Source organism: Astatotilapia calliptera, chromosome 3 (genome assembly GCF_900246225.1).
Source record: "Astatotilapia calliptera chromosome 3, fAstCal1.2, whole genome shotgun sequence".
In the NCBI taxonomy this organism is placed as follows: Eukaryota; Metazoa; Chordata; class Actinopteri; order Cichliformes; family Cichlidae; genus Astatotilapia; species Astatotilapia calliptera.
In genome coordinates, this window is record NC_039304.1 from 21,963,173 (window position 1) to 22,064,476 (window position 101,304).

Sequence of the window (101,304 nt, forward strand, 5' to 3'; positions counted from 1 at the left end):
CTTGGCCAGGTCTCCCTTGAAAAAGAGGTTTTTAACCTCAATGGGATCTTCCTGGTTAAATAAAGGTTAATAAAAAAAATAATAATAAAATAAATAACATCTAGTCCTTTTACAGAATGACTCAGTTGCAACATAAACTCGAGTTATCACTTTCACACGTTGTTCTGATTGTATTCTGTGACCATGCTGGGTGAATAACTTGATCTATCCAATCGTTCTCTTCCAATCATCCTCATCAGGGTTGTCTAACATACATGCTGCTTCTGTTCTAGGACAAAAAAAAATACACACCCCTAAGAGAGAAATAAAATGAACAGACCAAAATATGAAATAAGAAATCTTGGTACAACAGGGAGCGATTTGAAAAATATGTGATGTTCTTGTCTAATCCGAAAGTCAGCGTACTGAGATAAAGCAGTGCTAGAAGACTGTTAACAGCACGACCATTAGGCAGGGAGGGAGAAAAACACAGTCACACAGGCAGCGGCACAGAGCTGCGTGCCGTGATCCAGGAGGAAGTGTCAAAGTATGTGGATGGAGCTGTCGGCCCTCCAGCTTAGCCTCTGCTTTCAGGAACATAGAAGTAACACAGAGAACGTCTTTGTTGTGTTAGAAACAATGACAGCTCTCAGCTAGGAGTCCATTCTCTGTGCTTGTCTCTTAGGTGTTTTCTTTCATGTTTTTTCCTGTTTGTGGTGAACTCTACTGTGGTTCCCTTTACTATTCTACTCTATTCTACATACTTATTGAGATTGGGTTATGCGCAGACGTTGCTTTGGAGAACTGGACGCAAATCGAAAATCTTTTACAGTGCGTGGCTAAAAACCTGCAGAAACAGATAAAGAACCATTAATTCCACCTCGAAATGACATAGTAGAAACTGCCGTAGTAGGTTTTCATTGTTACTCGGAAAGACTAGCTCTTTGGCGTCTGCGAGGAACCGCGAACAGATTGCGTTCCTGCTTGGAATGGTAATTGCTAAAAAGTTAATCCTACAGCAGTGGAAATAAAAAGGCTCAGCACCAACATTTGAGCTTTGGATGGGAGAAATGATGAATACATCGCATTTGGAGAGTCTGAGACTTCTGAGCGATAACAGACTCAATAAATCTGAGACATCCTGGAATCCTGTACGAGCATTTTTGAAAACAAAACAGGCCGTGCTGTTCCAAACAAGCTTTAATGCTGCATCAAGGATCACTGTTGTTAGAGGTGCTGTTTCTCTCTTCTCTTAAAAAAACCCAATACAATCATTGGGTATAAAATTGTCATCGTACTTATAGCAGATCTTTTATTTATTTATTTTTTAATGGTGTCGCGTGTGAGTCTTGCAGTGCTAATTGGCTCCAGAGTCCCGTTAATCGTCTCTTTCCTGGTTGGCCCTGGAGGTTTACAACACCCTCACAATCTGACCCACGTCGATTTTTATCGCCCTGCCTCTCTCTCCCCTGCCATTTGAAGTCAACTTTTAAACGCTCTTTACTAAGAAACATAGATCCTCTTTTCTCACGCTCATTACCGTCTCCTTAAACTGGCTCTTTATGAGTTATTATTCTCGTTTGTATTTATTTTGCCTGTACTGTGTATTGCAACTTATTTCCACTCCCTTCTTTTGTAGTCACGTTTGTTTTTTTTATCTCCGTTACTCAAAAACACGTCTCAGACTTAGTAGTCGTCATATTTTCCATCCTGTTCTTACAGTGTTCCTGTGCACTAATGAGTCACCTGTAGTGTATTTAAAGGACAGTTGGGCTCTTTCTGGCTTTTACCTCCTAATAAATCCCACCGCTCTTTGGTTTTATTAGTATTACGTTCCTATTTTTTGGGGCGAGGTTAAGGATGCTTCCTGAATCCTGACGGACAGACTGAGTAACGATCTGGACTCGGGTGTGTAATAAATTAATGAGTTATTGTGTTTGCAGCGTATTCCCTCCTCCATACGGGTTATTATTCTTGTGAGGAACAGTGCAGACTTTGATTAGGGAACGCTGTCGCTTCTTCCTATTGATCCTGTTTGTGATGAGCTGCAGAGATTGGCCGAAGCTTGTTAAACACCCCGCTGGCATTATAAATTCATTGTTTTTAGCTTGTTTGTGGACCGGCAGTAATGCATGACACCGCTGTGCTGAATGGATATTGTTTAATGGGCTGCTTTCTGATTGATTGGACGCTTTCTTGTGGTTCCTCTGCAGCTTTTTATGGTTTGTGCTTGATGTGATTTCAGAAGCAGGGACAGATGTTTCTAAAACTTTACAGACTTTTTCTTCTTTGATACAACTGGTTGTTTTTGAGCATTAAAAATATTAAAGACTTGCAATGGTTAAATGACTTTTTACATTCAAAAGGCTTCAAAAGAGGCTTCTTAAGAATGAGATACCAGCAAAGTATTATTCAACATTTTATCTGTTCGTATAATTACTTTTATTGATTTGTGTAGACAAGAATCAGGTCAGCCTGGACTGACAAAACTTAAAAAAAAACCTGACTTTATCAATATTTAGTACTTCAGAACCAAAGCAAATGTCCATCGTGTTCCACACCATGAATGGCACAAAAGATTGAAAAGAACTGAGGCAGGACAGAGTCATGCACCATGTACTTTATTTTTAAATTATTTACAATCTCTGCCCGCTTGCAGAGATCCCCGGACACGCCTCACTTCATCTTCCATTCGAGCTGTCAGGGTGCAATCAGCAGACATGGAGGGCGCTCTGGATGGTGCGTGACGTTACTTTGACCTGTTCAGGGTCCCTCACGCTACTAACAAGACCCACCACGCTCCTGCTGTCGGGCTAAATAAGTCAAGGTTGTGATGTTGTGGACAATGTTGCTGGTATATAATATGTGTTTGTGGTGTGCTTACCAGCCATGATTTCAGCTTTTTGACAGGTTACAGCAATAAACGATTTGGTTAGATTCAGAAGAATAAAAACTACACTGCAAAAACTCAAAATCTTACCAAGTGTATTTGTCTAATTTCAAGTCAAAATATTAAGTGAAAAAAATCTGCGAATGAAATAAGTGAAAATTATCTAGTTTGTCTGTAGTTTCAAGATTCACTGTCTTGAAATGTTGCTTTGTAGCTGCTTTTGTCTTATTTTAAGTGTAATGAGATGTTTTGACTAGAAATAAGACAAATATACTTGGTAAAGAGTTTGAGTTTTTGCAGTGTACACCTACAGCGGTTCAACACAAGTCTTGAGATGATTGCTCTGAAGCAGCTGACATAAAACTATATGGGTGTTGGTTAGCACTCAAAACAGATATCACCTGGTAAACAACACTAAGTGAAAATGAAACAGCGATGAGTATGTAATTTCCAGTCCACCTGAACTGGAAATGTGAGATCTGTTGTTATTACTACACTGATTACATTGACCAGTATGCAAATACAACCCCTATTCCATAAGAACTCTTTGACTCTTGTAAAAACATAAAGCAGTCAGTGAGGCTGCTATATGTTCCAGTAACATGTTTTATATGTCTGTGACCTTCATGCCCATAGAACACACTATATTAAAAGCAGGCGTGATTCTTTCATGCAAATCACTGCATGGCCTCACAGACACTTCTGGAAATCTGTGTCTGTGAACCCAGCTCTCTGTGCCATTAAAGATATGTCATGCACACAGGAAGCCAGGGTTGACAAATTAAATGTAAACATTTGCAAATAACATGAAACATGCACACTGAAGCATGTCGGGCAGTATCCTAACATCGTTTTCAACACGGTAATGAATCCTATTTATTTGACTGCAATAAAGGAGGCCTGGACCTCTCACTGGCTTTCCTCTTGCAGCTTGTTGCTGGCTGTAACGGCTTTCTTTCCCTTGGCAGAAGCTGCTGTTTTCCGCAAAACCTCTAAAATCTCACTGTACACCAATAAGGATGTTTAAAAAAGAACTTTTTTAAAGGAGTCCCAGTGGGTCGAGGCTGTTCGACTGTGCAATATGATGAATGGATTCTGTTGGTGGCCTTCAAGTGTTTCTGCGGCATCTGTATATATTAAGTTTACTTGTGTCTGCAGCCACAGGAGGGTCAGAAAGCTCAGCTGCTGGCAGAAGATTAGAAAGCACCTTATCTCTGGAAGAATAAACTGAATATTTAAAGTACTGTGCAAAAGTATCAAGCCCTCATTTCTTTATATTTCACCAAGAAATTCGTGAAGTGGTTTATTAAAGCAAAACATGAGCAAACATACAGGAAATATGTAGGTGAAAACAGAGAATGTACAACTCTGGTGAGCTTAAAAGTCAATATTTGGAACGCAAACCTTTATTCTTTAATGCAGTGTGAACTCTTTTTCTCTAAGTGCTCTTCAGGAATAGTTCTCCAGACTATTGACATTGATTTTCAATCCAGTTCTTGTGTAATTTGGCACACCTCAGCCTGTTCTCGCTGTTTCCCTTCCTTAAGAACGCCTTCTTGACAGCCACCCTTCCACTGAGACCATGTCTGATGAGGCTTCAGTGAACAGTCGATGGATTGGCTGGACTATTTTTTTTTCTCCTCCTATTTCTTAAGGATGTAACTTTCACATACTGTTCACCTGCTGTACACAGTCTAAACTAAACCTGCAAAGACATGTAGCCCGTGGTTCTTATTTGTATTAAGATAATAAACAATTCTATTATATCTGAGTTTCCTGGAGGATTCTTTCTGCACTGAGGAGACATGTTCTTGTCAAAATGTTATGCAGTGTAGATTTTCTTTGGTGGTTTCAAAAGATAAAAATAAGATAGTGATAACGCCTCTTATCTGCCATTTGTTCACATGCACTGGGTCTGCATACAAAGCAAATCTGATGCGCAGAGCTTAGAGTCAAAGCCAAATAAATTTATATTTATATACAAATACAAACCAAAGTGCACAGTGAGGTAAAGTAAGGGGACACAATTTCAAGTAATTTCAATTATGAAACATTAATTCCCATACTGCACTTAAAGGACAAGTATGAAAAGATATGCATTGCACTCCTGGATGAAGTAGATTTTGTCTGTATTTTAGGGGTTTTTTCACCAACAGTCTGACTTTTGTTGGAAAGAAGCTCTTGTGGAAGCGTGTCGTATGCGTTGCCAGTTCTTCTCACCCCGTGGTGAACTGGCAACCTGTCCAGGGTATGTGTTGTCACTCTGTGACAGCTGGACCCCGCCGCCCTGGTGGCAATGAACTAAAGTCTGTCCAACCAGCAAAACTGATGGTGAAGCCTCTTAGTGTCTCGTGCACACTTTTAGAATTGGATGCACGTTCACGCTCGTGTGTCTCCTCCTGGGAAAAGTCGAGGCAGGGATTTTTGCTTGTGTGGGGTAACCCACCACACTGTGGAGCAACTATGCTATGGGCTTTAACCAGCTGAGAGTTACATGAGAATGTCCAGTTCCAGCAGATAGCTGCACCTCCCTGCTTCTGCTCCCGCTGGAGGTTTCAGGAGTTGTTCCTACCTCCCTACTGGATAACAATTAACCAGAGTATTGGAACTAGCTCTTTAATAAAGTGGGTTCTTTGTCGGTAAATTACTTTGCAATGACGCTTGTTCTCAATTAGTTATATATAAACTATAATAAACCAAACTGAATTCGTTACACATTAATTTTATTTGTGTACTTAAAAAAACATAATAACGACATCCTTGTGAGTGCCTTAATACGCCCTATTATGACGAATGGTGTGAGCTGTAAAAACTGTACCGCTCGCCACGGAGGCCGAAGCATTTCTTTTCTCCCCAGCCTTTGATTACCTCTGTCTTTGTACTCATTGTTAGATTTAAACGCATGAGTTGGTTGCTGTGTGCGAGTCCTCTCTACCTCTCCGTTTCTCCCTGGCTCTAAAAATAAAGATTTGCTTGCTTTGCGGTAATCAATGAAACGGGAGCTGCTTCACCCACTTGAAATATTTAATAAGAAAGTACAACAGACTCCAGGTCAGTTTTTAATAGGCCCGTGTAGGATGGGATATAGGGCCTCATTTATTAGCACAGATAAAACCTCTACTGTTCCAAACGGGCCTGTCAACACATCCTGTCAGCACTGCTTCGCACTGCCGTCCAAACACACTCACACACACATTCCCACACTCCTCTTTGTCATCTTTCTTATTTTTCCCACTGCTGCCTTCTCACATTTGCTTTGCCTTCTCTCCTCTCTCTTCTTTTTCTCATTTGCTCCTTCCAGCAGACACATTTTTTTCCTCCAACTAATTTCACCATCTCCTGTCCTCTTACCTCGCTCCTTTGTTCTCTCTCGCTAAATCTGCTCTGGACGATGTTCGAGTAGTTATTAGGTTTCCTGCCGCTTCCTCGCTGTCTTGTGCCTGTTTCTGTATGTGTGTGTTAATGAAATCCCCACCACCACCACCACCACCACCCACTCCCCTGGGCTCAGGTGGCACTCCTTTGACCGGCGAGCTCAGTGCTGCGGCTCAACATGAGGGCAAAGGTTGTAACCAGTTTCCCATTTACTGAATAAATTAGCTGTGTGGGCAGTGTGTGTGTGTGAGAAAAAAGGCTGCTCGGCACACACATAAATGGCTGCGGTTGTGTTTTCTGCCTGGCGCACACTGGCTCGGCCCTCTTAAAGGATATGGTCATATTACTCGGCACGGGGTCAAAGGTCAAAGCCAGCGAGGCACCCGATACAGAAGACGCTGTGTTCTCGCTGAGCTGCCGCTCGGCTTTCTTCTGTGTAAGACATCGGCCTCTCTGTGTTGTTTTGACACAATGATCGTCCTGTTTTGGGATCGACACACCGCGCGCACGAGCCTACGTCCGCAGTGGCGAATGTGTGTCACTCTCTATACTTACACGCCCAAATTTAGTTGGAGAAGGTTTCATTTTCATAGCTTTTATTTTAGACTTGTGACCCAGATTTTCTGACATCATCCCATGTCCCCATGGCTCGCCTATGCTATCAAAAGTATTACAGAGAGCCATGCACTATATTGCCAAAAGTATTCACTCGTCTGCATTCGCACATATATCAATTAAAGTGACCTGTCATTCTTAATCCGTAGGGTTTAATATAATGTCAGCCCACTGTTTGCAGGTATAACAGCTTCAGCTCTTCTGGGAAGTCTTTCTACAAGGTTTAGGGGTGTTTATGGGGACTTTTGACCAGTTTTGATCAACCCTGCAAGACGATTACCCGTTCACCAAACATTACACTTGGCACAATGCAGTCAGACAAGGACTGTTCCCCCGGCAACTGTCAGACTCGTCAATCACATCACCAGATGTAGAAACGTGATTGGTCGTCTCCGCTGCTCTACACCAGTTTCACTTTGTTATATACCACAAAACAGCTGACTGTGGAATATTTAGTAGTAAGGAAATTTCACGGAGTACACTGAGCTCCTGAGCGTGCCGTTCTTTCTCTAATGTCTGTAGAAGCAGTCTGCATGCCTCGGTGTTTGGTTTTATACACCTGTGACCACTGAAGTGGTTGAAACAGCAGAAACACCAGCAGGCGATGGCCTCCTCATGAACCTCCAAAAATCTGGGAACAGGGCATCTAGTTTCGAGGTGATCTCTCCTGTGCCGTATGTAGAGCTTTAATGCATAGTGTATCATATTTGACAGTTTCTGTGAGTTTTTGAGAACACATCATCCGTGTGGGTTTTATTTCCCCACTAAAAACCGAAAAAAATTGCACATTACATTTTTAAACAATAAATTTCACAAAAAGGAGCAAATATGATACAAAGAATATAGATTTTCGTTGTCAGAAGGTTAAATAAACACTCAATTATTTAATGGTTTGGGCTTTAAAGGGTTAATCCGCAATAATCGATAGAGCCTGTAAAACTGAACTGGAGGACCAGTAAGCAGAGGGTAACTCTAATCGTATATCTTCTGCTGCCAGCTGTTCCTGTCCTTCCACAGTCTGAATATCTTCATGATGTTCCTTGACTGTTTCAGTGTGCTCTCCTCTCATTACCACATTAATACATTGTCTGATAATTCAGACTCACTGTGGCTATAGGATTTTTTTTATTAGTTCAGTAAGGAATGAAAATCAGCTTAAATGAATTTGATGGATGTAATGGTTTTAATGTGACAAATCCCACAGGAGAAGCCATCCTTTAAAAATCGTTTTGCCAGATCAATCCAGAGAGCTGGCAGTTTAAGCCAGTATTGAATTTTTGCATAAACACCACAGGATATCTTGACTTTGTTAATCCTGTGTAGTTATTTAAACTGTAATTGTAGCTCAAATCAATTTCAAGCATTCAACATTTTTATGTCACCATTCTGTCTATTGATATTAACAATTAGTAAACATTTCAGTGTAACACACTATAAACAGGGGTGCACAGTACAGCATTTGCATACAGTACTGTTCGCCCACCATTTCCTTATGTTTTAATAGGGAAATTGGCCATAGGTCCATTGATTGACAGTTTATTTACCAAGCTTCTAACAACCTTGAAAGTCCACATGTATTTTCCAACTCAGTCTGAACTCTCTTAGGCAGCTTTGTAGTCATTTCTGTAAGTAGCCTTTGGGAATAGTTCTCCAGGCTTCTTGAAGGACATTCAAAGCTCTTCTTCATATGCTTCCGCCTTTTGTTCTGGAGGCCTGAACATGGTGTTCGTTTGTCTGCAAATGCACACTGACCGGCAACGTAGCGCGAGAACACTGGTGGAGAAACCCCCGGCTGTCGTGCACCGTCAGTCTCTGTGGCGCAATCGGTTAGCGCGTTCGGCTGTTAACCGAAAGGTTGGTGGTTCGAGCCCACCCAGGGACGACCGCTTTTTGTACTTTTGAGCATAAAGCACAGAACACACGCCTAATGTCAATTTTGCTTTATACTCAGCGGTAACCTTGACATCATTGCTTACTTAAAAGTAAAAACAAGCTTCTTTTTTTTTGCTAGACTTAGCGATATCGTTTCATTAAATATATAAATTTAAAAATACATTTATAAATGTATCAATATAAATGTATTTAGCCAAAAACGCCAGAATCCCAGGTTACAGCTCACAAAACTATTTCAGCAACCATCCAGCAGCTGATAAGCGACGATACCCAGCCCTACACACCAGTGACATAATCGAAACCATGAGAAGACAAGAAATGTGGTTTCCCCCGTCTTTTGGGCTGCAACAGTCTCTGTGGCGCAATCGGTTAGCGCGTTCGGCTGTTAACCGAAAGGTTGGTGGTTCGAGCCCACCCAGGGACGAGCAATTTTTGTGTTTAGGAGCAAATAATAAGTTTTGTGAAAAACACAGTGTCTAAAGCTAAAATAGAATATAAAGATATATATTTTTGCTAAGTTGTGTATTACGTGCAGTCACATCATTGCTTCATCTCTTATAAAATCTAAATAAATCGGTTTTGATAACCGACATTTCCTGTATATAATCTTTTAAGAAGTTTCAGATTCCGATGCTGGTTTTATTATTACACTATTATACCAATTAACTGGTGTAAAGTAAGTGGTTATATAATGATATAATTACAAGTACAGTTTTTAAATAGTTTCAGATAATTAATTGATAATAATTGGATTATGTGCATGTGATCAGTGTACATAGATTTGATTAGATTGATTATGTGCTCTACATTAATATACTACAACATTAAAATATGTCTATGTATATAATTTGGGTAAGACTCTGAAAAGTAGCTTTTACTGTTTATATTTAAGCAGCGTACTTTAACTAGATTTGAGTAAAACATTTTTTGTTACGCTAAATATTTATTTTATTTTCCGAGGATTTAATTAAAGAATAACATCACTTAGCGCTCTCTTAGTAAAGCCAAACACTTCTCCTCTGAAGTGTTCTTCGTATAAAACAGGAGGCTGCAGTACCAGCTCGTGGACACTTGACGGCGGCAACGGGCGGAACGTCACTCTGACCTCACAAACATGGCGGCGCCCATTAGCAAACATTGTATTTCCGTTTCTCGAAAAGTGGGAAGTTTTCTGTTTAATTCAGCGTTTATTGCCCAGGCGGCGCACTGCTCTAACAACATGGACTGTCAGAGGCCCACAAAGGTTTGTCAGCACATTTTACCCTCTGTAAACACGTTTTTTTTGTTGTGTGGTGACGTTATTTTACGTTTTTGCGTTAAACATGAGTTTGCGAGCTGAAGCCGCTTTACCGCGGCGTCGCCGTCCTACGCAGTTTGCTGTGCACTTGTCAGGTGGCTCCAGCTGTTTTAATGTCCGCTCTGTCCTATACAGCTGGAGTTTGCGGTGCAGATGACGTGTGAAAGCTGCGGGGAGAAAGTCAGAGCAGCTCTGGAGGGCAAACCAGGTGAGCAAGCACATGTAGAAAGAGCTGCTGACCCCCGCTGCATTGTTTACTTTCCTACAAACAGGGACTGCTGAAGTTTTCTGCATCCTACGCACTTAAAAGTGCAGTACAGACGCTGGTTAGCATGATTTTGCATTTCAATATTAAAGTAAACTCATTACACTAAGCAACAAGTGATGTTTCCAGAAAGATCCTGCATTTTTCTGCAGCGCCCACTGAACTCTAAGGGAGCATATAGTAGAGACGGTGTCATTTCAGCTGCTTCATCTTAACTGAATGCTTAGGCACTTCCATCAGTGCAGGCAAGTGTATAATGCAACACATATGAAGCATCCTGTTTCCTGTTAAGTGAGTCAAACCATATTGAGCACCTGGCAATCCACAACCTTATAAGAAAAAGTTATTTCATTTGTGATTTGGAGATGATGGTATTTCATACTGAGTGACCAGAATGGACAGAATTAGTAATGAGTCCATCAGAGGGAAAGCTGAAGGTTTGGCAGTTTGGTGACAAAGGCTGGAAGACGAGGCTGAGATGGTTTGGACATGTGCAGATAGGGCTGTGCGATATGACCAAACTCTCATATCCCGATATAAGAATTCTATCGGCCGATAACGATATAAATCACAAAAATGTAACATTTTCTGTAAATTCTGTGAATCTGGGCAGCTCGACTTGCGGGAAGTGTTTCCAGCTGCGCGTCACGTAGCTGGAGTCGAGTGTTCTAACCGATGCATGAAACTCTACATTTTTAGACATAAGTTGTAAATGCCGCAGTTTTCTTTGTGAGCATTCATTACTCAGCGTGCTGCGGGGGAAAGCCTGTTCTAATGTTTGAGTCTAAGGTTTATTTTTTTAGCACCTGGCGGCTCTTTTTTTACTTCTCATCCGTAAATAATCTGCTCTTTCATGTGATTCAGTTTATTCTGAAAAGTCTCAACAGGGTCTTGAGCTTTATTGTGAAAGGTTTATGTGGAACATAAACAAGCGGACACGCGATGGTGTTACCTTGTTTTTCCTAAACACAATGCATAAAACCAGGTGCTTGTCCGTCTGTAGTGTGGTTATATTAAATATAAGAGAAAGAGGGAACTTTAAGAAATTAATATAGCCACTACAGTGTCCATCAAAACAATGAAAAAATATTGTTGTAAACAGTTTATTTTGCGACACCACGAAACAAACGATAGCGTAAAATGAAACATAGACGTTTTATATCATCATCCGATATATATCGTTATATCGAACAGCCCTATGTGCAGAGGAGGGATAGTGGATATAATGGACAAAGGATGTTAAAGGAAAAGAGGAAGATCACAGAGGTGATCATGGATGCAGTGAAGATACACGCAGGTGTTGGTGTGATAGAGGTGGATGTTAATGCTGGGTGCGATGGAAGCAGATGGTCTGCTGTGGCGACTCCTTAAGGGAGCCGCTGAAACAACAACATAACTTTGAAGAGAGAAAAACAACAGCCACTAATCTCACCACAACTAATAAAACTCTTATCAGGAAATAACATTCATGGTTCTGTCTCCAGCAAGTGTTGGATGTTATTAGAAAACAAAGCTTTAACATTTTCACAATAACAAACCAGCTATAGACTACATATTATACAGATATAAACAAGAAAATGTAGACACAACCCAATAAAAAAATAAAACCTTGCTAGTACCAGGTTGGACCAATTTATTTCCAGAACTGCTTTAATTCTTTGTGACACAACAAGGTACTAGAAACATTCCTCAGAGATTTTGCTCCACATGACAGCATCACACATCCACGATTTGAATCTCCTCCTCCACCACATCACAAAGGTGCTCGATTAGACAGAGAGCAGGTGACTGTGGAGGTCGTTGAATAAGTGTACCTAATGAGGGTAGATTTTCATTGATATAGATCAGTGTAAAGCAGTAAATCTAAGAAAATGAAAATCAGATAAATCCTAGGCAAACTGTTTCTGTTTTTAGATTATTCGCATCGCTGAACGTTCTCCTCAGCTGTCTGCATTCGTGTTATTCTCCGTCTGTCTGTCTGATGATGGTTTTGGTATGTTTGCAGGCGTGAACTCGGTCAGTATTGATGTCGGTCAGGAGCAGGTGCTGGTGGAATCTGCTCTGACCAGTGCAGAAGTGCAGGCCCTGATAGAGAGCACCGGACGGAGGGCCGTGCTGAAGGGCATCGGCGGATCAGAGAAAGGTGAGGAGGAACGGCAGCAGGAGCTGCACGTGCCTGCGCTGGAGGTATCAGAAGCTTTCCAGTACCACAGCTGAGTCGGATTTATAGTCCTGTTTAATCTTGGGAAGAGTGCAAGAGTCCATGTACCAAACTGTAGACCGTGCAGGCAAAATACAGCTGATTAAATGTAATATTTGAAAATTGTAGTTCCCACTTATTTTGATGAATTAAAAACCGAGTGAATGCAGATAATATTTAGCCAGGTATTTGGGCCATTCCTTGCAGATATTCAGCGCGGTACAGTGTGGTAACTTTGAGTTGATTTATCGGACTTCCTGCTAAACAAAGATGCCTCATAAAACAGCCAAAATGGAGTTTCATTAGTTGAACCTCTGTTTGTGGTAGCAAGTCTCAGTCAGATACAGTCTGCTGATCCAATCACAGGTCAGTAACCGTGTGATTGCATGCACTGAGGGCAGTTTATGATTTAAACATGGACTAAATATCAGCTGATCTGCTTTAAAGTGTGAACACAAAGATCATCCTGACTACACCGGAGACCTCCGAGCCTTGTCTTCCATCCTTACTTAATCTGTGAAGCACAGCACTATAAGATAGGCACTCAGCCCCACAGCCTACCACAGTCTGCCTCTCCCTGTAGCTTTAAACTGGTTCATTTTATGTTGAGCTCACAGCTCCCTACAGATGAAATCTAATGTGAAGCAGTCTGATCACAGCCCTACCCCAACACAAGTAAGTGCTTCACCCTCTCTGTTTTTCCGTGGCAGATCTGGGTGCAGCGGTGGCCATGTTAGCCGGTGCCGGATCGATTCAGGGGGTGGTGCGTTTCCTGCAGCTGTCCGAGGAACGCTGCCTGATTGACGGGACCATTGACGGGTTGGAGCCCGGACCCCACGGTCTCCACGTTCACACGCTGGGGGACCTCACACTGGACTGCCTCAGGTTAGACCAGTGTTTCATACCAGTTTTATCAGCTCATCAGCATCGTGTAGAGTGTGAAGGAGATGGGGAGTCATTGGTGATTTACACTTTTCCTAAGCTCAAACCTGGAAAGAGTCATGGTTATGAGTCTCAGGCCTTTTCACACCCATAGTTCGTTTACTCTGGTCCGAATCGGTTGACGAGTTTGTAAACTTTTAGCTTTTCTCTGCGGTTTGGTTTCTTTTCCCGCAAAGAAAAATCTGTGTGGTCTGACCTGTGATGTGAAAGAACAAAAAACGGGGTTTGTGGTACCGAGGCAAGCGATGACCTTCAAAACTCCCACGCATACGTACGGGCTTATGTTACAGCTGTCAGTTTTAATTATCTCATCTGTGTCTCTGAGAGACATTGTATACTGTTGTACCCATGAGCCTCAGCTCTTATTGCCTCGGAGAAGACGGCAGCGAGAGATGAAATTATTGTGTAATGTAATTATGGTTTTAATTAAAAACAGGGCTTTAGCGGAGTTCATCTGAAATCCCGCTGATTTAGCGTGTTAATGGGACAGTGTGTCATTTTAAGCTTCCACTTGTCAGTTTAGGCTCAGTAATTCAATTAACCGAGCGCATATTGACGGGCGGCGTTAACTGTTGCTCACAGGCGTGTAGCTTTAGCATTTTTATTCTTTGTTGACGCCGTCCTGCAGAGATGTAAAACGTATCGGACATCAGGGGGAGTAAAATACGCTCGTGTGAAGTCTTTGTCGTCAAACTCACAAATGAGAAAACTGAGGGATCCATCCATCATCAAGTCCCTCACACCTCTACCTGTTTTCATTACTTTCTGCCTTATACACTCACCAGACATTTCATTAGGTACACCTAGACTCCCTTTTTCCTTCAGAGCCGATCAGACCAGGCGACGTTCTTCTGATCTTCTCTCGTCCAGTTATAGTGACTCAGGCCTGATTTAGGCTTCTGTAGAGGATCTTTATGGAGCCCACGATGTAACCTGCGTTACAAGTGGCGGACATGCTGGCATTTATGCTTGTGCTGGTGTGTTACATGTTAATTGCCATGTGTTCGTGTAATGTAAAGCTAACCGATGGAAACAAATAAAATGTTGCCATTGTTTTCCTCCTCGGTCCCCGTTCTTTGTTACTTTTACTATTTTAGTAACTGTTGCCGTCTTATCAACTTGAACCAGTCTGACCTCTGAAATCAACAGTAAGGTGTTTTCTCCCACCGCTCACCAGATGCTACAGTATATTAAACATGGCCAAAGTTTAAGTAGGAAACACCCCGGACAGTCTATACCAACTCCAACAATAACATTATGGAAGGTGGAGATGATGATCATGGATCCCTTTTATAGAGAGATGCTCAAACTAATTTATGTTCCATATATTTGATTCCCATCATGCTCTCCTTTCTCTGCAGTTGTGGAGAGCACTATAACCCCTTTGGGAGACAACACGGCGGTCCAGAGGACTCCGACAGGGTACGATAAATTACTTCTTTAGCTCGCTCTAAAATAACCTCTCCATAAAGTCATTCATTTTCATAAGTAGAGCGATCAGCAGTGCTAGGATCCTTGTGTCATAAATTCAGACTGTACCTCCTTCTGGCTTGTATTAAAATGTCAGCGGAGGCCAAATGCGAGATGCGATAACCCGCTCAGATTGCCAAACACGTCCCAGAGGAGCCGTTTTGGGCTCTTCTGCTCCAGGTGCTAAATTTTAAATGAAGTGTGTGAAAGAGTTGTAACTCTGCCTTGCTGTTAACTCCTTATTTTTTAATAGTTTTATACTTCACTGAACCACTTGACGTACAGTTAAGTTTTCACAGGTACTGTTTTGTACACAGCATGTCGGCGATCTGGGAAATGTCATCGCTGGACCAGACGGGAGAGCCTCATTTAGACTGGAGGACGGTCAGCTTAAGGTAACACAGAGTTATATTTGGCACTCGTACTTAGCCACAGGAGCTGAACAGCGTGCCTTGGTCTGTTTGCCTCCAGGTGTGGGATGTGATTGGTCGATCACTGGTTGTGGACGCAGGTGAGGACGACCTGGGTCGAGGAGGTCACCCTCTCTCCAAACAGACTGGGAACTCTGGAGAAAGGTGGGTGTGAAGGTGGTTTGTGTTAAACATGCGTAGCTTCAGGCTGGTTTCCAGTTCATTCATGGATTCACTTTGCTTTACATCACAAAACAGCAGTTATCGGCCGTTTTCATCACCCACCATTGAAGCCAATTGTCTTCGACAACAAGTAAATTATTTACTTTGTAAAATGTGAAGAAAATAAATATTTCGTGCTCACTATACTGTTGGAACATCAGCAATACATTAGCATTATTGCTGAAAAACAAAGTAACCAGTTAGCATTAAAAAGATTTGTGCTAACTTTGCTCACATTTTACGACAGTTTGAGCAAAAAATCTCCAGAATCATCCATCCAACCTGTTTCCACCACCTATGTGTTCTGGTCACGGGGAAACTATCTAAGCAGAGATGGCTCCGAGACCTCCATCTCCCCAGCAACTCCCTCCAGCTCTACTAGGAGGACCCTGAGGCATCGCCAAGCCAAATGAGAGATATAATCTCTCAGTTTGATCTGGGCTTTCTCCCACATTGCCTAAAACTCCTCACCTAGGAAGCATCCAGGAGGCATCCTAGTCAAACCAAACCACCTCAGCTGTCTCCTTTCAATGTGGGCTCGCAGCCTCTCTACCCGTCTCTAAAGGAGATCCTTGACATCCTTTGGAAGAATCTCATATCCGTTGATTAATCACAACTCATAGCCTCAGGTGAGGGTAGGAATGTAGATCCGGCGATAAGTAAATAAAGTAGCTTCGCTTTCACGCTTGGCTCCCTCTTCCTCACAGCAGACCAGTAGAGCATCCATGTTCCTACAGATGTGACTTGGAACTTCTCCACTGCTGACAGTAACTCATCCCAACTCTGAGCGGGCCCTCCTAACTCCACTGGCTGAGAACCACAGCCTCAGACTGGGAGCTGCGCGTTTTCATCCCAGCATCTTCACATAGTTTTCCATCCTCTGCCTGCCAGAGCTGAAACACAAATTAGTGAATGAAGTCATGATACAAATCTTTTTTTTTTTTAGCAAATATTCGTTCTAACAAAAACAGATTTTTGACAAGCTCTGGATCAAAGCTAAGCTAATGAGGAAGTGTTGGTTCAAAGCAGGAGTACGTTGGTAGTCCGTGGAGAGCTCCAGGCTATCCGTCTACCTCCAGAGAGCATCTGTTGTCAGATGGGTGCAGTATCAAAAATATGTGGTGCAGCCAGTCTGTTGCTGTTTCATCTGAACAATGAAAAGCGTTCACTACAGCCACTCCCTGTGCTGCTCAAGCTGTACTTTTGTATCTTTGATGGGTTTTTCCACACTTGTCCCACTCCTGGTGAGCTCCACTGTCACCTCATTCCCTGTTCAGGCCCACTTGTCAACAAATCAACATTCAGACTCCACCCACCCCCACAAACCACTCCTCTATGACTGCAACACCTCTCTACATACCTGTGAGAGAGAGAGAGAGAAACCCCACAAAGCAGCTGGACTACACCACCTGTCTCCATCCACGCCGAAGCACCACATCCTCCTGTCTCCAGAGTCACCTTCAGCACCTCAGTGGAGACGCGTCATGAGCCAGCCTGCTTCAAAGCCCCGACCATTACTGCTGTGCTGAGTCCATCCTCACCTCCATGATTACCATCTGGTGCTCAAGGACAGAGTCTGACGGCAGCGTGGCATCTGTTCCACCAAGAGGGCGATTCGCTGCAAACAGCCTTCTCTGCAAGACCCTGCATGCCTCCAGGACCCGAGGCAGGCAACAAACATGGTTCCTGTCCCTCCTGCATTGGTCATAGAGTTTTTGAGTCGTACAATGTGCCTAAAATAATATTTGCATATCCAAATGACGTGTGTATATAAGAGCTGTTATTTCTGTTATTAGTAACGAGAGGAGGAGAAACAGATTTGTCAGACTGCTGTAAATTTCCTGGCCACCTGTAGACTATCTGCTAGTTTTATTAAAGCCCTCTAATGTTAAACGCTCTACTCTGCTGCAGCACTCGAAGCTTTATACAACGTGCCCCCATCGCTCATTCACACCCATACAAGCACTTTTTTTCGCCTGAGTGCTTTCTATCTAACATTCACACTTCAGTGAATGCATCGGAGAGCAACTTAGGGGGTCAGTATCTTCAGTATTTTGCCCAAGGATACTTTGGCATGTAAAGAGGAGCAGCCTGGGCTCAAATCACCTGCCTTCTAATTAGTCGATGGCTGCTGTAGCTTCTGAACTACTCTTAATAGCTGGGTAACTCCTCTGTAACTCCTGTAGACTGCCAGTGTTACAGAGGTCATCTGCACCTTTGTTCAAGACCAGGAAATGTTTGTTTTCACTGACTGACTAGTGTTTGATTGCTGGCATCGCCCAGTTCTGTGCCAGTAATCCTTTCACCTGGATATCAGTCATGACCACAGCACTCAGTGTTTTTGTGATTAATTAACTAAAATCTCAAAACTTAAGTAATGAAAAATGCAATGTGACGTAACGCTGGTATCAAAATTATTATTTCAGGCACTTTAAATTGGTCAAGTGTAGGTATTTTAGGTATTTTAAATTTCTTTGTTCTTTTTTGTTTTGTTGTTTTTTTCCCCTGTGCAGGCTGGCCTGTGGGATCATCGCCCGATCGGCGGGACTTTTCCAAAATCCCAAACAGATTTGTGCCTGCGACGGCGTCACGCTGTGGGAGGAGAGGGACCGGCCAATAGCTGGGAAAGGTCGGAGCAAGAACAACCTGGAGACACCGGCGGCACACCTGTGAACCTCTCAAACCTCTGGACACTGATGAGAGTTTGAACAAGGGGGACAAAAAGCGTCTCGAAGAGAAAGGCAGATTGTGTTTCTCGGCGGAGCGCGAGTGCTGACGCGAGGAAGACAGAGTCCTGAAGATTACTGCACTGATGACCAAACAGCAATGAATGGACTTAATTTCGTGAAAATGCTCTTTGTGATCAAATCAAACGCTCTCTGCAGTTGCTGTTTAATGTTTTTCTGAGCATTTTAAACATGTCAACTCATCAGCAGGATGTCTGTAAATGTTTTCTCAGCTACAGATTTAATTTCTCTGTGTTGCCGTCCACTTGCAGGAACATGTGAGTAATTATATAAGCCTCTCTAAAAAACTTGTCATCTCCACATATTTGAGTTTTATTAAGTAGAAAAATTAAAGAGGATGTGATGCGGACGATTATTATGATTGCTCATAGGTGGGTCACGAGTAATGATATTTGTTTTAAGTAGAATATACAAAAAGTTGTTGGAAAACCAAATCAAATCCTGAAATTCCAGGATCGCTGAGATGTGTGTGTTTGATTTTAAAAATATTTAGAAAAAATCTGTGATGAAGGGGGAGACCGTCCCTCTCTCTGTGATCAACTCTGCAGGAGAGTTTAAAACGAGCCCAGGAGGGAGAGTGAAATTCCTTCCAGAGTGAAAGGGGGCGAGGGGGGGGGGTTAAAAAGTGACAGAGGGAGTCCTTGAAGGATTGTGTGCTCAGCTGTTTTTCTTTCCAACATGGAGAGTGAGGTTAGTGTTCCTTTATCACTGCTGCAGAGGGCGTTTGAGCCACACAGAGAGGGCAGCTGACAATCTCAGACACCCCCTCTCTGTTATCTTTTAGGAAAGTCGGACGGGTGAATCATGAAGTTGTCCAAACTGCTGCCCCTGCATATACCTCAGCCACATGTTGGTGCGCTGTCTGTGTCTGTGGCACATTTTGGATTGATTTTTTTTCCTCCAAATCGAGCATCTGTCTTGTTCTGCTGATGCTCGAATAAGTTTATCGAATTTCCCAGTAAATGTTCTGTCATTGTCCCTTTCTGTTTGAAGTGGCTGGGCTTTGAATGAAGACTCATTGTTATAGCTGGACACCCAAAAACAGCTGTATTTTTTTAATCTAATATCAAAGCAGGAAGCACAAATCCAAATGTTTGATTTACAGCTAAATAAATCAGCACAACTACGGATCAGTTAATAAGTGTGTCTTTTTAATTGGGACCACTAGTGCTGTGTGATACTGTAAATACAGGGCCAGGATTACTGATACCGATACTTTTAACCTATAAAGGCAGCTTATGTATTAGAGAGCAGTGTGTCATGCTTTATGAGATGAATCATCATCAGTCTGCAAAATCTGCACACGTCAGTGACCTAAAAACATAGATTTTCACAATACACAATAGTCTATTACCACACGCTTCGAATGTGGGTTTTGGCGACCTGAAACATAGATGTTTCTGAAGCAACTTGTCTTGTTTAAATTTGCTATGGGCTATAAATAAAATAATAAAATAGGGTTTTGGACACTTTCCTCTAACACACACCACCACCTATCTAATAATAAATAAATAAATACATAACACAATTCTGTGGGCTACATACTCAACAAATAATACGTAAAAATATCGATCTCATCATGCCAATATCGATCCATTACCAATACCGGCGTTGATATCGATACTATCGATATTAGGATCGCACATAAACAATAATCCTGCACTTGGATGTAAACGTGCCATCATTAATTGAGCCCCCCTCGCTTGTTGTTTGGGGGCTTTGTTCATCTGTAAAACACAAAGGCTCATGCGAGTCTCTGTGTGTGCTTGAGTCATTTTGGTGGCTCTTCTTTTGTGAGGATTCAGCATCCTCCCGGTGCAGCAGCAGCAGCAGCAGCCCTCCCCCTCTGCAGCCTCTCCAGCAGTATGCCCGACGTTCAAACGGAAGCAGGCGCTACCATTTTGAAACACAGCACCGCTTAGGTAAGATGGTAGATCCTTTTATTTAATCGCCTTTTCTGCACCCTTATTCTCATGTGGGAGCTCGTTAAAGCCCGCCGTCTAAAAGCTGTGAGGGGGCTGCTGGTTTCGGCGCTGTTGTAGGGACGGAGAGCTTTAGATCGCCTCGCCGTTTCACTGTGTTCATTCCTGTGCGGGAGGAAGAAGGGGAGGGAGAAAAAATGTGTTGTTACATTGTATAGATCTGCCACCGAGAGTCATACCGTTGTATCAGGTATTAGTATTGATCATCGACGCCTCGCAATAGGAAGTGAAAGTAAGTGTGTTTAATGCGTGTCCGTGGCTGTTTGGCTGTCGGGACTTTGTTTGGCTTTGCTTTGAATCGCCGAGCGGAACCAAACAAGCATCTCGCTCTCTCTCCCTCTCTCTCTCGTGTCTCCATTCACAAAAACACTGACAGCCTGTCCGACCAACTCGTCTCGTGTCTTTTGGGTATTTGTGAGCTGGTAAATAAAGCGAGCTGTGGGAAATATGTCGACTCAGCGCCGTGCTGCGTCATCACAAAGCAGCTTTCCCCCACCACCACCTCTGGTTTATGCTTCACTTGAACCCAGTGTTAGTGCAGCAGCCATACTGTATGTGAGCGGGGTTCACCCAGTATGGAGAGCGGGTATCTGTGGTGGTGCTGGTGGTGGTGCTGATGGTGTATTCGGTAAACTCAAACCAAAAAAACTAGAAACCCAGTTGTGTGGTGTTGGGGTGGGGAGGTGGGTTGTCCTGTAAAACATGTACAGGCTGAAGTGAAGGAGATCCCTACTATGCTCACTTCTTGCTCCATATTTTTATTCTTGGGCCCTGTTCACGTTATTTACAACTGAAGAAATTCCTGGTGCAGCCAAACTGTCTTCTGATTGGCTGCCCCTCGCAAACAGAAGCTTCCTGTTAAATGCAGAAACAATTCAAAATCCTGCTCCTCACATACAAGGTCTTGGATATTCAGTCCCCATCTTATCTTAATAACCTTGTAGTACCATATAACCTTATTAGGGCAATTCGCTCTCGCTCTGCAGGCCTACTTGTTGTTCCTAGAGTATTTAAAAGTAGAATGGGAGGCAGAGCCTTCAGTTTTCAGGCCCCTCTTCTGTGGAACCAGCTTCCAGTTTGGATTCAGGAGACAGACACTATCTCTACTTTTAAGATTAGGCTTAAAACTTTCCTTTTTGATAAAGCATATAGTTAGGGCTGGACCAGGTGACCCTGACACCTCCCTTATTTATGCTGCAATAGGTGTAGGCTGTTGGGGGACTCCCATGATGCACTGAGTTGTTCTTCTTCAGTCACCTTTTTGAATCACTGTGTGTTTATACACCTCACTGGAACGATGTCAAGCTCTCTTCCACAGCATGTCTTTGTCACAGATGGCTGCCCCTCCCCGAGCCTGGTTCTGCTGGAGGTTTCTTCCTGTTAAAAGGGAGTTTTTCCTTCCCACTGTTGCCAAGTGCTTGCTCAAAATGATTGTTAAGCTTTTCTCTGGATAGTTATGGGGTCTTAAAATTACAATACAAAGCACCTTGAGGCGGCTGCTGCAGTGATTTGTCGCTATATAAACAAAACTAAATTTAAACCAAAGATGAGCGGAGCTTCTGTGCTCATATACAGAGGTGTGTCATCTTCGGGTCGGATTTAGTAATGTGTTACAGCACAAAGTGGTTTCTGGCATAGAAGGAAGTACTGTGTGTATTTAGAAAAGAGCCCAGTGACAAGATTGTGTGTAAGTGGACATGGAGGACGAGGTGGAGGAACTCTGAGACTTCTCAGACTGACCATGTTGGATATGTATGCTCGGAGTTCCTTTCTGAAGGTGCAAAATATAGGGAGGAAAATATATAAATCAAGTGTGCAAACTGGTTTACTGTTTGTGACACACAGTTTACTGCTAATTTAAGATTTAACGGAGGACAAAGCTTGCCCTATTTTTTGTGTTTAACATTGAAATGAACTGATTGCGCTTGTGCTTGGAAAACGGAACAGCTTTTGTAAACCACACGCAAAACTTACCACACTTACAAGTACTATTTGGGGATTGCGCTAACATGCTTTTTCCACCCCGTTCAGTAATTGTGTCTTTAAACTGACTCTGAAACTGTGGACACAATCTCGCTGTCTGATGTCTAATGATTGAGAAGTCATTATCCAAAGAGCGTACGCGGGGTAATCCTCCTTTCTGACTCTCAGAATCACCAAATTTTACATTACTGTTTGCTAAAGATCTGTTTTTCACTGTGTCAGTCTCATTTTTCTTTAACATAATTTTGTATTATTTTATCATATTCCATATAAAACTTTGTAAATATTCAATATGAGCCCCTGTCCTGTTTATTGTAGATTATACTACTTTTATTATTATTCTTAATGCTGCCGAAAACACGAAGCATTAATATGGGTAAAATACATCTTAAATGTAGCCAAAATCAAAGGTTTATTTACTCAGATAATTAATCATTAAGTAAAATATCCATCTATCTAGTCATCTTACAAAATTCACTTATTTTCTTTGCAGCATGACCTAAAACAAGAGACGCTGGGTCCACTGGAAGCGATTTGTTCCTCTCGTGTCACTTACAAACTGACGGCTCATCACTTGCAAACGTTCCAGGATCCGGTTGCCTAGGTAACCCACTAATATGCATACTGACAGGTCATATGGTAATCAACACTATCCTGTGCTCACACTGACAGTCGCCTGGAAGTTGAGAAAAGATGCTGAAGTCACCAGCTGTCCTCTTTCACTTTATGTGCTCCATGATCACCACATTGCTTCTGGTGTGGATGCATCTTAGGGCCGGGATTATGCTTTCCCCGTCAGTCCGCTAGGGTCCATTCAGGTCCGCTCCACATAAACGTCATCATCAAATGGTGAGCGAGTCCACAGTGGAGTATAGTCGAGGTCTTAGTCATCAGCAGGGTGTTTACCGAGGTCACAAAGCGAGGAAGCAGAAGACCATTTTCCAATAGAGGCCTACGCAACCAGAAACCACAGACATCGCCCCCTGCTGGCTATTAATATGAATGCATGTTTGAGGCACTTTGACTTAGCTACTTATCAGAAAGTTGAACGCTACATCCATATTTGTGCCTGAGATGACCATATTAGGCATATTTCCTCTAGTGAGATCACACAGAACCAGGAATCGACAACACTGTATCAAACTGAGCTTTTAAGCCTGATTTATCTCACAGGGATTATTTCTACATATGTGGACCTCATTACAAGAAACTTTCACCACAATTAATATGAACATTCGGTGTTATAACGGTGTATGTGTGACAGAAAAATGAGGAAAACTGTGATAGGTTCTCTTTAAAGCACCCGGATTCATGAAAGTCACTATCGTGAGTTTAGGAGCAGCACTGCTCCTTGAAGTTGTTGGTGCAAAATGCTCCTTTCGCCTGTGTCTCCTCTGTATGAGGGTGACTCATAGCTGCATGGGTAGTCACAGCCTGCTTCTCGCGAGTGAGAGCGACGTCTCCTTAAGCGAACTCTGTGATCTCTGTGGCATTTATTGTAAATGTTTAGCGGTTATTCGCTAGCACGATCTCCACTGCTCTGTTTTTACATAATATGACTTTATCTGACCTCAGCGGGCAACTCTGAGGCAAATCTGTGGTCAGTGTGGTATTCAATTTGAGGAATTTGAATGTTAATCTGCCTCCTCATTCATGCATAAAGGTTCTTTATCAAGAGTGTGTGTATATATGGGTGCGTTTAACGTTTTCTCCAAATAGCAAGTTTCTGGGTTTTTCTCTTTTACTCTTTAAGCTAAAAATTGATCGCTTCTTTCATCTGTGATTTTTTTTTTTAGTCGTCTAAAAATAAATAAAAGCTTTAGGCTTGAGATAATGACATTTCCAAGCTTTTGATGCTCATACACTGTGTCTGCTTTTCACCCCTGTAGTCTTCTCCTTGTCAGACTAACGCTGAGCCAAAGGTGTGTCTTCATGCTCACTCAGTAACTGTCACGTCTGGGGCAGCTGATAGTCATACCGTGTTGCTAATCCTTTCACTTATCTCTAAACAAACAGTCAAAGCGATGCTCCCTCTGTTTCTCCACAGCGCCATGGACAAGAGCCACACAGTGAAGCTCTTCGTGGGTAACCTGGCATTGGACACCACGCAGGAAGAGCTGTCGGCCATCTTCGAACCCTACGGTCAGGTGGTCAGCTGCAGCGTGCTGCGGCAGTTCGCCTTTGTGCATCTGCAGGGGGAGGGTGCTGCGGAGCGGGCCATCCGGGAGCTCAATGGACGGGAGTTTCGTGGTCGGAATTTGGTGGTGGAGGAATCGAGGGGGAGGCCGCTGCACTCCACCAAGGTGTTTGTGGGTAATCTGAGCGGCATGTGCACCACAGAAGACCTCCAGCAGCTGTTCCAGACGTTCGGGAAAGTCCTCGAATGTGACAAAGTCAAAGGTAAGCCAGGTCTCTACTCACAGTTGAAGTGAAGTTAAAGTTTAGATTCTGTTTTATGGTTTAATTACAGCTGCTGAATTGCTGGGAGCGCCTGAAAAAGACTGCAGAGTGCAAAGTTCAAAGTTAAAGCTAATGCCCCGATTGTAAAGTTGTGCACTTTCCTTTGGCACAGTTCATTTTCCTAGTAAGCAAATGTGATCCTTATTATTATCAGTGCACTGAATCACATCCAGCCATTGCTTTTCCACAGGCTATGCTTTTGTTCACATGGAAAACAAGGAAGATGCGCTACAGGCCATCGAAGCCCTGCACGGCACCTCCTTCAAGGGCCGGCCCCTGTCCGTAGAGCTCTCCAAGGTCCAGCCCAGCAAGCAGGCGCCGACGGGGAAGATCCCGTGTGTGAACTGTGGGAAGCAGGGCCACTATGCTGGAGAATGCCCTGTGGGGAAACCTTCTCTGGAGCAGTACCAGAGTCAGGCAGCAGTCTTGGCTGCTGCCGCCGCTGCGGCCGCCGGCCTACCGCTGCAGGTCCAGCAAAGCGTGCACAATTCAGTCTACAACACCTCCACCTTTGATCCCACTTATGCTGCTCTCACAGGGATTACCACCGGGACACGCACAGATGGGAACCCGGTAAATCCAGCTGTTTATGGTGCCCTTGCCAGCCAGGTGTACGGTGCCAACGTTGCCAATCAGCTTTACGGAACGGTGGCCAATCAGGCCGCTCTCACGTCAGGGGCCACGCAGGTATACAGCTCCATGACACCTAATATTTACGGTCAGGTGGCTGCGTCCCCAGCAGCCGCCGCTGCTGCTGCCGCCGCTGCCGCTGCCTACACAACTCCGGTTTACACCCCGACAATGGCCAACCACCCCGTCTATCTGGCCGCGGCTCCTGGGATAGAAATGCCAACAGCGGCAGCCGCCATTAATCCTGCCTACTCTGTAGCGCCTGCGATTTACAGCGCCGCCGCACCAGCCTACGCTCAGTTAAGCGCCATGGGAGCAGCGGACCCGACTACGGCTATCTTTGAGGCTGCCAGGCAGGCGCATTACTTCGCCCAGGGCCAGCAGGTTGTGGCTGAGCAGCAGACGGCAGCTGCCGCCACAGCAGCAGCTGTGGCAAAGTCCGGAGAGAGGGATCGCAGTCCACTGCGAAGGTCGGCACCTCTGCTTCCGGACCCTGTGATGAAGCCATTTATGTACCAGAGGGCCAAGCCACGCCGACCCCTGCTCCCCACGCCAGCTGGTCGAGCAGCTGAAGAGGCAGTGGAAGCCGCAGAAGACCCCATGGCCAGGTAGGATATAATCTTTGATTCTGTTTCCTGCTAAGCAGCAGATGTGAAATAATGACAGAGATCGTTAACTTTCATGTTTTCTAAAAAATCAAGGTGCCCCCTCACCTTTACAAATCTGATGTTGTTCTTGTGGTTTTAGCTCGTGGTTCACTGTTCACTGCAAACTATTTTCTCTTCAACTAAATTTGTCCTTAACCTAACCATCTCTGTCCTCCCCCGTCTTAGGTACTACGCGGAGTACTACCAGCAGCTCCAGCAGTACCCACAGTTCCAGTATGCCTACGCATCACCGAGCGCAGTGACCGCCATCCCTGGCATGGCGGGAATGCAGGCCATGCAAGCGGTCCAAGCAGTTCAGGCTGTCCCCGCGATGCAAGCCCAGCCCGTCACCACGCTGGACGCACTCAGGCCAGTGGTCCCCGCCGCTGCGGCAGTGGCAGCCGCCATGGCTGCGCCCAGGGTGTATGAGCCGCCGTTGCCGCCGCCCACGCGCAAGGAGGCCATCCTCCGCCGCCCCGAACTCTCCCTTCACACGCCTGAGCCCCCCTTCCGATAGTCGCACACAACTCTCTGCCCGCCCCTCCCTCTTTGCCCTGAACCCCTCCCACCCTTCACCCTCCCTCACCCGCCCCAATCTCCTCTTCCAACCCCAAACTTGACCACCTTACAGCAGCTGTATGTACGTGTGTGTGTGTGTGTGGGTGTGTGTGTGTCTGGGGGCTCTAAGTGTGTGGTATTAAACTGGGGACTCCTTGGTTTATTAACCTGCTTTAGGAGAAACTTGATACGCCAGCCTTGGTTCAGTTTGCACGCACACACAGTGCAGCCACCGAAAGGGAGGCTTTCATCTGTCGCGCGGGCATTCTTTGTGCTTCTCAGTTTTACTTTTTTATCGTGCCAGTCTCACACGTGTGCCAGTATTAGGCCGACCCGCTCGGCCGTTTCATATATGCCTTTATTTCCGCAAACCCAGTTATGATTTTCTAAGGCCGAGACCTTCGATTGACGACATCAGCCATCCTCCTTAGGCCTAGATGATCAGTTAGGGCAGCTAATTTGAAACCTTTTTTGCCTTATGTTGAAGAGTTTCAATTTGCAACGTAACCAGATGGAAAGTCAGGGCGACGCTCTCGCGCGTGACGGCTGCGCTGCGCTGCGCCGCGTCCGGCCGAACCAAGGTTGAGTCTTCTTTGTTTTTTGGTTTGTTTGGGGTTTTTTTTCGAGGGACGTTTTGTCTTGAATGTGACGTGGGCTGTGACGCGTGTGAGCGAGTGAGAGGTGAGGGCTTGCTGACCTTGCAGCGCACAAACGCAGCAGCAAAAAAAGAAAATAAAACTTTGCCGAAAAGGAAAGGAGAGAAAAAAAAGAGTAAAGCACACATAAACGTACTGTAATGTATGTTTGGATCTCCCCTTTGACTCCCTTTTTTTTTTCTGAACCCCCCCTCCTCCCCTCCCGCTCCACCCTTACTCTAACTGCAGCAATGAAAGACACTGCTTCACCTCTCCCTCTCTCGCTCTTTGTAATTACAGCTGCCTACCTCTTACAGCAAATTTCAATGTCTATTCTTTTCTGTTGTGTTCTCTTATATTGTCGGCAGTTCCCGCTCCTTGTAAAGGGACAGGGTCAGCAGTTTAGAGGGGGAGGAGCCAGATATTACCGACAGTGACTTTTTTTTGTAGATGTTCCGTATGGAGTCCATCATTTTCAGAGGCCTTTTTTAAAAATAGTGTAAATGTGTTTTTTGTTGTTTACCTGTGACGTAAGTCAGCCTGGGATGTGATGAACTGTAAACGGTGGTGAAAGGAGGGAGAAAAAAATCAATGTGTTACTACTGAGGGAGCAGTTTACAAAAGGATCTTTTAATCGCATCCTGTTGGAAACCACGATGGTATGTGACAAGCTCAATCATGTGCCTATAAAGCCTCGAGTGAAGTGCATTAAGTGGAGGGACCTCCCATTTTTAAGTGCTTTTGACATTATTTTTTAATCATTTCAAGGAGGGCGGGGGGAGCCCGACCTCCAGAGCTTTAGTATCCAGAAGGCTTGGAGAGCGAGCGAAGCTTTCTCTGGGATTTGTTTCACAGCTCTTAAAAGAAAAAGCCACAAACCGAGCCTTCACGGGTTCGTTACTTTACTAACTGCTGGTTAAAGCAGAAACGACAGTGATAGCACCAATGAAGTGAGAGGTGGGGCAGCGTCGTCCACGTGCTTCTTTGACCCTCCGAATACCAGACCAGCTTTAGATTGCGATTGCAAAAAAGGGAAAAGAGCGAAAGTGTCTGTTTTAATATATCTGTTAGAGCTTGTAGAACTGGACTTTGACGAGTGGCAAATCCCACCCGCGTAGCTCTGCGTTTCATTAAAACAGCCACTTTCAAAGTATTTTGCAACTGCTATGTGACGGCGGTCTGCTGCACACGCCCCTTTACTGCCCTCCCGTTCCCCCCTCCTCCTCCCCTCCTCTCTCTCCCCCTGTGTTTTTTTTTCTTTCTTTCTTTCTTTTTGTTTTTTAGCGGTTGAGCGACTTCTTTGCATCTCACGGTGTAATCTCTCTCTGTGTCGTATATACAGAACACATACCAGTTGCATCCTTTGTAGAACTATGTGGTTTGCGAAATGTCTTGTTTGCCATGTTTGAGATCGTATTTTTTAGAGAAGTATTTTCATTTTTTTTTTTTGCCTTCTTTTTAAGAAAAATATAAAAAGTCAAAAGTTAAAAAAAAAAATCATTCAAAAAAAAAATCAGCATGCTTTTTATTGAGAATATGTATTACTATAAACCTTATTATAATAAAGAATGTTTTGGCTGACACTAATGTGGTAAAAGAAAGCAAAGGGTTTGGACATTTCCCCTTCTTCTTCTTCTTCTTGTTTATGTTGTTCTTCTCCCACTATCTGTTTCTCTTGTGTAAAATGACCACCAGACCCATTTGACTGGGGACCCAAGGGGGAGACAGGTGTAGATGCTGGCCCAGCTTTGCTCTCTTTGGTCGGGGTAAGTGCAGGTTGGTGCTCCTTTCCTCTCTCCAGCCTCTCAAACTCAGTGCAAACCAACTCAACCAAAGGGTTTTGGGGTTCATTTGCATTTGAGAACATGCATTTCAGCGATTCGTTCTGGCTCTGTAACATTAAAAGTTAAAAAAAGGATTTTTCTTGTAGAAATGATGTTTTGGCACAGTGAGAGCTGGGGAGAGGCACACAGATAGAATGGCCTGGGTGCATTTTGATCTGTGGAGCAGTCCTGTTTCCTTGGGCGGGGGGGTTTGATGGGTGTGTGTCTGGTCTGGTCTGGTATCTCCCCTGCTGTACCAAATTCTCCCTCTCCGTGTGTCTCTGTGTCCTCTCTGCTCTCAGACCTGCATGTGTGATAATCTGTAACTCTGCCGCACAAACAAACAAACAAACAAGCCCCACGTCAGTCCAGCTCTTGACTAACTATCTCAACTGAAATAGGTCACCGTGCCGCCTGGAACGGCCGGGGTGCAGCCGTGCGTGAGCGTGGCGGCGTGAGCCATGGGGACGACTTTTAGCGCGACGCCAACGCAGCGGGAACTCGTTCTCTCTCTCTCTTCACCACCAAGGTAAATAAAAAAAGTTTACAAAAAAACAAAACGCAACAACAGCAGGAAAGAAATCCTAAAGAGCACTGACTTCCCCTCTCCCAACCTGCCGCCCCCTCCTTTGACTGTGCCTTGAACAAACACTCCTTCCCCACCTCCCTCCTCTCCACACTGCCATCGCCACCTTCCTCCCCCACCTCCCCCAGTCCGTAACTCCTCCTCTGCTGCAGTGGCGGTGCCGCGGCTACAGCCTTGGGCTTCTCCTCTGTGGGTTTGGTGGGCAGGGTTTGGGTGGGGTTAGGACCCCTGCACAGGTCTCAGTCAAGTCTTGCAATCAGCTTTAGGAGGCGACTGGCGCGCCCTCTCTGTCCTGCTGGTGTGTGTCTGTGTGTGTGTCTGTTAAAGAGAAAACAGCTTCTTTTTTTGTTTGTCTATTTTTCTGTGGGCGGTATTTCATTGATTGGTGAGGCTTGACACCCCCACCCCACACACCCTCCCCCCTGCCCTCGCCACCGCCGTATTCGCCGCCCTTGCCCCTTCCCTGCCCGCCCCGGTTCCCTCCTTCTTCCCCCTTCCCTCTCTCATACCTCCTCCTCCTTAACCCCGCCCTCCTGTGCGCCTCTCCTTTCCGCCGTTCACACACAAATACACAGCGCTTTTTTTTTTTTCTTCCCCCCCTACTCCCGCCGCCACCGCCGTCGCCACCACCACCACCTTGGATCTGGGTTTGTGGCTCTGGCTCGGACTCAGACTTCCCAGAACCACCCACCTAAACCCAAACTACCCACCCACCCTCCTTTTGTTACCGTAGTGGCCTGGGCGTGCCAACGGACAGTGTATGTGTGGTGGCCCGCCGCCGGACTCAGTAACACGACACAGAGAGACTTCAGTGTTGGACGAGCCGCTTTGCTGAAACTGTTGAATGATGGGTTTGCGCCACACAGCTGTGGAAGGAATCGTAACTCCCATAAGACCTTAGCACCATGACAAAACGAGATAAACCAACAGGGGGTTTGCCTTGGGTCCCTCACAGCCTGTGTGCCAATCAGAAACGTCCTATAAGATCGGCTAATGAGGCCAGTCTGACCTGTAGATTCTCACCAATCTCGGGACTCCTGTAGGACTTTTCTGGTACGGCAGCTCTGTTTCTCTAATCCTAGTGTCAGCTGGACCGGCTGGATATGTGCTATGAGTGACTTGTATGAGGTGTGGCTATTAAATAATGAGACGTCACACCGGTTTGACTCACAGAAGCTCTGTTTTGTTGTTTAACAGCCACGCCTCGTCTACATTCTTACCTGTTAAGACTATTGATGCACACACACAGTCCCGCACACACTCGCTGTATGTCAGATGAGTTTGTCTCACATTTGCTCCGACCGCTGCGAGACGGAGTCGAGACAAGCGTGGCGCTGCCTTTCTGTCCGCCTAACAAACTAAAAGGAGGTGGGGAGGATTGAGTAGATGACTTACTGATAAGGTGAGTTGGTAGTGGAAGGATCCTTTGGCCCAATGCTACTTTCTAACCTCACCTTTCTGATCTTGGAGCATCCCATAATAGAGTCACTGGCCAGAACCTTATCAAAAGAGAACGTTGTCGCACACAGTGTCTGTGCTAATAATAACGAGCCCTAGAATCTGATGTCTCTGTTGCTTGGATACAAAGTGCAAAAAAACCAGATTTTTTTTTTTGCATTCACAGACACATTAAGTTTTTTTAAAAAACACAAATGATGAGTTCATCATGTGTGGATGCATTTAGAGGCACATAGAGGCCAGTTTTATTTCTCTCCAAAGGACCGCTGTGTAGGACTTAGTGGCGTTCGAGGACTGGACGTGTAGTGCAGGATCCATAGTCCTACATTAGTGCACATTTGCCTAGAAGGAAGGATTGTGGGTATTTGACAGATGCAGAGGCCATGTGTAGATGTGGTGAAAGACCAAAAAGCACATATCCTGATATCCTGAATGCTGATTGGCCGAAAAGCTGGCTCGAACAGGAAAGGGAGCAATAGTGCAGTTCACCACAAAGAGGAACAACTGTGTCCATTTTCATTGCTTTCAGTCACTCGGTTTCACTTTACTACAAAGGACCAACGAAAGCACAAAAACGAGGGTAGCCTGTGTCACTAAATGCTGCACACATTTACAACCAGGCTGCCATGGCAACAGCACGCAACCACAGCGTGAAGTTGTGAGTCTGCAGACCTCAGCGTAGCACAGATTAGAGAAAACGTGAAGGGCTCTTTACACTAGTGAAAACAAACACAACTATGAGTACTGCATGTAATACTGTATGTAATATAGTCACAGGCGATTGCCCCCTCCCTGAGCATGGTCCGTCTGGAGGTTTCTTCCTGTTAAAAGGGAGTTTTTCCTTCCCACTGTCGCCAAAGTGCTTGCTCAAAGAGGGTCGTCTGATCGTTGGGGTCCTCTCTGTTAATGTAGGGTGTTACCTTCCAATCTAAAGCACCTTGAGGCGACTGCTGTTGTGATTTGGCGCTATATCGATAAAATTGAACTGAGTACTGTATTCTGTTTCCACGAGTAAATCCTACACACTGGTCCTTTAAGCAGTGCAGCTGATGAAACCCCTCCTCAGCCTCCATGATCAGGGCACACCGTGCTCCAGTTTTTTTTCCCCCTCCAGCCACCTCACCCCTCCCCTCCAACTCTGCCGGCTCCTCACTAAAAAGGCTTCTTCTGGTGCTTGTGAGTCTAGGCTTCCCGTGCTTGGGTGAATGCAGCCACGCATCTCTTAAACACCCCGACCCCCCCGCGCACCCTCTTGCTCTGAATTCACAGACAGAGCTGCAGCCTCCTCTCTACTTCCACTTCCTCACCCAAACTCCCCCTGCCTTCTGTGGTTTGGACAGCTGAAGAACTGAGATACTCTGCACACACACACACACACACACACACATTTATATAGATATATATTTGTGTATTGTGTTGTTTTTTTGATGGGATCCCACAGGGTACAGCAGACACCGGCAGAGATGTACATCGGGAACAGAACCCACTCCGGCTTAGGTTTGAGCCCAGCCGTCACACTGTAGACCGTGATGCCTTTTTTAGTTGAAGCAGGTTTCATTAACGAGACTTTTCTAGGTCATCTAGCACAGATGTGAATCACAGAATCACACTTCTAATGATGCTTATCCTCTCTTCAGATAAAAGCGTCAGGAGTGTCTTATCTCACACGTTACCTCGTATAGAGGGGGGCAGACAGCATGTGAATGCCAGCAGGATGCAGTGCAGCTCAATACAAAAATCACTGCATTTATTGATCATTTATAAGGTTTTTTTCCCCTCATAACTGCAGTAATAGTGTGTTGGCTGGCATTAGAGTGAAAGGCGTTCATGTTATTTTGTCCACCCTTCTGCCCTTATATGATTACAGGCCACCTGAGGCCAAGCCCATCTTTTTTTTTCTCCCTCTCCACGGACCATTTCATTGTCAGCAGTCCCACGGTGGCATTATGTTTAGCCATTTCAGTTCCCTCGTCTCAGCGGCTGCTCAGTCACAAACCTAATTGTAACCACAAATAGTCGCGCAGTAGCTAAGCTTCTTCAAGTAGGTTAATGGACCAAGCTTAGTGTAGTTAAACGAAACGCCTCAGTTAATTACAATATTAATCGTTCTAGTTTCCAAAGACGTCAGGGGTGACAGAATAGTGTGTCATCTCAAGAGGAGAGCAATCGGGATCTGCTCCTCTTTCAAAGAAATCGAATCCAGCACAACGCTGAACGATGAGGGGATTTTCACACCGTGAATGTCGGATCAAACATTTGCGTCAACATGTTTACTGTGAATGACAAATCCTGATATGAAGACAATTATACTGTATGGTTGTGTGTGCATATATTTATGCCTTTTGGTCTGTATTTCTTAAGATGTTGAGGTATTTTTTTTCAGTCTGCATGAACAAAAATCATGAATAAATCTTTTTGTTTCTCATATAATTTGCCTGAGTTTGTTGTTATTTGGTGCTTGATCCTTTGCTGTGTAGTTTAGGACAGCAGGAACTATGCATTTTACCTGCAGCCTAATTTTAGAGTGAGGAATAAGATGGCGTGAGCTGCTGCCAGTGAGAGCAGTGCAGGGAGGAGCTGCTTTGCCTGGGGTTAGATTGAGCTGGAGCCAGAGGGGAGAAGTTGTCAAAATCTCAGAAATGGGTGTCTTAATTTTATTGACTCATGTGGGGTTTGTTTTTTGTTTTTTAAAGAATACATGACTCAGTTGTTTGAATTTGTAGGTAGGCTGAAAGCACAGAGGCCTGGCTTTGCCATTGAGGATCATTAACAGCAACAGGTGCATTGCACAGGCCATAAAAACCTCTCTGCTGAAAGGAGGCGTTATTGACATACTTCCACACCACTCACGAGCCCCCTCATCCCTACCCGCGGGAGACCACCCCGCCTTTCACACCTTTTTAGGCCCAGAACCTGATACCCACGCTGTCGGTTCCCATACTTATTGGGGTGCGGTCACGTGTGCCACTTTTGACCAGGAAAGGAGCACCGGCCAGCAGGGTCTTCTGGTAGTGGGAGCACCACCTCCGCACAGGCACCTCGCACCAGTGGAGTCTGGTCTCTGCAGCCCCTAACTCTCTCTCTCCCCCCGCGAAAGCGAGACCTCTAAGTCTCAAGGAGGTTGTTTGGCCTCACGGCGTCATCTTCGTCGTTTCTATTGCTGATTTTTTTTTTTTATTACCAATAAGCTGAGGGGGACGCGTAAAGTCCTGACTGAGGCGGAACCATGACAGCTGTCGAAACCCAAATAACATACACCAACTCCTACACGATCCAACATGAAGACGCGTACATGACCCAGGAGGAGGACTGGGACAGGGATCTGCTGCTGGACCCCGCCTGGGAGAAGCAGCAGCGGAAGGTAGGTTTGGATAAAGCGGTTTCGAGTAGCGCTTGTACCGACGTGCGTAATTACGCACAGATCGAACCTCTTCGCTCGCATTCAAGTCAGTGAGCGGCGCTTTTTTAAAAAAAATGCTTTTAACACGTTAACAAGGCAGACTGAATTTAATTTGGGAGTCAGTGGTGTTGGTCTAATTGTGTGAAGTCTAATATGAAACTGCGCCTTCGCTGGCCTCACACCTGGCACTTCAGTCCTGCTTGAAGCTGTGTGGGCAGATATTTTAGGCTGTGGAACTTTCTCAGTGTTGTCTTTCAGTTACCCCTGATTGCCTTGCAGACTGTCTAAATATATTACCACCTCCCGGAGGTTTTTGTTTTCTTACTTTGCCTGCGTTTTTTACTTAACTTTTAAAGTACATGCGAGTTTATAGGGATATAAGGACATTAAGCCAACCTGGAGATAAGGATGCAAAGGATGGCGTAAAAGCAGAGGGGAAATACTCACAATAATTATACCATTTGTTAAGTTACATTAGACCAATATAAGTATGCCTTTTTTAATTATCTATACCACAACTTCCTGTTAAAACAGCCTGTTATGTTACTGAGGAATATTACATTTTATGACTTAAAAAGTAAAGCAACAACTCTTAAAGTATGTCTTTAATCTTATTTTGAAACCCATACTGAACGAGAGTTGGGGCGGGGTGGGGTTAGGCCAACCTTTAAGGTCGCATGGAGAAAGAGCATGACAGGTGTGTTTAATGAGCTGCTGGAGCAAAAGTCAAGTGACACAGGTGATGTCTGGCACGGCACACTGGGACAAAAACAACACTGGCAAAGGTTAATGAGCTACACTTTTGTCTTTGAGGTGTTCACCTTGCACACAAATGACCCACTGCGATGTTTCAGTTCAGTGAACAGACTGAACTGATTTTCATGTTTGGTATTTTTGATCCTAAGGGTTTGTAATTGGTCGCCATGTTGGATGACCACAGCCTTCACCTACCAGGAAGCCCGGGCTGGAAATAGCCATCAGGAAGATTTCTGTTTCATATAATGAAAGAGAGCTACTAAAACATATTCAAATTAAACAGGAAGTTTCAGCTGTTTGCCGCACCTGACTCAAAGTCATTAGCCTTCTCTTCCTAGCTGGCATGTCAGAAATGCAAAGGGAGCAAGGATACATTCAGTTAAGATGTTAATCCTGTAAAACCAGAAATAATTACCAGCAAATTTTAAGCTCGATTTTTTTTTTATTGAATCTGGAAAAAAGAGAGTAAAAATAAATGTGCATATATGAGAGTTAAGTTGTATCATTTTTAGCTACATTTGGCTTTTTTGTATAATTTATTGCTCACAGCCTGTTAAACAAAGACATGTTTTAATATAGTCAAAAGAAACTCATAAAATGTGATACAGTTAATGTTATAAGGTTTCACTTTTTTTTTTAAAGGTTTTCTTGTGTTGCTGTACAGTTTGGCTCAAGAAAAGTAAAAGCTGAGACTTTGGCTTCAGCTAATGCAGAGACGGCACATGACTTTACTCTAAAGATGACACATTTGGACAAATGAGGTTTAAATCAGCAATAGAACCTTCAAAAAGTTCAACATAACTTCCAGCTGCTGTTTGTGTTCAGCTGAGCTGAAGAGAGCAAAAAGAAAAATCACCTTTGTGAAATATGTCTAATATTCTTTTTGAGTATTTCAGGAATCGCATGCTTCTATTCCCATCTCTGACAGTTATTGAAGTGTAGGGACCGTGCTTGCTTCCATATCCTGCTGTACTCAAAGACATAACCTAATCTAACCTGTAACCAGCACCTAATCTGGGTATAGATCAGTGAAACGGGCACATTTTACGGCATCAGCTGCAGTGAATCTGCAGAATTCTTCCGTCAATGAAAAATGTCTCCCAGAGCTGAAGCGCAGTGACAGGCTGAGAGACCTCAACAGATGGTAGCAGAGAGGAGAGAGAGAGATGGATGGCAAGGCTGTTAAGTATACACCCCGGGTTGGTTTCACAGACCCACAAATAAACGTCTTCCTAAAAATACTTCTTAACTTGCTTGGCTCCAACTTGCCCCCCTCCCCCGCTTACTTTCTCTTTATCGCTGTGTCTTTTCTTTGAAAACTTCCTTCGCCACCATTTTTGGAATATTTGCACATCTCTTGTGATTGTGCCTTTTTTAAACTGATTAAAAATGTTGCCTTTCTTACTTTGTCTCATGCGGACCACCAGCCTTTTACGCTCGGGGTCATAAAACAGGCCTTGAATAAACCTCTACAGCCCAGCGAGTCTTTAGTCTTCACCCCTCATCCTCCCCGGGGAGCCGGTCATGGTACTCCACTGCCCTCCTTGGCATGTAAAATCTAGCTTAAGGAGCTGATATCAGCCCATAAATATAGCCGGCGCTTCATTCTGCAGTGCCGAGAATATGAAAGGGAAGCCTCGAAGCACCTGTTGTCTCCTCTGTCCCTGAAATTTCAGTGGAAAAAGCCGCTCACCACTTGCTGCAGTAGTAAAATGTTTGTCAACACACAGTGATGCCGAATCTGATACCACACATTAGAAATGGTGTGTGTCTGAATTGTACATGCTGACACTGGTTTATATTTATCATAGAGCATGGCTCCTTCTTTGCTAACTAAGTGATTCATGACTTGATTTGGACGAGGCATTTGATTTAAGAGGAGCTGGCAAAAATTGTGTTAGATATTGCATCTAGGGGAAAGCTGTCGGAAGGAAATATGAGATATGAAAGGCCGGAGTGATGAGATCTGGCTGCATCTTATCTTGGCGAGCTTCTCTCCTCAAAGCAACTATAATCCTGGAAATAAGGAGGGCTGATCCAAGTGGATGGAGGAAACCGGTCCGGTTAGAGCCAGAAGTTCTTTTCGTGGGCTTTCGGAGCTTTATTGATGTCTGCCTCAAACAGATGACAGGCTGACAGGTCCAGCTCCACCGCATCTGCAAAAAGAAGTGATTGCTGTAGGCGCAATCAATATCTGTTTAAAGATTTACTCTCACTGCAGAGGGCTGCAGAAGACTGCGCTCACAAGAACACATGGAATGGCTTTTTATTTGAAAAGGCGATGCTTTCGTCCTCCTGTGCAGTAGATCCCTCTGTTGGCACGCAGCACTGAGCTAACTAGAAAGTAGAAACTATCATTATGCTAAAAAATAAATAAATGAATAAAGATTCAGTGCTATGACTTAAGTCATCTTCTGTTTCACATTGTTAAAGAGTTCAGCTGCTAATTCACTAAGTAAAGCTGCCTGGTGACGCTCATGTTGGCAGTAATCTAAAAATATCCATTACATGAGGTTATCAGCAGCCGTGTGCCTAGCTGACCTGTTAGCAATAAAAGCTCAGTATACGTACACACAGAAGAAATTAGACTGGGCAAGTTGAAAAGTATTTAAAAAGAATAATAATCATTTATTTTTCCCCGCACTGACACACTGTTGGTAATATAGGAGAGGTGGCTTAAACTGATACCTAGTTTTAGCCTAGCTTCCATGTGCCCACACAGAACTGTCTGTGCAGCCGTACTAAAGACGGATCGATATCTTAGGCGACTATAACATTCAGTATTAACCAATCACAGATAAGAGTGGTGCCAAGTCGAGCTGTGTCTTCTAGTTAAGTTGCTATTTTTTTACGATCAGTAGCTGGTAAGACTCCGTGATTTTTTTTTTTTCTCCCCTTTTCAGTATTTTCCCTCAACCCCTAACCAGTCTCAGCAGATGGCCCCGCCCCTCCCTGAGCCTGGCTCTGCTGGAGGTTTCTTCCTGTTAAAAGGGAGTTTTTCCTTCCCACTGTTGCCAAAGTGTTCACTCATCTTCTGATTGTTGGGTTTTCTCTATTATTGTAGAGTCTTTACCTTAGAGTATCAAGCCCCTTGAGGGAACTGCTGTGATCAAGTGCTACAGTAATACAATTGAATTGAATTACACTAACACACTATTTTAATCGAGATCTAATGAATGGGTGTTCGACGAAGTATCGGGGGAGGACAAGTTCTGCGTGATGAGGCCCAATCAGGAGTAAAATGCAGGTATCTGTGTCATCTCCACTCCAACACAACACATCATGTTCTTGTTCTGCAAACAGAAGCATAATTAGAAAAGGGGAAACAATCATATAGAAAAACCTTTTTCACAAATCCTGTTGGAAAACACACTAAATCTCTCAACATGTTAGAAAAAGAGAAATCTGCAAAAAATTTGGGCTAAATTTAATCAGTTCCCCCGTGCACATCGAGGCCTTTGTAAAAACGCAACAACAGCCTCTAGACATGTTTTAAAGTAGAATTCTATTATTAAGTGGAAGCCTCTCATAGTCTATCATATCATAGTGTTTGTTTATTTTCATTTTCTACAGCAGCACTGAGTTTGTCCAGTCATCTCACATTAAGTGATCTTCAACCTAATTCTAAGATCAGATCTTTATTTAACATCTTTGTTGTCATTGTTGCAGAATCAATGAGAAATTGTTTAGCAGCACAGATCTAAACTATATATTAATAACAATATAAAAATATACACTCTCACACAGACTTACAATATGGTGCAACATCATAATTATGAACTCTGCTTCTAAGATTTGCAGTGAAACATTTGTTTTCTCTCTGCTTTCCTGTTGCGTTACATTTTCTTTCACACGGTGCAAAATGAAGTGGTCCAAACAGCGTCCACCATCAGAGCCAACTGTTATGACGTTAGATTGAGTAATGTGATATTTACCCACTCAGCCTAATGTAAAGTCCTTCTGTGTGGGCCAGGAGAGATCTTAACAGGCTGAATAATCCAGTCTATTCTTGTCTAATCTCATTTTATTACATTTCAACGAGGGATCACCAGCGTGGCAGGCAGACCGGGTCGTTGATATCTCATACTTGATGCTCGGAGACGGCGCTAAAGCAGTGGACCTCCTCAGAGACGACGATTTGAAAAAGCATCATGCGGACATTTATGTTAAAAAATGAATCTCCAAAGATTAGCGACATTAATTATGCCTTAAATGTCAGCAATGCTGCAGCACGGCTCCACATAAAAGCTACTTATCAACTTTTCAATGCTTCAGCAGCCTGGCTGCTGTCTGCTACCTCGATGCTCATCGTTAAACTCAACAATCACAGCATCATCGAAGCATTTGCATCATATATCATCAAGTGAGTTGATGAAAAAAGGTAACAGAATGGAGCAGAGAGTCTTTCTAGAGACTTCATCTGCTCCACTTTATAATAATTTGCATCTTTATTGCAGATCTGATTTGTAATTTGGCTCATCAGGCCCCCTTTACTCATCCCTGCTCACCGCCTGTGCTTCTCTACCTAATCCCAAGATGCATCTGAGAGAAGAGGCATCTTACGTTCCCCTCCCATAATTCACTCAGTCATGTGACATGTGAAGGAACAGTAACACCGCTAATGTGATCGCAGTGTGTTTTAATTTCCCAGACCTGTGGAGCTTGCACTTATTTAGGAGCTCAGAGGAGACGTTTTGGTGCTCGCAGCCAAAGAAAAATTGACAGGGATGCCATCTGAAACATAGCTGCTGCTTCTACAACACTTTATCACAATAAAGCCCTTTGTCGTATCTGTATTGATCACTAAATAAGACATTTCTTAAAACAAGAGAATTGCCCTGCAAACTTTGCAGAACTTTTTCAGTTTTACTCTTAAATTGTGTCCATGTATACCGTATCTGTTTTTGTGCACCTGTATGAGAGCTCAACGTAAGCGGAGAGGTGAGAGAGCCCGCAGTCAGATCAAATAGCAGTTGCTATTCCAGAAGTTGTGTCCATGTAAGGAGGCTTCTATAAACTGCTTTAGTGCAGGCGCAGGAGCCCGAGGAGGCAGTGGGAATGGCTGAGGACTGTATCTCTTATGTGTGTGTGTGCGTGTGTGTGTGGAGGGCTACTTCTTCATGGTGTTACACTGTATGCACTGCATGATTTGTGAGTTCTTGTAAGGAATGAAACAGTCTGACGGCAGAAAGTTGTTGCAGAGTCTTGTAACGGTAAAAGCAGATACATGATACGAGCATGGTGCAGCGTCGGAGTCAAAAGAAGAAACGGTGATTGATGAGCTGTGAGAGCCGCCATCTTGATCTAATCACAGCCTGTATGGAATAAAAGGGTTTAAAGTGGTAGATGAAAACTGCCGGAGTGACCACGGCGGTGCTGCCTTGCAGTTCTGTGCATCAAACTGAGCTAAAGCAGCACGCAGGTATGTTTGAGTTTCACACCTCCCAGTTTCAGCTGTTCGTACTCCTCAGGCTCATTTCTGGTGTTGAAAACGGAGAAAATGCTGCATGAGAGAAGACAACAGAAGCCCGCCAAGCGCCGTGCCCCTCGGTAACTAAACACACCTAGAGGACAGATGGCCAAACACCTGCAAAATGTCACCTCAGGTCCAGGCAGTGTGTATGCTATTGAGTTTTCATGTAGTAATGAGACGAATGAGACACCTGAACCTGTCTTTATAAAAAGTGAGCTAAGCTCATAATGTTAGGGCTGAGTGCTTGCTGCATGCACTGGATATTTATAGGCCGCAGAGGATGAGATGGTGAGTCTGTGCCTCATGATAGGACTGAGGTCACAGGGATATCATTATGTGCTTTATAATGGCTTTAAAAGCTGTATGCTATTCTGTGGAGGCAGCTCCAGTTTCAAATACCAAAAACCAAAGCAAAATAACAGAGTTATTTACTTAACTGACAGTCAGCTGTAAATGTATATATTTTACTTTATTAAAGGTTTTAAGACGAGCCTATGGGTCGAGTGTTGCACAGCAGCAGCCTCCAGGTTCAATATTCTTGCAAAATGACTTACAGATGTTCCTATTAAAACGGCGTCTTTATTCATGTCTGTGAAGGTTCTCAGTCATCCAGGTCATCGTAGTCAAAGGAGCTTGCAAAGAAAAGCGTCTGGACTTCTTTAAGTTGCTTGAAGACGTTTCACCTCTCATCCGAGAAGCTTCTTCAGTTCTAAGGTCAAATGGTGGAGAGTCCCAGATATAAACCTAGTGGGAGTTTCCCCCCACAGAGGGACAAAAGGACCCCCTGATGATCCTCTAATCACCTGAGACAAGGTGAGAAACTGGGCGTCCCAATCAGCCAGAGTTTCGGGTGTGTTCATTGTGAAACCTGGCCCCACCTTATCATGCGAATTCCTGAGGTCAGATGGCCCAGGATGTGAGTGGGCGTTAAGGCGTCTGGGAAGGGATCTCAAAACGGACTCTCCACCATTTGACCTTAGAACTGAAGAAGCTTCTCGGATGAGAGGTGAAACGTCTTCAAGCAACTTAAAGAAGTCCAGGCGCTTTTCTTTGCAAGCTCCTTTGTCTTTATTAATGGTTAATGTCGAGAAGAGTTCTAGCAGGTCATATTTAAAAGAAATACCGAAAAGAAAATTAAATGGCAAGAAAATGTAATTTTTATTTGACTAATTTTACCCTCGTGTGTCCTTCCGAAACAGATGTGGGCTTTTTATCATCGGCCTGCTCCAATGATTGCTTATGTCTGAGCTCACCACATGGATGCAAACTGAGGAATGACGAAGCAGCCGTCATGTGTGCTCATTCTGGCTTTAGCTTCACAACCCGCAAATAACAAAATGAAACCAGAGTTGTGGGATCGCCTGACCCGAGGATTCAATAGCCTTTTTGTGGTTCTCTAATGGAGGCCGAAGTCAAAATCACAAGGTCATCTGTGACTTGCTCTTTTGGCTAAATGAATGCTGAGAATTGTAGCTGGGGCGCATCTACTAGAGGCAGCCTCGGATCAGTTTCACACACCGTTTTTTTTTTTTCACGGTCGAGGTTTCTGTCGAGATGGAATTAGCTGACCCCAGATCTGCCTGGAGAGTTTTGCCTCTTATTACAGAGAAAGAACTTGCCTACTGAAATTAGAAACAACCCCCCGCCACCACCACCACCACCACCACCCCCCCCCCCCCATCCTCAGTCGCAGGCGCACTGTCATAAATCCTCCGCAACCACTTACACCAATTTATCTCCCCCACCGTCAGTCTTCAAGTCCAGAGCTCATTAAACGACAAAAGAGTCGACATGCAGCCACCGTGAACCTGTACACTCACCTTTATTCTCCACCATCAATCACACAGTCAATTCACCTGCTCACTCATGTAACAAGAAAGAGGCTGAAAGCTGTAATAGAGTGAACAATGCAAGATAAGGATGGCGTGTGTGTGTGTGTGTGTGTGTGTGTGTGTGTGTGTGTGTGTGTGTGTGTGTGTGTGTGTGTGTGTGTGTGTGTGTGTGTGTGTGTGTGTGTGTGCTGCAGTGCCAGCAGAAAATAAGGGTTATTATATACACCCCAGCTGACAATTTAAAGTAACAGCACTGTGAAAAATAACTTTTCACTTTGATTGGTAGTTTTTCAAGTAATTAAAGTAGTACATCAGACATTGCTTCCACATAGCTGGCAATATAAAGAGAGCTTTACAAGACTGCTGGCTGGCTTTTGTGTTATCTGGCATGAAAGTTCACACTGAAATTCATATCAGCCACAGGATTAATCAAGTCCTTTTGTTTGCACTGTGAGTTTGTAGTTTTGGGTGAAATTACTCAACAAATATTGGATGGTTGTCATTTAATTGCTTTTTGTAATCTCTGACTCCTGCCACAGTCAGTTTAGAGCCAAATACCACAGACTGTATGTAGAAGATGGATGTAGCCACTAGGGATGTCACCAGAGCCAATACTTATACTTTTTGATGCCAAAATCCTGAAAACACGGTGGTACTGTGGAGACAACACGCCACTACAAGTATTCTTGTGCGTCCTTACATGATGAAGGGCACCCACAAGCACAAGGAAAAACTACATGTGGAAGACGGCGACTAGCAAAGCCGCTGAGATAGCTTTGCCCCAAATTATCGATAGCTGGATATGGAAGTACGTTGTGTTATGCTGAAACACACGTTACTTTTTTGTTTGAGAGAACTTTGCCGTTTAGAAATCAACCAGCGCGCCACATGCTGAACCGTTTGTAGTGGCTAATGTTGTGTTGGGGATGTAATGAATCCCAAAGATTTAGTATTTGGTGCTAATATGAGTAGAGTTAGCTTGTTCCTAATTCAAGATGAAATTAAAGAAAGATGAAACAAAATGTGTATTTAGACAAAAAATATTCCTTATCAACATTATATTTTATTGACAATAAACAATAAAACGTTAGAATCTTTGCCGAGTAGCCTGCTAATGTTAGCATTAGCTTTTATTGTAAACATTTTACAATATGGATCAAAGCTGACTTCACATCAGTAATGCAGCTGTCTCAAACTAAACATTATAGTGTATTTCAGGATAAAATGAGAAGGATGACACTTTGTACCTTTCTAAATATGAAGTTAAACTTACTATTATTTAAACAGATCTGAATGTTGGCCTTTTAGCTGCTTTGCTAAATTGGAAGGATTTCCTTCCTTGGTCTGAAAAACCAAAAAGTTTGCATATTGCAATTTGGAAATCAGTTATTATCCGATGATGTGGGAGTCCGTTCAGCATGTAAGGGTAGACTAGGACACATGTAGCTTTATACTGCCCCCTTCAGGTCTGGAAGACCACTTCGGTACATACCCTGCCAACGGCTACGTTACCAAAGAAAAACAAGTACCGTAAGTATCGGTTCTGGTGACATTCCTACTTTGTATATATTTTATATATCTTGCTAATTAGCAACCATTTTGTGAGAAACATGGCATTTGGCACTGACTGCTAAATGTCTCTTATCGTGAAATCCCAACTAGCCACTATAAATCATGTTAGAGGTCACATGACTCACATTCTGAGGTCTATAAATTTTACTTAATTAATTAATTTGATGTGTAAATGTAATTTTCTCATAGATTTACATTTACAACCAGACAACCTGCCACCTGCTGGCGTTTAGGTGGGTTTTGAAGATACTTTAAATTTTCATATTTCAGACCAGAAGTTCTCCATCCATCTTTCATGCATCTGTCTCTAATGATTATGTTCCCACAACACTGCAAGACAATCATATGATGTACAATATACGTGATATCTCTGTCACTGAGGAGAAAATGTCCCTTAAAAGTCCCAAAGAGGCAATTATGGATTCTATATGTTTACTTACTGTAGTTCCATCTGTGTGGGCAGCATTATTGTCTGCTGATTTTATTACCTCTGATTGGATTTCCCCTGCTCTCTGCAAGTTTCTTCTTCTGCACTGCAAATTGGTTAACTTTACCCTGGATCATTTGATTTGGTTATTCGACCTCTCAGGACAAACTGTTGATAATGATGATAGCTGACATCGGCCTGTTGATAACTGTATTGCATTGTTGTGGCTGAGTTACTTCGTGGCAGACAGAGAAGCTTATATAAAAGCATGAATCACAAAAAGCTACCAGACAACTTTAAATCATTTGTCCCCGAAGACGCTGCAAAGTGAACTGAGATGACGTGCAACTGAGGGAAATGCCAAGAATCTATCCTCTAAATAATTGCGTTCACTTTTCTGTCCTTTCTCTTCTTTTGTCTTTTTTACATAAAACCAACATTTTGAAAAACGTGCATCTGTGCTGCTGCCAGCATTTCCAGTTCACATCGTACACTCGTGCATAGATTGCGCTTGTAAGGGTATGCTGTTAAATTCTGGCTGGCATTTGTGGCTCGCATCATCATTCTGGTAGTGCAGCAACCTGGAGCCACGCAGCAGTGGAACACAATGTGAGGCAGCATAATGGAGCCGGGTGGGACACGATGTTTCCCCTCCTCCTCACGGAGTCGAAGCAATTAATATGACAACTCAGACAGATGGTTGTGTCAGAGCGAGTGATTGACTAAACCAGGTTAGCCATCCTGTCCCTTGGGTGGTGTTCAGACATGGACACACAATAAATGGAATACCTGATCTGGAAGCGACTGCCAATCTCTAAGGTGGCAAACTTGAGTGCTCTGAATCCGATCAAAATGCAGCACATGATGCCGCTTATCCAATATGTCCATACAAAACTCATCCTTAAATCTTTAAACGTTACCATAATGGGTGGAGTGCTGTTGTCTTTCCCCACCTGTTCACTCACCTGTTAAAGTCCCACGTGCACCCAGCATATCTCACTGGCATCTGGCACCTTGCACACACTGTCACACACACTGACTGGACGAGGTGTCCTAGTCCCTTTTATCCTCTAAACGCAGGCATAAATCCACAGGTTGGGACGCACCGGTGTTGCATTGGCGGCCAGCGCTGGCCTTGTTGTCAGCAGGATCTTTGGGTATAAGGCTGTTAATCCTTCACAGAGAAGCAGCAGAAAGGAAGGCTGATAAATTCATGCCGGGTACAGGTTCAGACCGAAAATGCAACTTAGAACTGCTCGTGCAGTACTTTTACCTGACACTGGCTGATATCCATCCATCCAGTAACTGCTTAACCAGTTCAAGCTGGAAAAATGTGAATCTTCATTTGCTTTTTCCCCAAATATGAGTCACTGTTGGCTGAGTCTGTTGCTTTATGCAGTTCTTTCTTTCAAATTCAGCTGGTGCCAGTTAACCGTTTCATCCAGCTTTGTTCGTCCACTGATTATTTACTTTGATTAGCTCGTTATTTTCCTTTTTCTTAACAGATATGAATTGAATTTTGTGTGGTTTGGTTTTATTTGAAATCCAATCTAAGCATGTGTCACAGCAGTGGTCAGCTGGCCTGTTAGAGGTGTGTTTAGGATACATTACGTCATTTTCCCAAATCATCCCCGTGGCATCGAAGTTCAGGGCTCCGGATCTCTTTTTGAGGGGTGGGGTGTATTTAAAGACTATAAGGGGAGCGGGTGGGGTGAAGTGCTGGTGGTTCCTAAATATTGGTGACACCTGTTGTGTGTTGTAACCGTTAGCCTCCTCCACTTCAGTCCTGTCACTTTATCAACTCTTAAAACCTCGGTGGAGGAACTTGGTGCAGTTGTTGTTTACTAGAGAGCTCTGATGTGAGGAAAGTGATGTCAGACACACATAGCTGAAAATATAGTTCCTCATTGTAAAGCTCTAGTTTTGCCATTAAGAGGCTGAAAGGAAAAGATGATGTTTCTAATTCTCTCCATTAGGTGTAGCTGACAGCTACAGGGATAGCTCAGTAGGTAGAGTGGTTGCCCCATGATCGGAAGGTCGGGGGTTCGATTCCCCTTAACAGCTACCCTGAGGTACCCCTGAGCAAGGTACCGTCCCTACACACTGCTCCCCGGGCGCCCAATGGCTGCCCACTGCTTCACTGAGTGAATGGGTTAAATGCAGAGAGCAATTTCCCCACGGGGCTCAATAAAGTACAATAATGTACACACCTTCTTCTTCTTCTTTATTAGTGTGGATTTGAGTTTGCCTCTCTCACACACACACCAACAGTCGTAGTTTCAGAAGTGCTGTGATTTTCTTCTTTACTGACACTTGTTTGAGATGACGAGCCTTGATGGGAGTGTTGTTTGTCCACTCAGAGCTCATATGGCTCAACCGCGGCTGTTCCAGTCTGTCAGAAGTGTCGTGATTGAGGACTTACATAAGCGCCGTCAGTGTTTTCATGTGCAAATCCTGGAAATGTCATCATGTCAGCAGCTCTCCAAAGTATTTTACAAATGTGAACAGCGGCGTCGATGCAAGAGGCTTATTTATTTGGGTTTTAAATTTTTTGGTTTTTGAGTGTGATCAAGAGGAGAGCTCGGCAGTGCTCACAGAGAGCAGGCTGTGCACTTTGGCCATACAGTGACACAGAAACACAACCTGTGACATTTCCTGCTCTCTCTGTCAGTGTAGTTAAATCACAGCAGCTTGTGTGGTGCAAGCAAACCTCACAGAATATTTTACTGAGTTATTTATGCATTATATGTAAATTAAACCAAAAACTGATGACGAGACGGATTATTGTAGCTTAAAAACGCAGCGAATGAAATGAGCAGGAGCAGTTCAGGGGTTGTGTCTGTGTGTGTTTTTAATAAGTACTGACCTGTGGTCTGTTGACTCTGGAAGCTGCAGCTTTTGATTGCAGAGGGGGAAAGGGTGCATCTGCTGCTCTCTGTGCAAACAGTCATTGCTGCCCGACAGGTGGACTGACGTGCTCGCGGTTCAAAATCGACACGGCTATAAATAGATTTATGGCTTTTGGTAGTTTTCAGAGCAATAATTGCATCTTCAGTGCTCACAGCAACATTATTTTTATTGTCTTCCTCTGAATTTAATCTTCCTCTGGATTTAATCTTAGCCCTGAATCACAAGCATAAATACCTCGTAAATAAAAGAGCGCAGTGTTTTCATGCATGTGAGTGAGCTGTCACCGGTTTGTACATGGGTGCTGAGCAGTGTGACCAAAGGTAGCTGTAGTGGACAGGTGTGAATGGGGTCCCAAATGTCAGCCCTGCAGGCAGGCTATTTTTAAAGTGGCACAGACATAAATACCTGGGCTAAATTAAGGCTGGGCACATGCAGGTGTACTGTGGGAAGACTGGCTCTTTCCTTTCAAACCACACGAACAGATTTTTATATAAAACATACTGACACAACATCATGTGAACACTTTCCTCATATGTTTGACTCATTTTGGATGATTTAATAAAGTCTGATTTGTAAACGCTGGTCAAACTATCATCAAAATGAATGATTAGCTGCAGTATGAAACTGCACTCTCATTGGATAATAAACAACCACAAGTATTAGCCAATAAGCATGGGGTTTCACAGTCATACCTGCCCCTTGTCGTCACATTGGGGTGGGGGGTGCAAGCAGAAATGCTCAGAAACTATGAGTGATGCCACAGGAGCTACGCTGGGCTAGGCCCATCTAAAGAAGGCAGCCACTCAGTCTCTTTACGTCCCATGACTTTTCTCATGTTTTACTCTGGACTATTCACCTGATCTGGTTGGGAAAGACCTGTGATTGGCTCCACTCATAAGCTCAAATCCTAAACATCCAGCGCAGAGACTCCACTTCAGTCACAACATGCTGACAGGTTATAGATTTTCAACAAACCCTTTGCTTTCTGTACTATGGAGAACTCAGACTTTATAGAGCTGGGCTCAAAACACTTTAGGACAAATGCTAGAGAATGAAAAAGAATACTTTTCTGTGCACCCTCACCATTATTCTTTATTTAAACTAACGAAAGTTGAAAGAATGAGGTTAGGGGCTTAGAGTTGAGCGCAGCAGTGAAAGCGTCCTGTCTTCCTCCATCATGGCCTCGCTAAGTGATGCTCTAAAACGCAGCACTTACTGACAATAACAGAGACTTCCGAAAATGGTTTACAATCGATTTAACTGCTTTTCTACCACCAAGTGCTGCCAATTTGTTTTTCTAACGCTCTGCTTGTTGTTTTTAATTCTGCTCCACATCACAGACCTTATAATTTCCCTCCACAATCAGCAGATTAAAACGCACCAAATCTTAAGACTGGCACACAAAGAAATGCAGAGATGATCTGCGCTGGCAGTGTTCCCTGTAAGCCACATCGCTGTGCACATTTTTATTCCAGACAAACATATTTCTGTAATTGGATCAGCCTCGTGTGATCGAAGGCACTAATTAGTGAAATCAGCTACTGTAGACTTTTGTAATTAAATCTAAACACTCTTTTGGGGAAAAAAAAAAAGGCCTGCAGCCAGCGACGCAGTAGTGCAAAGAGGTGAGGTGTAAGCTGAGCTTGTCCTGAAGGTTTATGTAATTATGCATCTTATTAGAAGTGATTTATATTTATTTATCTATGTATTATTTTCTTATTTATTTAGATTTCCATAGGAGAGGCTGAGGCAGAGAAATGGAGCTATGAAAGTGCAAAGACAGGGTTGATATATGTGGAGCAGCACTCAGTCTGGACTAATCATCAAGTCAACTACAGCTGACTGTGTGTGTGTGTCTGTGTGTGTGATGGTCAGCTGTGGAAGGCTATTTTGTGCACGCAGGGCGCTGAGATTTATGCGGGAGGTAAACTCAATATAATCCCACTTTACGGCCGCCGTGTCATGCGGCACTCACTTTATGATGGAAGGCTTTTCTTAAATGTAACCTCATTAAAAGAAGCATTACTAAAAGCATCTCCTAACGTTTGACATATCGACATTCTAATAATCCTTCATTTTAAATATAGTTTTATAATCATTAGCCGACATTTTTCATAATAGCAAAAAGGGTTCACAGCTGGAAGATGATGTTTAAGGTGTCGGGGAAAAGAGGATGTTTTTGAGCTTTGGCACTGATTCTTCAAATTATAATCAATCAGTCGTCTTGATATCATTTTTACATTCATGTCTTTTTTAATGAAACGTGAGAATCGTCAGTCTGTGTTCCTACCCCCACCTATGGCCGAGCTCACGAGGGTTAATATGTGAAAGAATGATACAGTAATGTGCTTCATATAAAGAGCAGCAGGCAGGGCTCAGAGGGGAGCTGCTACTCCTCTACCTTTAAAGGAGCTGGCTGAGGTGGTTCGTGCGTCTGATAATGATGATGCTTGTTCCAGAGTGAGGTGTTCTACCTACTGGAAGGAGACCAGGACACTCTGGAGAGAGTACATCTTCAAGAAGGTGTCTATGGAGCAGGCGGTCTGAGCATCTCTGGTTAGCGGTCGTGCTGTCATCTACTGGAGCTAGAGCTCCAGCTAGTGGCAGCTAGCTCCTAACATCTTAGCAGCTAACGGGCATTGTGTAGTCAGAAAGTATGAATATTAACTCTAACCAGAGGTTATTCTGCCACTTGCTGATGAGGGCACCAGCCTTTAATCATCTAGTCTACATTAGTCGTGCTTTTCCCTCCAACAAAGTAATTAATCTGCATCTTCTGCTAGCATGTGCGTTCTTTTCAGGAGCCGTAAAGAGCTTGCGGTTGCGTCAGCTCTGTGATGAACAGCCTGGGTAGCTGACATTATCAGGAGCTCATAGCCCGTTGAGATGGGAGGAAGAATGTGTGGGAACGTGTGTGTGTGTGTCAGATGTATTTGGAGGGTGGGGGGTCTGCATCCCTGGGTCTCCTGGGGGGACGTAGTCATGACGGGCATTCAGCTGGGCTACACTGTGACCTCATTTTACAAGTAAAAAGGTCCCAGCTGAGCTGAGCCAGGACGGACCAACAGGTGCAGACAGACAGAAGAAAGAAGAGGGGAGGGGGGAGGATGCTGGGATGGAGGGTGACTTCATCCTGGCGGACTTTGACGACCACCACAGGCGTTACAGCAGACCGAGGAGGGGCCGGCTGGCGGGTGGGGGGAGATAATGAAGCGGTACAGCACAGACGGAGAAAAGTATCAGCTGTAGTTTCACATGTGTCACAGTTAATTGTTGTTTTTTTATCTGAGGCTCATGCAGCGTTTTGGATTTAATGAATCTGTGATTGTGTTTGTGTCTCCAGGTTAAGTGAATCCTTAATTTCACGTAGCGCCACGTCAGCTTCTAACAGCTTTCCCTTTGATGTAGACGCGGCATCACCCCTCTCATCTTTCCCACACTTTCTCAAGTTATTATTTTATATCTCATCATATTCTTAAATCCATTCCTTCCTCCTCCTCCTCCTCCTGTCTTGGACTCTTACAGTTCACCTCAGGAATCCTGCCTTCTCAGCTGTCCACTGGTGTCCCATGGCAATCCGATTTAGCCTCCGCCACCTCCCCTCACTCCTTGCCCCTCCCCTCCCCTTCGCAGCTCTTTCTCCTCCTTTTCCACCTATTTTAGCCTCCACACCTACCGCCCACCTCCCTGTCTCCACCTCCTCCGTTCTCCGTCACACACCTCCTTGTCCCCTCTCCAGTTTGGCCGGGTGGTCTGTGCGTGCTGGATTAGGAGTCTGTCTAAATTTGGTCATGCATGGCAAAGGAGATGAGCACCTGCTGGTTGGACAGGCGGTCTCTTCTCCCCTCCAGACCCTTACATCAAATTACAGCAGGGCTTGGGCATTCCTGTCACTCCTCTCCGCTCCGCTCCTCCGCTTTGCTGCTTCTTTGTCTACGAGTCTCCTTTTCTTTGACCTTCAATCTCAAATTCAGATTGAATCCATTTTTGATTTCCAGGTGTGACAAATTTAGTTTCCAAATGTCCAAATCTGGCAAAAGACAGTGATTCTAATAGTAAAACTACTTGTACTGGAGTATAAAAATACTTGGTCAAAAGTAAAAGTTTTCTTCTGTGCGATTACAAATTAGGCCAGATCGCACAAAACACTAAATCTCACAGAATATTTAACTAAATCCAAACAGCTGGTCAATAAAACCCAAAACACTGTAATGGGACACATTTAAAGTAGCTTAAGATGGAAATATTATGCAAAGAAACCAAGTCTCTAATTTGCATTTAAATAAGTTACTTCCACTGATGACCGTTGGTCCTAAGATCACATCAAAAGTTCTTTTTTATAGTCTTCAAAGAAGTTTTTTTTTTTTTTTTTAAGTCAAAAACATGCATTCGAACTCATAATGTTTAGGTAATCATTTTTGGCCTTTTTTTAATGTATACATGACCCATGAATCGCCTGAGCCTAAAAAAGGCTTCTAGTGGTGATCAAGTGTTGTGAATACACATAACAGACAACTTAGCAAAGAACCGATTTTAATTTGTATCTTTAGGAAATTTGTTATTAGCAGCTTCTCGTAAAAACACACAACTTGTTCCCATTTATTTAGCTGAATTTAAGCAAAATACCAAAGATTCCCAAAGGGCTGTAAGCAGAAACCTTGGCATGGTGTGCAGTCTCTCCTTTAAAAAAAATAGGAAACTGGACTAGTGGAGGACATAAGAAGGCCTCTCAGGCCTAAGATGCTCTCTGCAGCAGATGGACAGTATTTGAAAGTCATATTCTTAAGAAATAGGGGGAAAAAAACCTAGCAAAGATCTGATACAGGACCTCCATTCGGCTCTTCAGGTACTCCATTTAGTGTCTCAGTGGAAGGGTGGCTGTGAAGAAGCCATTCTTAAGAAACATGATGATTGAGGTATCCCAAATTGCACAAGAACTGGACTGAAAATCGATAGCAACAGGTGTGATGAAGTCACGAATCCAGATTTTACATCATCGGTATGTGCACAGGTCAGGAGAGAGGTACAACTGTGAGTCTGCAGTCACCCGTAAAACGCAGTGGGGCCTCTGTCATGGTTTGGGCTGTATTGCAGCCAGTGGTGTTGAAGATTTTGCCAAAATTGAAGAATTATGAGCACAGAAAGTACCACCAGATTTTGAGCACCATGTAATATCATCTGGAAACGGCTTCATTTTTCAGCAAACAGACTGCCATTGCAATAAAAGCTGTTGTGGATTGGCCTCCTTAGAGCCCTGACTTCAACACTGTAGCAGTGTGGGATCATTTCGACAGAGAACAGAACAAAAGGCAGAAACATCCAAGGAAGAGCTTTGAATGTCCTTCAAGAAGCCTGGAGAACTATTCCTGCTTAAAGAAATGGAAAGACTGACTAAGAGAGTTCAGACTGTGTTGAAGAATAAACGCGGTCAAACTGAATATTGGCTTCTAAGCAACTCTGTATAAAGTATATTATAAATCATCACATGCTTACATTGCATCCGTTTAATTATAAGAAACTTTCAGCCCATCACCAGTCTCCTCCAGGAAGGAGAGAAAATCAGTGTGAGTGAAGCAGAGTCAGCCCTGAAAACTCTTTATGTAACGGTTTATCTATAAAATGTCAAAAAATGATGAATATGTTCAGTTTGCATTTACATAACAGGGGGCAGAAAATCATTAGAGCTGTGAAACAGGAACAAGGAAATTTGAAGCATGTTTGCTTGAAAAATTGCTTCAATTAGTCATCAGGTTAATTCATTTTTCACTCCATCAACTAATTAGATAATCATTTCAGCTCTAGAGCACATGCAGAGATGAGCAGTGTCTACTCTCCCCCACATGCTGTACTTTCCCTTCACTCTAATTTGCGACTTTTTCTCCTCTTCCACTCAGACATCTCTGTCTCATCTGTGTCTCTGGTACTTTGCGTCTTTGCTTTTCTGTCCGCGCAGGCAGATGCAGACGCGAGGCCTGGAAGCTCATATAGGCATAAACACACACCCACTTACTTTAAAGGGCACATGCATTTTGATTCCTGGGCTATTTAATGTGCTTTGCTGTGTTGGGAAATTTGTTTTTACCTACTGAGCACAAACCCTGTTTCATTGCTAATTTATACATCCCTCTCTCTGTGTGTCTCTCCTCACTCCACCCACACAATCATCTGTAGTTAGTTATTCAGCTCATGTACTTATTCTGCTTCGACACCCCCGCATCCTCCAAACCCTGGCAAAGTTTTGGCTCTACAGCAGAAGCCCTAACGCACACTCACACCCCTGAGTTTGAACACAAGCGCACACACACGTTTTGTTTTTTTGGGGTTTTTTTTCAGATTAAAGCTAAACAGCATGGAAAGCCTCTCAGAAATACCTTTCAGCGGCTGATTGATTGATTGAATGGCGCACTGAATTGTCCCCTGCACGTACGCCTGACGCCATTAGGCAGTTTTCCAGACAGACCGAAGGCAAGCACTCAGCGCTTAAGAGCCATTTCTGTCTATTACACACGCCACCATCACTCAGTGAGCAGCTTGGTTTCCAAAACGGGTGATTTGTATCTACTGAAAGACGTAGCGCCCGAGTGAAATGTGTGAATTTTTTTTTATAATTTATTTATTTATTTTTTAATAACAGGTACCTTCCTGAACACTTGCAGACTTCACTTTACTGCACTTGAATGTCCAGCTGTTTAAGAAATGGATGGTGCTGATGCTGAGGAGTCTTTTGCATGTGTAACAAATGACCATTGAGCAGCACAAGTTTGTTTTATTTATTTATCGAGGCTTCAGTTCACCAGCTTAACGTGGCAGCCTCTACCAGCAGCAAACGTATACCTTCTAACTGACAACTGGCAGCCCACTGGCAACCCCAGCAACTCCCCCCACCCTTTCCACCTTTGTCTCTCCCAGAATCTTTAAATAGTCTTCAGACCCCCTGGGACACATGCTAATCAGCAGAATTGGTGGCTAGTATTATCTCTTTATCCAACATCATGTGTCTGGAAAATAGAATCATTAAAATGTTCAATAAATAATCATTAAATATTTAAGAGTTCTCATGTGAAAGTATGTTTCGTGGTGTGCACATGTTTCCTAAAGTGCAGAGTCCTAATTAAAATGCAAAAGTGTCCAGATATGCATCCATTATTAGTTAAACCAAGCATACAAATGACTCAAACACCTCTTGGTAATTATCACATGTTAGTTCTGCAGATTGCACCTGTTTATTACAGTGAGCGTCATTCATCCTCTTATGAATTCATCTGGGAAGTTCCACAGCTTCAAAAAGCACACGTCAGAATGATCTGAGCCCAAAGTCAGACTGAACTAAGATCAAGCGGCCGTCAAACTGACACAAGTGTCAGAGTGTGACTGCGCCCGCTCTCCGTCAGCAGCCGCAGTCGCAGAAAGGTCACAGATTAAAGAGGACAGCTCGGGCCTCGCTAAGCATTTTGTGACCCCGGTTTCAAAGGGGAAGCATCAAATTGTGTGTGTAAAGTTTGTAAAACCGTGTGTTTCTGGCTCTCTGTGTGATGTATGTGTGTGCGTGCACGGCAGGTCAAGTCTGTGAATGCAAATGTGTAATATGTGGTACATATGACCTGTGAGCCTCCGTCTCTTCTCTCCTTTAGACCTTCACAGCTTGGTGTAACTCCCACTTGAGGAAGGCCGGGACACAGATTGAGAACATTGAAGAGGATTTCAGAAATGGCCTCAAACTCATGCTGCTGCTGGAGGTCATATCAGGTGGATGTCATTGAGAGCACACACCCATGCATGTATACACATTTAAAAACTGAATGATACCGGATCACATACTTGGATTTGGCACATCCTTGTGGTAAAAAAAAAAAAAGAGCAGATCTTTTGCTATTTTGGTGACACTTCTTTTTCTTTTCTTTTTTTGTCATTTTCTTTGTAGAATGAGACTGATGTTGATTACTCAAACTCCTAAACATTGTTGTGTTTCACTCCCACTCTGTACCTTCTTCCATCTATAAAATCCAGCAGTCATCATCACTTTATATATAATAGCAAAAAAAAATCTGTTTTAAAACAGTTAGTTGAAAATAAGAAGAGACTGCATCTCAAAGATGGAGACGTTTAAAAAAAACAAATAAAGTACTTGCATTCTTTCTTGTGGCCACCAGGGGGAGACTGAACAAAGTCTGACTGTAAAGGAAATCTAAGAGGAACATTAAACTATCACTCACGTGATTTTATGACATCAATGAAAACTTTCAGTGTTAGTTTCTATTTCAAGTTTTAAGTCATATTTTTTTAATTTCTGACTGTTGTATCAGAAAGAATCATCTAACGAACATAGAAACTTGTGGTAAATTTTAAAATGTATGGCTGAATACTTCCGTCGCTACCTGCCAGCAACCACGTGAAACTCATGAATCCGCGCTTTCTAACAGTACGTGTGTCAAATGTTACCAGTGAACGCTGCAGGATTACAGCTTTTTGGAGTCGGATCATTCTTTTTAATAAACTCTGTATAGGATAAAGTAGGCGGTTCTACCTTGTGATTGACTAGTTCGCAGCATTTCCCTGGTAGGTCTACTTGTCTTTTGTGATGTCTGGTTTAAAAACGAGAAAACCAGAAAAACTGAGATGGTGATGATCAAAATCCTGAGCTAGAATATTGAAAACTGTAGACTACATAGTAACAGGTGGTGTCACATTGGCTACATCTCTGCAGGTTTCATGAATGGAATTACTCTTATAATTCATAACTGTGTTCTTTGGTAAATAAACTAACACAAACAAGTAAAATTGAGATCACATGTTCTTGGAGATGGTGTATTTTTCCTTGACACTTAGCTTAAAAAATAACTACTGAGCAGCTTGATGGACGAGCTAATAAATCTGTTCCTCGTCTTTCTCAGGTGAGAGGCTGCCCAAACCCGACAAAGGCAAGATGCGTTTCCACAAGATCGCCAACGTTAACAAAGCTTTGGACTTCATCTGCAGCAAGGGGGTCAAGCTGGTGTCTATTGGTGCTGAGGGTGAGACAAGACCTTTAAAATGAGTCTGAGTTTTATCTGATTAATTCATCAGGATCTGCTAAGACGAGTAACACGCGTCCGTGTGTTTGGTTTTGTAGAAATCGTCGACGGTAACGTGAAGATGACTCTTGGTATGATCTGGACCATCATCCTGCGTTTTGCCATCCAGGACATCTCTGTGGAAGGTGTGTTTCCATAAAGCAACACTGAATTTTTTAAGCTTAAATTAACTTTTTTAGTGGTTGTCACTTAAATAGTGAGATAATGCACGAGTTATGAGTTTGCAATTAGTCTTTGCAAGAGTTTGGCCAAACTGCTGGAGCAGTCACCATGCCTGAGCACAACAGACAGAGACAGTTGTCTGTGTCTCAAATACAGTCACGTGAACGCAAAGTTAAACACATCTTGCTAGAATACACAAAATCTCTGTGTGTTTATTTGTTTCTTTGGCTGCCAACTCCTCCCACACAATCAGGAGCTGAACAACTGAAATTGGCACACAGGTGCATCTCAGGCCCCTGAAGCACCGTTTTCAGCTTTACAACACTTTATAAAAGCATCATATCATTTTTATTTCACAATAATAACATTTAGCTTATATCCGCAACTCTTAATTTGTGCATAATGTTTTATGATGCCAAAATGTTGCCTGGCAACCACCTAGCAATGAGCTAAAATGACCTGTGTTTTTGCCTTTATGCACTTTATGAAAGCAAACCAACAGCACGAGCACTGCAGCTTGGATATGTCTAGTCAGTCAAATCTGTGAAGGGCATTCTGAGTCATCTTCTTAGGAAATGAGATAAACCACACACACACACACACACACACACACACACACACACAAGTGTATATATACTGTTAAAACTGTAGATGCTCATATTCAACATCTCCTTGAGACTTCTCAGCACTTAGTTTCAGACCATTCTACTCTCAGCTCTGTATGATGTCACTAAGAGCAGATATCCTAATATGGTCATCTTCTGTTTGCAAAGGAAAGCCAATCAAAGAGGAAGAGGAAATAAAATGTCTAGTTTCTGACAGAGAATGAACCAAGGCCCAGTTTTAGCTAAATAAAGCTTATTTCAAACTGTATGGTCATGCAAAGCTATCTTAAGTAATGTAATAATATCTGAAATTGCTTGCACACTAGAAATGATTTGCAGCACCATAGCAACCAATGACCACGGAAAGTGAATGACATGCAGCAGAGCTACAGGTACCACTGTGGACAGGAAGTGGGCACGATCAGAAGTAAACTTTAGCCAAGCAACTGAAACGACTACCCATGAAAGTTAAGAACCGCGATGATTGGCACATGACCTGGTAGTAAATATATTAGAGGGTCACCTAGGCAACGGCAGCCTGGAATATCCTAAGCAACCAGCCGCGGGCTTCAAAGCGATGCACAGAGAGTGAAGCGCTTCCAGTGTGGATGCAGTTGTAGAATAAAACAATGAAGCTGGAAATGAGTGTAGTAGATTTAATGCCTTTAACTCTGTGCGTGCGTGTGTGTGCGTGCGTGTGTGTGGGTGTGGGGTGATTTGTTGCTTCCTTGTTTGGTAATCCCACCCCTGGGCTGCATTTGCACCTCATGCCATTTTATTTTAACCTTAATGCTGTCAGCAGGTCAACCCACAATAAATTCTTGTTTACAAAGACTCCGACCTTGTTCACTCTGTCCTTCCACACTCCGCCCCCACACCCCCACGCCCCCACTTACCTTCAAGTCATCTCCTTTAGCTTAGCTTTTATTGCTTCCGCTCTTCACTCTTCTTCTGCTGTCATACAGCTTGACTTTCTTCGCCATCGACCTCGCTCTAACCTCTCATAACTCCTCTTCCCTCCACTAGTGCAGGAAATTATCTTTAAGCCACCCGTCAGACGAGCTTGAGAAATATATTGACTGCTGCTAACATCATACAGCTTTTTTTAATGCCAGATCTTGATCCTAAACATCTTTGTGCAGTATTTAAACTTTTGACAGCCCCAATCACTCTCTGTCATCCTCTTCCTGACTGTTATTCTTCTTCTCTTAATGTTCAAAATAACACAAACCCTCATCTAAAATCATCTCCTCTTCTCAACTTTTTCAGAGACCTCTGCTAAGGAGGGTCTGCTGCTGTGGTGCCAGAGGAAGACTGCCCCCTACAGGAACGTCAATGTACAGAACTTCCACATTAGGTGGGTGAGCGATGCCGACCTGTGGCATCAGCAGGGAACTGCAATCATTCAGCTTATACTTCTGTCTGATGCTGATTTCTTTTCCTCTTTATGTTTTCCTCGCTCCATGTCACCCACTGATCATCTACTCTCCTTCTTTTCTCATCACGCCTCTTTGCCTGCCGCTGTTTCCTCACTCATGCCTCCCTCCTTCCTCTTCTTCTTCTTCTTCTCAGTTGGAAGGATGGCCTGGCCCTGTGTGCCCTCATCCACAGACACAGACCCGACCTCATTGACTACTCCAAACTGAGAAAGGTGGCCCATCCTTCTCTACTTTCCCCTCTATTTTCAACCTTTATACTGAACCTTGATTAATGCAGTCTTTTTATGTCTTTTCACTTTCATCATTGAAGCTCTGTTAGAAATATTTTTTCCTGTGAACTGATTTCAGCTCATTAAAAAGAACCCAAAAAGACAACCCATCACAATACTGCACTTGTAGATCACAAGCTTGATTAAGAGTGTTAATAAGAATATTTGCCAAAATTGCATCCCTTAAAATTGGATGTGATGCGACAGAATTGGAAACTGCGCTGCTGTTTGCTCGCCAAAATATTGCCAAAACTCTGAAACTGAAACATTTCTTAATGAGGTTTATTTCTCGCCTTCAAAACACTCATCAGAACTGTCGTGGCTGGCGTGCTTCCCCGTGTAGTCTTTTGTGTGTGACACTGATTGTGTGTTTCTTCAGGACGACCCCATCGGTAACCTGAACACCGCCTTCGAGGTGGCTGAGAAGTACCTGGACATCCCGAAGATGCTCGACGCTGAAGGTGAGGCCACGAGACGTCAACGTGACGGAGCAGTGCAGGAAGCGGGTTCTGTCTTGTTATGCTGACACACACGGTGATGAGCTCAGCTGCAGCGAGATGCATGATGGCAGACACGGTGGCTCCGGCTTGCTCGGAAAATTCAATCATCTTCATTGAAAAAACGAATGCATTTTAAATCACTTTAAATGCATCTACTCAGGAACCAGCGGCTCTGACCTTGGAAATATCACTGCTTTGTAGGCAGATGTCCTAAAACGAGTGATTAATGCAAGAATAAATCATAATGCTCTTTACGCTTCACGGTCACATTTTAATTCAGCATATTTAACTGAGGTGGGAGTCACCAGTCACCAAGTTTGCAGTTACACACACTCTGTTTCTGACAATTAACTGCAATAAAAACTCAAAACTCACGTCTGTTGCTGTTTACGTCAGTAATTCACATTTAACTGTGACAGTTGCACTCAGTAAACCTCCTGGTCTACAGAAATATAACGAGGACACAAACAGCTGGCAGCCAGTCGAGTTAGGATCAAAGATCCGTTCAGACTGATGGCAGCATGTTGGTAATCTGTCTGCATTTCTAAGTTATTTGCAAACCTTGATCAGTCTCTCTGAGAGTGACTGCAGTCAGTCCAGGTCAGACTGTGGCTGCTTCCTACCAGGTGAGATGAGTTCTGGTTCTTTAGTGAAATATTTAGTGTCCCTGCATCGATACAATATTGCCACACTAAGCTGTATCAGATTTTTAAATATTTAATAAAAATGTTATTTAGAAAATGCTTTTTAAACCTGACAAAGTGGCTTTTCAGAATAAAATGCAGTAAAAACGAATCAAACGTCTGCTCTGCTTTCCTGCCCTGTGGATCATTCTTTCAAACCTTTGCCAAGACTATTTTAAAATAATATAATAATAAAGCTCAACATTGTTTTTGCACCTTCAGATATCGTGAACACACCCAAACCTGACGAGAAGGCCATCATGACCTACGTGTCCTGCTTCTACCACGCCTTCGCCGGCGCAGAACAGGTGAGCTGGTGTCGCCTCACTTCTCCACGTTTCATGTCGTTATTTTTCTGTGGATCGACGAGCTCGGAGCACAAACCGAATGAGCAAGTGTTCCCTTTGTAATTGAATAAATCAGATGACGCACGTGAAACGCGGTCATCGTGACGTAACGTCAGCGCTGAGTAAACGTGCGAGCTGCGTGAATCTGGGTAAATCAGCTGTTGCTACTCTCCCTCTCAGGCCGAGACAGCTGCCAACCGTATCTGCAAGGTGCTGGCCGTCAACCAGGAGAACGAGAAACTGATGGAGGAGTACGAGAAGCTGGCCAGCGAGGTGAGAAACCGCTGCGACCGCACAACTCCCACTCTCAGTCTGTCCCACACTTCTCCTCACTCTTTCTGCTCCTTCACTGAAGTCGTTTTATGAAAATCGATTTTTTTTTCTCAGTTATAGAAGCATAAAAGGGAAAGTTGACAACTAAGCGCATTTATGCAGAAAGTGCGGTGGAATATGAGCAACTTTTTCCTATGTACAGAAATGAAGGGTGGCTCAAGACTTTTGCACAGCATTATATCTTTAAATAATCAGAAACATGCGAGTAGCTGATATACAAAGCAGCTAGAACTGATGCACAAACATGACCCTAAATAAAGACTTTCTTTCACTAAAGACATACAGAATATAGGTCATAAAGGTCATATGATGTGTGTGGGTGTGCATGTAAACTGCAGACTGAAGTAATCAGAGTACTCTGAGTAACCTTTGCGTTTCTCTTCTGCAGCTTCTCGAGTGGATCCGTCGCACCATCCCCTGGCTGGAGAACCGCGTGGCGGAGCAGACCATGCGCGCCATGCAGCAGAAGCTGGAGGATTTCCGTGACTACCGTCGCGTCCACAAGCCGCCCCGCGTGCAGGAGAAATGCCAGCTGGAGATCAACTTCAACACCCTGCAGACCAAGCTGAGGCTCAGCAACAGGCCCGCCTTCATGCCCTCTGAGGGCAAGATGGTGTCGGTGAGCAAGGAGGACGACTTAATGCATCACTCAGGATTTTCAAGCTCACACATCAGTTGAAAGATTAAATTCTTTGTGTGTTACTTTGGAAAGGATTTTATGAGACGTAGAGTTTGAAAAAAGAGACCAAAACAACAAAGTCACACTTCAGTTGGTGGTTAGACACGGGCACTTCTGTTCGAGGTGCTCTTTGAAAACGCCAAAGCACTCCCCTTTCAAAATAAAATCAAAATTCCTTCATTTTCATGGCAAGGTTATGTAATGACTCCAACACATCATCGGGGAATAAAACAGAGATAATGAGCACACTGAATCTTTTCTAGTAGTTTGTCACCAACAGGGACTTCCACATATAGTGTCCCACCAGCAGGCAAGCTTCCACCTAAGGGTGAGTGGAGTACGATCCAGCCCAAACATTCACCCAGATTCAGCTCAAATTAGTCAAGAAGAAGGATAAAAGGATAAAAAGAAAAAAATCGTTTCTTCATCATCTTCTTTGTATAAAGCAAAACTTCAAAGAGACTCTCAGCTACTGCTTTCTGAGAAATTTACAGATATTAAAAACCTCTCAAGGTCTACAATCTCAAATCAATTCAGAGTCAGAGTACGGCGGGCCGTCACGAGCTCTTAATTCCCCGCGAACGTGTCGATAATACGCCTAACACTCCTCCTCCTCAGCACAGAGTAATAATGAAAGCGCTCCCTCTCCTTCAGGACATCGCAAATGCCTGGAAAGGTCTGGAGCAGGTGGAGAAGGGTTACGAGGAGTGGCTGCTGACAGAGATCCGCCGCCTGGAGAGACTCGACCACCTGGCCGAGAAGTTCAAGCAGAAGTGCGCCATGCACGAGGCCTGGACTACAGGTAGGTGGTGGATAGATTTTGTATTTTATTTAGCTCACAATATAACGCACTTTAAAGCGAGTGCTGCCACTATATAAATAAACTGAATTAAAGAGAGATCTTCGCACCAAGCAAAGATCTCATATCACTCCAGTTTTTGGTGATCGGGCCTTTCGGGCAGCGGCACCGAGGTTGTGAAATTCTCTCCCGCTGGTTTTACGCTGTGCAGACGCCATTGATTCGTTTAAAAAGCAGCTGAAGACATTTTTATATAGGCAAGCTTTTAATTAATTTGTTGTATTTTACTGTTTTACATTGTTATTTGTTGCATTTCCATTCTTTTCATTTTCTTTGCTGTAAAGCACTTTGTGATTTATCTGCGAGAAGCTCTTTATAAAAAATGTTACTTACTGTTTGCTTCCTTAAAGAGTGACAAATGCGGATCCTTCTTAGCGTAGTCATTTACACAGTGACTCGACGATTGAAAGGTCGCCTTTTTGTGTAAAGAAACATTTATCGAATATTAAACATGCTCTTGTCCTCTCCTCGTTGTTTTTATATTTGACGTATCAAACTATTCTTGTTTTGTAGCTTTTTTTTTACCTCCGTTAATCGCGAGTCTTCACACTTTACTGTGTAATAAGGCAAAGCAGCAAAAGATAACCCTCAAAACCACATCAAAGCACCATAAATGGCCCAGTAAGATTATACAGAGCAATTAAAAAGGATCTAATGATTCATGGGGACACTGAAACGATACAGCGAGTGGGAGATATAAAAATCTGAGCGAGAGCTGTAAAACTTTAAAAGCTTGTGGGCCCGACTTTTACTTGTTACCGTCTTTAAAGTAACTGTGTGTGTGTGTGTTTCAGGTAAGGAGGATCTTCTGTCCCAGAAGGACTACGAGTCGGCCTCTCTGATGGAGATCAGAGCCCTGATGAGGAAGCACGAGGCCTTCGAGAGCGACCTCGCCGCTCACCAGGACAGGGTGGAGCAGATCGCCGCCATCGCTCAGGAGCTGAAGTGAGAGCGTGTGACGAGATGTGTCCTAATGCCGGACGTTAAGGTCACGGGGAGGAAGAGAGATGTTGAAAATCATGATGGGTGGGGGCGGGGGTGGAGAAAGCATTATCCCAATTATTCTGCATAATGGGAAGAAGAGCAGGGGAAGAAAGCGAGTAGCTGAAGTGACGGCAGGGATGTCGAGAGCAGACGAGAACGCGAACGCAGCCAGGAACAAAAGATGCAACAGATGAGTGGAAAATATTAATGAGAGATAAGAAAGATGAAAGGGTGCTTCACGAGAGAGCGGAAACCTCTGATCTCGCCATTTCCTTATCCTCCGCAGCTCCTCGGGGCTTTTTTTTTCTCCGAGATAGCCTTGAGATGATTTCTTTGATGTTACAGTATATGAGCAGATCGGCACTGTAAAGCTGAAAAAATGTACAGTATAATTTATCAGCGAGGACTTCAAAAGCACAAATCATGACCTCGGTATCAAGAAAGAAAAGTTCTTAGATGCCCCTCAACTCAAAGGAGGGCGAAATATCTATGCATTTAATAAAAGGGCATCAAATATTCGGGTTATTTGGAGAAATGAGATCACTTCACAGAAGAGTTTCCTCAACTTTACCTTACTTTAGATCAGGGGTGTCAAACATAAGGCCCGGGGGGCCAGAATCGGCCCAGTGAAGACCCTGATCCGACCCACTGGACGGCTTTGGAAAATGTGAAAGAGGACAAACATTTTAGACTTTGAACTGTTGGCTACTCATACCACACCAAAGTAATTTAATTATAGATTTCTCTAATTTTACACTTCATTTTTTAATATTTAACTCCAGAGAGCTTAAACTTTATCACGTAGAACAACTGAGACACGCTGTTCATATTCAGCTTGTTTTTCTTATATTAAGAAATCTCATTGGTTAAACGTGCAGCTAAATTTCTTTACACTGACTGAAAGGAGAGTTTCACTCATCTGACAAACGTGATTATTCGTAATGATGATTTATTAGCGGGTTTAGCGGAGTTTCAGCTAATATTATTACCATTTTGTAAATATTTGTGTGATAATGGTCTATGTACTCGTCTGTTTTGTTGTTTGTCTCTCTCTCCAGTGAGCTGGACTACCACGATGCTGCTACAGTCAACACCCGCTGCCAGGGTATCTGTGACCAGTGGGACAATCTGGGCACTCTCACCCAGAAGAGGAGGGATTCACTGGAGGTAAAACTAAACAGCAATCAGCTGCTTATGTAAACAACTCACTGAACACGTTACAGTTTTTTGTCTGGAAAGACAGCTGGGATCGTCTCCAGCCTTCCTGAGACTGAGCTGGATGAGTGGAAATGAGTGCATGAATGATGAGGGAGGCGATGGGGAGGATGCGGGATGCACAACAGGTGGTGCAAAACTGCTGATTGCAGTTATTGTACACAGCAGGGGCTAGCAGCTGATTGGCTGGGAGGGTGTGGTCAGGCTTAGACGATTGGATAATAAGAGTGACACTAAAAAAAATTACATAAATGATTTTGAGAGTGTGGGAAACTAAAAATAAAATAACATGTTTTACACAGAGATAAAATTTTGATTAGTGTAATATGAATTTGAGTTTTGGTGATTAGAGGCCAACACTCGGAGCAGGCGGCAGTGGAGGAAAGTCATTTCAGCTTCAGTTGTAGTGCACAGGTCCAGAGATCTGAGTACACTTTTATATGGTTCGAATATTATAAATAGAAACTCAACAATACGCTGTGAGCAAGCAAGAAAACACCTCCAGCTGAACGAGTTTCTGGGGTGGCCGTCTGCCTCAGGGAGAGCAGGGGGTCAGGAGGAGAGTGTAGGGACAAAAAGGAGAGAGTTGAGAAGCAGCAGGTAAACCGTGGGCAGCTCTCTGAGATCAGAAAGCAGCGGAAACATGGTGGGAAAGAGGACAAAGGAGCGTTTCCATGTGAACAGACCGAAAAGCAGAATACCAGTGATTACAGGAAGTGACAGAGTTACAGGAAGTAGGCAGAAAGATCTGGAAATTGTGAAGTTGTGAGGTTTTATAAGCACAGGACACCAGACAAATACAGCTAATGTGATTCAGGGCGTCTTGATTTTTATCAGCAAATTCGGCTTAATGTTTTCACGATGCTCAGCGAGGAGTGACAAAAACAACACGAAGAGTGCAAATGGCAGATTCCCTCCGTGTTTGTATGCACACGTCTGCTTCAGCATCACGAGTGTGTTTCTGTCTGTGACGGCAGCGTGTGGAGAAGCTGTGGGAGACCATTGACCAGCTGTACCTGGAGTTCGCCAAGCGTGCGGCACCCTTCAACAACTGGATGGACGGAGCCATGGAGGACCTGCAGGACATGTTCATTGTCCACAGCATTGAAGAGATCCAGGTAACCACCTGATTCAGTTTTATTTATATAGCACCCAATCACAACAACAGTCCCCTCACACTGTTTTATATTGTAAGATAGAAACCCTAGAATAATACAGAGAAAGCCCAACAATTAGACGACTCCCTGTGAGCAAGCACTTGGCAACAGTGGGAATGAAAAACTCCCTTTTAGCAGGAAGAAACCTCCAGCAGAACCAGGCTCTTTTCTTTTTCTCAGACATTTAAATCTGTACCAAAGGAAGAAGTTGTACAAAAAAACATACACTCTGTCTTTCTTTTTTCTAATACACCACCTTATATTTGTTTTCCTCCCGCACAGAGTCTGATCACAGCTCACGACCAGTTCAAGGCTACTCTGCCCGAGGCCGACAAGGAGCGCATGGCCACTCTGGGCATCCACAACGAGATCCTGAAGATCGCCCAGACCTACGGCATCAAGCTGTCCGGGATCAACCCGTACACCAACCTCTCCTCCCAGGACATCAGCACTAAGTGGGACACTGTGAGTCAAGTCAAACGGACCCCACAAACACAGCGTTTGTAGAAGGAGCAAATTAATTATTATATCGCAGACACAATGAGGAGCGTGGCTGCTCTTTAATCTGCTTTCAGCAAGTTAGCATTATGTAGCAGCAAATGTCAACCTGGCTCTCTCTCTCTCTCTGTGTACACTCCATTTGGTCATCCAGCTAATATTAGCACAGTGCAAAGATAGCGACAGGTCAGGAATAGTACAGTACATGTGGGTTAGAGTGACACTCAGCACTGCTGGCTGTGAGGCTCTCAGGGGAAATAGTGCAGCCGTAGTGCGACACACATCAGACCATCTGTGCTCAAGAAACAATTTTTTTTTTCTTTCTATCTGGGCAATCATGAAGTTACAATCTGGAGTGAAAAACTATGTATACAGACTTGGAAAAAGTGACAGCAACATTCAGTTAATTTAAAGATGCAGTGATGCAAGCGTAGAAATGGAAGAGGTGACAACATGTTTAAGTAAACTGTAATAATGTAAGTTACACACAGTCACCAGATATAAACTGTGTGTGCAGGTGAAGCACTTCGTGCCCCTCAGAGACCAAATGCTCCAGGAGGAGGTGGCCAGGCAGCAGGCCAATGAGAGACTGAGGCGCCAGTTCGCCGCTCAGGCCAACATCATCGGACCCTGGATTCAAACCAAGATGGAGGTACGAGATGGGGGTGCTTGGGTAACCAGTGCTGTGTGTAAATCTGCACGGTCGGATCAACATGATCTGTGGGAACAGTAACGCTCAGCTGTTGCTACAAAATAATGCAGTAAAATATGTGAAAGTATGGTGAGTGCCGCATTTCCTCTTTGATTCCTGTCTCTGCAGGAGATCAGCCACGTGTCTGTGGACATCGCCGGCTCCCTGGAGGAACAGATGAACAGCCTGAAGCAGTACGAGCAGAACATCATCAACTACAAATCCAACATCGACAAACTGGAGGGAGACCACCAGCTCATCCAGGAGTCCCTCATCTTCGACAACAAGCACACCAACTACACCATGGAGGTGTGCATGCAGACCGCAGCGCGATCTGCAGATGGGCTTAGCTCTCACTCCTCTCTACTCAAAGTGTACGCTACCTCTGTTTTAATTTCCTCCCATTCCCTCTCCACTGCAGCACATCCGTGTGGGCTGGGAGCAGCTGCTCACCACTATCGCCAGAACCATCAACGAGGTGGAGAACCAGATCCTGACCCGCGACGCCAAGGGCATCAGCCAGGAGCAGCTCAACGAGTTCAGGGCCTCCTTCAACCACTTCGACAGGGTGAGGCGACACCGTAGGTCGAGGAGAAGAGAGCGGTGCTTCGTATAGTTTTCAAACTTTTCCTTTGGCATTTCCTATTTAAGAGGCTGAAAAAGTTTCGATACGTCGCTTAAGTTCATGCTCATTGATGTTTTAGCATCACTAATGAGTGAATTCATTAATTACTACGACTCTTTGGCACAGTAATGAAAGCGATACTTTGTGCTGTTCCTTTGCAGAAGAGAAACGGCATGATGGACCCAGACGACTTCCGTGCCTGTCTCATCTCCATGGGTTACGATCTGGTCAGTGGTCAGGCGCTCATAGGCTTGACTTGTACAACAACTTGAGCGTAGTTCAAATGTAAACTATAAGGATTTACTGATTCGTTTGCGCAGTAACGATTGCTGATTGTTGCTTTTGCTGACAGGGTGAGGTGGAGTTTGCACGTATCATGACCCTGGTGGACCCCAACAACACGGGCGTTGTAACCTTCCAGGCCTTCATCGACTTCATGACCCGTGAGACCGCCGAGACCGACACTGCAGAACAAGTCATGGCCTCCTTCAAGATCCTGGCTTCAGACAAGGTGAGCAGATGGATACAGCATCTTCTTACCTTATATCATCTAACTGGTCTTCTTATTTAGCCTGTACAGAGCTTCCAGTGCAGCCAGAGGACACATTGATATGGACAAAAGTACTGGGGCACATAAAAAGAGCGACACAGACAGGGAAACTCATGTAGCGAAGCTCCCGGCACACATTTTTAGTGCTGATGTTAATAAAACTTTTACAGATTTACAGTTTATTGCATTTCAGAAATGCATAATTTCCTTTCAAATTCCGATGGTTAGCCTGCATCCAAACGTGACCGGTTAGGGCAGCCATTGCCAAAGTCAAGAGTGCTACTGCACTCCTTCAAAAAACAAAAAAATTCAATGGATCTGAAATCAACACAAGAGACAGTGACGTTTATCCTTAAAATTTTTATTTAAAAAAACAACATAAAAACACAGACTGTTGGCTATAAATCTCTAATGCTACACAGTCATATGCTGAGTTAAATCCTAAGTATGACCCACCTACCACTGGGACACTCAGAGTAATGAGTAACATCACAGTCAACTCCTCCTGTTACCAGTTTGCATTCACCTTTTATATAAATAAATACATTCATATAAATATGTAACTGTACATACTTTCATTCGTAGCCCACACTTTAGAAATCACTGAGTTTGGGGAACTCAGACCACAAACGGATAACATAAAGGCTCTGGTATCAAACACCTTGTCACCACTGATACAGTATCTATTTACAGTGAGAGTAACGTATTAGCTGTGATCCAGGAGCGCTGTGGTTTTGTTATAAGAAAGTCAAGTTGCTGGATAGGCTGTAAGTGACCCAGGCTGGAGTCGGCTTTGTGAAGTGAAAATTTAAGCAATAAACAAGAAACCAGCTTTCGAAAGCTGAAAGAAAAACTATGAGACAGCATATTTCTTATTAATGAATATGGTTTCTAACCCAACAGGCTATATAAATAGTATAATTTGGCTTAATTATAACAAGTTCAATAAATTAAACAAAAACAAAAAATCTGACAAATCAGGTTTTTGGTCATTGGTATGATTGTATCGGCACTGATGTGTTGACACTTTGTATGTAGGTTGATGAGACTTTTTGAAATGTTCACGTTCATAGAAAACACCTCTGGCAAGGGGAGGTGATGCTGTGGCACCTAAATGCTTATATCCCCAAATAACTCAATCCAAACTGAGGCAACTCACTCAGGTATGCAAGGAAGAAATTATACAGAAGCACTCTTTATCTCACTCCAAGCTTTTTCTTTGATTACATACGTAACCCGGATTCTCTGAGTGTCCGGATCGAAACAAAGAGCAAAATTTCCCCTTAAATCTGGGAGAAACATCGCGATTTATCTTGTACAGCTTTATTTCAACAGCAAGTCCGTAATTTAAATTCAGGTTTTCATCTTTCCAAATTCGAACTGCAGGACTGTTTGCCTGAACCTTGAGTCATCGTTCTCCGATCCTCACAGATGCACCAGTACATTTGTAACAGGAGACAATAGCTCCTCGTGAATCACACCTCGCCCCCTCTCTCTCTCCCGCAGAATTACATCACGGTGGAGGAGCTGCGCAGGGAGCTGCCTCCCGAGCAGGCGGAGTACTGCATCACCCGCATGACCAGGTACGTCGGACCGGACTGCCCCTCCGGCGCCCTGGACTACATCTCCTTCTCCAGTGCCCTCTACGGAGAGAGCGACTTATAAGCGCAGCTGCTTCTCTTCACGTCCTCCTCCTCCTCCTCACCCCTTCTTCCCAGCTTCTCTTATTTCTCCTGTCTGGAGAGAGCGATTTTAAACCCTTCCACTGCCCCTTTAAAACACGTTATTCTTTTTTTTTTTTCCCCCACCACCTTCTCAAATCTTAACTTTATTCCCCTCTTCCTAACTCCGCCCATCCCTCTTTTTAAAACACAGGAACACTGCTCAGAGGGGAAGAGCAGAAGACTTTGCTCAGACCTCACAAACTCTGTTCAGGCTGCTCAGCTCCTCTCTCGTTTAAAAGAAAAGAAGAAGAAAAAACAGGTGTACCAGTTATTGCACTGAACTTATGTAAGCAGCATACATAATGACATACCTGCCTTCACAAGGCTTTAAAGAGAAGGAGGCAACGAGAGAGAACGAAAGTTAGATTATTTTTGAGCAAAGCCGTGTGCTCTTCCCCTCTCCTCCTTTTTTTTTTTTTTTTTTTTTTTTTTGTAGAAGGGTGATCAAAGAAGAAAACGTGATTGGTCAGTTGGCTTGGTTGGTTGTGTATTTGTGCAGATGCATGCTATGTTGAAGTTTAGAAAAAAAAAAAAACGGCCTTTTGAGTCACCGACTCGCCCTCACACGAACCCCCGCAGGAGCCCGTTCACGAGTGCAGTCAGCAGAGGAGCGAGGCCTGTCGGGTGCTACTGAAAACTCTCACCACAGCACTGTGAAACCTGAATGTTAGCAAAGATGCGATTTAACCTGGAGATCTTAAAGCCTTAAGAAACTCAGGAACACACGGAGGACGAATGGGAGCGCCGAGTATTAAAAGACACAGGTGGGGGGAACGGGAGGAGAGCGCCGTGGCTGGGCGGTGACTCGGGAACGGATACAGAAAGATGAGCTGTTATGGCCAGAGAGAGCGACCTCTCCCACACGCCTCTCTTATTAAACTCCTTTTTTTAGCCTTTTTTTGGGCTAATTGTAAAATTACGAGGAGAAGGGGGACAGAGACAGAGAGAGGTGTCAGACAGGGCATCAGGAAAGTTGTGGATGAAACGGGAAGAATCAAAACTGTACGTGGAACCATAGCAGGTGTACTCACAACACAGGGTTTAGGGTAGCATTTGAAGAGAAGAGGTCAGCCACGACGATCGCTGTGTTAGGCTCCTCCCTGTGCATGATCTCGATATCTTAACTCATCTGTGCTCCATTTTCCTCCTCCTCCCCCTCATCCCTAACTCATGCTGTCTCATCACTGATGCCACTCTTTCAGTCATATGTTAAAAACCTCAACTTGAAAATAAAAAAGGAAAATTATATTATTAAAACCACACGTGTTTGTGTCTTTATTACTTTTCTCCCGTTTGATCCGTGGCCTCACTGCTGAATGTTTTTGGGTTTTTTTAAATGTAGCTGCACAGTCTGATAAAGTGTCCGACCCTTAACCTCTGTGCTCGAGGTCACATGTCCAATTCTTTGTTGGGGTCACAGCAGAGGCGGGAGGGGAAGTCCAGCCCCATCTCTGCAGCGTAGAAGCGCCATCGGTCCTCGTCGCCTCGATGCGTCAGGTACCTGCAGCCCATCCTGAGCTCGAACTCCCGGAGGTCGCACCACAGCTGGAAGTTCTGCAGTAGCGAGAGGAGAGCGTGCATGACTCATACACATCTATACATCAGGACTATTAGAAACCTGATCAGGAGCATCTGAGCATCCTGGTCAACACCTATGAACGCAGTAACACTAGATCGAGTTAATTCTGTTGTTTCACACTACAAAATTAAACGATTCTCAATGATAGCGTTTGTAAAGTGTCCGACCTGCAGCCAGCTGTGTCCCAGCGCTTTGCCCACGGTGAACCGCCGTCTCACCGACACCTGCAGCAGGTTATTGATGAGGCTCACAGCTGGGGAGGAAATGAGACGGAGAAGGATTTTCAAAAAGAGGATTTGCTCACTGGAGCCACCCAGTGGAGAACCAGGAGAATAACAGGACTCAAGCATGACACTATAAACTGTATGTGTGGGCAGACATGGATCAAACTAAAGAAAATATATTTAAATGTTTAAAACGACGCAAAACTGTGGGCTGACATGGCAACTTTCCGACGTGGAGTTTGTAGTGTGTGAAACCTTTAACAGGGAAAGCATAATAAACTCTCATCATCACTATGTTGAGAAACTGTAAACCCAGCTCACAAAGAAGTTTTAAAACTAAAGAAAAACACCGTTCATACCCTCCAGTGAGATGGGGGCCCAGGTTTGGCGCGGGTACATGAAGGTGGCGTTGGTGATCTGCTGCCGGATGTCCTCATCTTCATTAAAGGGAAACGTGCCGCTCAGGCTGACGTACATGATGACGCCGACAGACCACATGTCCAGAGAGCGGTTGTAGCCGTTGCTGCTGATCACCTCGGGTGCCAGGTAGGCCGGAGTCCCCACGACGGAGCGCCGGAAAGACTTCTCCCCTATGATCCGGGCGAAGCCGAAGTCGCACAGCTTCACCTGCGGCACAGAGGCAGAGCTGATTAAATAAGATGCCGTGTGCTGTATCGGGAACTAAAGTGCAAAATCCCACCAGAGGTAAGGGGTCTGAAGTGGCCAGCAGTACGTTCTCAGGTTTCAGGTCACAGTGAGCGATGTGCTTCAAGTGCAGGTACCGCAGAGCCTCCAGAATCTGAAGCACACGTTTGAGAATTTCACATTTAATTTTGGGATAAACAGAAACATTAAAGGTCCCTGCATCTTTGTTAAAACAAGAAGAAAAAAAACAAGGACATCCTCTAGACACCCCTGGAGTGTTTCTCAGATCGGGATCTCGTACCTGCATGACGAGGAAGCGAGTGATGCGTTCAGGGAGTCGACCTTTCTCGCTGGACAGAATCATCTCCAGCATGTCTCCGTGCAGCTTCTCCATTACAACAAACACGTGCTCGACAGTTTCGAACATGCCCTCCAACAGAACCACGCCGGGGTGCGACAGATTCTGGAAAACACGCACGTCAGTAAATCACCTGATCGTGACTATAACACTAAAAATCAACCGAAAATCTGCAACACTTCAATCAAATGTGTTGAGTTAATGAGGAAGCAGTGAGGAAGGAATCGGGAACAATGTGACAGTTATTTGTACTTGTGCTAATAACTCACTAATAACTGTTGATTATTTACTAATCATGTCCACAACCATCTGTTCATCAATAAACATTCACCAGACACTTTATTAGGCAGGTTGGACCTCCTTTTTCCTCCACAGCAAGATTTTGGTCCACACTGTCATGACAGCATCACACGGTTACTGCAGATTTAGCCTCAGGCCTGTTCTTAGCTGACAGGAGTGCACCTGGCGAGTGGCTCTTTGAGTTACTGTTGCTTTCCTTTCAGCTCAAAGCAGTCTGCCCACTCTCCTCTGACATCAGGAGCCTGTTTTTACCAGAAGACTCTGGATATTTGTCTCATTTTCAGGCCATTCCCTGTAAACTAGTGATGGTTGTGTGGGAAAATCCCAACAGATCAAAAAATCTGAGATTAAAGTCAGAATTCTGAATTTTGATGAAAAAGTCAGAATTCTGAGTTTAATCTCAGATTTTTTTTTCCAGTGGCCCTAATCCTCTTCCGTAGTTAATCCATCAGGATTTAAACCAGATTAAGTAACTGTCACTAATATATCCAAGCTAGTTCTTCTACAGTGATGTAATGGATCAGGAGTTATTAAAGCAATGATGAATGGCTCTTTAACCCCTTAATGCCTAATATATCGTTTTTGATGCATGAGGTTTTGAGGCATTTACATCATCAGTGTGATTTTATTTTCCCCTCAAAAACCAAAATAAAGAGCACAACACATTTTTAAGCAATACATTTTGAAAAAATAAACTAAAATGCCAAATGTGGCCAATATGATACCAATTAAAACTCATATATGCAAATTAATATTTAATTCATTCTAAATAAATTGGCAAAAACTTTGAAAAAAATGTGAATTTTCTGACAATTATGTCACAGATTATCGTTTTAAAGGTTAACCATCAGGTTGTTCCTGGTTTGTTCCTCACGTGTTTTCAGTAACTTGTTACATTTTTTGTGTCATTTCTTGTAAAGTGTATAAAAACCGCATTAAAACCTGTAAGATGGCCACTTCGTTTCTCAGCTGCGTCTCCTGTTTGGTGGGGAAACGCGTCTTGTCGATGACCTTGATGGCAACTGTTCGACCCGACTTCCTGTGAGTTCCTGAAGAAGAAAAAGAAAAGAGACGTGATAATGAAGCAAAGGAGCATTTGTAGCTTAGCAATAGCAGAAAGACATTTGATGAAAAAGTTTGTTTTGAGCAACATTTCAGCCTCTGAAGTCTCTGATTTCTTTGGTGTCTTTTAGACTTTTGAAACTGTTTCTTCTGTACTGTGTATTTTCAGATCACTGCATAAAGACAGTGACAGTCATAGAAAACAGGATTTTCTTGTACTCCACGTGTTCAGTTCTCTGGACATAACAGCATAATGAGAATCAGCTGACCTCCGTACACCACGCCAAACTGTCCCGACCCCAGCACCTCGTCTGTACAGATCTGATACACCGAGCTGATGTCCTGAAACACACACAAACACACTTCGACACTCTGTAACACTCCTCTAACGTGTGCACGATAAACTCGCTCAAATCTTACCGCATTGCGTCTGTATCGGTATTGATCTGTAATCAGAGAGAGGAAGTCTTGTTAACTGAATGTTGCGGGTCCATATCCATCACTGTTACCATATTCAGAGTAAGATCTGATATTAATATCTGATGTTTTCTGACTCACCCTGGATCTCATCTTTGTGTCCTCTGCTGCTCTCCACCGGCATCATAGCCTGCCGGATGGCGCTCTCCCAGGCTGCCCCCTCCTCGCCGGCTATCACGCAGTACACCAGCGACACAGTCACCAGCTCGAACGAGTGAGTGCTGCCGTCTGATGGTGGCACGGAGAGCTGGGTGGGGCCTCGGACCCCGAGCACCTCGGACAGAGAGATCTCCTGCAGAGGAGGTTTAAAGCTATTATCCATGGCCTGCTCCTACATAATGTTTCTATAATCAAAGTAACATCTGTCAGGCTATCATTGTCTGATTTTCACTGCACTACAAACTTCTTAAAGTACGTTTAAAACGAAGGAGAAATGAACATACACAAAATACAATACTGTTCTCTTTAAAGTAAACACTGCTCAGAGCGCGAGCTGCCTCGGTGGATGTTTGCACTGTTTACACAGTGACACAGTGGGAGGAACAACACTGGCACACTGCAGGAACATTTCTGCATACATGTTAATGACAGAGGCCTTTGATACGAGTGGGAGTGAGCGTGCAGCACACAGGATGCTGCTTTGTCTGTTTCCGTCTTATATCATGCAACTATCATACCTTGTAGAACTTCGTGGTGTTTTCATTCTGGTACAGAGTCATGCTCTTCCAGTCCAAGATCCAGTAATGGCGTTTCCTCTGAGTAAAGACACGACCGAGTTAAAAGCCGATGAAAATGTGATTCTGCTTCACAAATATCATAACCTGAGCAAAACATTTTGCTTTTTTGAACGTTTCCAGATCTGAAAGAGTGTGTTCCTCACCAATGTGTCTGTGTTGGTGTGGTGGACCAGCCACCCCTCTCTCAGGACTCCTCCGCCTCTCCTCTTAGTGTGGTGCACCGACTGGACGAGCCTCATCAGGGGGATGTTGCTGCTGAAACAAGGACTGGCGGGCGGAAAAAGAGAGGGAGGACAAAATAAAGGTCCGTTTGGAGATGGTGAATTAAACAGAAGTCGCCTCTAGGTGGCAGCGTGTGCCACAAACAAAAGCGAGAAAACCCAGATATAAACGACAGGGACGATAAACGTCTGTTTTATAATACGTGAATTTGGGCGACGTGTGATTCAGACGCCTGACATCGTTCGGACGCTGTCTGCACCAGCAGACAGCTTTTAGCTGGGATTAGATCATCAGAAAAACTTAGTGCCCCTCTGACCTCATCGGCTCTCGCAGCTGCTCGACTTCCCCGGTCTCTGCCTGTGAGTCATCATCAGTGAACATGTCATCGTCGCAGATCTCTGTGGTGCTGGTGATCACTGACTCATTGTCCTCCAAGTCTGGTTGGCAGCTGTTATCAGCTGCTGGGCTCTCTGGAAATGTGACATCAGCAACTAATGAACAGCTACATTTAATTCTATTTATATTATTTACACGATTAGGGCCATAAAATACCAACAAATAATGAGGTAAAAATAGCAAACAAATAAGTTCAAGATGAACCGAACAAAAGAAAATGTCTGATTTTTCTCAATAAATGACTTAAAATGCATCTGAAATACTGCTGATCAGTTACCTGTCTTTGTTTTCTCTTTTTTACATATTCTCTGGTGAAATCATTTCATCTCATTTCTCATCAGGCTCAGTTTACCTGACTCATCATGCAGCTAATCATCACCGCTACTCGGAGGAATGTGATATTTCTGAGATGCTAATTTAGAGTGAGGCCTGAATCTATCAAATGTTCCTGGGAAACAGGGTGAATCAGCTTCGACTCATGCTGACAGCATCAGAGTCAGGCCCCTTTTCAAAGAGCCATGGTCTAACACAGCCACAAGCCCAGAATATGAAATGAAAACCAGACCTCAGACCTCCAGGGACCGTCACTCACCTTCCCCGTTCATGCCGTTCCTCTCTCCGGGACAGTCTCTGGGGACTAAAGGCTCACAGCGCCGATGGCAGTTAAACCTGCAGTCTGGAAAAACCATGGAGGAGACGTGGGAGGTTTAAAAAGGCTGACAGAAAAAGGAAGAGTGCTGGAGTCTGGAAAGATACAAACTCATGAGTCAGAATATTGCGGTCAGCTTTTTTCGTGATGAAAATGAATGTCGTCTGAGATTCGAGACGTCTGAGACACATCCAGGCATTTAGGTAAAATTAGATTCAACCCAATCTGCTTACGTAAGTACGTGGGATACACAAGCTCCTTGACAAAACAAGTGTTTGCTGTGTAATCGTGAGCCTCCAAGTCAAGCATTACTAATCAAAGTCAAAGCTTTGCAGGAACAGAGCACCAAAAATGGCCACAAGATCTGAACGCATAACATTATCAGGTTTGTAAAGAAGGAGGCCTGTCACCCACTCTTTCACAGGAGTGGGTGACAATAAGATTCAAAGGTGACCTGTTGTGCTATCTATACCTTTAGACCACATGTGTCGAGATCCAGGCCAGCGGGCCACATTGGGACCTCTGCTGAGATGCAGAGGCAAACTGAAAATTAACAAAAGAACAAATAACCCACAGCACAGGATGTTCCTTTGAGCCAGACTTCGAGGTGACGCAGCTGTAAAGTTTTGCACTCATGTGCAGCCAGTTTGACAGCAGAAGCCTGGTAGGAGGGTACAGGCAAACTGCAAGATCAAAGATTTTCTCCTCTTAAATTAAGTATCCTACAAAACTACAGAGTTGCCACGTTCAGTTCAGTTTTATTTATAAGCACCAAATCACAACAACTCAAGATGCTCTGTATTGTAAGGTAAAGACCCACAATAACAGAGAGAAAGCCCCAACGATCAGACAACCTCCTCAAGGTAAGTACTTGGTGACAGTGGGAAGGAAAAACTCCCGTTTAACAGGAAGAAACCTCCAGCAGAACCAGGCTCGGCGAGGGGCGGCCATGTGCCGCAACTAACTGGGCGTGAGGGAAGGAAGACAGACAAAGACGCTGAGGAAGAGAGCCAGAGATTAATAATAACTTATGATTAAATGCAGAGAGGTGTGTAAACACACAGTGAGTGAAGTGCATCATGGGATTCCCCAGCAGCTAACACCTACTGCAGCATAACTAAGGGAAGATTCAGGGTCACGTGATCCAGCTCTAACTATATGCTTTAGCAAAAAGTTTTAAGCCTGGAAGCAATAAATGTATGAACTCGTTTTTCAGCCTCACTCTGAGACAGGATGTTTCTAATTTAAGCGATATTACACAAACCTGTTTTTCAGACCTGTCAAACAGCTATAATAATAGAAACAGGTATTACATTTAAATCCAAGAGTGAGTTTTGCTTTTGTTAAACGCCTCGTGCTGTTAAACAGGTTGTGGTGAGACGGCTGTGTGGCAGCTCACTTGTACAAGTGTAAATTATGCAGGACTAAACTTTGTAGAGACTAATAAACTTTCTGTGCACTTGTAGAGAACTTCCTGTGAGCCAAATTGTGCGGGAAATACATTTTACAGGAAATCTGATGTGATTCTCATTTCCCATTGACTAAATGGACTAAGTCCACCAACCCTGACGTAGACTGGGTTTGTTATGGGGGTTTTTTCAGCGACGTCAACCCTTTCTTAACACTTGTGCTGTCTTGTGCTAATTTCCTTCTACCAAACGAAACGTGCAGCTGGCTAAAATAAGAGCTCAGCTGAGGTGTAAACCATTAATATTTACATCCTGTCATGGCGTCACAGCAAGAGAGTCTCACTGCAGTAGATGCATGCCATCTACTTTCTGATACAGCTGGCTGACAGCACAATTAGAAAAAGACTGACGGAGTATGGCTTGTTTGGAGACAAAGCCTCTTCTCTCTAATTAGAACATTGGAGCACAGATGATGTTTGGAAAGTTCCATCTGAACAAACCACCAGACCTCTGGAACAACGTCCTTTGCACTGACGAGATGCACAAAACCACGTTGAGAGGAAACCAAACACGTCGCAGTCACTGAGTCGACCATTAACACCAGAGTATACCGAAGTATTGTAGAGGCAAATATGATGCCGTCTGTCTGACAGATAAAGCTTAGACAAAGTTGAATCATATAACAGGACAATGATCACAAGCACAGCAGCAAATCTACAGATCTGTGCATAAACGAATCGCTGCAAACCTCAGTGAACTGAAACAACGCTGCAAAAAAAAGTCAGACGCAATTTCTCCCATAAAAATGTGAGAAACTGATAAAGTCACACAGGACATGAATAATTCAAGTTATTGCTGCTAAAGGAGGTTGAACAAGTTACTGAAACATGGGATGTGCTTAGTTTTTCTCCTCCTTCTCACCTGAGCACTGCAGCCCCTGCCTGAAGAGGCCTTTGAGCAGCCGGTGGCAGTACTGGCAGACGGTGGGTTTGGTGTAGCTGTGGATGTGGAAGGTGTGAGGGACCTGAGCCCTGCTCCAGTCGCTGTACCCGACTCCCAGCCACACCGGAGCCTCGGCCCAGGATGGAGGCCTGGACGCGGGCTTGGACTTGCTGATCTGGAGAAAGATGCAAAGTGAAAGATATCAACTTAGAATAACTGAAAGAAATCTATTGTGTGAATATGTGATTCGATTATACCAGTAAAGGTTACAGCTGTGTTGGAGAAACAAACAAATCCAGGGTTGCAAAAACACTTATCTGCTTTACAATCACAGCAGTTCCTCACCTCTTCTAGACTCCCGCCTGCCTGATTGGACAGCGAGTGTGTGCGAGGTCGCCGGGGTGGAAACAGGGAAAAGCTGGTGCTAACCTGACGCCGTGCTCGGCTACAGTTACTGGGCAACTGCAAAGCACAGCGTTTATGAAAGTCTAATCCACAACCTGTAAAGAGATAAAAGTAAAAACAAAAAACTTTAACAACACTCAAGTATCAGTGAAGAGACGATACCACCACATGATGAAGTGTGAAAGCGCCTTTACCGTCACATTTTAAACCCTGCCGAACGAGGCCCCACAGCATCTCTCCACAGTGGTGACAGAAAGTGGGGGTCCGGTACGACTGCACCGCCAAGGAGTGTGGACGCATCGTCACCTGCGTCACGGAGGCTGATCCTGAATCACAGAGAGGACTCGTTACACCAACAGACATCCACACTCCATGCATTTACTGCTAAGACTCCGCTATAGTAGCTTTGCATGATTCACAGCTCAAAATAATCCTCATTTGTCTTATACTGGTCCTTGGTGCAGGCGCTCGACTCGTCTGAAACAAGCAGTTTTAACTTCGTCCACCCGCCCACTGCCCCCCGTGAAAATAGGTTTGGAACAGTAGGAGAGTTGGACTCATTTAAAACTGACCATTTAAAACCACCTACTGGTGGTGGTCAGAGGGCCCGGTGGCGCCAGTGTTCGGCAGCCTCGCCTCTGTCAGTGCACCGCAGAGTGGCTGTGGCTACAATGTAGCTTGCCATCACCAGTGTGTGAATGTGTGGATGACTGAATGTAGTGTAAAGCGCTTTGGGGTCCTTAGGGACTAGTAAAGCGCTATACAAATACAGGCCATTTACCATTCAAGAGCTTCTCTCCAAACCCCTGGACAGAAACAGCATTTTACATGCATGAATAAACTATATGTCACCCAAACAAATGAGGTACACGTAGTACCACCAAATCTCACCAAGTGTCCACCTGCCTCTGTAAACCTCAAACACTAACCTGAAACGATGACCTCAATGAGGTCGCCATCCTGCAGCTCGTCGGAGTCGGTCAGCCGCTGCAGCAACTGCTCGGAGGCGGCTTGATGTCTGAACAGCAGAATCTTCTCCCCGACACCCACCACACTGCAGTCTGGAGCCTAAACACGCGAAGGAACAAAAACCGCAGTCTCAGGTTGAGTCACTATTGAAGCAACAAGATCAATTTAAACCCCCAGAAGGGCTCCGGTAATGTGACGATTTGCTTTCTGAGTAAATGAAACAAGTTATTAAGCAATATGGGGGAAAAAAGAGTAAGTTTTTCCACAAATGGAGTAATTTAAATATTTGAAATCAGAACAAGTGTGGTTTGGGAAACTGGACACAGCAAAGAAAGCCACCTGCAGCCTGTCAGTCGTGATTTTCCATTTTCACGTCTGCACGGCGGTAAAGAACAAAACCACATTAAGATGAGCATGCAGACTGAAGACAGCTCTGAAGGGAAACCTGAGTGATGCACCACAGGTAGAGAGTGACTCCACCACGTTCAGCGTTATAGAAATAAATAATCTGTGTGCATCTGTCGCCAAAGTACGACTGAGGAAGAGAGATAGGAAGGCTGCGAAGTAGCTCAAGCTTTGCTTTTCTATCTGAATCATCATTTAGGGATGATAAGAACAGCAGATTCAAAGATGTGACACTGCAGGTCAATTCATTATTTAAACATGTTCAACTGCTCTATCTAATCAGCCAATCATACTGCAGCTCAGTGAATTTCAGCACGTGGCGGTCAAGACGACCGGGTGAAGTTAAAATTGAGCCACAAATGAGGAAAAAACGTGATTTAAGTAACTTTAACGTGGCATGGCTGTTGGTTTCAGACAGGTTAGTCTGAGTATTTCAGAAACTGCTGATCAGCTGGGATTTTTCCACACAACCATGTCAAACCAGTTCTCTGGGCCGAACTGTTTCATATTGACAAGAAGGCAAATAAACACTCGTTACAACCAACGTATGCAGAAGAGCGTACACATCAAACCTTGAATCAGATGGGCTACGGCAGAAGAACACCGCACAGGAAGCCACTCCTAGCTAAGAACAGGAAACCGACGTGACAGTTCACACAGGCCTCACTAAAACTGGACAACAGAAGATCAGAAAAATGTTGTCTGGTCTGACGAGTCTCGATTGGAACATTTTGATGGTAGGGTCTGAATTCATCGATGGCTCTAGCTGCTGAAGGTGGCGTGATGGTGTTGGGGATAGAACAGCTGAGCATCAAACTCCACAGCCTGCTTGAGAGTTGGTGCAGACCATGTCCATTCCTAACAGCAGTACTCATTCAGGTGATGCAAAGCATTGCGTTATTAAGGCGAACATTTACACCAATAGAACAAACCTAATGTGTCCATTACTTCCCCCCTGCCTCAAAGTGCATAAGTGGAATTGTGCTTTATGTGACCCTAAAGGTAAAGCAAATACCTGCTAGGTTTCAGTGTTGGAGATGCGGGTGTTCACCCATCATTGACACAGTGACTATAATGAATGTAAAACGTGCACAAGTGACACACACACACACACGATGAGCTGACCTACTGCCTGGAAACTCAAGACGCGTCTCAGTCAGAAGGGAGAAGCTGTGGTTGGAAAGTTTTGTGCGCTCGTGTCGACCACAGTCCCTGTAACCGAGGAAGTGCAAAGACCAGCCCAGTGACAGTGAGATGAAGCCCCTGCAACACCTGCAATTCACAACTTTCCTTATTTAACCTCAACTACAGTTTTACTCCGCCGTCTGTGCGCTGGCACTTGGGTATAGATTTTACTGTATAAACAAGTATAGAGTACCCGTTAATTCTAAATACATCTCTGGTGGGTGGAGAAAATCTGTTAAATGGCGAGTTTATATCTTCTATTTTTTAAAACTTGTCATTTAGTTTTCCGGAACAAATTGTATTCACAAACACCCTCAAAAATCTAAAGGTGGTTGGGTGACACCCACTTCACAATACTAAATGTTGGTGAAATTACACCACCATACAGAGTGCTGCATACACAACAGCACAAAACCACCAAACTCTGCAGACAAAAACCACACTCCATGCACAAACCTACATTACCTTCCTTCATAAATAAGTTGACCTTTCATAGTCCACTTCCTGACAGTTCTGAGAGGCCTGAGAGATTTGAAACATCATCACAATATTTTCCAAGTGGGACTGTGTTATGGGTCAGGGCGCGTTGTGACAGCTCAGCACTTCATTCTAATTAATATCTTTTTTCATCACCTTCTCGCTTCTGACTCTTTGCACGCAGTTTGTTCCTACAGCTGTGGCATCTGAGCAAACCACATGTCAGTCAGTTTTGACCAGTATCGAATGGCAGTTAAAAAAAACAAAAACTCCAAAACAAAAGAAAAGAAAAAAAGAAAACAGAACAAAGCTAGACGTAATCTCCACGGCTACCAGCTAAAAATGAGGTCGACTCAGAAAAAGCTGCTCTCTTTAAAGTGCTTTAAACCCCAACTGCAGCTGAAGACGATAACACTTCTCTAGAATTGGTCCAACTACCAAAAAATGCCGCAACAGAATACCCACAATGCATTTCAAAAGGCTCTTTCATGAGTATCTCTTGTGCCTCCTAAATAGTGACGGCTTTCAGATTCGCACATCTGCAGGTTGTTATGCACTTTCGCTTTTTGTTTTTGTACAACTCTATGAAGTTATTATTGTCCAGCTCCATATATTTCATATTGTTGGACTCTGTGTTACAGTAGCTTTGCATATAATGGCCCTCACTTCATCCTTAGCACCTCTCCCGACTTTCTGTTTAAGCAAACTGTCTTCTCATTGGCTGCCCCTCATAAACACGTTTGAATTTCTGGGAGGTGGCACATGTTTGCTCGCTGTTACAGTTGTGTGGTTGAGAAGACCCCTCTCTTTGATATCGGCTCATCTGACAACACACTACTGTGAGTGTGTGTGTGTGTGTGTGTGTCTGTAAGAATAAAACATAGATAAACATCCATTTTAAAACTGGTGCATGGCCTCTTTAACGCTCGTGACTGATGATGAACTCTTCATGATCAGATGTATAGTCAAAGGAGCTTGCAAAGAAAAGCGTCTGGACTTCTTTAAGTTGCTTGAAGACGTTTCACCTCTCATCCGAGAAGCTTCTTCAGTTCTAAGGTCAAATGGTGGAGAGTCCCAGATATAAACCTAGTGGGAGTTTCCCCCCACAGAGGGACAAAAGGACCCCCTGATGATCCTCTAATCGCCTGAGCCAAGGTGTGAAACTGGGTGTGGGTCCCAATCAGCCAGAGTTTCGGATCCGAAACTCTGGCTGATTGGCTACGATGACCTGGATGACTGAGAACCTTCACAGACGATCAGATGTATAATACCGCCCCACCTCCTCGTGTCTTAGTGCTTTCGAGCCGGGAAACAACGCCACCCCGTGCGGTTACCTTGCGCTCTATGACCTCAGCAGCCAACCTCCGGGCATGACGGTAGCTCAGGTTGCCCGCAGGGACTCGAACCACCTCCCTGAACAGACCCAGCTGGAACTGGACCAGAACCGGTGCTGTGAGACTACTGGGACTCGAGGGAGTCAGTGTAGACATGGAGAGAGAGCCTGCAGGAGGAAAAGTGGATCAAGTTAATGTGGGGTTGAAGGTGTGACCTGAGAGAAAGCTGAAGAGGTTCAACGTGAAACTCCAAAACAAAGCACTACGCAGGCCCCTGGAAATCTACTCCATCTTAACCTTATAGCTCTTGTTTGAAATAGTTCCTGTTTAACGTTCAGGTGTCTAAAACTGAACACCCCAATTTCTCAATAAGAGATCTTTATCTCACCATCGCCCGAAATAGAAGGATATTTCAAGCAGCGAATGCTCTCTTCGACTAAAAAGACTTCTGTTGTAAAAGCTTTGATATAATAGGACATAACTTACTACACAATACTTTGATCAGGATAAACAAAGAGTTATTTTTAAATCAGATCAAGAACAAACTAAAAAGCACCAACCTTACGGTCTAATCTTGGTCTGGTCTTTGTCTTCGACGATCGAAGGACTGCGTCTCAACAGCACAACAGCTGATCAATCTATCATGGTGCTGCCGAGGCTCATCATGAGCTGCTGGTTGGTCTGGTTTCCTTTTTGTGGGGCTCGGCTGTCTGAGAAACAGGAAGTAACAAGAGAAGCACTCACCTCTGTGAAGGCTGCAAAAAGCACAGCGTACGGTTAACACCCCACACCCTGGCTGTCAAAACTTAAACACACACGTACTTTGAAATGGTTAAAACAATTCAGCGCGCACGTTCGCCTTTGTAGAAAGTTTGGAAAACACACAGGAGGCGGATTTGGTTTGAAAAGTGGAATTTGCATTTATTGAACCTTTGATTAAAATACACATTAGGTTGGCCCCGTCATAATAAGATGCATGAAATCATCAGCAACAAAATAAAAACAAAGAAAAATAACAAAAAAAAAAAAGAGAGAAGGCCTGCGTACGTACATCACCATCAGTGGCTCTGAGTACATGCACTGATCTCCATACACATTTGGACAGACAGCACACAGAAATCAAGATTTCTCTTTTAAGCTTTGGATCAAATTGTTGCTGCTGCATTGATCACAAATTAATATTTACAGCCGTAGCAGTTTTGTTCTCCCACATGAGAAAATAGTGCATTAGCGGTGACATGTTTAAGGAGTCTGCATCTCCTGAAATCCCAGTTATTACACTGCACCGACCCAGGGTGTAGAAGTGAATGATTAATACCTTACAGTACTGGTAAGTATTGATATGATGGTGTGTACTGGAAAGAAGCACTGATCTTTACTGGATCTTCAGCTACAAACTAGTGTTTCACCATTTGATTTTTAAATATATATGTATATACACATAAACACACACATACAGTTAGACAGTGTTGAGATTGTGTGTATGGTTATAGGAGTCTTCCATCATTCTTATGAGTGAATAAGTGACAAACAGTAAACGCGTATATAAAGGTCATACATGTATAACTCTGTACATTATTTGCTGTGAACAACACTTAAAGCACTTTATGTTTTTCCAGCGTCTTTCCAAAGCTCTTCCACTCACTTCTTTTTAACTCCGTCCTGCACTTTCGGTACTCCTCCTTTCCTCCGTTCATTAAACCTGCACCATCACGCACATTCTGAAGCAGACAGGATAAACTTAGCGCCACTCAGAGATCGAAGGCTAATTAAAAATTAAAAAGAAAAAAAGCGTGCCTTCGGTTTCCGTAGCTGCGTGGCGATGGCAAAACAGCCTCACACGAACCTGCCTTCACCTTTTTAGAACTCACATTCACCTTTTCGTTTACTTTCTCGTCATGAAGTCAAGTTATGGAAAAACTTGAGGGTGTAACATCACTTGCTGACCCTAATTTTGCTTTAACATGATAAGAAGTACATTCGGCGGATAGTTCTCCTGATAGTAGCGTCCTGGCTTGCAAACAACAACAATCCACCAGACCCCGCACAGTCAACATTAAAAATCAACATTCAAATAACCAGCTGTTTGTACCGTCGACATAAAAGCTCAGAGCCAAAACAAAAAAATCGCTTCAGAACAACAAAAAAAGTCAGCGAGGACGGACCACCATCAGCCAGCTCCCTGCGAGGATTTGATTACGACTGATGACTGATCCACCCAGGAGAAAAAAAAAAAAGAAATAAAGAAATGTAACAATAAGGACTGATTTGCACAAAATGATGCACATTCAACAACAGTAAATACAGAAAAAACTACAACAAACTCACAAGAGGAATGACAGTAAACACATCAGCTGATGGGCTGCATCAGCTCTGATCAAATAATTAAGAGGGTTACCCACAGCTTTAAAAGACACTTTCACTTCAATATCCTGCTGTAATGATTGTAAACACATTATTTTTAAACATCAAATTTTCTTTATTATTTAGTCGCATGAAGCTCAGGTAAAAGGTACCAAAACAAACTTTGATTAAACTCCCTGTTGAGGCTTCAGGGACACCGAGGAGTCAAATACTGCCGTTTTAGAGTCAACTCATCGCACATGGACTCCTGTAAAGGACTTTTTTTCCCAACAGAAATGCTATGAAAGGCAGAATTTTAACATAAAACATGATCTTTTCCTAAACCTGCAGTGCAAAATAGGACATGGGACATGAAACAGTATGTCCTGGATTACGCACGACCCCTAAAAGCTCTTTTAACGTGACTTTAAATTAAGTCACTAGGAACGCAACGGCATCATTTTAGAGGATGTGAACCCCCAAAAATTAAAAAAAAAAAAAAAAAAAAAAATCTTTCCTCAAATGAATTTTCTGTCCCGTTTTCTGTCTTTTGACTCATGAAAAACTGCAGTTTCTGCCCCCAAACGCTGTCACAACCCAATCCAGTGGAAATGAATAACCTTTCCCATCAAAGTATGCTCAGTAGATCGCAAGATTGTTGCTAGAAATACAGTACTGTCACATTTAAAGCACACGATTATAGTGAAACTTTGACGACTTGGTATCGGACATGAACAGTTGAGGTAATACATTTATCAACATTTAGTGTCACGGATACAATCAACCAATGCCCATTAACCTTTCACCTTCACATCACTCCATTCTTTTCCTTCATCTCCAGTCTCCGCCCTTCATACAGGTAGTGTTTTACTTCTAAATGAGACCCTCTTTACCAGAAATAAAGTGTAAACAAACAAACAAAGAAATAAATCAGTGCACTATACACACAGAATCAAATACCAAATAATTTAAATCTGTATTTACATAAAAAAGGCATAAAGTGAGGTTGAAATGGTTAGTGCTAATGATGCTTGTATCCTCTTGTTACACCTCTGCTCTATCTTTCAGGTAGTACCGTTTTTACCATCTGCAATATGCTTCAGGTGGATGGTTAGTGTCTGTGTCTACTTCATGCTACTGGTGAAACTGGACTGGACCTGGATTATAATTAGCCCACCTAAGGTTGAGTTTCTGCACATAAGAGATCTGGACTGAAGGAACCGACCTGTCATAACGCACGATGCTCTGCTACGGTGCTGTGAGTGGAAAAAACCCCAAAAACCCCCCAGAAAAAACACGAGGCGTTCAGGTGCAGACGTTCCACGAACTAGTAAGCAGCATGCTCGGAAATGTGTATCTAAATATTCTCTTTTCTGATCGATGGCAGCGTTTTATACAGCGAAGCAGCGGCGTCTCAGAGGACGACCTCGAGTGTGGAGCTAATGCTTTCCCTCCTCCCCAGTGTTCTTTAAAAAAATATGCTGCAGGCGCAAAGTGTTTGATCTGGCGTTGAGCTTTAAGTGTGTAGTTGGACCAAACCGAGCTGCAAACAGCCTCTCCTCCTCGGGCCGCTTCTGCCTCCCGTCTCCGGTCTAGCCGAGCAGGGAGCTGCGTCTGGATAGGTCTACGTTGCTGGCGCTTAGCCCCCTGCTGTCTGAGAGTCCAGAGTTGACATCCTGCAGGCAGATCAGGTCGTGTTAGTATTTGGGTTAGGAAACGCTGTGCATATTCTGTCAGGTAACAGACAATCACCTGGACTCGATATTTAATTCGAAAGATAGAATTTCCTGAGTGAAATTGCAGCTGTGAGGAATAAAGTACCTGTGTGGTTTCCTCGGTGCTCTTATTGAGGAAGTTAAGGGAGCTGGCTCTCTTCATTCTGTACAGAAACACACGATTACCAGTGAACTCAAACCACAAACTTCAGTAATGAGTTAAAGACAGAAAATGTTTTTACAAAACTGAGTGATTTGAGTAATATTTAGGAATGGACAAGGCAGACCACCCATCATGGTTCCCGAGCAATTAAGGCTTCATCGTGGATCTTATTTACAAGGTCACGCAACCTTCATGCTCAATTGTAAATGTTATACTCAACTATATACCCACTGGACCCTTTATTAGGTACGCCTTTATAGTACCAGGTTGGACCCCGTTTCTCTTTCAGAGCTGCCTCAATTCAACAACGTGCTGGAAACATGACTCATTACTTCTTCATGTTGACACAACAGCATCACACAGTTGATGCAGATTTCCTGCTTGCACATTCATTATGAGAATCATCCTTGTGCTTCAACGTCCTGTGTGTTCAACGATGTTCATCTTTGTTTCAGTTTCGTATGTTTCAGTTTTGAACAGTGTTATAATTGGTCTGAATTTTTTGAAGATGTACTTTTAGCTTTGGGAACTGAAGTGCGAATGTAATTTGGACTGGCGAGAAGAAAAACTGAAGTAACCATAACTATAACCTGACTGCACAGCTGCAGTAGTCTTACCCTGGGTTGCGGGGTTCTTGAGGACCGCTGCCCTGCAGCTTCTTCACCAGCATTTCGCTGCTCCTTCTCAGAGCATCACGAATCTTACCGAAGGAGCCGCTGCGGCGCAGAGACCCGTTACCATCCTGAGGGCGAGATGTGCAACAGTAAAACTTTAGAAAAACACCTCCTTTAAGGCACGCTAGAACAGACTCACAGACAAGGATTTCCACAGTACTTTATGAAATTATTCACACTGTGGTTTACGCTGTAGTCACATCCAGTCAATGTGAACACATACTGCTACTTTATTAGCTTCCAGACTTATGTTACCCCGTTCCACTCAGCCGAGTCGTCGCCCTCGTTCTCCCCTCTCTGTCCACCAGGTCCGTTCGTTCCCTCCCTGCTGTGTCGTCTGTCGCTCCCAGAGCCTCCGTCCTTCAGCAGCTCCACCACCTTACTCTGGTTAATGGCATCAATACCCTGAGAGAGGAAAATAAAGACAAGGGTGATGCAAGGGCCTGAAAAAAAACCCTTTTATACAACAGCAGACGCAGCATGTGTTCTTTACTATGTGCAAACATTAGTACGACTGATCTTTAAATCACTTTGGCACACAGTTTATGAGCCAATAAATCGTAGCTGGAATGCCTGTTGAACAAATCCGCTCGCTTAACTGAAAAATCCCTGAAAAGAGCCCAGATGACTAATCTAAAGGCGGTAATTCAAACGGCCAAACGGCCGTCGTCGAGAGGGTTCCTGTTGCACCTGTTTGCGTGACTTGCTGGCGCACTCCTCCAGTGTTTCTGCGGCCTCCAGTTTGCCCTGGCGACGGTACAAAGCTCCCAAGCTTTTGAGGGTTGTGTTCACTGTTGGGCTGTTGAGAAAGAAAGAAATCCAGCTTTTTTTTTCTTTAGATCTTTTAAAAGTAACCTAATCCATCAATCAGGGTTAAACAATCAAGCGTTAGACCTTTCCCAAACTGAACCACAAAGCAAACACTCTCTGCTGCTTTGAGAAGTTTACTGTTACACAGTCTGCAAAGTATCTGCTCCTCAAACAAAAGGGATGGAAATGTGCCGTTTCTACTATAAAACTAGAAGAATGACGAACCACAGACTGATAAAGTCAGTGGTTTAACTTCTAGTCTTTTGAGGCAAACATAGATTTGTAATGAGCTTTGTTTCCCTTCCTTTTTGGTGATGATAGTTTCCCTGTTCTGTTCCTCTGTGTTACCATTTTTCATCTTTTTAAAAAGACAAAAAGGCCATCAGATCAGAGCAGCCTCCCTTGGTAGACATTCACAGTTAGGTCACATACATGATCAGACAGTTTAGACTTTGACCTGTTTCCAGTGGATCTAAATGTCTGATTTACCTGTCCACCTTGCAGGCCTTGTACCAGCTCCCATACTCTACATATGGGCCTGAGTCCTTGCGTTTGCCCTGAAAGAAAGAGTGACACAGATTAATATTAAACGAGTCAGAAAGCAGGAGGAGACAAGTACAAAATGCTGGTCCGATAGGCAGCAAGTTAAAACAACAAAAAAACCTTGTCCTTATACCCACTGTATGTGTTGCCTGCCTACCTTGCTCTCTTCTCTTTCCTCAGCGTGCATCCAGATTGGTTTATTATCATCTGCAACAGGCAGAAATATCACATAATTACTTTTTTTATACAAGAACATCATGTGTGGGCCACCAAACCCACACTGAAGAGGACTTAAGATGCTTTTTATTGTTCTGCACTGTTAAAATCATAAAAATAACCCAATAACTATGAATGACACTTCAGTCTGCTGGATATCCTCTAATATGGTCTGTAATTTGGTCATTTCAGGCACATTTTCCATGGCTGCCCTTCAAAAGCAGTTGCAGTCAAATAAAAAAACGTTGGGTTAAAAGGGAAATAATAGTTATGATTAAGGAGGAACTGTCTAGAGTCCTGAAATACAGCATGGAGTTGGATTTGAGTTTAAAAAGTATTTTAATTGTCCTGAAAAATGACCAAAATCCTGAAATTACCCATTTTTAGTTTGAGGTAATGCCTCTCTGTCTATGTAAACACATTTGATTTCATGTAAACAAGCAGCTGTCACTCACCAAACCCAGCTAAAGCCCGCTCTCGTGCTGAGCATGTGAGCACATAAGGGTTTGATAGACTTAGCTGGATAGGCGGGAGGAAACCATCAGCATTAAGCTGCTTTGCGAGCTTCAGTGTAATCCTCTGACTTGCTGAGAACTCAGAGCGATGCGGCCGTCAGGGTGTGACCAAACCACAGCCTGAATCTAAAAAAACAAGGCTAACAGGAAGACTTCTGATGTAAATTGAGCCTGACTCACAGCCTGCTCCTCTCTGCCCAGTCCTGGCAATTTGAGTAACTCTGTGACCAGCAGGATCTGATACAGTCACTTCAGTGTGACTCAGCTGTTTGCCTGTTGGCTCTACTTACTGTTGACAGAGCCAAACTCCTTCTCGTGCGCCCTGGTCAAAATCTCTTTGTACAGAGCTTCAGCGTCTGCAAATTTCCCCTGCTTCAGGTAGCATGTGGCCTAAAGAGAAACAGGAAGCACCGACAATCCTGATCAGATCAATAAAATATCTTAGAAATAGGTGAAATAGTCACAGGGGAAAAAAACTATAAAGGTAGTGAAACAGTGAAGAGGCAGAAGGGTGTTCAAATGATAGACTGTATATAAAAGATGGGCATAGCCAACATTAGATTTTAACTGGTCCCAGTGAGAAGCCCCAAGGTGAACGCTTAGCTGTTGTCCTTTTGACTGACACAGGACGCTCATAAGACAGCAGCTTGTCAATCAAACATAAATCAATATTTTCTTTATCCTCCTTTTTGGCTCTGAAGGGAAAATATAAAAAAATTACTGAATGCGACACGATGTTCAGACTTTAATCCCGTGTCTGAGACCAGAAGCTCATCAGGGCAGCGTTTACTACCGTCTTAAATCACGTGAACAGCAGGGGAGTTTTCCCAAAGACCTTTACAGAACCAGACACATTTTTACAACCAGAGGAGTCGCCCCCTGCTGGCCATTTTACACCCTGACGCTACATCTATCTTTACAGTCTGTAGTGCAAATTAAGTTCCCACCAGGTTATTTTTGGTTTTGGCCACATTGGGGTCATCAGCTCCGAGCTTGGATTCGTAGATCTCCAGGGCTCGTCCGTAGTAGTACTCCACCTCGTCGTACTTGCCCTGGTTCTGACACAGTAGGGCCAGGTTGTTCAGCTGCTTAGCCACGTCTGGATGGTACTTCCCCAGCACCTGGTTACAACAGTGAGACAACCACACATTTGCAAAACAAACTACAATCACGTGACCACATGGAGACTGTCTGGGTAACTTGTCTGCTTATGTACCCTTTATATCAAAAGGTGATTCAGTTGCTAAAACACAAATATGAACAAAACTGCAATTGTACCTTCTCTCTGATCTCCAGTGCTCTCTTGCAGAGAGGCTCAGCCTCCTTGTATTTGCCCCTCTTGCCATATAATACAGCGAGATTGTTGAGGGTTGCAGCCACAGCTGGGTGGTCCTTCCCCAGTGTCTTCTCCCTGATGGCTAAAGCGTCATTCAGAAGATGAGCGGCTTCTTTGTATTTGTTCTGGTCCCTGGAGCACAAAACACAAAGCACAGACCCATGGCGCTGTGTTCAGAGGCTTTATTTTACAACAATGAATAGTTTATGAAAAGCGTCCACACTCTCAAGCCCCCACCTGTACACCAGAGCCAGGATGTTGAGCATAGTGGCGACGTCTGGATGGTCATGCCCAGATGTCTTCTCCAGGTCCTCCAGGGCTTGCTTGCACAGCGGCACAGCCACCTCGTACCTCCCCTGAGAGGCGTACTGGATCACCAGGTTGTGCAGCGTCCTGAGGCGCGCCGGGATCTCGTAGCCTCCCTGCTGGGCTGCCACCTCTCCACTGGGCTGGGCTGTGACACGAAGCACAGCATGGTCGAGAATAAGCAAAACTACCTACTAGAAGTTTTTAAAGCGTTACATGAAGTTCTCAAATGAATTATTTGTTCAGTACTCCATCAGTTTTCAAAAATAGTAACTAAGTTACTGTCAGATCCAAGCAGAACATATGGTGGATAAAAAACATGAAGTCAGATCTGCTGTAGTGATCAGCACTCCAGCAGGAAATGGAGGAAGCTTCTGTAACAAGATTTTCTTTTCCTTTATATAATTTGATGATAGTCATGTTCTCCAAAAAGTAGATAAAGCCTTTTAAAAGCTATGTGTTGTACTCTCTACCCTCTCTCCTGCTTGTTATGCTCTTGCTGCTGCTGAACGCTAACTAGCCATTCAGACTATGGCTGAATGTATATTTCACTGTAAGAGCGAATGAAGGTTCAGCACGTAGCGTGTGGTTAATTTGCAGGAAAGCTAAAGACGCTGCATACACTGACACAACTGATTTATCTTTGTATGTGCTGTGTTGAAGAGCTGCTAAAAAACCTATAGCACAGAAGTTTGAACTATTTAAATGACTTGCAGTTCAGACTTCAGGGCTACAGGTGCTATATTATTAAGATAAAAAATAAAGCAATGATTAAAAACTGTAAAACTAAAATAAAATGTCTGCCCACTCTTAACTCACATGTGTATGCATGCCAGATGTTTCCTTGAAGTAGCTGCAGCATGAGTAGATCAGACAAGGCGGCTTGTGGTCGGTCATCATTACATGTGCATAGGTGAACGCTGCACAGTGACTGAACACCCAGTGAGCTACCAGTTATCTCTTCCTGTGGTGTACCACATTCGGCACTCTCTCTGTTAAACTGGGCCGTGGACAGCCTGTACTGTGAACCGATGATTAACCTCATCAAATCGTTATATCATAATTCATTCAAACTGTCTTGGTCACATGGGAGCCAAAAACAAACAATCCCTACATAACATGTGCGCCTCTCAGAATCATTCTTGTATTAAATGACAGATTTCAGCTTTATGTGAGGCTTTGACTGGCTTGAGCACAAATTCATCAGTAAAATCCCAATGTACTCATCTTAAAATGAGTCATCCCATTAAGGCCTCTCTGCTGATGTCATACCTGGTCCCTGGTCATCATCATTAGGGAATAAGTCATCCAGGTTATCCTTTGAAGCGTCTCCGCCTGTGCTGCCGCCCGAGCTCTGGTTCTTCTCCTCGGAGGGCGACACGTCGTCGTCGAACTTCTTGATCTGGTTCATGAACTCCAGGTGCTTCTTCTCCTCCTCCAGCTGGGCGACGCTCTGCTCGCTGCGCTGCAGCTTGTGCTGCGTTCCAGCCAACTCGTCCCGCAGCCACTGGTTCTCCTGGCAGAGGCGGCGCACCTGAGCGCGCAGCTTCTGCTTCTCCGACTCCACGGCGCTCAGGTGGCTGGACAGGGCGATGATCACCTGGTGTAAAAGGAAATTGTAAAAATCACAAAAATATCTGTTTCTTTGTGCACCAACTCTGCCACATGATCAAGAGGTGAACAAACACCTTGGTCCACAGATACACATTAGGAGGTTCTTATCTATATCACATATTAAGATGCTGCCTAGCAACAGGTTAGAACGACCTGCATTCAGCATGTATGCACCAATCACACCTTACAAGGATCGTATAATTTTTGTTTCAAAAGACTTCATTTATATCAACAAAGCTTCTTTCATGCATGATATATCACAAAGCCATCAGGCCGCCTAGTGACGATCCAAGATGTCCTGTTTATTGCCTTTGTAAAAAAAAAAAAACCCTTATAAAAGCATCCTATTGTATTAGGTTCACAATAGAGTGTGAACTTCAGTGTACAATTCAGTGTAAACGTCAAAAACCTAAGTGTCTGTCTCTCACCTGTGCCTCTCCCAGACCCAGCTCAATGGCTTCCAGACTCTTGCGCAGCAGCCCCGACTTCTCTTGTGCAACAGGTGGCTGGGTGCAGTCCAGCAGAGAGTTTAGGAGCTGGGCGTGCTCGCCACGTAGCGTCTCCAGACCCTGCATGACGGTCTTAGTGTTAAGGACGATCTCATCCTGGCTCAGTCGCTCCAGGGCTTCTTCACGTGGATACACCATGGTGGACATTGCCAGGTTTCACACACACTGTGAGAAAAGGGAAGGAAAACCTACATTTACTTACATTTCTGATTCACATTCTGCCCTGCTTGAAACCCTCAAAACATTAGGTGTTCAGTGTAACCACATCCTGCCACAGAAGGTGGCAAAGAAACAGAAACGAGCGATGATTAATTTGCGGCGTGAGGACATAATGACACAAAAGATGAGACAAATAGTGGAGTAATATTATGACTCAAACCCAGCGCTGCCGACAGTTCCTCTATCCACCTGCTCATGAATGAGAAATACCACACCGGAAACACTGAAGGACATGATGTGGCGCAAACAAAAGTAATGAGGAGAACAAAATGAGAAACACTGACAACGCGAATGAAGGGACTGTTCCTGAGATTCATTTCCTGTTTGGCATCATCCTGTAAATGATGGAGTTAAAAGAGATGGATGAAAAACAAAAACCACGCAGCACAAGCGTGTCTTGTTATGAACAGAAGGCATGCTGTATAAAAGCTTCCCGACATCAGACAGAAAGAGAAAGGTTGTCTGTGAGATTGTATACTGGACGGATAATTAAAGTAAATTTAGCCTGAAACAAACACAGACCAGCAAATCCAATTAACAGGAGAAGTGATCAGTGAACAAAGCTAACCTTGTGAGGGCGGGGCAACGATTATCACAGCGGCGTCGGATTTAGAGCCAGACGGACATCTGGATGAAATGTTATTTTAAACTAAGACAAATGTCCCAACATCTGTAGCAGCATAACTGAGCAGTCGTAGGTTAGAAATTGGATTCATACATTGTATACAAATAAGTAAAAGACTCTTAAAAAGCCAGCAAATGGATCAAATTATAGCCTCAGAGAATATTAGACTTTAAACTTGAGTTTCCTTCTCCAATTACATCTTTATCTCTAAAAAAAGATTACTTTTTAGTGTAACTTTGCTACTTTAACCTCAGAAAAATTCTGTTATTTAAGTTGGAATTTTTCTGCCCTTCATAAATTTACATCTTTAATACAAAAAAACATTGGAGCATATTTTTTCTTTGTATGTATGCCAGATAATAAACTAACCAATTTACTCTTAGAACATCCATCTTTTCTTTTTCTTCACATATTCACAGCTCTAACCTTTAGAAAAGTGTATTTTTACAGTAATTTTTATGTTTTTTCCTAATACATTTATGTATTTTTACCTTTTTTTTTTAAATCTCAGAATATCAAACTTCTTTCCTGTAATTCTCAATCATACATTTACAACTTTAACTGATCTCTCACAACCAAGGCAGATCTTTAAATTGACTTCCTGATCTTCTGGGAGTACTCACAGTAAATGTAGTGCTATATGGTCTTTAAATCATTAGTCATGATTAGTCATGTCCATGATGAGCCTGGCAGATACACGTGTGCACTGTGAATCCTTCCAGCCAGGAAAAGAGAAACATTCATGCTGCGTATTAATATTTAGATAACATTTACAAAGTCCAATATCCAAACCGTGGGCCACTTCTGGCACAGTAAACGGCGACTTTCCGCCTTGAGCATGCGCACTGTCTCCATATTGACCAGATGTAAGTGAAAGGGTTGCAGCCGCAGCAGGAGGAGAAAGAGGTCGTCAGAGGAGCCAAATGTGCAACATCGTGACTTTCTCTCTCTCCCAGCTTTGATGGAGGAGGCGCACCTGTTCTGTTCTCCTCTCCTGCTCCCTCCCTTCCTCTCTCACCCATCCTCCTCTCCCACCCCCTCCCATCTTGCCTCATACACTTGACTGCAATGCACCAATATTCACGCTTCCTTTCAAGTCCACCGCTTCACAAATGCAGAAGAACTGTGCGGGCGGACAAACGAGCGGCAGCAGGAAATGATCGCGATCGCACACCCCTCACGTTTGAATTAAACCCTTCAGAGCCATGAATAAAGGCAGGAGCCGGTGGATGGCCGAGGCCTAATGCCGGGGAGGAAGTCGGCAGATCAGTGAAGGTGACCGACAGCAGAGAGCACTGCTCAAAAAGCATAAAGCTACAACAGACGATGAACATAAGGCCAAATAAATGCCTGTCCATCGCTGAAAACGTGTTGATGTGTCTGGTCCCGACATGCAGCCTGTTTGTAAACAGTGCAGGCCCGATCCTCCAAGGTGTTACACAACACAGAGATGCGTATCATTATTATATCATTATCATCATCAGCACACGCAGGGCTGCATTATTTACAATATGCACACATAATCCCGCAACAAACACCACGTAAAGAGCGATGCTTCATTTCTAGCGACAGATTTATCGACCTGGCCGTCCCACTGCTACAAATATACCGACAAACTGCCCTCATGCAACATAAACTACAGTCTATTCTGACCGTTTAAGTGCACCGTAGTGCAAGTATTATTATTATTTATCCTCAGTTTTACCTTCATCGAAGATAAACGCAGCAATTACAGAGCCTCGAACAAAGCGGCAGCACAATGTTGTGATGCTCCGGACAGACCCGCGTCAAGTTTACCAAAACGAACAAGCGTCCGGTGCCGGTTTTTCAAAATAAAACTCCATTTACAGTTAGACAAGTGGCAATGGGAAGATAACGGCATCCAAGGACGAAACGGAGAGTGCTCTCTCAACGCTGAGCAACTTGTACTAATACACGAAAACACGGTCCGCTTGTTTTTCTAAAATTCACTTCACAAAGCAGCCATTAAATTAAAATTAGCTTTACTTTGAAGACTGCTGGGTGACGAGAGCTGCCGCTAGCACACCTGCTTTGTTGAATTAACACGCCTGCAGTTATTTGTAGATAAACCGAAATAGCTCGCGCACGCTACTGAGTTTACTTTAATGCGATTACGGCAACAAGTTTAACTGAGCTAAAAGCCACCTTGGCTAGCTGCTGTTTACGTTTTTCTTCACTTTAACTTACCCAGCTGTCACTTGACAGTAGATGACGGGGTGGACACAGCTAATATTTAGCTGTGTTTTTAACTTTAACCTCGGTGTTCACAGAATAAACGACTGAACCTTTATTCGGCATAAAACTGATTATTTTGTGGATGTGCTTCAAAATTTGACAGAGAAAACGAAATGGCTGAGTTCCCAGAGACCCCAACCAAAGATTGAAAAAGCACTAAGATGATTCACGTTCGACATTTTTCAGTCAAGGCGGGGAATACATCTTGCGCATGCGTATAGTCGAGTTGTCGCTCTCGCAACATCCGAGCGTCTGAATTTTTCAGTTTCCCTCAAGACTCAATATAATAACCTAAATTGACATGGTGTAAATTATTATGCTATTTGCATGGTATTGTTTAGTAACATTAAGGTAAAATAGGAAAACGTAATTGCTCATACCCTTGGTTTTTAAGTGTGCTTTATAAAGTTTATTATTATTATTTATTGTAAAACGTTCACTCGGCGACATCTTTATATAGATGATTAGTTACGATAAAAGATTGTTTTAAAAAAAATAAAAGCAACAACAATACAAACACTTGATATGAATAATGAATTTTTAAAACTCGTAGACTATTTACAAAACAGAAGTTTGGATATAATTCTCTTGGTTTGCTAAAGCTCTTTGTCCGATGATGTCACCAGCATCCTCCATCCACAGGACCCGCTGCCTTGTTTCATAAGTATCATGTGCTAAGCTTAATTTATACTTTTTACACTTTATGCATTCATCAGAAATCTGATTTTACTCTCCAACTTTAACATGGCTTTATTTGTTTATCTCCAACAAAGACTATAATTAGTAAAGTTCCCATTATTTCTGCAATTTTACGTCATTGAGCAGCACATATTAAGTGATATTTACCCAGACAGGCTACAGTGTCTGCATCAGTTTGTTCCACTTCAGAAATAAGCTGTATGGAGCTGTAGTACAAGCACACATCTGTAGTCCAGTAAGAGGAGACAGGGCTACAAATCAAGAATATCTTTATTTAAAAAAAACAATGAAACAATGAAACACTTCCACTTCTCATCCCACATCTGTTTGATTGACAAACGTAATCATGAAAAAAGCGGTACTACAAAACATGTCAAATTAAAAAAAACAAAAGCAAAAAAATAAAGAATACAATATAACAAGTACTATTCTGATATGTACAAGCATCATTGTTTCTTATAGTATTGTTATAGGCAAAAGGCAAAAAAGCTGAAGACTGCTGCTGAAGAAATGATGGTATGTGCAAAATACTCTTCACAAGTCCACAAGCTCAGGGCGCTCTGTTCTGAGCAGAACCTCGGTCGGGTAGAAATCTACTGCTTTCACAGGTAACTCACATTTTCATGAAGACAGGTGGCAAAATTAAATTAAATTAAAACATGTGAGGGGGTAACGGCATGCTCTCAGAAAGGTGAGCTTGTGGAGGCTTGGTGAAGAAGAAGACTCTCTCATCACCAGAAGGATGGCAGAGAGAGAAAGACACTGCTGACCACTGACAGATTACTGATGGACCGAACAGCTCCTAATCTCTAACCACGACTAGTCAAGGACAGAAGAACCATCGTCACAAACACATTGACACAGGTACAGAGGTACAGGTATTAAAAAAAAAAAAAAAGAAAAAGAAATACACAGCAACACTTTCAGGACTTACACACACAGAACAACCAGCTTGTTCAGAGAGACGGCAGGAGAACATGTAAATGGGGTGAAATCAGTTTTTGTTAGGTGATAAGGAATGAGACTGTGTTGACAATGCAATAACTTCAAAACAAGGATCACTTTGTTGTTAATGTAGGGTGTTTTCAGGCTATCAGCATCCACCAAAAACCTACATATCTCTGGATAGTCTCACAATTTCTTCACATTTTAGTTTCTGGCAGTGATTTTTAATACCTCTAATGCTCAGTTTCAGTGATCTCCCTCTGAGCGCACAAGTTGAAGAGGCATGACAAGACTACGCTTAATTTCAGGAAATCGCATCATTGCAATAATTTGACTAACAATACTACAAGGCAAAGAGCATTTTGACTCAATTAGAGGTCTCTTCCAACAGCAGATACTCGAGCCCAGCTACAATTTACATTAAAAAGTTGAAGGTTTCGTTCCAAATATTGTACAAATTTCGCAAATTTAAAAATGCCGTACCACACTTCCATACTAAAGTTAGAAAAACCTACTATTTCAACACTACGAGTTCATACATTTAGCAAATAGTTTTGAGGTTGCCATGTAGTGGGGAAAAGAACCACTGCCTCATTGACTGAGTCCTAATATACATTATATGGACAAAAGTATTGAGACACACCTCCTAATGTTTGAATTCAACTGTTTTCAGACCCGTTGCCACAAAAATCATTCATCTAGCCAGACAGTCTGCCTTTACAACATCTGTGAAAGAATGGGCGGGTGCAAAGAGCTCACTGAATTTGAGTGAGGTGCTGTAACAGGGTGCCACCATTGAAGTATTTCCCTCTTTAATATCCCACTGTCAACTGTAAGTACTATTACTAAACAGGAGTAACCATGGCAACTTATCCACGAAGTTCCCGACCACATAAAGTTACAGAGTGGGGTCACCGAGCGATGAGGGATATGGCATAGACATTAACATCAGCACAAAAACTGTGCGCCGGGAGCTTCACAGCATGCGTTTCCATGTGTGACATGTAGCTGACTCAGGTCTTTTGTCCATATAGTGCATCTAGTATTTTAATCATTATTTTCACAGTTCTTATTTTGCTGACCTAACGATGCAGAAACTCAACTCTGGCTGACTTTACTGGAAGGAGTTAAAATGTGGAGTGGGAACTGTTTTAGTTTCTAAAGGGGGGGGACACAACAGAATATGCTTTTAGCTCAGTTTTGGTCTCCACCAACTCTTATTTGACACTTAAGTTTCTCCTCTCGGTTTCCAGGAGGATTGATTGATTGATTGATTTAAAAAAAATCCAGATTTAATCTAAAGGATACTTCACAGAAACACAAGCTGGTGTGACCCAAAGGTTGTTTCCTTCAAGCGGTGCAGCAGCTCAGTTCTGGACCTTAGATTCATTTGAATGAAGTAAATAAACTGTAAAGTCTCTGTATATATGGGTTATTTTAAAGTAGTACTAAAAGTTTGTTCTATTTTCTTAGCAAAGGTCTTTGATTTGTTTCAGCAAATGCAGCATTTTACGCTTAAGCCAGTATCTTTTAAAGGAATTAGTAGTGGAATGAAACCTCCTGTTTTTAGTTTGGATCGAGCAACCTCTACGTCAAACCACAGTCCATCATCCAGGAACCCTAAAACCCGACATACTGTATGTAAGGCAGCTCTCTGTCTGTAAGGGCCTTCAGTGGTTGTCATCACGAGGAAAAAGAGGAGCCTCATTTCTAAAAGTCTGTGATCTCTACTGTCTTAACAAAACTAATCAGTCGTTCACACGTAAACTGAAGTCAATACATTCAAATTTTTTGAAATCCCTAAAAAAAAAAGAAAAAAGAAAAGAAAAAAAATCAATCCGCAGCTAGCTGAGTGTTTGCTCGGCGGTGACCACTCGTTAGCGAAGCGTTGTGTAACAGGAGAGGAAAAACAGAGATGGACATGTGCCGCCGACATCACAACTGTAACACTTTAAACGCCGACACAGGAGAAAAAGAAACAAAAAAAAACACTTTGAGATCGACTTTCAAACAAACCAAAAAAAAGTCATTTAAACCAAGAAATTGGCATTAACACTATTTTAAAAAAGCTGTATTAGTAATACTTCACTGGAGAGTGTTACGATGTAGGTGACACAAGGCAGAATCATTAAAAACAACTTATAAATCCACAAACATTCTTAGATTTTAGCTCCAATGGTTCCCTCTGTCATTAAAAGTTCAGTTAACCTTCA

The 101,304-nt window shown here is 43.6% G+C and overlaps 5 protein-coding genes and 2 non-coding genes across 12 annotated transcripts; 5 read left to right on the plus strand and 2 right to left on the minus strand.

Moving 5' to 3' along the window:
• The first annotated feature begins 8,667 nt into the window (after positions 1–8,667).
• trnan-guu (transfer RNA asparagine (anticodon GUU)) lies at positions 8,668–8,741 on the plus strand. The gene has a single exon. It is a non-coding gene; the product is annotated as a tRNA-Asn (tRNA).
• Positions 8,742–9,102: 361 nt separating this feature from the next.
• trnan-guu (transfer RNA asparagine (anticodon GUU)) lies at positions 9,103–9,176 on the plus strand. Its single transcript has one exon. It is a non-coding gene; the product is annotated as a tRNA-Asn (tRNA).
• Positions 9,177–9,805: 629 nt separating this feature from the next.
• Positions 9,806–19,443, plus strand: ccs (copper chaperone for superoxide dismutase). The gene is made up of 8 exons (XM_026162378.1): positions 9,806–9,995; positions 10,185–10,257; positions 12,320–12,457; positions 13,225–13,399; positions 14,818–14,878; positions 15,244–15,321; positions 15,398–15,501; positions 18,072–19,443. Exons 1-8 carry the CDS (start codon positions 9,867–9,869, stop codon positions 18,229–18,231), a joined length of 918 nt encoding a protein of 305 aa, XP_026018163.1. The 5' UTR covers positions 9,806–9,866; the 3' UTR covers positions 18,232–19,443.
• Positions 19,444–19,970: 527 nt separating this feature from the next.
• On the plus strand, positions 19,971–28,674 carry rbm14b (RNA binding motif protein 14b). Of its 4 annotated transcripts, none has more exons than XM_026162385.1 (5): positions 19,971–20,227; positions 22,764–22,874; positions 24,318–24,670; positions 24,921–25,968; positions 26,194–28,674. In XM_026162385.1, the coding sequence occupies exons 3-5, from the start codon at positions 24,322–24,324 to the stop codon at positions 26,522–26,524; spliced, it is 1,728 nt and encodes a 575-aa protein (XP_026018170.1). In that variant the 5' UTR covers positions 19,971–20,227; positions 22,764–22,874; positions 24,318–24,321; the 3' UTR covers positions 26,525–28,674. The 4 variants fall into 4 exon arrangements, with proteins under 4 accessions (XP_026018170.1, XP_026018173.1, XP_026018171.1 ...); XM_026162386.1 differs by lacking the exon at positions 19,971–20,227 and adding an exon at positions 20,257–20,477; XM_026162387.1 differs by lacking the exon at positions 19,971–20,227 and adding an exon at positions 20,468–20,519.
• Positions 28,675–34,022: 5,348 nt separating this feature from the next.
• Positions 34,023–71,085, plus strand: actn3b (actinin alpha 3b). The gene is made up of 21 exons (XM_026162379.1): positions 34,023–34,428; positions 55,069–55,183; positions 56,329–56,448; positions 56,547–56,633; positions 58,545–58,632; positions 58,848–58,926; positions 59,363–59,444; positions 60,389–60,474; positions 60,694–60,786; positions 61,235–61,465; positions 62,180–62,327; positions 63,179–63,329; positions 64,427–64,535; positions 65,561–65,701; positions 66,023–66,205; positions 66,756–66,890; positions 67,059–67,238; positions 67,351–67,497; positions 67,716–67,781; positions 67,907–68,065; positions 69,611–71,085. The coding sequence occupies exons 1-21, from the start codon at positions 34,294–34,296 to the stop codon at positions 69,767–69,769; spliced, it is 2,694 nt and encodes an 897-aa protein (XP_026018164.1). The 5' UTR covers positions 34,023–34,293; the 3' UTR covers positions 69,770–71,085.
• A 70-nt stretch (positions 71,086–71,155) lies between these two features.
• prkd4 (protein kinase D4) lies at positions 71,156–84,442 on the minus strand. 2 transcript variants are annotated; one of them, XM_026162381.1, is made up of 19 exons: positions 84,164–84,442; positions 83,604–83,770; positions 80,163–80,301; positions 79,428–79,559; positions 79,174–79,328; positions 78,808–79,003; positions 76,421–76,504; positions 75,749–75,902; positions 75,354–75,477; positions 75,151–75,228; positions 74,555–74,765; positions 74,417–74,442; positions 74,266–74,338; positions 73,877–73,983; positions 72,578–72,739; positions 72,332–72,430; positions 71,991–72,258; positions 71,575–71,660; positions 71,156–71,382 (listed from the first exon to the last, which is right to left on the minus strand). In XM_026162381.1, the coding sequence occupies exons 2-19, from the start codon at positions 83,757–83,759 to the stop codon at positions 71,218–71,220; spliced, it is 2,415 nt and encodes an 804-aa protein (XP_026018166.1). In that variant the 5' UTR covers positions 83,760–83,770; positions 84,164–84,442; the 3' UTR covers positions 71,156–71,217. The 2 variants fall into 2 exon arrangements, with proteins under 2 accessions (XP_026018166.1, XP_026018165.1); XM_026162380.1 differs by having other exon boundaries at positions 74,266–74,442.
• A 56-nt stretch (positions 84,443–84,498) lies between these two features.
• On the minus strand, positions 84,499–97,644 carry klc2 (kinesin light chain 2). Of its 2 annotated transcripts, none has more exons than XM_026162383.1 (14): positions 97,400–97,644; positions 94,267–94,512; positions 93,497–93,824; positions 92,156–92,372; positions 91,861–92,050; positions 91,530–91,703; positions 90,873–90,972; positions 90,009–90,058; positions 89,798–89,865; positions 89,189–89,297; positions 88,754–88,903; positions 88,442–88,566; positions 87,768–87,825; positions 84,499–87,622 (listed from the first exon to the last, which is right to left on the minus strand). In XM_026162383.1, the coding sequence occupies exons 2-14, from the start codon at positions 94,492–94,494 to the stop codon at positions 87,539–87,541; spliced, it is 1,881 nt and encodes a 626-aa protein (XP_026018168.1). In that variant the 5' UTR covers positions 94,495–94,512; positions 97,400–97,644; the 3' UTR covers positions 84,499–87,538. The 2 variants fall into 2 exon arrangements, with proteins under 2 accessions (XP_026018168.1, XP_026018167.1); XM_026162382.1 differs by lacking the exon at positions 97,400–97,644 and adding an exon at positions 96,897–96,995.
• Between the last annotated feature and the right edge of the window lie 3,660 nt (positions 97,645–101,304).

What these genes read in the sequence shown, in the direction of transcription:
- rbm14b (XM_026162385.1), top strand. Translation starts at nt 24,322, where the DNA reads ATGGACAAGAGCCACACAGTGAAGCTCTTCGTGGGTAACCTGGCATTG. An exon ending in CGAATGTGACAAAGTCAAAG is followed by an intron (nt 24,671 to 24,920) that starts GTAAGCCAGGTC and finishes GCTTTTCCACAG; the next exon opens with GCTATGCTTTTGTTCACATG. An exon ending in GCAGAAGACCCCATGGCCAG is followed by an intron (nt 25,969 to 26,193) that starts GTAGGATATAAT and finishes CCCCCGTCTTAG; the next exon opens with GTACTACGCGGAGTACTACC.
- klc2 (XM_026162383.1), bottom strand. Translation starts at nt 94,494, where the DNA reads ATGTCCACCATGGTGTATCCACGTGAAGAAGCCCTGGAGCGACTGAGC. An exon ending in CCAAAACCAAAAATAACCTG is followed by an intron (nt 90,973 to 91,529) that starts GTGGGAACTTAA and finishes GTTTCTCTTTAG; the next exon opens with GCCACATGCTACCTGAAGCA. An exon ending in CCAGCAAGTCACGCAAACAG is followed by an intron (nt 88,904 to 89,188) that starts GTGCAACAGGAA and finishes TTCCTCTCTCAG; the next exon opens with GGTATTGATGCCATTAACCA.
- prkd4 (XM_026162380.1), bottom strand. Translation starts at nt 83,759, where the DNA reads ATGTCTACACTGACTCCCTCGAGTCCCAGTAGTCTCACAGCACCGGTT. An exon ending in CTTCAGACCCCTTACCTCTG is followed by an intron (nt 72,259 to 72,331) that starts GTGGGATTTTGC and finishes TCTGTGCCGCAG; the next exon opens with GTGAAGCTGTGCGACTTCGG. An exon ending in TGGGACACAGCTGGCTGCAG is followed by an intron (nt 71,383 to 71,574) that starts GTCGGACACTTT and finishes TCGCTACTGCAG; the next exon opens with AACTTCCAGCTGTGGTGCGA.
- actn3b (XM_026162379.1), top strand. Translation starts at nt 34,294, where the DNA reads ATGACAGCTGTCGAAACCCAAATAACATACACCAACTCCTACACGATC. An exon ending in GCTGCTGGAGGTCATATCAG is followed by an intron (nt 55,184 to 56,328) that starts GTGGATGTCATT and finishes CGTCTTTCTCAG; the next exon opens with GTGAGAGGCTGCCCAAACCC. An exon ending in ACTACTCCAAACTGAGAAAG is followed by an intron (nt 58,927 to 59,362) that starts GTGGCCCATCCT and finishes GTGTTTCTTCAG; the next exon opens with GACGACCCCATCGGTAACCT.
- ccs (XM_026162378.1), top strand. Translation starts at nt 9,867, where the DNA reads ATGGCGGCGCCCATTAGCAAACATTGTATTTCCGTTTCTCGAAAAGTG. An exon ending in ACTGTCAGAGGCCCACAAAG is followed by an intron (nt 9,996 to 10,184) that starts GTTTGTCAGCAC and finishes TGTCCTATACAG; the next exon opens with CTGGAGTTTGCGGTGCAGAT. An exon ending in CTCACACTGGACTGCCTCAG is followed by an intron (nt 13,400 to 14,817) that starts GTTAGACCAGTG and finishes CTTTCTCTGCAG; the next exon opens with TTGTGGAGAGCACTATAACC.